At 44.5% G+C, this 144,179-nt stretch overlaps 4 protein-coding genes across 13 annotated transcripts in view; all 4 read left to right on the top strand.

The window, feature by feature from the left end:
• Nucleotides 1–46,086, top strand: part of LOC110491154 (rho GTPase-activating protein 39) — a 168,816-nt gene extending 122,730 nt beyond the window's left edge. For 2 of the 3 annotated variants that reach the window (XM_036947624.2, XM_036947625.2), the window contains 8 exons: nt 1–1,290; nt 14,501–15,128; nt 15,564–15,659; nt 28,953–29,026; nt 34,768–34,967; nt 40,398–40,489; nt 40,807–40,976; nt 42,159–46,086. The exon at nt 1–1,290 is cut by the window's left edge and continues 103 nt beyond it. In XM_036947624.2, the coding sequence (XP_036803519.2) occupies nt 1–1,290; nt 14,501–15,128; nt 15,564–15,659; nt 28,953–29,026; nt 34,768–34,967; nt 40,398–40,489; nt 40,807–40,976; nt 42,159–42,353 (2,745 nt within the window). In that variant the 3' untranslated portion in view covers nt 42,354–46,086. Of the gene's footprint in view, nt 1,291–14,500; nt 15,129–15,563; nt 15,660–28,952; nt 29,027–34,767; nt 34,968–36,731; nt 36,899–37,359; nt 37,498–40,397; nt 40,490–40,806; nt 40,977–42,158 lie in introns of those variants that run through there. The other variant, XM_090203817.1, reaches the window with a different exon arrangement.
• Nucleotides 46,087–49,863: 3,777 nt separating this feature from the next.
• LOC118939572 (uncharacterized) lies at nt 49,864–67,620 on the top strand. Of its 4 annotated transcripts, XM_090203826.1 has the most exons (9): nt 49,864–50,238; nt 52,715–52,791; nt 52,883–53,323; nt 53,968–54,054; nt 56,373–56,496; nt 56,650–56,882; nt 57,055–57,184; nt 64,814–65,041; nt 65,227–65,344. In XM_090203826.1, the coding sequence occupies exons 1-4, from the start codon at nt 50,124–50,126 to the stop codon at nt 53,983–53,985; spliced, it is 651 nt and encodes a 216-aa protein (XP_090059952.1). In that variant the 5' UTR covers nt 49,864–50,123; the 3' UTR covers nt 53,986–54,054; nt 56,373–56,496; nt 56,650–56,882; nt 57,055–57,184; nt 64,814–65,041; nt 65,227–65,344. The 4 variants fall into 4 exon arrangements, 3 of the variants coding, with proteins under 3 accessions (XP_090059952.1, XP_090059953.1, XP_090059951.1); XM_090203827.1 differs by having other exon boundaries at nt 56,377–56,496; nt 64,814–67,620; XM_090203825.1 differs by having other exon boundaries at nt 64,814–67,620.
• A 20-nt stretch (nt 67,621–67,640) lies between these two features.
• On the top strand, nt 67,641–124,417 carry LOC110492595 (protein NDRG3). 5 transcript variants are annotated; one of them, XM_021567021.3, is made up of 16 exons: nt 67,641–68,036; nt 88,429–88,517; nt 91,447–91,479; nt 110,532–110,637; nt 111,039–111,159; nt 111,637–111,699; nt 111,849–111,909; nt 113,499–113,585; nt 113,693–113,749; nt 113,970–114,073; nt 114,172–114,237; nt 114,594–114,645; nt 114,862–114,909; nt 115,132–115,167; nt 115,424–115,475; nt 122,800–124,417. In XM_021567021.3, exons 2-16 carry the CDS (start codon nt 88,461–88,463, stop codon nt 122,967–122,969), a joined length of 1,113 nt encoding a protein of 370 aa, XP_021422696.1. In that variant the 5' UTR covers nt 67,641–68,036; nt 88,429–88,460; the 3' UTR covers nt 122,970–124,417. The 5 variants fall into 5 exon arrangements, with proteins under 5 accessions (XP_021422696.1, XP_036803506.1, XP_090059949.1 ...); XM_090203823.1 differs by lacking the exon at nt 67,641–68,036 and adding an exon at nt 79,484–79,634; XM_036947611.2 differs by lacking the exon at nt 91,447–91,479 and having other exon boundaries at nt 67,650–68,036.
• A 2,156-nt stretch (nt 124,418–126,573) lies between these two features.
• On the top strand, nt 126,574–139,471 carry LOC110492594 (src-like-adapter 2). The gene is made up of 8 exons (XM_021567018.3): nt 126,574–127,255; nt 134,723–134,848; nt 136,507–136,606; nt 136,732–136,818; nt 136,921–137,024; nt 137,162–137,311; nt 137,527–137,659; nt 138,520–139,471. The coding sequence occupies exons 2-8, from the start codon at nt 134,758–134,760 to the stop codon at nt 138,653–138,655; spliced, it is 801 nt and encodes a 266-aa protein (XP_021422693.1). The 5' UTR covers nt 126,574–127,255; nt 134,723–134,757; the 3' UTR covers nt 138,656–139,471.
• Nucleotides 139,472–144,179: the final 4,708 nt, after the last annotated feature.

The following is a 144,179-nucleotide window of genomic DNA, read 5'->3' as shown; positions in this document are numbered from 1 at the left end:
CAGCACCTCAACACTCTCAGCCCTGGGAGCCCTGCTGTGTACCAGGTCCACTCAGACAGACCCAGCCCCAGACCCATATCCAGCCCTGCAGGCAAGATGGCTGCCCCTGTGGACCACAAGCAAGCCTTCCACCTGAAGAAGGGAGACAACGGTAACTTCGGCCTGGTGATGCCCTGCACTGGCAGCCAGGTCTACCAGACTCCACAGAGGTGTCAGGCTGGCACCCCCCAGCCCTCCTCCCCCCATTACGGTGCCACTCCGCCCATCTATGATGAACCACCCATGGAAACACCTATCTATGATGAGCCCCCGATGGAGGTGGAGGGGGCCGCCCTCCTGAATAGGTCCTCCACCCCAACCACCAGCCTGCAGAGGGTTCGCCAACCCCAGACCCAGACCCACCACCAGACCCAGCAGCAACCCAAGCTGCTTCAATACCCAGCCTCTCACCTGGCCTCCAAACACAAGAGGAATCCCTCCGCCACAGAGTACAGCCCCGCTGGACGGGAGTGCATCAAACACATGGTCAACGTGGACCCTGCCACCTGCAAGCAGAGCCCCTTATCCCATCCTATCCAGACAGAGCAGGCCCCTGCTCTAGACCCTGACCTGCCCCCCTCTCCATCCCCATGCCCAGTCGTGACCCAGCCCAGGCCCAAGGAGGTGAGCCTGGAGAAGAAGCAGTCGTGGCGTCTCCTGGAGACCAGCGTGAGGAAGAACATGGACGTCCGGCACAGCCGGCAGAACAGTGTGGCGTCCCAGGAGTACCCAGCGCCGGCCGCCGTCACCCACCAGGACTCCGGCTACTCCACCGGGCCTTCGCCCAGCTTGAGGAGGAAGAACCGCCGGAGAGCCCTGGGAGGGGGGGCTGGGGGAACAGGGCAGGGCCGGCCAGGCTCAGTGGGCAGCAGTGGGGAGCTCAGTGCCCTGAATGAGAAGCTGATGGCAGAGATGCGGGTGGTGGTGAGTCGCTCTAACACCCTGCGTGGCAGCAAGGCCAGCCTGGACACTGAGATGTCTGACAGCTCTGTACCTCGGACCCGTTCCCCCCTGGGTTCCCCGAAGAAGTACAGGGGCCGCAGCGCCTCCCGAGAGGACATCAGCGCCAGTAACCACTCTCTGTACCGGACCGGGAGCGGGAGTACCCATGGCGACGTGCCCCTCTCGCCCCTGGCGTCGGAGGGCATGGTGCGTCAGAAACGGACCTATGAGAAGGTGGACACTCTGGAGAAGAGCATCATCAGCCAGAACAGCCTGTCCTCCTCGGAGCCCCACATGTCCCTCTCACAGGTACAGTTCAGTACAGCCCGCCTCTCAACACTGTGTACTGTATCCGGGGGGGGGGGGAATGTTATACTTAGCTGTGTCTTAGCATTCAGACCTCTTTGTGAATACACAGTAGAAAACAGGCCTGTTCCTCTGGCGTGTGTTATATATAGTTATGTGTTGACATGTGTCGGGTGGCTGCTTGAGTTCCAGCACACTGGTTGAATCAACGTTGTTTCCTCGTCATTTAAATGAAATGACGTTGAACCAACGTGGACTAGACGTTGAATAGACGTCTGTACGCAGTGCGAGGGCCGATCCAGCCATATGACTGGGCGGTCTGTGTGAGGAAAGCTCTCTACTCTCGATCTCATATGACTGGGCGGTCTGTGTGAGGAAAGCTCTGTACTCTCGATCTCATAGGACTGGGCGGTCTGTGTGAGGAAAGCTCTGTACTCTCGATCTCTTATGACTGGGCGTGTGCTAATTAGCCTCGTTAGGTGTATTACTGCAGGTCAGCTGGAATGTCTACCATCCATGCCCTGGGAATTCTCTCTCCATCTCTCTCTCTGACTCTGTCTCTACCAAAAATAAAGCTGCTGCCTTTCTCCTTGCTCTCTTTATAAGCAGTTCTATTTTCCTCCCGTGTTCTGTTGGAGATGTGGCAGTGTGTAGGCGATGCGAAGGGAAGGCATTGTGAGGCAGCAATCATCTCTGTCTCTCCCTGTCTTCTTTTCTCTGGGATTTACCTCCCTCTCGCTTCAGCCTTCAGGAGAAAAATTGGACGCTGTCGACATCCTGTCGCCGTAGGAACAATGCAGAAGAAAGCTGCTTGTTCTCAGTTTCCTGTTGCCAGTCTGTTCCATTCCAGGAAAAGGGCCTCGGAGTGCCTTGAATCCTATTGGAGTTGTTTCTAATCACATGTTTTCCTTCCTGTAAAAAAACCAACGTCACGTTAATGCAGTGTGTGTATTGCCACCTGAGACAGCCCCAAGCCTCCTTCTCACCTTGTTTTAGAAATAGTTTATAGTGTGATTTGGGTTAGCCTAGTTGCTTGTTGTGGCTGATTAATTATATTGTTAGGCCGTGAGTTGTTTTTGTCAAAGACTTTATCAACTCAAACCGCATCCACCCCCGCAACTAAGAGACTGGCTGCTCTGCAGGGACTCTGAACAGAACAACCTGCACATAAAAACTAAAAACACAGAACGAGGACTCCACAGGCTACACGTTTGTGGTAGACAGGAAAAATAAACATGAAACGCGCATGAGTTTTAATGGGGGCGAGCGCTCCACTCCCCCACGTGAGGTGCTACTCAGCTTTCCAAATCCATAAGGTGGCTTTAGTCACCTCCACCAAGAAAACACTGCAAGCCTGGAGAAGATCTGCTGCAGAGAGAACGAGTGAGGAAAACACTGCAAGCCCGGAGAAGATCTCCTGCAGAGAGAACGAGTGAGGAAAACACTGCAAGCCTGGAGAAGATCTCCTGCAGAGAGAACGAGTAAGGAAAACACTGCAAGCCTGGAGAAGATCTCCTGCAGAGAGAACGAGTGAGGAAAACACTGCAAGCCTGGAGAAGATCTCCTGCAGAGAGAACGAGTGAGGAAAACACTGCAAGCCTGGAGAAGATCTCCTGCAGAGAGAACGAGTGAGGAAAACACTGCAAGCCTGGAGAAGATCTCCTGCAGAGAGAACGAGTGAGGAAAACACTGAGAAAGAGAGAGATTCCATTCCGCTCTCAGCATCCATCTGTCAGGTGAGTCAGTGATCGATGTGCAAGGACTCAAAGTGCTTTGAGAGAACTGGATCTTAGGATTCAGTGGGCGTGTCCGAATACCCATAAATAGTAGGCATTTGGGGTTTGCATTAAAAAAACCCGCTCATTTTTAAATGCTTTAAATGCCAGGATGTTGTACTCATTTCACCTTTTCATGCTATTGAGGAAGATAAGCTTTCCAGACTTCCGTGTGTTTAACAACAGCTGATAATCAGCTGAGGGGACACGCTGTACCAACATGAATGAATAGAATGAACATGAATGAATCAACGCAATTGTGCATTAGGTGATGCATTCTCACTAGGATGAGCCTAGTATGTTGATATATTAGTTGCTTACTGCATTCGTTTTTTACTACAAATCAGCCGGGCTAGACAATCTGGACCCTCTCTTTCTAAAATGATCTTCCGAAATTGTTGCAGCCCCTATTACTAGCCTGTTCAACCTCTCTTTCGTATCGTCTGAGATTCCCAAAGATTGGAAAGCTGCCGCGGTCATCCCCCTCTTCAAAGGGGGTGACACTCTAGAACCAAACTGCTACAGACCTATATCTATCCTACCCTGTCTTTCTAAGGTCTTCGAAAGCCAAGTTATACAGATTACCGACCATTTAGAATCCCACCGTACCTTCTCCGCTATGCAATCTGGTTTCAGAGCTGGTCATGGGTGCGCCTCAGCCACGCTCAAGGTTCTAAACGACATCATAACTGCCATCGATAAGAGACATTACTGTGCAGCCGTATTCATCTACCTGGCCAAGGCTTTCGACTCTGTCAATCACAACATTCTTATTGGCAGACTCGACAGCCTTGGTTTCTCAAATGATTGCCTCGCCTGGTTTACCAACTACATCTCAGACAGAGTTCAGAGTGTCAAATTAGAGGGCCTGTTGTCCGGACCTCTGGCAGTCTCTATGGGGGTGCCACAGGGTTCAATCCTTGGGCCGACTCTCTTTTCTGTATACATCAATGATGTTGCTCTTGCTGCTGGTGATTCTCTGATACACCTCTACGCAGACGACACCATTCTGTATACTTCTGGCCCCTCTTTGGACACTGTGTTAACTAACCTCCAGACGAGCTTCAATGCCATACAACTCTCCTTCCGTGGCCTCCAACTGCTCTTAAATGCAAGTAAAACTAAATGCATGCTATTCAATCGATCACTGCCCGCATCACTCGCCCGTCCAGCTTCACTACTCTGGACGGCTCTGACTTAGAATACGTGGACAACTACAAACACCTAGGTTAGACTGTAAACTCTCCTTCCAGACTCAGATTAAGCATCTCCAATCCAAAATTAAATCTAGAATCGGCTTCTCATATCACAACAAAGTATCCTTCACTCATGCTGCCAAACATACCCTCGTAAAACTGACCATCCTACCGATCCTCGACTTCGGTGATGTCATCTATAAAATAGCCTCCAACACTCTACTCAACAAACTAGATGCAGTCTATCACAGTGCCATCCGTTTTGTCACCAAAGCCCCATACACTACCCAGCATTGCGACCTGTACGCTCTCGTTGACTGGCCCTCGCTTCACACTCATCGCCAAACCCACTGGCTACAGGTTATCTACAAGTCTCTGCTAGGTAAAGCCCCGCCTTATCTCAGCTCACTGGTCACCATAGCACCCACCTGTAGCACGCGCTCCAGCCGGTATATCTCACTGGTCACCCCCAAAGCCAATTCCTCCTTTGGTCATCTTTCCTTCCAGTTCTCTGCTGCCAATGACTGGAACGAACTGCAAAAATCTCTGAAACTGGAGACTCATATCTCCGTCACTAGCTTTAAGCACCAGCTGTCAGAACAGCTCACAGATCACTGCACCTGTTCATATCCCATCTGTAAACAGCCCATCTATCTACCTACCTCATCCCCATACTGTATTTATTTATTTATCTTGCTCCTTTGCACCCCAGTATATCTGCACATCTACCATTCCAGTGTTTAATTGCTATATTGTAATTACTTCACCACCATGGCCTATTTATTTCCTTAACTTACCTCATTGGCACTCACTGTATATAGACTTTTTGTTATCTTTTGTTCTACTGTATTATTGACTGTATGTTTTGTTTATTCCATGTGTAACTCTGTGTTGTTGTATGTGTCAAACTGCTTTACTTTATCTTGGCCAGGTCGCAGTTGCAAATGAGAACTTGTTCTCAACTAGCCTACCTGGTTAAATAAAGGTGTTCTCAACTAGCCTACCTGGTTAAATAAAGGTGTTCTCAACTAGCCTACCTGGTTAAATAAAGGTGTTCTCAACTAGCCTACCTGGTTAAATAAAGGTGTTCTCAACTAGCCTACCTGGTTAAATAAAGGTGTTCTCAACTAGCCTACCTGGTTAAATAAAGGTGTTCTCAACTAGCCTACCTGGTTAAATAAAGGTGTTCCCAACTAGCCTACCTGGTTAAATAAAGGTGTTCCCAACTAGCCTACCTGGTTAAATAAAGGTGTTCTCAACTAGCCTACCTGGTTAAATAAAGGTGTTGTCAACTAGCCTACCTGGTTAAATAAAGGTGTTCTCAACTAGCCTACCTGGTTAAATAAAGGTGTTCTCAACTAGCCTACCTGGTTAAATAAAGGTGTTCCCAACTAGCCTACCTGGTTAAATAAAGGTGTTCCCAACTAGCCTACCTGGTTAAATAAAGGTGTTCTCAACTAGCCTACCTGGTTAAATAAAGGTGTTCTCAACTAGCCTACCTGGTTAAATAAAGGTGGAAAAAAAAAGACAAAAATAAAGAGTGCATTCTAAATAGTACGTAGTACGATTAGTACACAGTATGTCATTTTTACTAAACAGTACGATGTAAATAGTACGATTAGTATACTGTGTGTGTGTGTGTGTGTGTGTGTGTGTGTGTGTGCATGTTATATTAAGAGATTGTACCATGCAGTTCAGTGAACTGTATGCCAGATCAAGTGAAATAGAGGTTGAGTGACAGCGAGTGGGAAAGAAAACACAGATTTGATCCTGGCTTCAGTGTGTCATGTGTTGAGCTGGGCTTGGGGACTTACTAGGGAGAAGGTCCCGTTAACTGCCTCTGTTTGTCAGCTCATTGAAGCTGAGTATGTGAGACTTTTTCCCATACTAGCGCTTAGCGGAGGTCACGCTAGATCCATCCACATCCATCCACTATCAAAGCCGGGCCACTTTACTCAACTGGAGAATTCTCTAACCTCTGCTCTGAAACATACATTGGACTGAACTTTTCAATAAAACACACCCTCACTTTTTATACTGTCTGGACAAACTTAATAGAATTGTTGGTCTCATTCCAGGACTATTTCCATTTTTTAAAGGGAAAAAGCGATCTCTGTTTTTGGCAGTAGAAATAAGAACAATCCCTTTTCATTTTTTTGGAAGGGTGGGGTTTCAGACAATGGAGATTTGGGAGTGAGGATTGGGGAGAAGGGCTCCAGGCAGTCCTACTCCCCACCTGTATGTTTCCTGGATGGGAGGAACAGAGTAGCCCCAGTCCAGTCAGGAACAGAGTAGTCCCAGTCCAGTCAGGAACAGAGTAGTCCCAGTCCAGTCAGGAACAGAGTAGTCCCAGTCCAGTCAGGAACAGAGTAGTCCCAGTCCAGTCAGGAACAGAGTAGTCCCAGTCCAGTCAGGAACAGAGTAGTCCCAGTCCAGAGTAGTCCCCATCTAGTCAAGAACAGAGTAGTCCCAGTCCAGTCAAGAACAGTGTAGTCCCAGTCCAGTCAGGAACAGAGTAGTCCCAGTCCATTCAGGAACAGTAGTCCCAGTCCAGAGTAGTCCCAGTCTAGTCAAGAACAGAGTAGTCTCAGTCCAGTCAGGAACAGAGTAGTCCCAGTCCAGTCAGGAACAGAGTAGTCCCAGTCCAGTCAGGAACAGAGTAGTCCCAGTCCAGAGTAGTTCCAGTCTAGTCAAGAACAGAGTAGTCTCAGTCCAGTCAGGAACAGAGTAGTCCCAGTCCAGTCAGGAACAGAGTAGTCCCAGTCCAGTCAGGAACAGAGTAGTCCCAGTCCAGTCAGGAACAGAGTAGTCCCAGTCCAGTCAGGAACAGAGTAGTCCCAGTCCAGTCAGGAACAGAGTAGTCCCAGTCCAGTCAGGAACAGAGTAGTCCCAGTCCAGTCAGGAACAGAGTAGTCCCAGTCCAGTCAGGAACAGAGTAGTCCCAGTCCAGTCAGGAACAGAGTAGTCCCAGTCCAGAGTAGTCCCTGTCCAGTCAGGAACAGAGTAGTCCCAGTCCAGTCAGGAACAGAGTAGTCCCAGTCCAGTCAGGAACAGAGTAGTCCCAGTCCAGTCAGGAACAGAGTAGTCCCAGTCCAGTCAGGAACAGAGTAGTCCCAGTCCAGTCAGGAACAGAGTAGTCCCAGTCCAGTCAGGAACAGAGTAGCCCCAGTCCAGTCAGGAACAGAGTAGTCCCAGTCCAGTCAGGAACAGAGTAGTCCCAGTCCAGCCCTGCAACTATTACAAAAGCACCAGTGTTACATATAAAAACGCTGTACTCTCTGGATCACTGGGTATAATGTGTTGGAACTGGATCACTGGGTATGATGTGTTGGAACTGGATCACTGGGTATAATGTGTTGGAACTGGATCACTGGGTATAATGTGTTGGAACTGGATCACTGGGTATAATGTGTTGGAACTGGATCACTGGGTATAATGTGTTGGAACTGGATCACTGGGTATAATGTGTTGGAACTGGATCACTGGGTATAATGTGTTGGAACTGGATCACTGGGTATAATGTGTTGGAACTGGATCACTGGGTATAATGTGTTGGAACTGGATCACTGGGTATAATGTGTTGGAACTGGATCACTGGGTATAATGTGTTGGAACTGGATCACTGGGTATGATGTGTTGGAACTGGATCACTGGGTATAATGTGTTGGAACTGGATCACTGGGTATAATGTGTTGGAACTGGATCACTGGGTATAATGTGTTGGAACTGGATCACTGGGTATAATGTGTTGGAACTGGATCACTGGGTATAATGTGTTGGAACTGGATCACTGGGTATAATGTGTTGGAACTGGATCACTGGGTATGATGTGTTGGAACTGGATCACTGGGTATAATGTGTTGGAACTGGATCACTGGGTATAATGTGTTGGAACTGGATCACTGGGTATAATGTGTTGGAACTGGATCACTGGGTATAATGTGTTGGAACTGGATCACTGGGTATAATGTGTTGGAACTGGATCACTGGGTATAATGTGTTGGAACTGGATCACTGGGTATAATGTGTTGGAACTGGATCACTGGGTATAATGTGTTGGAACTGGATCACTGGGTATAATGTGTTGGAACTGGATCACATACATTCTGGATGTACAGTACTTCAACTTCTAAATTGTAGACTCTCCTTGAGGACTTTTACTGGGTATGAGTGTACTTATGTCTCGGGGTAGTAAATGTCCAATCAGAGGTTGAGTTACTGACTGTTATTGACAGCGAAAGCCATCTTGAATGGCCTCAAATCCTCAGAGCTGATATCAGTTTTGCCTTGTGGATGTATGCGTGGTCCGTGGTGTGCATTTATCATGTACTCAAATGTGCTCCTATATGAAACGCCTACCTTATGCAGATGAATACTCCAGGCACAGGTTGAAATACATTGGGGCAGAGTCGTTTCACTGTTCATTGTCTGATCTGTAGGAGAGTAACTTGGCAGAAGCTGCCTATGCTCTGCAAGGAGACTGGGGCTGAGGCTGTGTGTGGGTTGAAATGGCCTGACTGAAATGTGGTTCAGGCCCTCAGAAGCCATATAATTCGCTGCAGTATATGAACACCCATGGAAATTACTCTTCCAAAGGCCTTCAGCAAAAAGGCCCGTCTGACATTGAAAAATGAAGGGTGTCCTTAATAACCAGACATCAGCAATTAGCAGGGTCTGTAATAGTGCTTATTTTATCAAACCATAATATAAAAACGAACACAATTAATCAGGATTTATTTGAACACACTTTTTGGGCAATGTGGCGTTAAGAGTCTGTATTTTTGTCGTAACTTTGCCATTCTCTCTTGTCTGTGAGACCTGCCACTGTCGCTGGCTGGATGTGTCTGTTTTGAAGGTACCCCAGCCATTCAGATTCAGGAAACGTCAATGTCCTCAAAGAGGTCATTCATCTTGCAGCAGTCATAAAACATATAACATGCAACTTCAATTAGCACTGAGGTGTGACGTGAGAGGTGTCAAAGCCCTTGAGCCCAACAATGGCAGGAGAGTTTCGCAGCCCACCCCAACCAAACACAGACCTTTGAAGCCCCCTCCCGCTGTTCAGATGTCATTACGACACACTACCCTCTGGATGTAGAAAATGACAAGGCACAAAAAGAGTACAAAAAAAGCTCCTTATGGAATATCAAGAGACACTTTTTTTGCTGACTATTGTAAAAATGGGAACATAAACAACGTAATATTCCACACAGACCATCCCCTGGCATGGTGCAGTGCTATATTAACACAGACCATCCCCTGGCATGGTGCAGTGCTATATTAACACAGACCATCCCCTGGCATGGTGCAGTGCTATATTAACACAGACCATCCCCTGGCATGGTGCAGTGCTATATTAACACAGACCATCCCCTGGCATGGTGCAGTGCTATATTAACACAGACCATCCCCTGGCATGGTGCAGTGCTATATTAACACAGACCATCCCCTGGCATGGTGCAGTGCTATATTAACACAGACCACCCCGTGGCATGGTGCAGTGCTATATTAACACAGACCACCCCGTGGCATGGTGCAGTGCTATATTAACACAGACCATCCCCTGGCATGGTGCAGTGCTATATTAACACACTATACCTCTGTTAAGAGGGGAGGTGTTAGCGATAGGTGGAAACTCGGGATACTAGAAAACGAGGACTCTTGAGTCAGCCAATGTCAACCTGTACAAGTCTAGAACAGAACCGAGTGCTGGAGGAGAAGGAGGGAATGATGACATGTGACAACCCATTAGAGAACTGGCCACTCCTGCAGAGAAGCCAGCAGAACTACTCACCTCAGCTCCTGACAAAAGTCTCGACACAACAGCAGAACAGTCCACCCCAGACCCTGACCATAGCCTTGACATCACAGCAGAACAGACAAATGAAGAACCCCAAGCCACCCTGATAGCCCTCCTGACAACCCCCCCACACCCATTGAGAATATATACAAGCCACAGATTGTACTCCTTATGCACATCAAACGGGAAATATATATATACAAGAAAATGTACTTTTTCCCAAACACACAGTGTCTAAACTCTGGTGTCCAAACACCCAGCGCGCTCTAGACCTTCTGTCTGAGGACCAACTAGGGTCACCCAGCCACATAATAATACACACAGGCACAAACGACCTGAGAACACAGCAGAAAAGGGTGGCCACAGCACTGAAGGGAGTGATTGAAAAAGCTTCTTCTACTTTCCCCAACGCACAAGTGGTTATCTCCACCCTGCTACCACGAAAATACTTCCACCCTGCTACCACGAAAAGACTTCCACCCTGCTACCATACAGTGGGTAAACAAAAGTATTTTCCGTGACTGTGCCTCAAAGCCCAATGTCTACCTGGCCCACCACTCCACCCTGGACTTGAACAGCCTTTATGACCAAGTCCACCTACACAACGCAGCAGTGCCCACCTTTGCCCAGACACTAAAGGCCCTCAACCGCTGCCCCAGCACCTCAGTGTCAACAGACACTCCACCCCAGACCAGTCGAGACACTCTCCCAGACCTGCGGGAGCCCCCCCCCTGCCGAGAGGACCTACATCCAGACCACAGCACCACCAGCCACATCCACACCCCCACCCCAACCAATCAACACCCCCCCCCTCAACCATGCCCACACACCATTTAGAACACCTCAGATCAGACCTATGCCCCTCCTGCCCACCCCATGCCCCCCACTCCCGCAAAGAGGGCCTCAACATGGATGTCACACATACGCCCAGGCCGTGAGCAGGCAAACAGGGCCAACCCCCACTCTTACACTAGCCCAAGTCGATGGCATGTACCAGAAGCTCAGCAGGCTCTGCTCACACTTACTGGCCTGAAGCCCAACCACACGACTAACATTGGACACTTTATGGAACACAAAGCCATCACTAACTCATCCTGGAATATCCAAGGCCTGAGGTCATCTGCCTTTGGCTTAAAGAGCAGGAACCTGGACTTCACCAAAGAAATCAGAAATTCAGACATTGTCACCCTACAAGAAACATAGTATAGAGGAGATGGACCCACTGGTTTCCCTCTAGGTGACAGAGAGCTGGTAACCCCATCCACCAAACTACCAGGTGTGAAACAGGGAAGGGACTCAGGGGGTATGCTAATTTGGTATAGAGCAGACCTAACTCACGCTATTAAATTAATCAAAACAGGGACATTTTTCATCTGGCTAGAAATTCAAAAGGAAATGATCTCAACAGAGAAAAATGTCCTCATGTGTGCTACCTATATCATTCCACTAGAATCCCCATACTTTAACGAAGACAGCTTCTCCATCCTGGAGGGGGAAATCAATCATTTCCAGGCCTAGGGACATGTACTAGTCTGTGGTGACCTAAATGCCAGAACTGGACAAGAACCTGACACCCTCAGCACACAGGGGGACAACCACCTGCCTGGAGGTGACAGCATTCCCTCCCCCATATGCCCCCCTAGACACAACTATGACAACATTACCAACAAAAACGGGTCACAACTCCTGCAGCTCCGTCACATGCTGGGTATGTACATAGTCAATGGTAGACTCCGAGGGGACTCCTATAGTGGGTACATGGCAGTAGTACTGTAGATTACTTTATCACTGACCTCAACCCAGAGTCTCTCAGAGCGTTCACAGCCAGCCCACTGACACCCCTATCAGACCACAGCAAAATCACAGTCTACTTAAACAGAGCAATACTCAATCATCAAAGCCAAAGGAACTGAATAATATCAAGAAATGCTATAGATGGAAGGAAAGGAGTGTGGAAACCTACCAAAAAATAATTAGGCAACAACTAATTCAGTCCCTTTTAGACAATTTCCTGGACAAAACGTTTCACTGTAATAGTGAAGGTGTAAACTTGGCAGTTTCTCAGCTTCCCTATCAAATCAAAAAATGTCAACAATGACAGAAGATTTTATGAAGAATGCAAAAACCTAAGAAAGAATTTGAGAAACCTGTCCAACCAAAAACATAGAGACCCAGACAACCTGAGCCTACGCCTTTTGTGGAAATGCTGTTTTGGCCTGATTGGGTCTTAGTGGAGCTTAGCTCCAGACCTGCTGAGGGGGTTCAGATTGGAAAGCTTTGGGCCTGAGCTGTGGACAAATACACCAGTTGTACATCTGATCAACGGTCCACATGTTTCGCCATGCTGCATGGATTACTACACTATTGAAAAGATTATCATGCCGCTTTTGTTTTTAATAAGACCACATTATGAAGCCCTTACTACATAGACATATGTCTTTTACAGCTGCTATGTAAAATAGGGGTACCCTCCCCGGTCCCTACCCACACATCTCTGTCAGAACAATAATGTAAAGCCTGATATGTAAGGGGTCAGATTTCCTCTTAACAGATCTGCCTGACTTCTACAGCATTATATTGTAAATATGAGGTCATATGAGTATGAATGTAAAATCCCATCTTTCAAGGTTATTGTTGGTTATATTATTACTGTTTGTTCTTCTTTAGGCCATGTAATTGAGTTTGAAAAAGCCTTTGGTAAGACATTAGTGTTGGTTCAGAGGCAAACTCACTATTGATATGATTGTGATGAATTACCTGGATGTTCTAAAGGGAGAACAATGTTGGCCGTTTGGGATTTGATATGATTCATTGCATAAAGGGAACAAATCAAACTCATGTTATTAGATTTGTGAAAGCATAGTGAGCACAATTCTAAATGCAACATGTAAAGTGTAGGTCCCATGTTTCATGAGCTGAAATAAAAGATCCCAGAAATGTTCCTCACGCACAAAAAGCTTATTTCGCTCAAATATTGTGCACAAAACATTGCTGTTAGTGAGCATTACTCATTTGCCAAGATAATAAATCCACCAAACAGGTGTGGCATATCAATAAACTGATTAAACAATATTATCATTACACAGGTGCACCTTGTGCTGGGGCAAACAAAAGGCCACTCTAAAATATGATATTTTGTCACATGCTACAGATGTCTCAAGTTTTGAGGGAGCGTGTAATTGGCATGCTGACTGCAGGAATGTCCACCAGAGCTGTTGCCAGATAATTGAATGTTAATTTCTCTACCATAAGCCACCTCCAACGTCGCTTTAGAGAATTTGTTTGTACGTCCAACCGGTCTCACAACCGCAGTGTCAACACGGCAGCTCAGCACCTCCACATTCAGATTCATCACCTGCGGGGATCATCTGAGACCCCTCTGAAACTGTGGGTTTGCACAACTGAAGAATTTCTGCACAAACTGTCTGAAACCGTCTCAGGAAAGCTCATCCGAGTGCTCGTCGTGCTCACCAGGGTCTTGACCTGACTGCAGTTTGGCGTTGTAACCGACTTCAGTGGGCAAATGCTCACCTTCGATGGCTGCTGGAGAAATGTGCCCTTCGCGGATGAATGTCTGGCGTCGGATGCGACCAGCGATTTGCTAATGTCAAAGTTAGGACTTTCCAGCAACTTCACACAGTCATTGAAGAGGATTGGGACAACATCTTTTACATTGTTGCATGTTGCGTATATATTTTTGTTCAGTGTAGTTTCATTTGTATTTGGTAAAGGGAAGTGGCAGTGGAAGTGTTTTGGGGCGATGGAAGGTGAAGCAGCCAGAGGAAGGCTACAGAGAGTGGGGGATGGAAGGTGAAGCAGCCAGAGGAAGGCTACAGAGAGTGGGGGATGGAAGGTGAAGCAGCCAGAGGAAGGCTACAGAGAGTGGGGGATGGAAGGTGAAGCAGCCAGAGGAAGGCTACAGAGAGTGGGGGATGGAAGCAGCCAGAGGAAGGCTACAGAGAGTGGGGGATGGAAGCAGCCAGAGGAAGGCTACAGAGAGTGGGGGATGGAAGCAGCCAGAGGAAGGCTACAGAGAGTGGGGGATGGAAGCAGCCAGAGGAAGGCTACAGAGAGTGGGGGATGGTTGTTATGTTACCATACATGTGTTTAGATGTGAAAGCCACACTGGGTCACCTATTTCTAGAGTGTGATCTGCATGAATGATTCCAGATTCTACTCTGTTAACGCTTTAGGGGACATTAGTAAATTGATTCTACAGTACGCACACTGACGAACACACACACACACACACACAAACACACACACACACACACACACACACACACACACACACACACCATAATTCACATGCGCAATGTACTGTATGTTTACAGAATTAGACACGTGCCATCAACAGACAGTAATTCACATATGATTCCAGCTGTAGCGTTCATGTCTATGCCTTGCTAAATCTTCCTCTCCCTCTGGATCTTCTTCTCCAGGCAGGAACACTGGACTCCAAGGCCCAGTCGGAGATCTCGTCACAAGGCGGTGGTAATGGACACAGGGGCACCCCTCATGGAGTCAAAGTGACTGGAGACAGGAGGGGAGGTGGGGGAGGAGGAGGCGGCAGTGTGGGATACCAGTACCCTTACACCACCCTCTGTAAACCTCCTCCAGACACCAACATGGTGGACTGGGCCAGTAAGAACCTGAACCTGCACACGCAGGGCCTGTTCCGCCGCCGCGTCTCCATCGCCAACATGCTCTCCTGGAACAGAGGCTCCATCAAGAAGCCCATGCTGATCACCAGCGACCGCACCGTCAAGAAAGAGGCCTGTGAGATGTTCAAGCTGATTCAGGGCTACATGGGGGACCGTCCAGCCCGGCTGGAGCGCCGTCACACCGCCCTGCTGGTGATCACTAAGTGCTGGGGAATGCAGGCCCTGAGGGATGAGCTGTACGTCCAGCTGGTCAGACAGACCACTGACAACCTGAGCCTGAGGAGCCTGGAGGCCGGCTGGGAATTCATGGCCATCAGCCTGTCCTTCTTCTCCCCCTCGCCCAAGTTCAGAAGCTACCTTGAGGGGTACATCCAGACACACCTGGAGCCCTCCAACGACAAGAAGAGTGAGTGTCAAAACTGCTTCTATTGACAAAAATGTTTGTACTATTTATATACAGTACATCTATGGATTATGGGTTGGTGAAGGTTGTTTTCCTGTAGCTGGTGGTTTTGAAACATGATTTATTTGTTTGATTAGACTTGGGTGCATCCAGAGGTGTGTTTATGTATCCGGTATTCCCGTGAGTTCAAAAACAGACAGTTGATATTGGTTTTCCAGCTATTATTATCTGGGATTCGGGCCAGATCAAACAGGATGCAGTACTGGAAAAGGGAGACAAAAAAAAATGGAGTGGAAGCAGGGTCAAAGTTGAGAGAGCCCAGCACAAAACACCATCATCTGTTTTTCAGACCTAGGCACTGGGGAGAGCGCTATTGCGACAAATCTTTAATCAAAAGAACATTTTGTCTTTCCGTCCTCCTCACCACTTCATTTACAGTCATGCAGCACATTATGGAACAACAGGACATGAAGACCAAGAAGAATTCAAAGTCCCGGAAGAAGAGGAAGCAGAACAACGAGGAAGAGGAAGAGGGTGAGTTTCACTACAGTAACACTTGTTCACTACAGTAACACTTGTTCACTACATTAACACTTGTTCACTACAGTAACACTTGTTCATTCACAGAAGAAAAAGAGGGAGGAATAACAGTTGAATTAAATTAATTTGGGTGAAAAACATATACAAAAATATGTAGAATGTGTTCCTAGAGGATAGCAGTTACAAGTATTAATTAAAACACTTCCAAAGTAGTCCTCACAGTGTCCCCATCTTACAGCCGGCAGGCCGACATTCACAGAAAATATTAACCAATGATAACACTTTATGTGGATAGTCCGGATTTTCCATTAGTAGATGCTCCACAAATAGTTTGTTGGTAGTCATGCCATCTGTTGATAAGCAACTGGTTGCTAAGGTTACGGTTAGGCTTGAATAAGAGTTGGAGTAAAAGTTTTGATTAAGTGTTAGGGTTAAGTTTATGGTTAGGATAAGGGTTAAGGTCAGGGTTAGCGCTAAGGTTATTTAGTCATTTGAAATGTTAGTGATAGTCTGTACCAACGTATGTTTCTTTCTATATGAGATTGACAATTGAAAGTATTGCACACATTTACATCAGTACTAGACTCTTTAAATAAGATTAGCAGAACCACACAAAGGAGCCTTGAGGAACAAAATCTGGGGTAATGTGTTTCCCTCTGTGCTTTATCTCTGTTGCCCTGCTGGGCAGGCTGGCACACACACACACTGCCAGGCAGGGATTAGCAGGCAGATAGCCATGTTATAGGAGTCCCTGGCCCGGTCTCCTCCTAACCCTCTAGCCTAAACAGCATTAGTAATGCTGTCCAGGCCATGGCTGAGGGGACCTCTCTGTAGAGTGAGAGGAGACACCACCTTCATATAATCAATAAGAGACACCACTACCTAGACTCAATAAGAGACACCACTACCTAGACTCAATAAGAGATACCACTACCTAGACTCAATAAAACACCACCTACCTAGACTCAATAAGAGACACCACTACCTAGACTCAATAAGAGACACCACTACCTGGACTCAATAGGAGACACCACTACCTGGACTCAATAGGAGACACCACTACGTAGACTCAATAAGAGACACCACTATGTAAACTTAATAACAGACACCACCTTGCTAGACTCAATAACAGACACCACCTTGCTAGACTCAATAAGAGACACCACTACGTAGACTCAATAGGAGACACCACTACGTAGACTCAATAGGAGACACCACTACGTAGACTCAATAGGAGACACCACTACGTAGACTCAATAAGAGACACCACTATGTAGACTCAATAGGAGACACCACCTTGCTAGACTCAATAACAGACACCACTACGTAGACTCAATAGGAGACACCACTACGTAGACTCAATAAGAGACAACCCCAACGTAGACTCAATAACAGACACCACCTTGCTAGACTCAATAATAGACACCACCTTGCTAGACTCAATAGGAGACACCACTACGTAGACTCAATAGGAGACACCACTAGGTAGACTCAATAGGAGACACCACTACGTAGACTCAATAAGAGACGCCACTATGTAGACTCAATAGGAGACACCACTATGTAGACTCAATAGGAGACACCACTATGTAGACTCAATAGGAGACACCACTATGTAGACTCAATAGGAGACACCACTACGTAGACTCAATAGGAGACACCACTACGTAGACTCAATAAGAGACACCACTATGTAGACTCAATAGGAGACACCACCTTGCTAGACTCAATAAGAGACAACCCCAACCTAGACTCAATAATAGACACCACTACGTAGACTCAATAGGAGACACCACTACCTAGACTCAATAACAGACACCACCTTGCAAGACTCGATAAGAGATACCACAACAAAGACTCTAGGGTCCTTAGCTTAGTGATGAGCTTGGAGGGTACTAGGGTGTTGAACACTGAGCTGAAATCAATGAACAGCATTCTCACATAGGTGTTCCTTTTGTCCAGGTGGGAAAGGGCAGTGTGGAGTGCAATAGAGATTGTGTCATCTGTGGATCTGTTGTGGCAGTATGCGAATTAGAGTGGGCCCAGGGTTTCTGGGATGATGGTGTGGATGTGAGCCTTTCAAAGCATTCCATGGCTATACATAAAGTAGTAGCTGTTTGTTATAAAGTAGCTGTTAGGTAAGTGAGTGTATTTCCTACCTCAAACCACTGCTACTTTCTGTAATGGTTCTACAGCTAGAGTCTCTCTCAGGATGGTCAGTGACAAACTCTCACCCCAGCTCTCTCTGTGTCTCGTACAGTGGTGGAAAAAGTACCCAGTTGTCATACTTGAGTAAAAGTAAAGATACCTTAATAGAAAATGACTCAAGTAAAAGTGAAAGTCACCCAGTAAAATACTACTTGAATAAAAGTCTAAAAGTATTTGCTTTTAAATATATATTAAATATTAAATGTAAATATAATTTCTAAAAATATACTTAAGTAAATGTAAAAGTATGAATAATTGAACATTTCTCATATTAATCCAACCAGACAGCCTAATTTTCTTGTTTTTTAAATGTACAGCTAACCAGGGGCACGCTCCAACACTAAGATATAATTTACAAATGAAGGATGTGCTTAGTGAGTCCACCAGATCAGAGGCAGTAGGGATGACTAGGGATGTTCTCTGTTTAGTGAGTCCACCAGATCAGAGGTAGTAGAGATGACCAGGGATGTTCTCTGTTTAGTGAGTCCACCAGATCAGAGGCAGTAGGGATGACTAGGGATGTTCTCTGTTTAGTGAGTCCACCAGATCAGAGGTAGTAGAGATGACCAGGGATGTTCTCTGTTTAGTGAGTCCACCAGATCAGAGGTAGTAGAGATGACCAGGGATGTTCTCTGTTTAGTGAGTCCGCCAGATCAGAGGCAGTAGGGATGACCAGGGATGTTCTCTGTTTAGTGAGTCCGCCAGATCAGAGGCAGTAGGGATGACCAGGGATGTTCTCTGTTTAGTGAGTCCACCAGATCAGAGGTAGTAGAGATGACCAGGGATGTTCTCTGTTTAGTGAGTCCGCCAGATCAGAGGCAGTAGGGATGACCAGGGATGTTCTCTGTTTAGTGAGTCCTCCAGATCAGAGGCAGTAGGGATGACCAGGGATGTTCTCTGTTTAGTGAGTCCACCAGATCAAAGGCAGTAGGGATGACCAGGGATGTTCTCTGTTTAGTGAGTCCGCCAGATCAGAGGCAGTAGGGATGACCAGGGATGTTCTCTGTTTAGTGAGTCCACCAGATCAGAGGCAGTAGGGATGACCAGGGATGTTCTCTGTTTAGTGAGTCCGCCAGATCAGAGGCAGTAGGGATGACCAGGGATGTTCTCTGTTTAGTGAGTCCACCAGATCAGAGGCAGTAGGGATGACCAGGGATGTTCTCTGCTTAGTGAGTCCACCAGATCAGAGGCTGTAGGGATGACCAGGGATGTTCTCTGCTTAGTGAGTCCACCAGATCAAAGGCAGTAGGGATGACCAGGGATGTTCTCTGCTTAGTGAGTCCACCAGATCAGAGGCAGTAGGGATGACCAGAGATGTTCTCTGTTTAGTGAGTCCACCAGATCAGAGGCAGTAGGGATGACCAGGGATGTTCTCTGTTTAGTGAGTCCTCCAGATCAGAGGCAATAGGGATGACCAGGGATGTTCTCTGTTTAGTGAGTCCACCAGATCAGAGGCAGTAGGGATGACCAGGGATGTTCTCTGCTTAGTGAGTCCACCAGATCAAAGGCAGTAGGGATGACCAGGGATGTTCTCTGCTTAGTGAGTCCACCAGATCAGAGGCAGTAGGGATGACCAGAGATGTTCTCTGTTTAGTGAGTCCACCAGATCAGAGGCAGTAGGGATGACCAGGGATGTTCTCTGTTTAGTGAGTCCTCCAGATCAGAGGCAATAGGGATGACCAGGGATGTTCTCTGTTTAGTGAGTCCACCAGATCAGAGGCAGTAGGGATGACCAGGGATGTTCTCTGTTTAGTGAGTCCACCAGATCAGATGCAGTAGGGATGACCAGGGATGTTCTCTGTTTAGTGAGTCCACCAGATCAGAGGCAGTAGGGATGACCAGGGATGTTCTCTGTTTAGTGAGTCCTCCAGATCAGAGGCAGTAGGGATGACCAGGGATGTTCTCTGTTTAGTGAGTCCTCCAGATCAGAGGCAGTAGGGATGACCAGGGATGTTCTCTGTTTAGTGAGTCCACCAGATCAGAGGTAGTAGAGATGACCAGGGATGTTCTCTGTTTAGTGAGTCCTCCAGATCAGAGGCAGTAGGGATGACCAGGGATGTTCTCTGTTTAGTGAGTCCACCAGATCAAAGGCAGTAGGGATGACCAGGGATGTTCTCTGTTTAGTGAGTCCACCAGATCAGAGGCAGTAGGGATGACCAGGGATGTTCTCTGTTTAGTGAGTCCACCAGATCAGAGGCAGTAGGGATGACCAGGGATGTTCTCTGCTTAGTGAGTCCGCCAGATCAGAGGCAGTAGGGATGACCAGGGATGTTCTCTGTTTAGTGAGTCCACCAGATCAGAGGCAGTAGAGATGACCAGGGATGTTCTCTGTTTAGTGAGTCCTCCAGATCAGAGGCAGTAGGGATGACCAGGGATGTTCTCTGTTTAGTGAGTCCACCAGATCAAAGGCAGTAGGGATGACCAGGGATGTTCTCTGTTTAGTGAGTCCACCAGATCAGAGGCAGTAGGGATGACCAGGGATGTTCTCTGTTTAGTGAGTCCACCAGATCAGAGGCAGTAGGGATGACCAGGGATGTTCTCTGCTTAGTGAGTCCACCAGATCAGAGGCAGTAGGGATGACCAGGGATGTTCTCTGTTTAGTGAGTCCTCCAGATCAGAGGCAGTAGGGATGACCAGGGATGTTCTCTGTTTAGTGAGTCCACCAGATCAGAGGCAGTAGGGATGACCAGGGATGTTCTCTGTTTAGTGAGTCCTCCAGATCAGAGGCAGTAGGGATGACCAGGGATGTTCTCTGTTTAGTGAGTCCTCCAGATCAGAGGCAGTAGGGATGACCAGGGATGTTCTCTGTTTAGTGAGTCCACCAGATCAGAGGCAGTAGGGATGACCAGGGATGTTCTCTGTTTAGTGAGTCCTCCAGATCAGAGGCAGTAGAGATGACCAGGGATGTTCTCTGCTTAGTGAGTCCACCAGATCAGAGGCAGTAGGGATGACCAGGGATGTTCTCTGTTTAGTGAGTCCTCCAGATCAGAGGCAGTAGAGATGACCAGGGATGTTCTCTGCTTAGTGAGTCCACCAGATCAGAGGCAGTAGGGATGACCAGGGATGTTCTCTGTTTAGTGAGTCCTCCAGATCAGAGGCAGTAGAGATGACCAGGGATGTTCTCTGCTTAGTGAGTCCACCAGATCAGAGGCAGTAGGGATGACCAGGGATGTTCTCTGTTTAGTGAGTCCTCCAGATCAGAGGCAGTAGAGATGACCAGGGATGTTCTCTGTTTAGTGAGTCCTCCAGATCAGAGGCAGTAGAGATGACCAGGGATGTTCTCTGCTTAGTGAGTCCACCAGATCAGAGGCAGTAGGGATGACCAGGGATGTTCTCTGTTTAGTGAGTCCTCCAGATCAGAGGCAGTAGGGATGACCAGGGATGTTCTCTGTTTAGTGAGTCCTCCAGATCAGAGGCAGTAGGGATGACCAGGGATGTTCTCTGTTTAGTGAGTCCACCAGATCAGAGGCAGTAGGGATGACCAGGGATGTTCTCTGTTTAGTGAGTCCTCCAGATCAGAGGCAGTAGGGATGACCAGGGATGTTCTCTGTTTAGTGAGTCCTCCAGATCAGAGGCAGTAGGGATGACCAGGGATGTTCTCTGTTTAGTGAGTCCACCAGATCAGAGGCAGTAGGGATGACCAGGGATGTTCTCTGTTTAGTGAGTCCACCAGATCAGAGACAGTAGAGATGACCAGGGATGTTCTCTGTTTAGTGAGTCCACCAGATCAGAGACAGTAGAGAGGACCAGGGATGTTCTCTGTTTAGTGAGTCCTCCAGATCAGAGGCAGTAGGGATGACCAGGGATGTTCTCTGTTTAGTGAGTCCACCAGATCAGAGGCTGTAGGGATGACCAGGGATGTTCTCTGTTTAGTGAGTCCTCCAGATCAGAGGCAGTAGGGATGACCAGGGATGTTCTCTGTTTAGTGAGTCCTCCAGACCAGAGGCAGTAGGGATGACCAGGGATGTTCTCTGTTTAGTGAGTCCTCCAGACCAGAGGCAGTAGGGATGACCAGGGATGTTCTCTGTTTAGTGAGTCCTCCAGATCAGAGGCTGTAGGGATGACCAGGGATGTTCTCTGTTTAGTGAGTCCTCCAGATCAGAGGCAGTAGGGATGACCAGGGATGTTCTCTGTTTAGTGAGTCCTCCAGATCAGAGGCAGTAGGGATGACCAGGGATGTTCTCTGTTTAGTGAGTCCTCCAGATCAGAGGCTGTAGGGATGACCAGGGATGTTCTCTGTTTAGTGAGTCCTCCAGATCAGAGGCAGTAGGGATGACCAGGGATGTTCTCTGTTTAGTGAGTCCTCCAGATCAGAGGCAGTAGAGATGACCAGGGATGTTCTCTGTTTAGTGAGTCCTCCAGACCAGAGACAGTAGGGATGACCAGGGATGTTCTCTGTTTAGTGAGTCCTCCAGATCAGAGGCAGTAGAGATGACCAGGGATGTTCTCTGTTTAGTGAGTCCACCAGATCAGAGGCAGTAGGGATGACCAGGGATGTTCTCTGTTTAGTGAGTCCTCCAGATCAGAGGCAGTAGGGATGACCAGGGATGTTCTCTGTTTAGTGAGTCCACCAGATCAGAGGCAGTAGGGATGACCAGGGATGTTCTCTGTTTAGTGAGTCCACCAGATCAGAGGCAGTAGGGATGACCAGGGATGTTCTCTGTTTAGTGAGTCCTCCAGATCAGAGGCAGTAGGGATGACCAGGGATGTTCTCTGTTTAGTGAGTCCTCCAGATCAGAGGCAGTAGGGATGACCAGGGATGTTCTCTGTTTAGTGAGTCCACCAGATCAGAGGCAGTAGGGATGACCAGGGATGTTCTCTGTTTAGTGAGTCCACCAGATCAGAGACAGTAGAGATGACCAGGGATGTTCTCTGTTTAGTGAGTCCACCAGATCAGAGACAGTAGAGAGGACCAGGGATGTTCTCTGTTTAGTGAGTCCTCCAGATCAGAGGCAGTAGGGATGACCAGGGATGTTCTCTGTTTAGTGAGTCCACCAGATCAGAGGCTGTAGGGATGACCAGGGATGTTCTCTGTTTAGTGAGTCCTCCAGATCAGAGGCAGTAGGGATGACCAGGGATGTTCTCTGTTTAGTGAGTCCTCCAGACCAGAGGCAGTAGGGATGACCAGGGATGTTCTCTGTTTAGTGAGTCCTCCAGACCAGAGGCAGTAGGGATGACCAGGGATGTTCTCTGTTTAGTGAGTCCTCCAGATCAGAGGCTGTAGGGATGACCAGGGATGTTCTCTGTTTAGTGAGTCCTCCAGATCAGAGGCAGTAGGGATGACCAGGGATGTTCTCTGTTTAGTGAGTCCTCCAGATCAGAGGCAGTAGGGATGACCAGGGATGTTCTCTGTTTAGTGAGTCCTCCAGATCAGAGGCTGTAGGGATGACCAGGGATGTTCTCTGTTTAGTGAGTCCTCCAGATCAGAGGCAGTAGGGATGACCAGGGATGTTCTCTGTTTAGTGAGTCCTCCAGATCAGAGGCAGTAGAGATGACCAGGGATGTTCTCTGTTTAGTGAGTCCTCCAGACCAGAGACAGTAGGGATGACCAGGGATGTTCTCTGTTTAGTGAGTCCTCCAGATCAGAGGCAGTAGAGATGACCAGGGATGTTCTCTGTTTAGTGAGTCCACCAGATCAGAGGCAGTAGGGATGACCAGGGATGTTCTCTGTTTAGTGAGTCCTCCAGATCAGAGGCAGTAGGGATGACCAGGGATGTTCTCTGTTTAGTGAGTCCACCAGATCAGAGGCAGTAGGGATGACCAGGGATGTTCTCTGTTTAGTGAGTCCACCAGATCAGAGGCAGTAGGGATGACCAGGGATGTTCTCTGTTTAGTGAGTCCACCAGATCAGAGGCAGTAGGGATGACCAGGGATGTTCTCTGTTTAGTGAGTCCGCCAGATCAGAGGCAGTAGGGATGACCAGGGATGTTCTCTGTTTAGTGAGTCCACCAGATCAGAGGCAGTAGGGATGACCAGGGATGTTTTCTGTTTAGTGAGTCCACCAGATCAGAGGCAGTAGGGATGACCAGGGATGTTCTCTGTTTAGTGAGTCCGCCAGATCAGAGGCAGTAGGGATGACCAGGGATGTTCTCTGTTTAGTGAGTCCACCAGATCAGAGGCAGTAGGGATGACCAGGGATGTTCTCTGTTTAGTGAGTCCTCCAGATCAGAGGCTGTAGGGACCATTTTCCTGTCCTACTAAGCATTCAAAATGTAACACGTACTTTTCGGACAAATTCAGTGCATATAGTTGATTTTATTAAACACATACGCTGTGTCTATATATGGACAAATACACGTTTAAAAAGGTTGACCAATCTATTGGTTGAAAGAAAAGAACACTCTTGGTCGACCAATTTTTATTTTATTTTTTAGTCGGGGACAGCCCTAGTGTGTTCATTTGAGCAATCAGATGGCTCCTCGCAGCTGTGTCCCAGCATCTTTGCTGGTCTCATGATGCTGCATTCTGCCCTGAGGCCAAACACACTGCGTCTACCACACCAAGACCAAGACCCAGACTGACACCACATCACATCGCACAGTCATCCCCAGCCCTGCTACCAGCTGTACCAGTACTGTGACAGAGAGAGTCCCAGGCCCAGCTCCAGGATGACATGCCTGGGGGGACATTTTAAATCTATCTGTTGTTTAAAGCACTAACAACACAAGGTAGATTGGTCTTTCTGCTGTTCAAATGTACACACGTGTATCTGAAATGTAGCCCTACACATCAACAACCATCACTTTATATAATAACACAAGAAAGAGATGCTCCCCACTAGGACGTGTATCTGAAATGCAGCCGTAGCTGCAGTAGGCCTACACATAATCTATGCCTACCAACACTCACAGACCAGCTGACAGGATGAGCCACACTAGCTTGTCAACAAATCTTATTAAACTTTAATCATTATAACCAAATAGACTACATTTCTGTTCAATTTGTTACACTACACAGTGAGCGTAACCAAGCCGCCCTTCTGCTACTACCAGCTGTACTAGTACTGTGACAGAGTCCACTCACTGTGCTACCAGCTGTACTAGTAATGTGACAGAGTCCACTCACTGTGCTACCAGCTGTACTAGTACTGTGACAGAGTCCACTCACTGTGCTACATAATTTAAGAGACTATAGATAATGGGAGAGTTGTGGAAGGTTGAGATGGTTGTTGACTGACTCTCCTCCCCTTACTGTAGTAGAAAACAGTTAGTCACACTGTACACCACATCCACTCTGGAGTGTTTTCACTGAGGACATGAGGAACTACTGTCTGTGTGAGAGTGTTGTCACTGAGGACATGAGGAACTACTGTCTGTGTGAGAGTGTTGTCACTGAGGACATGAGGAACTACTCTCTGTGTGAGAGTGTTGTCACTGAGGACATGAGGAACTACTGTCTGTGTGAGAGTGTTGTCACTGAGGACATGAGGAACTACTGTCTGTGTGAGAGTGTTGTCACTGAGGACATGAGGAACTACTGTCTGTGTGAGAGTGTTGTCACTGAGGACATGAGGAACTATTGTCTGTGTGAGAGTGTTGTCACTGAGGACATGAGGAACTACTGTCTGTGTGAGAGTGTTGTCACTGAGGACATGAGGAACTACTGTCTGTGTGAGAGTGTTGTCACTGAGGACATGAGGAACTACTGTCTGTGTGAGAGTGTTGTCACTGAGGACATGAGGAACTACTGTCTGTGTGAGAGTGTTTTCACGGGTAAGGATAAAGGGGAGGAGGGATTGGATGGGGATGGTCGTTGGAATGTTTTGAAGGGAGGGAGGTGGCATCTTTGTGAGCTTCACCAGCTGCCTCTCTGGGCCCAGGCTGCTGAGTGGGTATTGTTCTGGGCGCCAGTTTGGGGCCTCGGATCCAGCTCTTCATTAAAAGAGGAGAAAGAGGGCGTAGGGGGTTTGTTTTGGTAGTGTCCGATCTCTCTGGGGCACGTTTAAGAACGTGTGGCTGACAATGGGGCCGGCCCATGGGCCTCAGACAGGCTGGGAAGACCTGGGCAGCCAGGCATTGTGGTGGCAGCAGTGGGTGTCCTGGAAATGAAACAGTGGGCCAAGCCCAGTTAAGCCCCCAGTACAAGGGGAGCGTGGGCCAGAGGAGTGGAGTGGCTGGGGCCTCTTCTCCTCTCTGTGGAAGATTAAAGGTTGGCCGTTACACCACCAACTATTTGTATGCAAATACTCTCCGTTTCCTCTAACTTTTCTCTGGCCCTGGCTGTCCCTGTTTAGCGTGGGATCGCTGGATCCCATTGGACACTCAGCTGAGGCCACAGACACAAACAGGCTGCAAGTGGAGAGTAATGAAGAGACTGTTGATCTTTTATGTCACCTGCTTTATAGATGCCCCCCATCCCCCACATCAACTCCCTAGTTCTCAGTCTGTTCTTTTATGCATACAAACACATTTACAGCCATGGTAACAGACTCATACACACATATCCATGTAGCCCCCCCCCCCCTTCTTGTGGTATCATATAGGGATTACGACCCCCAGGCAGTGGAAAGTCAACACAGGATTCTCTCTATCTCTCAGAGCCTTAATAACAGTCTCAGAGGTCTTAACCGTGGTGCTCAGTGGTACAAGCCAGCCCTCTACCCTGCCTGGGCTATGTGCCTCATCTGTGCTATGTGTAACATCATCTGACACATAAGAGGGGAAATCAGTCCACCGCTCCCACATGCTTGTCATTCCAACCCTAACAACACAGGAGAAGGGAGGAATGCTCAGGAAGTAGGAGAGAGAGAGAGAGAAATGCTCAGGAAGGAGAGAGAGAGAGAGAGAGAGAGAGGAATGCTCAGGAAGGAGAGAGAGAGAGGAATGCTCAGGAAGGAGGGATAGAGAGAGGAATGCTCAGGAAGGAGAGAGAGAGAGAGGAATGCTCAGGAAGGAGAGAGAGAGAGAGAGAGAGGAATGCTCAGGAAGGAGGAGAGAAAGAGTGAGAGAAAGAGAGTGAGAGAAAGAGGGGGGAATGCTCAGGAAGGAGAGAGAGAGAGGAAGGCTCAGGAAGGAGGAGAGAGAGAGAGAAAGAGAGAGTGAGAGCAAGAGGGGGGAATGCTTAGGAAGGAGAGAGAGAGAGAGAGAGAGAGGAATGCTCAGGAAGGAGGAGAGAGAGAGAGAAAGAGAGAGTGAGAGCAAGAGGGGGGAATGCTCAGGAAGGAGGGAGAGAGAGAGAGAGGAATGCTCAGGAAGGAGGAGAGAGAGAGAGAGAGAAAGAGTGAGAGCAAGAGGGGGGAATGCTCAGGATGGAGGAGAAAAGGGAAAGATGAGGAGAGCGGGAGAGAATAACAGTACAGAAACCATTAGAGATGAGGAAAATAAATGAAGGACTGTGAGGGGCAGAGGAGTGAATAAAAGAGGATAAGAGAAGACGAGGGATGTGAAGACAATAAGGTCTAGAAAAAAGGAAAGAGCAGATCTTGGAGCAGGTGTTCCCAGCAGCAGTCCTGAGCCAGAGCGATGTGTGTGTCCTGCAGTCCTCAGCAGCACAGAGATCAGAGAGCAGAGACAGGGGCTTGTGAAACCACTGCCCTGCCTCTTAAATATGTGTTTTTACAGCCAAATAAAAGAGGACTTCTGCCTAAAACAACTCCTATAAAACTCTCTTTTCTTCTTCTCAGTTACAAAGTCCTCCATCCACTATGTTGACAACACTGTAACAACACTGGTCAGAAGAGGAGGAGAAGTTAAAGTGTTTGTTCTGGACTGAGGTCATCAGGCTGTGTGACCGGTCACCTCTCTGACTATCCCTGCTGGGGCCTGCTTGGCCATGTGCCCTCACAGCTGTGCTCGGAGGTGAATGACCCAGTAGTATTATCCAGTCTGGTGTCTGGTCCTCTGAGCCGATGCAGTGCTACAGTAACACTAGGACCTGGGCGGGCTGATGAACGACAGCCCTGTATCATAGTGTTCCATTTTCTCTACCTGGCCTGGTCTCTGGGACCTGCACAACAAGTCCCCCCTCCTTTCCTCTTCCCCCTGAGGACCTTACTTTGATATGTCAGCACCCCTCCTCTCTCTTTGTTGTTTGATGAAGGCACAAAGTTGTCCCGTGATTGAATTACTTTTCCTCATAATTGAAATCCATCTCATTCCCGTTTTGGATGAGGAAAAAGAACAAAGTTAAATCCCCTCTCCAGAAATCAACACCATGTCAGTTATGTGTGTGATTCATTTGACTTACGATAGGAGACAATACTCGCAAAACCTTTTTAAAGCCTCAGGTTCCCGTAGTTTCTCAAAACTCAACTCAGCTAACCCTCTGCCAAACCTCATGCTGCTGTTTTGTTGCTGAGGACAGGCTGTGAACGACTTTCACCTGTTTGCCATAAATCTGTGTCATGTAGTTTCAGCACCAGGGTCTGCAGCCAAGATGAACTCTGGTTCTCACAGAGTAAGGACAACAGGAAAAAAAAATGTTTTGGCCGGCCAATACCTCAGTCGCTCATTCTACACTCTTGGAAAGGATTCTACATGGAACCCAAAAGGATTCTACCTGGAACCCAAAATGATTCTACCTGGAACCCAAAAGGATTCTACATGAAACCCAAAAGGGTTCTACCTGGAACCCAAAAGGATTCTACATGGAACCCAAAAGGGTTCTACCTGGAACCAAAAAGGGTTCTGATATACAGTAGTAGGACTGGCAGTTAAAGTAGAAGCAGTTGAAGCACAATTAAAAATGCAGATTCAATAATGATAGTAGTACTAGTGCTTTAATAACAGTAGTACTGCTATCTGTTATAGTAATACTTAGTGTTGGATATCTTGGTGGCTTTAACCTTGAGGTACAGCTGCTCCCTGCAGCTCGATAATACAGTAATAATACACCATGGTGACTGTGCAGGATTCTCCTGGAATGTGCAGAGCTGATATCCAAAATGCCCTGCGGTGAACAGATTTGGTTTTGATGATTCATTGGTGTTCTGTCGGTGGGGTTTATGACCCCCGGGTATTACTCCAAACTCCTGTGGAACTGACACTGAGGACTTTCACATGCAGATAGAAAATGGTAACGAATTGTATTACTGCCTCAGGATTGGTCAGTAATGGTGTCTGTCATCTCCCCTCTCTCCAGGCCTGCCAATCAGCACTTATGCCAAGTACTGCTACCGCAAGCTGCAGAAGGTCGCCGTCACTGGGGGCAAAAAGGTAAGGTCATCCTAAAACACTATTAAAATGGCCAGGGAGGGATGTCGTACAAAGACAGAGGGGGTTGCTCCATCTCTCACTGCTCCATCTCTCACTGCTCCATCCCTCACTGCTCCATCTCTCACTGCTCCATCTCTCACTGCTCCATCACTCACTGCTCCATCACTCACTGCTCCATCTCTCACTGCTCCATCTCTCACTGCTCCATCCCTTACTGCTCCATCTCTCACTGCTCCATCTCTCACTGCTCCATCCCTCACTGCTCCATCTCTCACTGCTCCATCTCTCACTGCTCCATCTCTCACTGCTCCATCACTCACTGCTCCATCACTCACTGCTCCATCACTCACTGCTCCATCTCTCACTGCTCCATCTCTCACTGCTCCATCTCTCACTGCTCCATCACTCACTGCTCCATCACTCACTGCTCCATCTCTCACTGCTCCATCACTCACGGCTCCATCTTTCACTGCTACATCTTTCACCTCTCCATCGCTCACTGCTCACTCACTGCTCCAACACTCACTGCTCCATCACTCACTGATCACTCACTGCTCCATCACTCACTGCTCACTGTTGGACTGAATTGAGATTTCATTTCCAGACCTTCTGCTGCAGTTTTATATTCTAATTATCTAAATGATCTAGGAACTCCAACTCTCCCAGCAGACAAAGAGAAGTGGAATGTTTCTATTGTTCTAGTGAGTTAGTGTTGCCCCTGAGGTTAGCATCGGCTATGAAGCGAGGCATTCTGGGAGCTCGCACATGTGTTAGCAATCATCACACTGAGCCGTTAGGTATCCTCAGCAAAATAGGCACTAATCTGTAAACCAAAACTGAGACGGGGGCATTACAACAACCCTTTAGACCCCCTCCGTCACCCGCTCTCTCCCAAATCCCCACTGGACACGTGGATCTTAAGAGAGGGTTCAAGTCTGAGCTTGTGCCTACCAAACCACTCCTCCATCAGTCAGCCAGTAGAGCAGCCATCTCCCAACCTCCAGCCTGTCCTCTGTTGTGTCCCACCCTGTAATCAGCCCGCCCACTGCAGCCTTACTGCAGCAAGCCCACTGCAGCCCGCCCACAGCCCGCCCACTGCAGCCCGCCCACAGCCCGCCCACTGCAGCCCGCCCACAGCCCGCCCACTGCAGCCAGCCCACAGCCCGCCCACAGCACGCCCACAGCCCGCCCACAGCCCGCCCACTGCAGCCAGCCCACAGCCCGCCCACAGCCCACCCACTGCAGCCCGCCCACAGCACGCCCACAGCACGCCCACAGCCCGCCCACAGCCCGTCCACTGCAGCCAGCCCACAGCACGCCCACAGCCCGCCCACAGCACGCCCACAGCCCGCCCACAGCCAGCCCACAGACCGCCCACAGCCCGCCCACTGCAGCCAGCCCACAGCCCGCCCACAGCACGCCCACTGCAGCCAGCCCACAGCCCGCCCACTGCAGCCAGCCCACAGCCCGCCCACAGCCCGCCCACTGCAGCCAGCCCACAGCCCGCCCACAGCCCGCCCACTGCAGCCAGCCCACAGCCCGCCCACAGCACGCCCACAGCCCGCCCACTGCAGCCCCAGGCCAGGCACTTTTACTGGGGGCTATATTTCAAATCAAATGTTATTTGTCACATGCTTCATAAACAACAGGTGTAGACTAACAGTAAAATAATTACTTAAGGGCCCTTCCGAACAATGCAGAGAGAAAGAAAATAGAGAAATAATAGAAAAGTAAAACAAGTAATAATAAATACACAATGAGTCATGATAACTTGGCTTTATACACGAGGTACCAGTACTGAGTTGATATGCAGGGGTACCAGTACTGAGTTGATATGCAGGGGTACCAGTACTGAGTTGATATGCAGGGGTACCAGTACTGAGTTGATATGCAGGGGTACCAGTACTGAGTTGATATGCAGGGGTACCAGGACTGAGTTGATATGCAGGGGTACCAGTACTGAGTTGATATGCAGGGGTACCAGTACTGAGTTGATATGCAGGGGTACCAGTACTGAGTTGATATGCAGGGGTACCAGGACTGAGTTGATATGCAGGGGTACCAGTACTGAGTTGATATGCAGGGGTACCAGTACTGAGTTGATATGCAGGGGTACCAGTACTGAGTTGATATGCAGGGGTACCAGTACTGAGTTGATATGCAGGGGTACCAGTACTGAGTTGATATGCAGGGGTACCAGTACTGAGTTGATGTGCAGGGGTACCAGTACTGAGTTGATATGCAGGGGTACCAGTACTGAGTTGATGTGCAGGGGTACCAGTACTGAGTTGATATGCAGGGGTACCAGTACTGAGTTGATGTGCAGGGGTACCAGTACTGAGTTGATATGCAGGGGTACCAGTACTGAGTTGATATGCAGGGGTACCAGTACTGAGTTGATATGCAGGGGTACCAGTACTGAGTTGATATGCAGGGGTACCAGTACTGAGTTGATATGCAGGGGTACCAGTACTGAGTCGATATGCAGGGGTACCAGTACTGAGTTGATATGCAGGGGTACCAGTACTGAGTTGATATGCAGGGGTACCAGTACTGAGTTGATATGCAGGGGTACCAGTACTGAGTCGATATGCAGGGGTACCAGTACTGAGTCGATATGCAGGGGTACCAGTACTGAGTTGATGTGCAGGGGTACCAGTACTGAGTTGATGTGCAGGGGTACCAGTACTGAGTTGATATGCAGGGGTACCAGTACTGAGTTGATGTGCAGGGGTACCAGTACTGAGTTGATATGCAGGGGTACCAGTACTGAGTTGATGTGCAGGGGTACCAGTACTGAGTTGATATGCAGGGGTACCAGTACTGAGTTGATGTGCAGGGGTACCAGTACTGAGTTGATATGCAGGGGTACCAGTACTGAGTTGATATGCAGGGGTACCAGTACTGAGTTGATATGCAGGGGTACCAGTACTGAGTTGATATGCAGGGGTACCAGTACTGAGTTGATATGCAGGGGTACCAGTACTGAGTTGATATGCAGGGGTACCAGTACTGAGTTGATGTGCAGGGGTACCAGTACTGAGTTGATATGCAGGGGTACCAGTACTGAGTTGATATGCAGGGGTACCAGTACTGAGTTGATATGCAGGGGTACCAGTACTGAGTTGATATGCAGGGGTACCAGTACTGAGTTGATATGCAGGGGTACCAGTACTGAGTTGATATGCAGGGGTACCAGTACTGAGTTGATATGCAGGGGTACCAGTACTGAGTTGATATGCAGGGGTACCAGTACTGAGTTGATGTGCAGGGGTACCAGTACTGAGTTGATATGCAGGGGTACCAGTACTGAGTTGATATGCAGGGGTACCAGTACTGAGTTGATATGCAGGGGTACCAGTACTGAGTTGATATGCAGGGGTACCAGTACTGAGTCGATATGCAGGGGTACCAGTACTGAGTTGATATGCAGGGGTACCAGTACTGAGTTGATATGCAGGGGTACCAGTACTGAGTTGATATGCAGGGGTACCAGTACTGAGTTGATATGCAGGGGTACCAGTACTGAGTTGATATGCAGGGGTACCAGTACTGAGTCGATATGCAGGGGTACCAGTACTGAGTTGATATGCAGGGGTACCAGTACTGAGTTGATATGCAGGGGTACCAGTACTGAGTTGATATGCAGGGGTACCAGTACTGAGTTGATATGCAGGGGTACCAGTACTGAGTCGATATGCAGGGGTACCAGTACTGAGTTGATATGCAGGGGTACCAGTACTGAGTTGATATGCAGGGGTACCAGTACTGAGTTGATATGCAGGGGTACCAGTACTGAGTTGATATGCAGGGGTACCAGTACTGAGTTGATATGCAGGGGTACCAGTACTGAGTTGATATGCAGGGGTACCAGTACTGAGTCGATATGCAGGGGTACCAGTACTGAGTTGATATGCAGGGGTACCAGTACTGAGTTGATATGCAGGGGTACCAGTACTGAGTTGATATGCAGGGGTACCAGTACTGAGTTGATATGCAGGGGTACCAGTACTGAGTTGATATGCAGGGGTACCAGTACTGAGTTGATATGCAGGGGTACCAGTACTGAGTTGATATGCAGGGGTACCAGTACTGAGTCGATATGCAGGGGTACCAGTACTGAGTTGATATGCAGGGGTACCAGTACTGAGTTGATATGCAGGGGTACCAGTACTGAGTTGATATGCAGGGGTACCAGTACTGAGTCGATATGCAGGGGTACCAGTACTGAGTTGATATGCAGGGGTACCAGTACTGAGTTGATATGCAGGGGTACCAGTACTGAGTTGATATGCAGGGGTACCAGTACTGAGTTGATATGCAGGGGTACCAGTACTGAGTTGATATGCAGGGGTACCAGTACTGAGTTGATATGCAGGGGTACCAGTACTGAGTTGATATGCAGGGGTACCAGTACTGAGTTGATATGCAGGGGTACCAGTACTGAGTTGATATGCAGGGGTACCAGTACTGAGTTGATATGCAGGGGTACCAGTACTGAGTTGATGTGCAGGGGTACCAGTACTGAGTTGATATGCAGGGGTACCAGTACTGAGTTGATATGCAGGGGTACCAGTACTGAGTTGATATGCAGGGGTACCAGTACTGAGTTGATATGCAGGGGTACCAGTACTGAGTTGATATGCAGGGGTACCAGTACTGAGTTGATATGCAGGGGTACCAGTACTGAGTTGATATGCAGGGGTACCAGTACTGAGTTGATATGCAGGGGTACCAGTACTGAGTTGATATGCAGGGGTACCAGTACTGAGTTGATGTGCAGGGGTACCAGTACTGAGTTGATATGCAGGGGTACCAGTACTGAGTTGATATGCAGGGGTACCAGTACTGAGTTGATATGCAGGGGTACCAGTACTGAGTTGATATGCAGGGGTACCAGTACTGAGTTGATATGCAGGGGTACCACTAGGAGCGCCCATGGCCTTACACAGCTCGTTGAGAGCAGTCTTAGTGCCAGCATCAGTTTGTGGTGGTAAATACAAAAAATATCAATTGTAAATAGTACGGTCTACAGCTCATCATGGGGTATTTTAACTCAGGTGAGCAGAACCTCGAGACTTCTTTAGTATTACACCAATTTAACAGAGGATAGAGGATGATTATTTACTTGTCGCCATAGTTTCATCAGGGTACACGCACGTCGGCCTCTATGTTGTAGTTCATTTTTCGTCTGAATGTCGGGGATTGGGGTCAGGGGTAAGCAGTATGTGCCGCTGACTCATTAGGGTAGAAATGTTCATCCAAATCGAGGTTAGGGATTGCTGTTCTGATGTCCAGAAGCTATTTTTATGGTCATAGGAAGCGATGGCGGAAACATTATGTACAAAAACAGTTAAGATCTGTGGGGGAAAAAACACAAAATAGCAGAATTGTTCAGGACCCATTAAAATGTCCGCTATACATTCCAGCGCCATTCTTTCTTTTAAACCTTATTTAACCCCTTGGAGCTGCTGAGATGGAAGCTGGGCTTTAAACATGGCTGGGTGTCTCCTGTCTACTTCTGTATATGAGGGGCCTGACCTACAGTTCAGCTGTGATTGCAGTAGGGAAGTTACAGTAGTGTGAGTGACTCGACCTGGGCCTGACATAGATAGACAATGTACCTAGATAAGGGTCGGCTTAAAACCAGTTCTAAGCTTAAATCAATAGACTTTCTAGAGCTGTGTTTAGGGACAGGTCACTTTTTCCTACTCACACCCCCACCCCCTCCCCACTCACAGGGTCTAAGGAAGCCCACCCTGGAGGAGTTAGACCAGGGGAGGAATGCCATCGTGACCCCTTCCTTGTTCGGAAGTGCCCTGGAGGAGATCATGGAGCGCCAGAGCGAGCTGTTCCCGGAGCGCAGTCTCCCCTGGGTGCAGGTGCAGCTTTCTCAGTGCGTGCTAGCCCTGGGAGGGGCCCAGACAGAGGGAATCTTCAGGTGAGGAGTCACACCACATCACCATACCACCAGGCTCGGCTCCTGGGAGAAGGGGTGGGCGTCACGGTGGAAGGATAGGGGGGAGAAGAGCAATGTTGGTGGAATTGGATAAACTTTGGGTTCCAGATACGGTCTCCACAGATGAGGATTTACTTTGAGGGGGTAAGTGGCGTTATGGGGTAAAGAAAGACAGGCGTGCATCATGGGAGAAAATACAGTATAGCCATCCCTGACACACATGGTATGCAGAACCAGACTGGGTCAGAGCCATTGTTTCAGCAGTAATTAGCAGTACAGACAGACTGAACTCTTCTGCTCCTTCTCTCCCAGCCCCAGGCCAGCAGCGTTATAGGACCAGCCTCATCAGAGACTCCCATTGGTCGGGAGGGGAGGAAGTGAGGCTCTTTCTCCTCTGATCTCATGTTAATCAGTTAAACAAACACCCTGCCTGGTTAACCTGGGGAGGTTAATCCTTACTGACTGGGCTGTGGAAGAAAAATGGAGGAGATGACTGTAACCCGTTCTCGCTGATTCAGACCCTCTCCTGGGGCATCGGTACAGATGTCTGGCGTTCTGAAGACCCCTACAAACTCGGGCCCAAGCCCTGCTCATGGCTCAGACAGACTGGGTGGTCCTACTGAGAAATGGTAGTTCAAACAAACATTAATATGTTTGACATTACCAAATGATACAAATTCACAGACTAAATCCCTGTCACACAGCAAATAATGAAAATCCACCAAATGAATCTTTTGGCCGTTCATGTTTCAGATAAAAGCATCCGATGATTAAAGACATTGTTTTATGCCTGTGTATGTGAAAGTAAACACAGTGGGCAGAGTTTCCTCTTTCTCTCCCATTCTGTTTGTATTGAAGTACATTTAGAGCCCAGTGTTCTGCACACCATCTCTGTGTAAGTTCCTCTTTGGCTGAGGTCTCATCACATACTGACAGACTGTGGATTGTACATAAAACAAACAGGAGATTATGTGAGATACTGTAAACATATTTTAAGACAGTTCCCTTTTTGTCACAGTTCTCATTTGTGTCACTCACATCTCCCTTCAGTCTGGTGTGTGATTTGAACATTGACAGGAATTCTACCCTGACAGTTTTTTTTTTAAACCCTGCTGTCAGAGGATTGTCTTTACTTTTGTTTTCTTATTGAGCATCACGGTTTATTTATTTCTACTTGACAGGGATCCCGGTGTCAGGGGAATGACTGGCATTATCCTTGTGGCTCAGTGATTTTGCCTTGTTTTTTTTATCCTTGCCACAATCAGTCCCCATGTAAAGGATACCTCCAGACGTGTAGCACTGCTATGTCCGTGTCTGCGGACATGAAACACCTTTCTCACTAATTATATCTGAGTGGTGTTGTATAACCATGTCCACCTGGGATCATATATCCCCAATATGTGTGGACTAGACCACGGCAACATGCTGAAGTGATACCGTGGTTGCCCCCAGAGCCATGTATTAAAAACATGGCTCTGGTCTTCCCTGGGCAGCTTCAAGAGAAATGTCACAGCTGCTCTCTTTCACTATAAATGTTATTAATTAATTAATGTTATTAATTAATTAATGAAATTAACATATCATGTGTCAAAGCAATTTTCTGCATCGGAATAAACGGGTTAGCTACATTTCCTGGTTGTAAGCAAACCACAATATCCAAAATTCATAACAATTTCAGGATGTGGAGGACAGCCCCGTGAAGGTATATCCAACTGATGTGAGAAATATCAAAATGTCTGTTTGTAGCCAGCACTTTCAGCCAGACGATTTTGAAACGGAACTGAAGTCTCAACTGATGGAGTTGGTATGTCGTCGGTCGTTGACAAGTGATGCTGTTCCATATTCCCTTCACTTCAAAGGGGAAGGCATCCGATCAGCCAACATCAGTGCAGCAGAAAAGAGGACAAGCTGAGGTAAGGTAGCTAACGTTACCTAGCTAGCTAGCGAACTAAACATATTTGTCTAAACCAAAATCGAGCTAGCTAGAAATGTATTTATCTAAACCAAAATCGAGCTAGCTAGCTAGCGAACTAAATGTATTTATCTAAACCAAAATCGAGCTAGCTAGCTAGCGAACTAAATGTATTTATCTAAACCAAAATCTAGCTAGCGAACTAAATGTATTTATCTAAACCAAAATCTAGCTAGCGAACTAAATGTATTTATCTAAACCAAAATCGAGCTAGCTAGCTAGCGAACTAAATGTATTTATCTCAACCGAAATCGAGCTAGCTAGCTAACTTTCATAATACGCTGGCTAAACATTCCATAGCAATAGCAATGTAATTAGCCAGCTGCTATCTAGAGATGCTCAATAATCAATTGCATGGCTATCTAGAAATTATGTTATATATTTTCTTACCTCTTGTTTCAGGAAGTTATGTCACTGAGTACTGCCCCTATATACAGGACCTTCCACCCCCACCTGGGATATGAATGCCTGATGACCTAAGGGTCGAAAGTGTTGTTGTAAATACACCAGATTCTACAGCTCAACTGCTCAACGGGACCTTGTTAAGCTGACCCTGGCGTGTTTGAACAGTGCTGGATGGAGAAGTATGCACACCCAATGGCCTAGCTCTTCAGATGGAGAGTTGACCACGTGTTTTATACAGTAACTGTGCTGTATATGTTATTTGAAGGCATTTCTTCACGGTGGTGTCGTTAATGTTGAGTATCATTATATTGAGCTGGTATTGGTATCGAAATAACAATTCTGAACACTTGATATAGCTAATGATTAGCCCATTGGGGTAGCCTAAACAAATGCAGATGGGCAACCCCATGCTTCAGCCATCTATAGCCTAGCCGCTATGCTACTACATCCGTCAGACTACAGAAGAATGTTCATGGCTGCAATAGCACACCTGCCTGATAATATGAGCCATGTAGGCTATAGCCTTTCGGGAAAGAGCTAGCCCAGCCCTATAAATACAACTTTTTGGCAACATGGGCTCATTTCTGGAGATGAACATTGGCAGGTGTGTGCCGTGCTCAGACCTCAAAATTGGCATTGCATTGCAAGTGGCATTAAAATGGTCTTAAAAAGACTTCAATTCAACTTCCTGGAGGCTGCAGAAAGCCTTGATTCAACTTCCTGGAGGCTGCAGAAAGCCTTGATTCAACTTCCTGGAGGCTGCAGAAAGCCTTGATTCAAATTCCTGGAGCCTGTAGAAAGCCTTGATTCAACTTCCTGGAGGCTGCAGAAAGCCTTGATTCAACTTCCTGGAGCCTGCAGAAAGCCTTGATTCAAGCGCCGCAACAGAGAATAGCGACACCTTCTAAATGCACCTTCTAAAATCTGACTAAAATCTACTAAATCTTTCCATGATTAGCAAATAATATACTGGAGCTAGGCATAAACAGGTCTTGTTGTCAAAGTTGGTGTGTTTACAAGTAGGTTACAACTTCTACTGTAGTTTTGTCTCTATTATGACTGCAAGGCTTGAAGGCGACATTGGAGAAAGGGAGGTATTAGCTAGGAGGGCATGGTGTGGGTGACTGACTGGTGTCTGTTGGGGGTGGGTATTGTGTGTGAACGTTAGGCATGCATGATCTATTGACATGAACAAAAAATTCACCAATACACTAAACTGTCTACAAGACAAGTGTTCCTCAAACTTTTCACACCCTTGCAGTCAGTTCTTTGGCATAGGGGAGAGGGTCTGTTAGAATACCCTTCTAGACTATTCACTCTATTGGTGGCAGTGCTTGTCTACTCAACAACTGTAGGTGCTCGTACACAACTAGACTGTCTACAAGTCAACTCAAACTTTTCACAACTTTGCTAACAGCCCATCTCAATGGCGCACTCTGAGTCAATAATGAAACAAAACGCATACCAGGCTACTCTACCCTTTTTAGTTTATAGATGAACATGGTTTATTGTATGGTTACACATCCTAATGATCAGTCTTCATGTCTTTCCAGGAGACTTGCAGTACAACAAATCTCCTGCAAGAGGTCGAATCAGTGGGTGGTGAAGAAAGTGTATGAGAGGCTTGTCCACCTGACTGTGGAGTGCAGAAAGAACCAGACGGTTGTCCACCTGACTGTGGAGTGCAGAAAGAACCAGACGGTTGTCCACCTGACTGTGGAGTGCAGAAAGAACCAGACGGTTGTCCACCTGACTGTGGAGTGCAGAAAGAACCAGACGGTTGTCTACCTGACTGTGGAGTGCAGAAAGAACCAGACGGTTGTACACCTGACTGTGGAGTGCAGAAAGAACCAGACGGTTGTACACCTGACTGTGGAGTGCAGAAAGAACCAGACGGTTGTCCACCTGACTGTGGAGTGCAGAAAGAACCAGACGGTTGTACACCTGACTGTGGAGTGCAGAAAGAACCAGACGGTTGTCCACCTGACTGTGGAGTGCAGAAAGAACCAGACGGTTGTCCACAAGGAGCCACAGCCCCCCAAACCCAACATCCCTGCCAACATCGCCACAGCGCCAAAGCCTGCTAAACCAGCTGCCATTAACCAACACAAGAAGAGGCTCACCAGATGAAGAACATTTTGGAACCTGGCTGGAACATTCAACCAACACAACATCCATATTCAGTACTGATGAAGTAGTGTAATATAGAATGCCTAGTATGCTCACAACTGCATTGTGGTATAAACATTGCTAGCTGTTGTAGAAAAGTATATCATGCGTTTTACTAAATGTACTGACAAGTGACTAAATTATTCCAGCTGCATCCGAAACCAATAAAGTGTTGACTTCAATTTCTTGATCAATTCATTGTGATTTTCAAGTCCAATGCACGGTAACATAGCTCCTGCGAACCTGTAAACTAGTACCGCCCCCGTTTTGAAAAGCCTGCCTTCGAGGGTGAGAACAAGGAAGTATGACTGTCAGGCTGTAGTCTTTACAAAGCCAGGGAAAATGAGTCAACCTAGGTATCCTGCAATGTCCTGGCAGATAGGAACATGGTTGAGACAAGTCCGGTGGCTCTATTGAACAATGATGACCATATCTACTCGCTGCCGGTGTGATCGTGCAATCGGAGAAACACAAAGACCACAATAATTGCTACAAAACTTGACTCCACATTTTTGGGATCAGACAGCTGACTCAATCAACCAATGACATCCGTGGTTGAACTCTCCCGGCGAGTAAATTCAAAAATACAGCTATAGTGCATAATTATGTCTGAAACACCCTCTCATCACTCATAATTATGTAGGGAGACTGGAAAAACACCCCAAATACTGGCTAGTGGTGAAATTTCCTTTTAAAAGACCTGCTGCACCACCTAGTGGAGCATTATCACACTACAACAATCAATATCAACACTGTCATAATACTGTATATCAGCTTCTAGTCCTCCGTTGACATCGCTTTATCTCCTACCACTTCCTGGTCTGTAGCAGCTGTTAAACCTATCTGCTGTGTGTCTCTTCCCTCAGGGTGCCTGGGGATATTGACGAGGTGAATGCGCTGAAGCTGCAGGTGGATCAGTGGAATATTCCAGAAAACCTTGGGGACCCCAACGTCCCGGGTAAGAAATAAATCCCTCTCTTTCAACAATAAAAACAAAAACACTAAATTCCTTCTCTTGGCTGCCTGTTTTGAATGGAGAAACTAACCTTTTCTTAGAGAATGTTGTCAAGGCTGTATATAGAGCAGTCTGCACTCCATCATGCCTGGGGGACAACAGAGGTGTGGGTGTCAGAGGGGTTCTGTGTACAGTGGAAAAAGGGGGTGGGGGGTGCTTGGTTTTTATCTTTTTAGTTCTGGTAAAATTAAGTAAAGATTGTTCTCAAATGTACAGAAAAATAAATCTATTTTAAAAATAAGAGCATCTCTCTCCCCTAGCGTCTCTGCTGAAGCTGTGGTACAGGGAGCTGGAGGAGCCAGTCATCCCTCAGAGCTTCTATCAGCAGTGCATCAGTAACTATGAGGATCCTGAAGCGGCTATCAGAGTGGTACAGTCTCTGCCTGAACTCAGCAGACTGGTGCTCTGCTACTTTATACACTTCTTACAGGTAACACTCAGACATATAGACGGCTTGGTTGTTTAGCAACAAAGCCATACTTGCGCAACCGTGGAGCCAAATAGGCGAGGGTTAGCTTAGAATCAAAGGCTTGTTGACAACATGTAAACTACACTGAGTGTACAAAACATTATGAACACCTTCCTAATATTGCGTTGCCTCCCCTTTTGCCTTCAGAACAGCCTCAGTTCGTCAGGGAATGGACTCTACAAGGTGTCTAAAGCGTTCCACAGGGAAGCTGGCCAATGTTTGAATCCAATGCTTTCCACAATGCTTCTTGATAAACACGGGAAATTGTTGAGTGTGAAAAACCCAGCAGCGTTGCAGTTCTTGACGCACAGTGCGCCTGGCACCTACTACCATACCCCGTTCAAAGGCACTTAAATGTTGTGTCTTGCCCATTCACACATACACAATCCATGCCTCAACTGTCTCAAGGCTTTAAAATCCTTTAACATCTCTCCCCCCCTTCATCTACACTGATTGAAGTGGATTTAACTGGTGACATCAATAAGGGATCATAGCTTTCAGCTGGATTCACTGCATCAATCTGTCATGGAAACAGCATGTTCCTAATGTTTTGTACACTCTGTGTATATTTCCTCTCTGAATCTTTATTAAAAACATACATTTACACAATGAGCACTTGTCTCTCAAATACATCGTTACAGTTGTTGGTTAGCTAGCTAGCTATTTTTTTTGCCATATTAGCATTGACGTGACATCAGTCAAAACACGTCAAAACAAGACATGGTGTCAATAACAAGATACAACGAGCTGAAACGAGCTACCTGCGATTCCCCACTTGTCATTGTTGCTAGCTACAACAACTCAGACTTCTGCCAGCGTGCATATCGTTTTCGGGACATTGTCTGCTAACTCATCTATAGGTCTCTCTCTCGCTCGTCTACCCTCTTTTTCTTTCTCTTGATTGATTGAATTATTGGGGGAAAAAACATGCACTGACTATAACCCAGGGGATAACGTGTTTATGTGAAATTCACTTGTTTCCAACGTGGTCCCTCTATAAATGTTTAATCTGTCACTGTATGTTTTGTAGTTCCACCTACATAATAACTAGATGTATTAGTATAAACACAACAAACACTACATAAATGTCTCTGACCTTGACTCTCACCCTAAACTCATCCACTCTCCCTCTCCCTCCTGCAGGTGTTTGCTCAGCCCGTCAATGTGAGTAAGACCAAGATGGACGTGAATAACCTGGCCATGGTAATGGCTCCCAACTGTCTCCGCTGCCAGTCAGATGACCCACGCGTAATCTTTGAGAACACGAGGAAGGAGATGTCCTTCTTACGCATGCTCATTGTTCACCTGGACACCAGCTTCATCAAGGGCCTCCTCTGAGGCAGCCAACTCTATCCCTCTTCATCAAGGGCCTCCTCTGAGGGAGCCAACTCTATCCCTCTTCATCAAGGGCCTCCTCTGAGGGAGCCAACTCTATCCCTCTTCATCAAGGGCCTCCTCTGAGGGAGCCAACTCTATCCCTCTTTATCAAAGGCATCCTCTGAGGGAGCCAACTCTATCCCTCTTTATCAAGGGCCTCCTCTGAGGGAGCCAACTCTATCCCTCTTTATCAAGGGCCTCCTCTGAGGGAGCCAACTCTATCCCTCTTCATCAAGGGCCTCCTCTGAGGGAGCCAACTCTATCCCTCTTTATCAAGGGCATCCTCTGAGGGAGCCAACTATCCCTCTTTATCAAGGGCCTCCTCTGAGGGAGCCAACTCTATCCCTCTTTATCAAGGGCCTCCTCTGAGGGAGCCAACTCTATCCCTCTTCATCAAGGGCCTCCTCTGAGGGAGCCAACTCTATCCCTCTTTATCAAGGGCATCCTCTGAGGGAGCCAACTATCCCTCTTTATCAAGGGCCTCCTCTGAGGGAGCCAACTCTATCCCTCTTTATCAAGGGCCTCCTCTGAGGGAGCCAACTCTATCCCTCTTTATCAAGGGCCTCCTTTGAGGGAGCCAACTCTTTCCCTCTTTATCAAGGGCCTCCTCTGAGGGAGCCAACTCTATCCCTCTTTATCAAGGGCCTCCTCTGAGGGGGTCATCTCTATCCCTCTTTATCAAGGGCCTCCTCTGAGGGAGCCAACTCTATCCCTCTTTATCAAGGGCCTCCTCTGAGGGGGTCATCTCTTTATCTGTCACCATGCCCTGGAGAGCTGCACTTGTTCATCAGCCCTCAACTATAGCTGCTCTGTCTTTCTATCATACAACTCTACAACTGTCTACCACCTTATTCACAACAAGCCCTCTGTTCCTTCACACTTCTCATCAACCATATCACATCTCAACCCTAGATTCCCTCTGGTTCATGAACACCACAGCCGGAGGAACACAGACAGTGGACTGCACAGACAGTGGACTGCACAGACAGTGGACTGCACAGACAGTGACCGGGTATCTAGATGGTTTTTCGTGCTCCGAATCATCTTCCCTTATTGTTTGAGACTTTGGGACAAGCTCACATGTGATGGTAGTGGGAGACTGTTTATCCGTTGGAAAGCAGGACATACAGTACACGGTGTTCTTGGGCTCGTGTTAATGTCTGGAGCAGAATCAGTGGAATGGTATCCAACACACGGTTTCCATGGTTTCCAGGTCTTTGATGCCATTCCATTTGCTCCGTTCCAGCCATTTATTATGAGCCGTCCTCCCCTCAACAGCCTCCTGTGCTACTGTTTCTGCTCCAAACACTGGACCGTGCTGGCGTGAGATTCAGCATGTGAAGAAGAGCAATCGCAATACGAGACAATTATGCACAAGAAGCATGTGTGCAGGGAAAAGTCCAGAGACAAATGTGTAAATATGATGTTGTTTTTATTGTGGGGGGGAAATTGTTCCTGCTTTGAGTGCCACATATGTATCTGACTGCCATGGTAGTGAATGATGATGATGTCTCATCACGTTTAGACATGACGAATTGAGGGGGAACCCACTACAGACAGAATCTGTATTATTCCGTTCTCTTTTCCTTTATCACAGTGTGTCTGCAAGCAACGATTTCCTTCGCATTTCATTTGGAACGCTTTTTTGACTAATTTTAATATGAATTCTGTCTGTATTGCCAGAGCTGCAGGATGAGTTGATAGTAAAGGTTTAGACTTCTCCACTGGCCGCGGAGACAGATTCCCCCTCTGGGCAACAAAAAATATATATATTTATTTCTAAACAGTTTCTCTTAAAATAAAAATGGTTACCCATCAGTTAGGCAGAGATGTGTGTACATGTGTGAGAGACAGAGTCTCGGATTAAAATGAGGAAAACACATTTCTATTCTCCTCAGCGGTGGAGGGGGGGGGGGGGGGGGCTAGGGAACATTTGTGGAGCACTTTCTGCTGTTTTCCTCCAGACAATTACATTTGACTTATTTTGGAGAGGGCCAAAAATATTTTTATCCTCCCTTCAGTGGAACACAATTATACCTTTGATGGAGCTTGCAAAAATGCTAAATTTAGCTATTAGCAGGTCAGGGGAAAAGGATGCAGGAGAAAATGAGAGCGCTGCTGCTGCCTGGACCTAAAGCCTTAGCCACGCAGACAGTGGTGGATTTACAGTGCAAGCCAAAGGGAGAGGCAATCTGGCAGTGGTTTTAGGGTCTGGGGGTACATTAGTTTAGTGCCATATACTGGGAGGACAAAAAACAAACCGATTTAGTATTTTTAGACAATATTGCCTAACAAGGACTTTCCTATTCCTTAAAATCATATGCCACATAAGGAGAAGACTGTTTAAAATCCATATTTCAGCTGTCTTAAGGGCCATGCGGTTTCCATTATATTTAGCAGTGTGGTCAGGGTTTAGGTTTTAATGCCCCACAAGTTTTCTCTGTGTCTACCTCATCTTAGTGATGGGGTCTGTGCTGCGAGGCTTGTGTGTATGTATACGCACGTGTATGTACGTACTTGCACATCAGTGTGTGTGTGTTTGCCGACTACGCGTGTGTGTCAACTGTAAATGTGTGTGTTTGTGTGGTAGGAGTCTGTTCATATAGCATATACTCCGTAGTTACTGGAAGCTGGAGCCCCTAAATTAGAGGGTGTGTTTAGCCAGAAAATTGCATCTAGAGGTTATATGGTTGTTAACCCCTTTTCTGCACTCACAGCATTTACAGCGGCCGCTCCTTCGTTTCCTTTATTAATGCTTTACTGTTCGTCTTACGAAAACCCAAGCCACCAGTTGGGTACTCCATAGCCACATCAGAGGACACTACCCAGCTTTCTCCTCACCTCTAGCCAGCAGCGGCAGCTCTGAGGTGGGGTGGAGGATGGCTATGCAGTGCCAGTAGTTCTGGGAGTGCATGAGAGATATATACTGAGCCTGCAGAACGAGGAGGGAGAATTCAGGGGCCAGCAGTCACTGGTCTATTGCTAAAGTTCTTGTAATTGTATCACAATGTGATAGTGTTCTTCTAGAATCTATACACAGACCTTTAATAAAACAGCTGTGGACCTGTAACTCTTAAGACACTGAACTCCTGAAGCTCTGGTTTAACTCTTCTCCATCCTGTGTTCTTCAGTGGCTGATGATTCATATATATATATATATATAAATATATATACAGTATTATATATGAATAGTAGCATGGTCTTTGGTCACTGAATGTTCAAAACAATGATGGTTATAATAACATGATTCCACAATATTGTGAAAAAGAGTTCCATTCTTCAGTAATGTCATTATTCTCTTAGTTTGACATCAATGCTTACGGTGTGAGTCAGCGGTGTAATTTCTTGATTTGATCAAATCATTTTTGACTCTTATTTTTTTTCCTAACTGGAATGAGTGTTGATAATGTTTGTTGAGATGATAAACTGAAGTGTGTCATGTTTAGACTGTGTTTGATGACAGTTACAACAAGTTGTGTGCCCCCCGTCCATTGTGCTTCCTCTTCCCTGGCCCTCACATGATGGGTGCTATTGACTCGTTGTAAATATGCTTGCAGGTCTTTTGGGTATGTGTGTGTGTGTGTGTGTGTGTGTGTGTGTGTGTGTGTGTTCGAAAACAAGAAAAACAGCAACGGTGATTGTGTGGATGGATTTATTTCAGAAATAATTGAAAAAATAAAGTTTGTAAACAAAATTTGTCGTCACTTGTTTTATACTGAACAAAAATAAACATAACATGTAAAGTGTTGGTCTCATGTTTCATGAGCTGAAATAAAAGATCCCAGAAATGTCATACGCACAATAATATTATTTCTCTCAAATTGAACATAAATTTGTTTACCTCCCTGTTAGTGAGCATTTCTTCTTGGCCAAGATATTCCATCTACCTGACTGGTGTGGTATATCAAAGAAGCTGATTTAAAAACATGATCCTTGTGCTGGGGATATTAAAAGGTCACTCTAAAATGTGCCGTTTTGTCACACAACACAATGCCACAGATGTCTCAAGTTCAGGGAGCATGCATATGGCATGTTGACTGCAGGAACGTCCATCAGAGCTGTTGCCAGATGAATCCCAGTTTCAACTCTACCCGGGCAGATGGCGTCGTGTGGGCGAGCGGTTTGCGGATGTCAACGTTGTGAACACAGGGCCCCAAGTAACTTCACTCAGCCATCGAAAAGCAGCGGGACAACATTCCACAGGCCACAATCAACAGTCTGATCAACTCTATGTGAAGGAGATGTGCTACGCTGCACATCAAATACAGACTGGTTTTCTGATCCATGCTCCTACTTTTTTTTTTTTAAAGGTATCTGTGACCAACATATTCATATTAGTATTCCCAAATCATGTGAAATCCATACATTTGGGCCTAAAGAATTTATTACAATTGACAAATTTCCTTATATGAATTGTAAGTCGGTAAAATCTTTGACATTTGCATGTTGCGTTTATATTTGTGTTCAGTGTATCTTGAAAAGATTAGTTAACAAGGGATGAGTCGAACTTGTGCAGGTCTCCCATTGACATCAATATGCATTTCAGGGTTTTAGTCTCTGGTGACCTACAGAAACATGGAGTAGATGGCCAGAGGCCAGCGCTTACACAATTTTGGTTGGAGATGTTTCTCTCTAGCACAGTGACTGATCATTATCAAGGAAAATACAAAAGCACATTGCTGAAGTTGCTCTTAAAGGCCCAGTGCAGTCAAAAACTTGATGTTGCTGTGTTATATATATATATATGTATGTATGTATGTATGCATGTATGTATGTATGTATATATATATATATATATATATATATATACATACATACACTGCTCAAAAAAATAAAGGGAACACATAAACAACACAATGTAACTCCAAGTCAATCACACTTCTGTGAAATCAAACTGTCCACTTAGGAAGCAACACTGATTGACAATAAATTTCACATGCTCTTGTGCAAATGGAATAGACAACAGGTGGAAATTATAGGCAATTAGCAAGATACCCCCAATAAAGGAGTGGTTCCTGGCTGATGTTTTGCTCACTTTTGAATGCTGGCGGTGCTTTCACTCTAGTGGTAGCATGAGATGGAGTCTACAACCCACACAAGTGGCTCAGGTAGTGCAGCTCATCCAGGATGGCACATCAATGCGAACTGTGGCAAGAAGGTTTGCTGTGTCTGTCAGCGTTGTGTCCAGAGCATGGAGGCGCTACCAGGAGACAGGCCAGTACATCAGGAGACGTGGAGGAGGCTGTAGGAGGGCAACAACCCAGCAGCAGGACCGCTACCTCCGCCTTTGTGCAAGGAGGAGCACTGCCAGAGTCCTGCAAAATGACCTCCAGCAGGCCACAAATGTGCATGTGTCTGCTCAAACGGTCAGAAAAAGACTCCATGAGGGTGGTATGAGGGCCCGCCGTCCACAGGTGGGGGTTGTGCTTACAGCCCAACACCGTGCAGGACGTTTGGCATTTGCCAGAGAACACCAAGATTGGCAAATTCGCCACTGGCGCCCTGTGCTCTTCACAGATGAAAGCAGGTCCACACTGAGCACGTGACAGACGTGACAGAGTCTGGAGACGCCGTGGAGAACGTTCTGCTGCCTGCAACATGTGGGGTGGCATTTCTTTGGGGGGCCGCACAGCCCTCCATGTGCTCGCCAGAGGTATAGCCTGACTGCCATTAGGTACCGAGATGAGATCCTCAGACCCCTTGTGAGACCATATGCTGGTGCGGTTGGCCCTGGGTTCCTCCTAATGCAAGACAATGCTAGACCTCATGTGGCTGGAGTGTGTCAGCAGTTCCTGCAAGAGGAAGGCATTGATGCTATGGACTGGCACGCCTGTTCCCCAGACCTGAATCCAATTGAGCACATCTGGGACACCATGTCTTGCTCCATCAACCAACACCACGTTGCACCACAGACTGTCCAGGAGTTGGCGGATGCTTTAGTCCAGGTCTGGGAGGAGATCCCTCAGGAGACCATCCGCCACCTCATCAGGAGCATGCCCAGGCGTTGTAGGGAGGTCATACAGGCACGTGGAGGCCACACACACTACTGAGCCTCATTTTGACTTGTTTTAAGGACATTACTTTAAAGTTGGATCAGCCTGTAGTGTGGTTTTCCACATAAATTTTGAGTGTGACTCCAAGAATATTTCATTCATTCAGATGTAGGATGTGTTATTTTAGTGTTCCCTTTATTTTTTGGAGCAGTGTATATATTTCCACAATATGATGTTGGAATAACTGTGAAAATTATGATAATGCACTTTTAGTGTAAAAGCTGTTTGAAAAGACCACCTGAAATTACAGCCTGTTTTGGTGGGAAGGAGTTTTGGCCTTCCACGATGACATCACCATGTGGTAAATTGGTTAATAGACCAATAAGAAAGAGCGTTCCGAACCTCTCTGCCAATAACATCTTTCCCCTCCCCACTCCTACAGTTTTTTTTTCAAAATTCTTGCTAGAGAAATTGCCCTTTGCTAAGAAGCTTTATTTTTATTTATTTTTTACCATTGAAATTTAAAACAATCACAGTAAGGTACTTAATTGTTACCTAGAAATTATTTGATATTGAGGTAACGTTTGCATTGGACCTTTAATAAACTATAATGAGAAGTGGCTGGACATAACATCTACATTATGTATGTACGGAGTTGGTAGCAGTAGCAAGGAGATCTGTTCTCCTAAATTACAGCAATACTGCTCTCTGGTGGACAGATGTTTTATAGCATTTGTTTACGTATAGACCCACATGGTTACATGCACAATGCAAAACACAAGTTCCTCAAATGATGACTACTGCATTTCATACAAAAGAGGACTTAAGTCCTAATCTTCTCAAAGTCCAACATATAGTGTAGGTTCATCACAAAGCCTGTACACTGGAATATTTTAACACAAAGGGGAATCAAAATGATACAGAATATAATTGTAAAATACAAACTAAAAAATCACATGGATCATCATCACTGTGCAGTCTATATTTTCTCTCTCTCTCCAAGACAAAACATAATGCGAGAAACGATTAGAAAACAGAAAAAAAAACATCTAAATTCTTCTCCAAAAAGTTACATTTCATAATAGAAAGAAATCGAACATTTTATGTACACTTCTTGTTCTTGAGCTAGGAGGCAGTTGAGTAGTGCAAACGCATTAGTTATCTGCTTCGTAACAGTGACCTTGCTCTGCCAGACAACATACGTTGTCCATAGAGGCCCGAGAAGCACGTTGCTCGAAGGATTTGCAACGCGGTGTGAAACTGCGGAGCGCAAAGTAAACGTCTATCTAGCTTCTTTGTAAAGAACATATACAGTGTATTTAAATGTAGCTGTATAATTTACATGTAAAACTAAAATGTTAAAAGTTTTTGGTGGCAGTAATTGTTATGGGTGTAAGATGGCACAGTGATGCCATCTGTTGGTAAATGTTCATTACTGCAACTCATGTGTTTTACCGGGGTGCTTGAGATACCCGGATGTGTTGTCATGTACTGAACAAGACTGGTTACTCGCATCAATGCCTCTGTCTCGTCATTTAACATTCAAACAGTAATGATGTGACGCTTCTGTGGATATGAAACTTGCCTGCAAGCGTTCGGGATATTCGCTAGCTACAGCAAAATAATTTGTTTAGGGAAAAGTTTGGAAACTCAAGTGAAGTATAGTGTATAGTGTTCTCAGACTGTGGTTAGGGGGGCCCCGGGAAAGGAAACTACTGATTGACAGTGGCTGTATCCTATGAAACGTCTGTATCGACATTCCGTCATAAATTGTAAACAATCATTCATTCAATATCGGCGGCGGAAGTTGCTACGAGTAGAACGCGGAAGCGAACTGGATTCAGATAATTACTGTACATTAATTAATCGCATGTTATGTTTTTGACAGCACCGGTTTTAATATGTCTATAGGTTTAATGTAAGGTCACTGTTAGTGCGCTGTTTAATTTAAATAAATCAGAAACTGTGTTAGCGCTTCTGAGAATGTAAACAAGATCGAGTCACTTTTGTCAGACTTCTATCACTGTCACTAGCTAGGTTTCCATCCAATTACCTACAGATGTTCATGTGAATATACATATGGATTCGCTGTGGATAAAAAAAAAATCTGTGCTTGTTGACGTAGTGCACACAATGTACCTTTTCGCTTCCATTTTCAGGTGCCGAATAAAATAAAACAAAATGCAATGTGTTTCCATTGCATTTTAAACCTGACCGATAGTTTTGTCACAAACTGTTGCGTTAAATAGCAAATGTGTCTGCCCTGGTCTTGGTACGTGCGCTCTAGCCAACAGGTCGCATATACTGTTGTGGCCAAAAGTTTTGAGAATGACACAAATATTAATTTTCACAAAGTTTGCTGCTTCAGTGTCTTTCGATATTTTTGTCAGATATTACTATGGAATACTGAAGTATAATTACAAGCATTTCATAAGTGTCAAAGGCTTTTATTGACAATTACATGAAGTTGATGCAAAGAGTCAATATTTGCAGTGTTGACCCTTCTTTTTCACGACCTCTGCAACCCGCCCTGGCATGCTGTCAATTAACTTCTGGGCCACATCCTGACTGATGGCAGCCCATTCTTGCATAATCAATGCTTGGAGTTTGTCAGAATTTGTGGGTTGTTTGTTTGTCCACCCACCTCTTGAGGATTGACCACAAGTTCTCAATGGGATTAAGATCTGGGGAGTTTCCTGGCCATGGAACCAAAATATCAATGTTTTGTTCCCCGAGCCACTTAGTTATCACTTTTGCCTTATGGCAAGGTGCTCCAACATGCTGGAAAAGGCATTGTTCATCACCAAACTGTTCCTAGATGGTTGGGAGAAGTTGCTCTCGGAGGATGTGTTGGTACCATTCTTTATTCATGTCTGTGTTCTTAGGCCAAATTGTGAGTGAGCCCACTCCATTGGCTGAGAAGCAACCCCACACATGAATGGTCTCAGGATACTTTACTGTTGGCATGACACAGGACTGATGGTAGCGCTCACCTTGTCTTCTCCGGGACAAGCTTTTTTCAGGATGCCCCAAACAATCTGAAAGGGGACTCATGAGAGAAAATGACTTTCCCCAGTCCTCAGCAGTCCAATCTCTGTACCTTTTGCAGAATATCAATCTGTCCCTGATGTTTTTCCTAGAGAGAAGTGGCTTCTTTGCTGCCTTTCTTGACACCAGGCCATCCTACAAAAGTCTTCGCCTCACTGTGCGTGCAGATGCACGCACACCTGCCTGCTGCCAAGCAAGCTCTGTACTGGTGGTGCCCCGATCCCGCAGCTGAATCAACTTTAGGAGACAGTCCTGGCGCTTGCTGGACTTTCTTGGGCGCACTGAAGCCTTCTTCACAACAATTGAACCGCTCTCCTTGAAGTTCTTGATGATCCGATAAATGGTTGATTTAGGTACAATCTTACTGGCAGCAATATCCATTCCTGTGAAGCCATTTTTGTGCAAAGCAATGATGACGGCACGTGTTTCCTTGCAGGTAACCATGATTGACAGAGGAAGAACAATGATTCCAAGCACCACCCTACTTTTGAAGCTTCCAGTCTGTTATTCGAACTCAATCAGCATGACAAAGTGATCTCCAGCCTTGTCCTCGTCAACACCCACACCTGTGTTAAGGAGAGAATCACTGACATGTCAGCTGGTCCTTTTGTGGCAGGGCTGAAATGCAGTGGAAATGTTTTTGGGGGATTCAGTTAATTTGCATGGCAAAGAGGGACTTTGCAATTAATTGCAATTCATCTGATCACTCTTCATATCATTCTGGAGTATGTGCAAATTGACATCGTACAAACTGAGGCAGCAAACTTTGTGAAAATTAATATTTTTGCAGTTTTCAAGCAAATTTCCAGGGATTCTACATTTTCTTCCATCTAGCTGAGAGAATATTATTTTCCGTTTTGAAGATAGTTTCCTGCAATTCAACACATTTTGACACTGATCTTGAGAGAACATTTTGCCATAGTTAATGCTGTGTTCTTTTGCTCTAACTTCAAAAATCAATACTGTTAAATTCATTGTTTTTGGAATGTTCAATTCCTCTAACTGTTTAGCTTTTATCTTGATGATTGTAAAGTTCTCAAAGATTGAAAAAAAATATATAGGTCCATTATTTTGTATACATACTTTATATTTGGGTTTAGTAATTTAAGTTCACGCTGAAAGCATTTTTTCCATCCAGAAAATTAATAACAAATTAAATGTAAAAAAATAAACCATTCTTTACATTTCGGCCCGTCCGGCCCACCCAAGGGTTTCTATGGCAGAAAAATCCCTGTACATTGGGTCAATATTCTGACCGTGTCTGTTTTTCTCTCTCTTCAGCTTCCTATACTGTGAAGTTTTTCGATGGAGTAGTAAAGACCATTAATCCAACCAAAGTAAAGCCATATAAGCTAGAGGTGAGAGCTCCATATGACTGTTGGTTCACACTAGTGTAGAAGATGGTTGCTCGTGTTATCTTAATGTTTTAAATGTTGTCTTGTGTGATAGAATGTGAAGGCCCAGGAGAGAGACATAACTCAAGGTGAGCAGAGCAATGGGAAAGGTGAAGCCAAGGTGAACGGGAAAGCAGAGAGTTACAAATCCAAAAAAGGATCTTCAGACCTGGAGGAAGAAGAGAGTAGGAAAGATGAAGAGGAGAAAACGCGCAATGGCAACATTGAGAACAGTGGACAGAATGGGAACCTGAACGGCGAGGAGGGGGAGACGGGAGCAGGAGAACTAGGCCAGGAAGGTGTTGGGGAACAGACTGAAGAGCCACAAGTCAAGAAAGATGGGCTGGCTGTCCAAGCTGAAAGGAAAGATAGACAGGCTGTCCAAGCTGAAAGGGAAGATTGGAAGGTTGTCCAAGCTGAAAGGGAAGATGGGAAGGTTGTCCAAGCTGAAAGGGAAGATGGGAAGGTTGTCCAAACTGAAAGGGAAGATGTGAATGTAGGTGGGGAGTGTGTGATGAGCAGTAACCAAAGGCCTTTGGTAACCAAAGGCCATCCCTTTCTTTCTTTCTTTCCCCGCTGAACTGGTACCGACCTTCTGAAGGTGTGTAGGTTAGTGTAAGGCCTCGATCACACAAACCGCGTCATTGCATTTTGGTACACCAGCAGTACATTCATTTCCAATGAAACGCTACGTTTGCCTTGCAGCGTTGCAGAGGCAGTTGCAATGCGTTCTGGGTGGTGCATACGTTGGATTTATCGAATATATGCATCAAACTGTATGCCTAGACAGCTTGACAGAAATGGTAGCAGAAGGTGAACTTTTGTTGCACACACAGATGATGCTGTGTACCGTTTTGCACAGTGACGCTAATCGGTGTGATCAAGGCGTAAGGCTTTGACAGTGGAACAATGAAAAACCGCTGTAGAATCATCAGGTTGAAATAGAACGTTTCCCATGGTTGTGCTCGTGTCCAAACTGGAGAAGAAAGATGGAAGCTTGGCTTATAGCTTTGCTTGGTAATTTGAATTGTGGCTTAATAAAGCCTGTTAGGACAGATTCTGTAGCTTGATAGATAAGTGGAAGAAGTCAAGGGGAGAATGTCTGAGTCACACTGAACTTTCACTTGTTATCGTTTACAGAAAGTTAACACGAACTGAGAAAGAGGATGGGTGTGTCTCTTGGACAGAGGCCACCTCCAAAGACGGAAAGGTCAGACACAAGCAAAGGTCTGTATCTTAATAGATTATTTTATTAGTCACATGCACAGGGTCGCAGACATGGGCGCAACTTTGGTTTTAGAAGTGGGAGGGACATAACTTGTTTTATTTTTTTATCCAATCGGATAAACACTCCAAACAGCCTACCTGACCGCCCGGAGGCATCCACATGGTCCTAAAACACTCCGTTGCCTCGTTTTGTATCACATTCCAATGATAAAACTGGGGGGAACACTAATGCAATGTCAAGAATGTGCACGGCCCCCCCCCCCTTTCCCAGTGAAAGTTGCGCCCCTGGTCACAGATGTATTTGCAGGGTTCAGTGAAATTCTTAAGCTTTGAACTCCAACAGTGCAGGTCAAAGAGAAGTGAATGAAACAATAATTAAAATTATAATATATACATATTTACAACTGCAACGATGATAAATGTCCATGGGGGGGATTATTATACATTTATATTTAACCTTTATTTAACTAGGCAAGTCCCTTAAGAACAAATTCTTATTTACAATGATGGCCTACCATAAGGCAAAAGGCCTCCTGTGGGGACGGGGGTTGGGATTAAAAATATAGTACCAAACACACATCACGACAAGAAAGACAACACAACACTACATAAAGAGAGAGCTAAGACAACAACATAGCATGGTAGCAACACCATATTACAACATGGTAGCAACACATGGTACAAACATTATTGGGCACAGACAACAGCACAAAGGGTAAGAAGGTAGAGACAACAATACATCACGCAAAGCAGCAACAACTGTCAGTAAGAGTGTCCATGATTCAGTCTATGAATGAAGAGATTGAGATAAAACTGTCCAGTTTGAGTGTTTGTTGCAGCTCGTTCCAGTCACTAGCTGCAGCGAACTGAAAAGAGGAGCGACCCAGGTGCTTTGGGGACCTTTAACAGAATGTGACTGGCAGAACGGGTGTTGTATGTGGGGGCTGCAGTAGATATCTCAGATAGGGGGGAGTGAGGCCTAAGAGAGTTTTAGAAATAAGTATCAACCAGTGGGTCTTGCGACGGGTATACAGAGATGACCAGTTTACTGTATCATCTGCATATAAATGGATGTGAGAGCTTCCTACTGCCTGAGCTATGTTGTTGATATAAATTGGGGAAGAGTGTGGGGCCTAGAATTTCTGGGGGGACCAGACTTTTTGACTGTTTAATGACATTGAAAGCTCTGTTTGTTCTTTGTTTATAACTCCTTCCTCGCTGCCTTCCCCTTCCTCTCTGCCTTCCCCTTCCTCTCTGCCTTCCCCTTCCTCTCTGCCTTCCCCTTCTTCTCTGCCTTCTCCTTCCTCTCTGCCTTCCCACTTCTTCTCTGCCTTCCCGCTTCATCTCTGCCTTCCCCCTTCCTCTCTGCCTTCCCCCTTCCTCTCTGCCTTCCCCTTCCTCTCTGCCTTCCCCTTCCTCGCTGCCTTCCCCTTCCTCGCTGCCTTCCCCTTCCTCGCTGCCTTTCCCTTCCTCGCTGCCTTCCCCTTCCTCGCTGCCTTCCTCTCTGCCTTCCTCTCTGCCTTCCCCTTCTTCTCTGCCTTCCCCTTCCTCTCTGCCTTCCCCTTCCTCGCTGCCTTCCCCTTCCTCGCTGCCTTCCCCTTCCTCTCTGCCTTTCCCTTCCTCTCTGCCTTCCCCCTTCCTCTCTGCCTTCCCCTTCCTCTCTGCCTTTCCCTTCCTCTCTGCCTTCCCCCTTCCTCTCTGCCTTCCCCTTCCTCTCTGCCTTCCCCTTCTTCTCTGCCTTCCCCCTTCCTCTCTGCCTTCCCCTTCTTCTCTGCCTTCCCCCTTCCTCTCTGCCTTCCCCTTCCTCTCTGCCTTCCCCTTCCTCTCTGCCTTCCCCTTCCTCGCTGCCTTCCCCTTCCTCTCTGCCTTCCCCCTTCCTCTCTGCCTTCCCCCTTCCTCTCTGCCTTCCCCTTCCTCTCTGCCTTCCCCTTCCTCTCTGCCTTTCCCTTCCTCTCTGCCTTCCCCCTTCCTCTCTGCCTTCCCCTTCCTCTCTGCCTTCCCCTTCTTCTCTGCCTTCCCCCTTCCTCTCTGCCTTCCCCTTCTTCTCTGCCTTCCCCCTTCCTCTCTGCCTTCCCCTTCCTCTCTGCCTTCCCCTTCCTCTCTGCCTTCCCCTTCCTCGCTGCCTTCCCCTTCCTCTCTGCCTTCCCCCTTCCTCTCTGCCTTCCCCCTTCCTCTCTGCCTTCCCTTCCTCTCTGCCTTCCCCTTCCTCTCTGCCTTCCCCTTCCTCGCTGCCTTCCCTTCCTCTCTGCCTTCCCCTTCCTCTCTGCCTTCCCCTTCCTCTCTGCCTTCCCCTTCCTCGCTGCCTTCCCCTTCTCCAGACAGAAGCAACTCATCCCAGTCTCAGATGCAAGTTAGATCAGATTCCGTCCCAAGCGTTAACCCCAGACCAGACAAACACCCAGGCAACCACAGAGGCCAGCATCGAAGCCCAATCAGAGATAGGTAAATGAGATGCTCATAATATTTAGAGCCAATAAGAGTTTTTAGGAGCCTTCATAAGTTGTCCTATCACCACACACACACACACACACACACACACACACACACACGCACAGTTCCATTAATTACATGTTGTTCCTTTTATCTCTATCTTAGTGTATAGAGTCATCAAAAACCAGCCACTTCCAATCCTCTCCATTGAACTGGACCACATCCCCTTCAAGTGCAAAGCTCCTGGCTGCCTGAAGTCCTTCCGGAAGACCTCTCTCCTGCACTACCACACGCCTCCGAACACGCCTCTGAGTGCAGCGTGCAGACCCGGGCATCAGAGAAGCAGGTTGGCTTTCAGGAGACGCCTAGGAGGAGAAGCACCATGTCAGGCTCTATACGTGAGTAGTGTCACTCCAACCCAGGGATCACCTGAGCTAAACCCAACCTCTCTGTCACATTATTATCTGGACCAGTTGTTGTATACAGCCGGTGCTGTTATATCCATGCATGGACAATAAATCAATCAAATCTGAATGAAATCTTCTATTGCAATGCTCTGCTGTATTATAGACTCACCCCTGGGTGACAGACAGGCAGTTAACCGTCATCGTCGGAGATCACTGAGTGAGAGAAGGAAGTAGAACCAGCAAACCAACAGCGAACCCCAATGCTGAAAGAGAATATGGCGTCAGTGAAACAGGTGAGGGACATTTTGCACACATTTCACCATCGTTCTGGACTGAGAATATCAACTTGGGTCTTGAACTCTTTTATACACTGAGTGTACAAAACATTAAGAACACCTGCTCTTTCCATGACATAGACTGACCAGGTGAATCCAGGTGACAGCTATGATCCCTTATTGAGGTCACCTGTTAAATCCACTTCAATCAGTGTAGGTGAAGGGGAGGAGACGTGTTAAAGAAGGATTTTTAAGCCTTGAGACAGTTGAGACATGGATTGTGTATGTGCGCCATTCAGAGGGTGAACGGGCAAGACAAAAGATTGAAGTGCCTTTTGAACAGGGCATGTTTGTAGGTGCAACTGTTTTCTGTCAAGAACTAGTGTTGTCACGATAACCAAAATGTTACAAATGATACGATAACAGGCCAAGTAGCACGATACCAAGTAGGATCGCGATACCACGGGATGGAAAAATCAGTGACCTAGCTTCCTGTTTGCCCCGTCCACCGGACACATGTTCACGTTGTCTAAACGTTCTCCAAAAAAACATGTCACTGAAATTCACACTTCTACTCAATACAACACATTGAATTGAACATCACACTGTTCAGTGTATAATATAAAACTGCATAGAATGGCTGATTTTGCTCATATTTGTAAAGGCCCAGCTGTGATTTGATTGGAGGAATGGCAGGAAGTATACATATATATGCATATTATGCATGCATAATGATCTGTATGTCATTGTGTCAGTCAGGGGACAACGCTACATAATGACCTGTATGTCATTGTGTCAGTCAGGGGACAACGCTACATAATGATCTGTATGTCATTGTGTCAGTCAGGGGGACAACGCTACATAATGATCTGTATGTCATTGTGTCAGTCAGGGGGAACACACAACCATTTTCTCTCACTCTCTCACACACAAACTTTTAAAATGTTAGGCACCAAACAGAATGTAAGAAAGAAATGGATGTTTGATATAGTTTAGTTACATCCTACCTATATGAATCCTACCCTTTTGAAACACATCTCATGAGTAGCAGATCCTTTTCCTTTCTTCCTGGGCCAATCCGATGTGCTTAGACCTACTGTCAACGTACCAGGTTGTTAGCTAGCTTGGTAACATGACTGAACAACATTTTGTTATCAAACCAATAATTAGCCACTCATTTAAAACGGCCCGTAACATGGTTTGTGAAATGATATAACATTTGTGTGAATCCCCCCCCCCCCCCCCCCCCCCAAAAAAAAATACCTCTGGTAACATGGATCATATTATATAACTGTTTAGACTAGAGACAAGACCTCTGGTAACATGGATCATATTATATAACTGTTTAGGCTAGAGACAAGACCTCTGGTAACATGGATCATATTATATAACTGTTTAGGCTAGAGACAAGACCTCTGGTAACATGGATCATATTATATAACTGTTTAGACTAGAGACAAGACCTCTGGTAACATGGATCATATTATATAACTGTTTAGGCTAGAGACAAGACCTCTGGTAACATGGATCATATTATATAACTGTTTAGGCTAGAGACAAGACCTCTGGTAACATGGATCATATTATATAACTGTTTAGACTAGAGACAAGACCTCTGGTAACATGGATCATATTATATAACTGTTTAGAGTAGAGACAAGACCTCTGGTAACATGGATCATATTATATAACTGTTTAGGCTAGAGACAAGACCTCTGGTAACATGGATCATATTATATAACTGTTTAGGCTAGAGACAAGACCTCTGGTAACATGGATCATATTATATAACTGTTTAGACTAGAGACAAGACCTCTGGTAACATGGATCATATTATATAACTGTTTAGACTAGAGACAAGACCTCTGGTAACATGGATCATATTATATAACTGTTTAGGCTAGAGACAAGACCTCTGGTAACATGGATCATATTATATAACTGTTTAGACTAGAGACAAGACCTCTGGTAACATGGATCATATTATATAACTGTTTAGGCTAGAGACAAGACCTCTGGTAACATGGATCATATTATATAACTGTTTAGACTAGAGACAAGACCTCTGGTAACATGGATCATATTATATAACTGTTTAGACTAGAGACAAGACCTCTGGTAACATGGATCATATTATATAACTGTTTAGGCTAGAGACAAGACCTCTGGTAACATGGATCATATTATATAACTGTTTAGACTAGAGACAAGACCTCTGGTAACATGGATCATATTATATAACTGTTTAGACTAGAGACAAGACCTCTGGTAACATGGATCATATTATATAACTGTTTAGACTAGAGACAAGACCTCTGGTAACATGGATCATATTATATAACTGTTTAGACTAGAGACAAGACCTCTGGTAACATGGATCATATTATATAACTGTTTAGGCTAGAGACAAGACCTCTGGTAACATGGATCATATTATAATATTATTTAACTGTTTAGGCTAGAGACAAGACCTCTGGTAACATGGATCATATTATATAACTGTTCAGGCTAGAGACAAGACCTCTGGTAACATGGATCATATTATAATATTATATAACTGTTTAGGCTAGAGACAAGACCTCTGGTAACATGGATCATATTATATAACTGTTTAGACTAGAGACAAGACCTCTGGTAACATGGATCATATTATATAACTGTTTAGGCTAGAGACAAGACCTCTGGTAACATGGATCATATTATATAACTGTTTAGACTAGAGACAAGACCTCTGGTAACATGGATCATATTATATAACTGTTCAGGCTAGAGACAAGACCTCTGGTAACATGGATCATATTATATAACTGTTTAGACTAGAGACAAGACCTCTGGTAACATGGATCATATTATATAACTGTTTAGGCTAGAGACAAGACCTCTGGTAACATGGATCATATTATATAACTGTTTAGACTAGAGACAAGACCTCTGGTAACATGGATCATATTATATAACTGTTTAGACTAGAGACAAGACCTCTGGTAACATGGATCATATTATATAACTGTTTAGACTAGAGACAAGACCTCTGGTAACATGGATCATATTATATAACTGTTTAGGCTAGAGACAAGACCTCTGGTAACATGGATCATATTATATAACTGTTTAGACTAGAGACAAGACCTCTGGTAACATGGATCATATTATATAACTGTTTAGGCTAGAGACAAGACCTCTGGTAACATGGATCATATTATATAACTGTTTAGACTAGAGACAAGACCTCTGGTAACATGGATCATATTATATAACTGTTTAGGCTAGAGACAAGACCTCTGGTAACATGGATCATATTATATAACTGTTTAGACTAGAGACAAGACCTCTGGTAACATGGATCATATTATATAACTGTTTAGACTAGAGACAAGACCTCTGGTAACATGGATCATATTATATAACTGTTTAGGCTAGAGACAAGACCTCTGGTAACATGGATCATATTATATAACTGTTCAGGCTAGAGACAAGACCTCTGGTAACATGGATCATATTATATAACTGTTTAGACTAGAGACAAGACCTCTGGTAACATGGATCATATTATATAACTGTTCAGGCTAGAGACAAGACCTCTGGTAACATGGATCATATTATATAACTGTTCAGGCTAGAGACAAGACCTCTGGTAACATGGATCATATTATATAACTGTTTAGGCTAGAGACAAGACCTCTGGTAACATGGATCATATTATATAACTGTTTAGACTAGAGACAAGACCTCTGGTAACATGGATCATATTATATAACTGTTTAGACTAGAGACAAGACCTCTGGTAACATGGATCATATTATATAACTGTTCAGACTAGAGACAAGACCTCTGGTAACATGGATCATATTATATAACTGTTTAGGCTAGAGACAAGACCTCTGGTAACATGGATCATATTATATAACTGTTTAGACTAGAGACAAGACCTCTGGTAACATGGATCATATTATATAACTGTTTAGGCTAGAGACAAGACCTCTGGTAACATGGATCATATTATATAACTGTTTAGACTAGAGACAAGACCTCTGGTAACATGGATCATATTATATAACTGTTCAGGCTAGAGACAAGACGTTTTCTTTGCTGTAAAGCTGCATGTTGAGAAGCAGTGCTCCACGTTCCCTCTCTGACACTCCGAGGCTGCATGTTGAGAAGCAGTGCTCCACGTTCCCTCTCTGACACTCCGAGGCTGCATGTTGAGAAGCAGTGCTCCACGTTCCCTCTTTGACACTCCGAGGCTGCATGACAGTGAACTTGCAAAGTCTACTCAGACTGGTCTGTGCTCTTGGCTATAACAGGCGATAAAATTATACAATGTATCAAAATTGCTCGCTTTGCGCACTGCTCCATTGTAACAAATGTACAAATCTAACAACAGAAGGCCCATCAGGGTCTGAGTCTGCATCCCCGCTGACGGAGAAGCAGCTGAGTGAGGGCTGGTAGGGAATGCTGAGAGAAGCAGGTGAGTGAGGGCTGGTAGGGAAGGCTGAGAGAAGCAGGTGAGTGAGAGCTGGTAGGGAATACTGAGAGAAGCAGGTGAGTGAGGGCTGGTAGGGAATACTGAGAGAAGCAGGTGAGTGAGGGCTGGTAGGGAAGGCTGAGAGAAGCAGGTGAGTGAGGGCTGGTAAGGGATGCAGCTGGCTGATTACAGCTGCCACGTGTGATATGCACATGAAAGTGAAGTGGATATCATTGGACCTGTGCATACCAGTGGCTAGTGACTGATGCTTAAATTCAACTTAATTTAAAAACAAAACAGACTTTATATAAGTTGCTCTGGATAAGAGCGTCTGCTAAATGACTAACATTTATGGAACAGTGTGTGTGGTATAGGTCTCACCATCCAGATCCTTCTCCATGAGCTCCATCCTGTGTGTGACTTGGTTTTACATGGCCTCAATGTGATCCAACAGGTTGATCTGCCACTGCTAATGCAGCACACAGTCTTTGTCTGGGTCTGGTTTTATGTCTGTGCTGGGCTCCGCCTCTTCAGTCTCTACCTCCCTCCTCACATACTGCTTCTTATACAGGTCCACACCCTGGAAACAGAACAGGACTTCTTATACAGGTCCACAACCTGGAAACAGAACAGGACTTCTTATACAGGTCCACACCCTGGAAACAGAACAGGACTTCTTATACAGGTCCACAACCTGGAAACAGAACAGGACTTCTTATACAGGTCCACACCCTGGAAACAGAACAGAACAGGACTTCTTATACAGGTCCACACCCTGGAAACAGAACAGAACATGACTTCTTATACAGGTCCACATCCTGGAAACAGAACAGAAGATGACTTCTTATACAGGTCCACACCCTGGAAACAGAACAGAAGATGACTTCTTATACAGGTCCACACCCTGGAAACAGAACAGAAGATGACTTCTTATACAGGTCCACACCCTGGAAACAGAACAGAAGATGACTTCTTATACAGGTCCACACCCTGGAAACAGAACAGGACTTCTTATACAGGTCCACACACTGGAAACAGAACAGAACAGAACTTCTAATACAGGTCCACACCCTGGAAACAGAACAGAAGATGACTTCTTATACAGGTCCACACCCTGGAAACAGAAGATTACTTCTTATACAGGTCCACACCCTGGAAACAGAACAGAACAGAACTTCTTATACAGGTCCACACCCTGGAAACAGAACAGAACATGACTTCTTATACAGGTCCACACCCTGGAAACAGAACAGAACATGACTTCTTATACAGGTCCACACCCTGGAAACAGAACAGAACAGAACTTCTTATACAGGTCCACACCCTGGAAACAGAACAGAGCATGACTTCTTATACAGGTCCACACCCTGGAAACAGAACAGAAGATGACTTCTTATACAGGTCCACACCCTGGAAACAGAACAGAAGATGACTTCTTATACAGGTCCACACCCTGGAAACAGAACAGAAGATGACTTCTTATACAGGTCCACACCCTGGAAACAGAACAGAGCATGACTTCTTATACAGGTCCACACCCTGGAAACAGAACAGAACATGACTTCTTATACAGGTCCACACCCTGGAAACAGAACAGAACATGACTTCTTATACAGGTCCACACCCTGGAAACAGAACAGAAGATGGCATCCAAGTCAAAGGGAAACAGATTTGTCATGAATCCAGCTATCGTACTTTAGTTTTCAGATATCGTCTCTTCATCACAACTTAAACCAATTCTAATGAATATATTGGATATGATGAATGTTGTAACTACTGACACACAATCATCTTCGAGAAGGAGTACGGACCTGTATAGTACTGTCTGGTTGTAGGGTAGTGGGGTGAATCTTGGTCCGGTCCTGCAGCAGGGAGCTAGGGTAGAGCTTGGCTCTGTCTGGGTGCAATGGGCCACCGTAGCGCTGCGCCAGCTCCAGCAGTTCCTCAGTGCTCCTCAGGCTGTCCTGCAGCTCAGAGCCTCCCGGTGTCTCCACCACCAGCCTCTGCTCCACCGCTGGGTAGTACGCCCACGGCTTCTGGTAGAAGTGCTCACTGCTGATATAGGAAGCGTTCGAGTCCTAGAACGAGGTTGGGCTCTTCTGAACCCTGTTGGGCTGCACAGAGTGTGTTGAAATTGACGTTGCACTCAGTGTGTCGCCCACCTACCACTGTCATCAGACCCAACACTCTTAACCACTAGAATACCTGCTGCCCTTACCACTGTCATCAGACCCAACACTCTTAACCACTAGACTACCTGCTGCCCTTACCACTGTCATCAGACCCAACACTCTTAACCACTAGACTACCTGCTGCCCTTACCACTGTCATCAGACCCAACACTCTTAACCACTAGAATACCTGCTGCCCTTACCACTGTCATCAGACCCAACACTCTTAACCACTAGACTACCTGCTGCCCTTACCACTGTCATCAGACCCAACACTCTTAACCACTAGACTACCTGCTGCCCTTACCACTGTCATCAGACCCAACACTCTTAACCACTAGACTACCTGCTGCCCTTACCACTGTCATCAGACCCAACACTCTTAACCACTAGAATACCTGCTGCCCTTACCACTGTCATCAGACCCAACACTCTTAACCACTAGACTACCTGCTGCCCTTACCACTGTCATCAGACCCAACACTCTTAACCACTAGACTACCTGCTGCCCTTACCACTGTCATCAGACCCAACACTCTTAACCACTAGAATACCTGCTGCCCTTACCACTGTCATCAGACCCAACACTCTTAACCACTAGACTACCTGCTGCCCTTACCACTGTCATCAGACCCAACACTCTTAACCACTAGACTACCTGCTGCCCTTACCACTGTCATCAGACCCAACACTCTTAACCACTAGACTACCTGCTGTCCTTACCACTGTCATCATACCCAACACTCTTAACCACTAGACTACCTGCCACCTATACCAATGTCTGTTCCATACCACTGTCATCAGACCCTGTGTGGCACAGAGATGATTCATTTTAGAGATACATTTAAATTATCCAGTTGAAGGAAGATACATTTTTACATGGATGTAAGTATGATGGAACTATTATTTATTCTTACCATGTCTTCCTCACTCGTTCTCTCCCCTTTCTCTCCCCCTCCTGCTCTTCCTGCTCCTCCTCCTGCTGATCCTCCTTCTCCTATCCCTCTGCAGTGTTGGAGAATAGGCTGGACTACACAGGGGAACTGGATCCTCCTGACCCGTTGACCCGATTGCCTCAGCTCAAACATCTCATCAGACAGATGGTCAGAGACCTGGGCACCGTGCATCAGATGTCCCTCTGCTCCTCCAACACATGAGTGCGCCACTGAGTTCATCACTTCACCACAGAGACCTGGCTGGAGCAGGGCGTAGCAAGCAAGACTACAGTACAAATGATGGGTAGGGGAGTAACACAAACTGTCATTAATCAGTTATTATACCAGCAAAACTATTGTAATCAGATTACAAATTCTTTTGAAAAACTACATTACTTCTTGGATTACTTTTAATATTTGAAAAAAAATACATTATGACACCTTTTCAGTTTTCTTAATGACAGTCAATTCAGCATTTTTTTTAAAAAGGCGCAAGTTTAAGTTTGTTCCAACTGAGCAAGTCTGACCGGATGTCAGAGACCAACCACTATGATGACACACCAAATGATGACCACCAATCAGAGACCACTATGATGACACACCAAATGCTGTCATCATTCTTCTGTCCAAAAGTAACTGAAAGTAATCAGATTGATAACGAATTGTGATAATCCAAAAGTTACGTAACTGATTACAATTGTGGACAGGTAACTGTAACGGATTACATTGTTGAAGGTAACATATAGTCCACCACCCTGCGTGTGGGTTACATGGACAGAGACGTGACACCTGGTACTACTGACAATTCAGGAATCAACCATATGAAATGTCTGGCAACCTGCATTCCTGCCATGGTGATGAAGGATGGATAGGACAGGCTACTTTTCTGAAATGCAAGAAAAATAAGAACAGAACATAACCATGTTTAACACTTTTTTAGTTTCGTTTTTATTAATTTGACCATTTAAAAAACAAAAACAAGCACACATAAAACTTAAAAGCCATACATGAAACTTAGGTTTTCGATTGTAAGTCAACCCCTCCTAATAATATAGTTCTTGCAATTAATTGTAAAACATGGTGAATACTTTGTTTTTGCTAACATAAATAATCTATCTCCAACAGGGCTTTATGATTGGATGGTTTTGCTGAAAGGTTCAAATGTAGACCACTGTAGGCTTTTTCTTCTACAGTTCTATTCAATGTTTATATAACATTACACATGTTTGTTCAATGTAAGCACATATGTATCTAATCCTATGTTTCAAATGCATATTTTTTATTAGTGTTTCAATTAAATGTATTTGGAAAAAATTGCTTAATACTGATGTTTTAAGATCATAAAAAATAAAGGTCACACTTTATTTGGATAGTCTACAGATGCTCTACAGATAGTTTGGCCATCTGTTGATTAGCAACTGCTTGCTAAGGTTAGGTTTAGAATAAGGTTAGGGTTGGAGCTTGGGGTAGCGTTGGTAGATGGTTAGTTGAAATGTTACTGATAGTCTGTAGAGTGTCTACAGATGGACAATCCAAAAAGTTATACAAAAAAAACAGAAGTAATTTTTAAAAGGAGGGGAAATATTTTCATATTTGCAAATATTGTCCTGTCTTTTGAATGTCCAGAATGTTCTTGAGAATAGATGGTATCTTTCTATTGTCCTTTTGAATGTCCAGAATGTTCTTGAGAATAGATGGTATCTTTCTATTGTCCTTTTGAATGTCCAGAATGTTCTTGAGAATAGATGGTATCATTCTATTGTCCTTTTGAATGTCCAGAATGTTCTTGAGAATAGATGGTATCTTTCTATTGTCCTTTTTAATAACAAATGTTTAGTTCCCCATAGATATTGACGTAGTATAGTGTACAAAGTCATTTAGAGGACATTGCCAATATTAATACTTTTGCAAACAAACTGTATATTTTGTCAATTGTAGTACTCTGTTAAGATATTTCTCTTTGATTTAAATATTTAGTTGTGATGTTCATTTTTTCTTATTATTTCATGTTTTTCCATGCGGGCACTGTGCTTTTATCCTTTTATATATTGTGATTCAGAATTTAATTTATATTTTTTTGTAATCAGTAAGTAATGATATGTATAGCACGTACAGCACATAGTCCATAGAGTATAGCAATGTGTCACAGTATATTTAGTACTGATATACTCAGTACATTGCCTGTGTATCCTTCCCTGGTGGGTAGAACTAGAGGATGTGTGTGTGCCGTATGTGTTGACTGAAGAGCAGTGGGGGGAAAGCAGATGGAGCCAGCCCAGCATATGGCCCCACAGTGTGTAGTCAGAAGGCTCTGGATGGAGTCCCTTATGGCAGTGCCACCTCTGCGTTTCCTTGTACCATATCAGGAATATTACTTTGGTTTCTTTCTATTGTGCATTTTCTTAATCTTTGCATGTGAAATAAGTATTTGTATTTATCCTTTATTTTAAATAGGCAAGTCAGTTAAGAACAAATTCTTATTTACAATTACGGCCTACCCTGGCCAAACCCTGACGCTGGGCCAATTGTGCGCCGCCCTATGGGACTCCCAATCACAGCTGGTTGTGATACAGCCTGGAATCAAACCAGTCACTGCGCCACTCTGGAGCCCCAAATTGACATCCGACTTTGACCTGACCCATTTCAGAATGATTTGTTTTTCCTTACTGTTTGTTTCAATGGTTAATAATATTTTATATTTCAGCTGAATGTTGCCAGCGTCAGACTTATCAATGTATGTTTTTTTAATGTAATAGATTTTGTCATGAGAGGACTGAGATTTAGCTTTACCCAGGACCCAACACTGGAATTGTGCTATTTTTGTTTAATAAATAATTATTTAAAATTTCCATGCAAGAAAATAAACCTTTTTATTTTTCTAAATTACGTGTTGTCTGTACGTTGTACTCTTCGAACATTATAATTCAGACTAGACGAGAAAGCATATGAAATGCGAATTCACGATCTAACATTGCCCAGAATCAATCTAGGGAAAGTAACTAGGTCAATATCAGTATTCATTTTTAGATAAATTTTTATTCTCAAATAAAACTGATTCAGATACAAAGCAACACAGCTGAAGGAAGTCACAGTATATATACCTCCTATCACTCATACTGGTCATCCTCTAGGTTCGGGTTGAAATGAAATGTATTGGAGTTGGTCTCCATTTACACGTTGAAGGGTCCTTTCATGTGTCAGATCAGCGTGCTGCTGGTTTCAGTTGGTCTCCGGCGGTTCGAGCACTACGAGACAGCCAGTCCGACTGCTTTCCCCACTGTTTTATCCTAAATCAACGGGTGAGTAGCATGGTGCATTCTCGGATATAAACCGTGTGTAGCTAAGATATTTGTATGGCAGTTGTTGATTTTCTTAGCCAAAGCAAAGGTTTGCTAAAGTGCGTTGTTCTCGGCTAGACAACGTTAGCGAGCTGCTAACAGTAGTTAACTAATTGTAGCTAGCTAGTTCAACGTTAATTGATTAAGCTAGTTATCTATGAAGCCCAGCGTAATCCTTATATTTTAATTTGATTAACATTTTCACACATGTTTTAATAGCTAAACGTTACCGTTTAACTTGGCTAGTTAACGACCATCGGACCAGCAGAGAGTGGTTGGAAGAGAAGCCTGTCTTTGGTGCAATCCTAGCTAAAGTTAGCTAGCCAGGACTTGAGATGCTAACTAGTCACCCCAAACCGTTAGTTATAGCTATATTGGGTGTGTATGTATAGTTATTGTGATACTGTTAACCTATTCCCTTGAAAGATTTCACATTAAGAATCAGAACACAGGGCAAGGGATTTAGGGAGATGGACTGTCAATGTCTAGTTAGAGAGAAGCAAGTCCTTGGCAGGAGAGCCATGCCCTTTTTAAGCATAGCTATCCCCCGGTAAAGTGTCCCTTTGATTGTGTATTCGTGCTGCTAACCTAGATTCCCAAAAATACAGAGATTTAAAAACACAAACAAATGCCAGCAAAGCCATGAGATTAGTGACAGCTGTTTAGGAGTCCAGATGGCCTCTGCAACCATACAGTAAACCTACACACATGATGGTGTTCTGTTCAGAGACCAGAGACTAACATTGAGGGTTGAATTGTGCTTCATCCCTGTACATAATCTGCAGCCCTTGGATCTATGTACTTTTTAAGCTGTAATAATGATATGTACTTTTTATAATGTACCCTACTGCTTGGCAATTATAAAGGAAAGGAACTGTGGAATTTATGCTCTTCCCAAGACAGGTGGGTTCTGTTGGCAATGGCAAGAGATGATGCCCAAGGGCTACTGAAGCAAGCAAAGCCTTCTACTGTACTTGAGCTGGATTTTCTGGGTTTCTGTTTTTGTGTTACATACAACAGCTGCTGCACAGCTGTGGTGCAGGACAGTTCTCTCCATCCTTGATTCTATTTCTGTGGCTGGCCCTGGGGAGGTCTTTGCCAAGCTCTGCTGGAGGGGAGGGGAAGAAGGCACCACTACTATGTAATCAATGGTGAACATTGTATCCCCCGGGCCCATTTATATCCCCTGAGTTTCATTCAATGTGGTTTTGGTTTATTCAATTGTTTTTGTCCAGTTAATAACTGCTAGGGGGTTGGTTGATGTCTGTAATTTTTATAATTGTGATTAAGCGATGTAATGACAGCAGCCAACCTCAGTATTACACTCAATGACCATGTGAAATTGTACGTTACACAGTTGAGATTGAGGTTGTCATCCTAAAGGTCCAACATATTTTATGATTGTGCATCAGCTACTGTGTGGATGGGCGCTAGCGGGCGTATTAAAAATGCTAGCAGACACTCGGCCCTCCGTTGAATGAGTTTGACAGCTGTGATGTAGACCGTCACGAAAGTAAAATAACCGCCATAACCATTTATTTATTTACGAACAGTCGACTGAAGACTGGCCAGCCAGGCATTCGTGCGGTTGAGTCTGTTTCTGTGATAACATGGACTCTTAGCAACGTAATAACTTTGTTGTCCCTTGCTGAAACAAGAAAGGTGTTGTAGCAAACAATGAATAGAATGGGCTTGGAACCTCTAACCCTGGCGATTTTGACTATTAAACTCATGAGCAGTGTTCGTATACTCATACTAACCATACTATTTGTTATGTAAATTGAGTATGTAGTATGCTTATTGGCCATAGTATGGATATATTTAGTATGCCAAAAGTTCCCGGATGTCGTACTAAATTCTCCAAAATATGATGTATACACGCAGTGGATACAATTTTTGTTCTTTTAGGGCCCATAATGCAATTCTTCAGAAACTGGACGTGGCTTCGCAATGTTTTCAGATTTGAAGAAAATAATGGAAGATATGCAGCCAAAGTCCAACGAGAGCGGATACAAATTCATTGTTTTGAACTAATTACGACAAATGTTGAGCAATGTAATGTTGGCTGACAATTTGTTAGCTACGCTATCCTTACGAACTGCATATCATTACAGCAGTATGTACCGCCCGTATGTTAGCTGGTTACCTAACGTTAGTTGGCTACTAATACATCGATCTTGCAAGGCAGTATATTAATGATTTGCTATCTAACTAACTAACAACCTAGCAAGAGTATCAACTTCTGGCAGACAGGCGACTAGTATGCTCAGCTGAAACCATACCGTTTGTTTACAGTATACTAAAATGAAGTAATAGTATGTAGTAGATACTCCTTAAGTATACGGTATGTTAGTATGGGTATTCGAACACAGCTATGGTTACACTCACAATGACTGCTTGGTATTGTGATGCCATAATGTCCATGGTAATGTTGAATGCTCATTCAAATGATGTTAGCTGATATGGCTCATGCAATGGAATGTAGTTTTTGTAATGTCAGTTGAGTTGAATCAACAAATCACAGCACATGTTGATGGGTACACTTCCTGCTTTTACTTCCTGCTTTGGTCCTAAGTGTACATCCGCCAGTCCACCCATTATGCCGTCATTGACTTGAATGGGAACTCCCGGTCTATTCATTCTATTTCTATGGCAGCACATGCGGTCAGGAAAGGAGAATATGTGAGTGTAAATGATTTGTTGCTATTCTAATGGTTATCACGGAGCCCGTGGTCATTTGGCTGGCCAATTACCGTCATACAAAATTCCATGACCGCCACTGTCCGAGCAGCAGCACTGCAGAGATGCCTGGTAAAGAGCTGCGCAGTGGCATTACCAATTAATTAAACAAGACTGGTTTGAGCGGGTGTTGTCTCACAGAACAGAGAAAGCACAAGCTGCTCCCTGATATTGTGTCGGCCTATATGCAGGGCACCTTTTGTAAAATAGATATTGGCCTCTATGGTACTCCCTGCTAAAATAAAGATGAGCTGAAACGCTCCAAATATACCCACATGTAATTTAGGCTGAGCATTTCTATATTTAGATTTTTTTCCCTTTCTACATCACAAACTTGGCTGAGCATTGCCCAGGAGGAGCAGGTCCCTTGGCTGTGTATTAGTAAGCACAGTTACTCAGGTAGAGAGGGTGGGGAATACAAAGCAACGCAAAGGAACGCGCTAACATCAAACGCTCGTTACCCAGCCCAACAGCTCATAAAGAATATTCTGTCAGAGGTTTTTGCTTGCCGTCTGGATAGCCTTATTACCTCTCCTGTGGCCTGTCCTGGCTGCTTGGTCACAGTCCCCTAGCCAGGCTACTCTCCCTCTCCTTACTGTATTGCCAGATGAGGGTGTCTCCATCCCCCCCCCTCCCCCTAGCTCTTCTCTCTTTGGAAGCAGATGTCACCCTCGTCTGCTCCGTTGCGTCTTGAATACCAACCTCAATATGTAATGGAGACGAGTCACGAGTGTGTCACTTTGCAGTGCTCAGTCTGCCAAACTTATTCTCCTAGCATTCTGGCTGGCACCCATACAGACTCTCTCTCCATTAGCTGACCATGAGTAGGAGACTCCGATGCCTGATCTGGCAGCACTCCACAGGTGGATCACTGTGAAACCAGTGCCAGAGGAGAGCCAGACTTTGGGGGCTGCACTGGAATAAAATAAACCCGCATGTTAGTTGTTTAGTCACTTTAGTGTGGGTTTGTGAGATACATGGATGGAGTTGGTGACCTTGAGCTTGCTGGAGTGACGTGAGTTTATAGTCCCTGTGCCAAACAATGCCAGAGTCATTTAGACAGGTTACCATCTCCCCGTTGCACTCACATCTTTAGCCATGACATGCTTTGAAAGGCTGGTCATGGCTCCACACCATCATTCTAGACACCATGGACCCACTCTAATTCACACACTGCCCCAACTGATCCACAGACGACGCAATCTCTATTGCACTCCACACTACCCTCTCCCACCTGGACAAGAGGGCCACTTGTGCGAGAATGCTGTTCATTGACTACAGCTTAGCTCCAAGCACATCACTAAGCTCAGGAACATGGGACTGAACAACTGCATCCTGGATTTCCTGACGGGCCGCCCCCAGGTAGTGAGGGTAGGTAACAACACATCCGCCACACAGACCTTCAACACGGGGGGGCCCCTCAGGGTGCGTGCTTAGTCCCTTCCTGTACTCCATGTTCACCCACGACTGTGTGACCGCGCACGACTCCAAAACCTTTTGAAGTTTGCTGACGAGACAAGAGGTATGCCTGACCGCTAACGACGATGCGCACGCCCATTTGATCATTCCTTAGTGACGTGGACTCTGGGAACTTGACCCGCTCCACATCGTCAGAGCTGTGATGGAGCTGGTCAAGAGTTTCAAGTTCCCAGTGTCCACGTCACTAAGGAATGATCATGGTCCACACACGTCACTAAGGAATGATCATGGTCCACACACCCCAACACAGTCGTGAAGAAGGCATGATAACGCCTCTTCCCCTTCAGGAGGCTGAAAAGATTTGGCATGGACCCTCAGATCCTTAACAAGTTACACAGTTGCACCATTGAGAACATCTTGACTGGCTGCATCATGGCGTGGTATGGAAACTGCTTGGCATCCGACCGCAAGGCGCTACAGAGGGTAGTGCATACGGCCCGGTACACCACTGGGGCCGAGCTTCCTGCCATCCAGGACCTCTATAGCAGATGGTGTCGGAAGGCCCCTAAAAATGTTCAGACTCCAGCCACCCAAGTCATAGACTGTTCTCTCTGCTACCGCACAGCAAGCGGTACCAATGCAGCAAGTCTGGAACCAACAGGACCCTGAACAGCTTCTACCCCCCCCAAGCCATAATACTGTTAACCAACTAACTACCCAGACTATCTGCATGGATCCTTTTTGCATGAACTCTTTTGACTTTTCACATTCTCTGCTGATACTATTTGTATCTATCCTGTTGCCCAGTCACTTACCTATATGAACATATCTACCTCAATTTCCTTGTACCCCTGCACATCGGCTCGGTTCTGGTACCCCAGGTATATAGCCAAGTTGTCGTTCCTCATTGTGTATTATTTTTCTCTCCGTGTTGTTGGGAAGGGCCCGTGAGGAAGCATTTCACTGTTCGTCTACACGTATTTTATGTGACAAATAGAATTAGATTTGATCCCCTGCTGCAGAGAGACTGTTACATGTGATACACTTGTGTAGCATCGGAGGTTTCCTCCACATTCCAGCCCTGCAATCATACCCATGGACCTGCTGCATCTGTGGAATGACAGTTCAGTCCTCCTTTTAGAAATAAACTCAAAGACAAAGGGGTTGAATGAGGCTCCTTTTGTTAGACTCTTCCCCTCCGTACAATGAGACGCTAATGGAAACCACCCACACACACAGCTGAGACTTGTGTGTGCGTATAAATGAGCCTAGAGAGTCCCAGGCTTTGTCATCACTCTCCCCCCCGGCTTCCACGCATCTTTAATACAGTATAGTGACAGTGTGGATATCATATTAGGCCTTACACTGGGTCCATCGACTTAAGTAGCCGTGGTTGACAGACGGAACGGTGGTCACCTGGCTGTTTCAAACTCACTGATCTGTTTGTAGCCTGGTGTGTGTATGACCATTTGTGTTTTCTCTCCGCCCAGACAGCTTCCAACATGGAACAATTTAGTAATTTTTTTAGCCAAGAAGTACGTGGCACACTAGGACTAAATCTGGTGTTGTGAAATCTGTTTCGAGACTCTAAGGTAAACATGAGAAATAAAGTCTTAAACTTTAAACTGCTAATTTTTTTTATTTCATAGTTTAAAGAAAGAAAAAAAAATGACGTGAATTTCACAAAACAGATATGGTCCTGCGTATGACCGATAGGGGGGGGGGGAATCAGTTCAATGTACCTCAGTCCTGGATACCAGACGGTGCTCACCTTACTGCTGTCCCCCACCCACTCAGCAACGATGGTAGGTCATGACGTTTTTAGGTTCTCTGCTGTGTTACTCTCCCCATGTTCTCAGGTCAGTACATGGGACTTCATATCTCACCTCTCATCAGTGTGATGGCTCCCTGTAGTGATGTATGACAGCGTGTTCATATACATCCAACAATCTGTTGTTAACGCCACATAATGGTGTTCGATAGCTTGCGCTTTGTACTTGTAGAGCAATCATTGTACAATTTCTCAATCCAGACCATCACACACTTTATTTTTTTAAATGGCATCTTGTAGTCTGGTTCTAGATAATGCCATCAGGCATTGAAGCCAATATCCTCTACCATTGACAATGGCTGCATGTCAACTGCAATCTTTTCTGTAATCAGCGCTGTAATTTTTCTCACTCCGTCCCTCATCGCCCCTGTCTGTTTGGGTCTCACCGTGCCTCCCTTTCAGATGGTTAAGCATTGCACCTGTACTGCCACTCTAGCTCATATCCACCTCCCTAAAACTTCACCACCTTCTCATTTAACTACTCAAAGTATTGTCATTTGGCCATGCATGACTTCGCCTCCCTTTCTCGCTCTTTGCCATTTGTCCAACTGTGAACAACGACGGCGCTTTATAACCGCGGTAAATCATGTGAAAGATGCAGATCTCCTAGCATGGTTGCGTTAGGTATTTTGTTCAATTTAAATGTTTCCCTTTTATGGTAATGATGATGAGAACCTGTTAGTGGTAGTTTTGTGATAACTGCACTGTGACATTTATGTTTTAGAAAACCAAACACCATTTTTCGGTTCGGGATTTTTTTTCCCCCTAAAGGTTAAGAATCCCAATTTTCGTTTAAACGTTCACACCCTTACTGTGAGGTGTCATTATCGAGGCTAAAATGTGGACAAAGCATGAAGTGGGAAGCAATTGAAGAGTGTTAACCAGGTTGTGAATAAATGGCTCAGTGGTGTCAAAATGATTCTCATGGAGAGGTGTGTGTGTGTGTGTGTGTGTGTGTGTGTGTGGGGGAGGGGGGGGGGTTACTTTAATCAGTAAATGGCCTGTGTGTTTCCTTAGTCTTTCTGGACCAGACACCAGAGAGCACATCAAAGTGTCATGTAGGAATGACATCACCTGACGTAAGACAATGAGAGTGAATTACAGCTGGTTTAAATTGAAACCGTTAACTCAGTAGGTGACAGGGAAGACGTACATATTATCTCCCACAGAAATATAACCCCCTAACAGCATGCTATAATGATGTCAATGGAAGATGCTCTAAGGATTAGGAAATGAAAAAAGTTAGTGTAAATCTGTGATGCTTGCTTCTGTTGCCCATCATGCAGTGGCAACTAGACAGACTGCCAGCTGGACTAGTTTATTGACAGCCCATCTTTATTCCCTTGTGTTTTTGCCATAGTGTGCCACAAACTTTACCCTTTAAATGTGCAATGGAACAGTCAGACTGGTCTGACAAATGCCCAGACTGCTGAACATTCTTGGGGGTTAGGGGACCCGGTCCAGTGACCCAAGTATCTGAAACATAACTCTGTACTGTCCCCTGGGCCCCTATGTCACAGTTTTTTTAAATTCTAATCACAGATGCAGACTGCCAGTGGTCCAGGAGAGAAGTTCTAATGGGCTCTGACTGCACAGTCTGGGTCCAATGATGGGAGGTAATTACCCACTAGCATGGCCAGAGTGGTGCTGTCCCACTGCCCCCCCCCCCCCCTGTGATTAGGCTCCCACATTACTTGCACTCTTCCTCTATCTATCACAGGAGGTTGGACACATGGACGAGAGGAAACTAACGCTACTTTTCAAGTCGTGGCCAACTCTCAACAGCGTTACCCTTTTCAGCTCCCAGAGCCACGACTTGAAAAGTAGCGTTAGTTTCCTCTCGTCCATGTGTTTGATACCATTCCACTCAAGCCATTACCACAAGCCCTTCCTCCCCAATTAAGGTGCCACCAACCTCCTGTGATGGATAGAGGAAGAGTGCAAGTAATGTGCAGCAGCTGGGCGTTACCCTTTTCCAAGATGGCTGTACTTCATTGCACAAAGGAATAACCTCAACCAAATTCCAAAGACTGGTGACATCCAGTGGAAGCGGTAGGAACTGCAAACAAGTGCCTAAGAAATATCGTTTCCCCATGAGAAGTCAATGAACACACAGTGACCTCAAAAATGAATCATTCTGAATGGTTAGTTCTCTGGGTTTTGCCTGCTACATAAGTTCTGTTATACTCACAGATGTGCTTCAAACAGTTTTTTAGAAACTTCAGTTTTCTATCCAAATCTACTAATAATATGCATATCTCATACTACTAATAATATGCATATCTCATACATCTTATATTCTTGGCATGAGTAGCAGGAAGTTGAAATTGGGCACGCTATTTATCCAAAAGTGAAAATGCTGCAGTTCATTTCAGAATGGGTGGCAAGGAATAAGTTAGTCCTAAATATTTAAAAAAGTAAAAGCATTGTATTTGGGACAAACCATTCACTAAACTCTAAACCTTAACTAAATATTGTAATGAATGTGGTAATTGAGCAGGTTAAGGAGACTAAACTGCTTGGACTAACCCTGGATTGTAAACTGTCATGGTCAAAACATCCATACAACAGTAGCTAGGATGGGGAGGAGTCCGTCCATAATAAAGCACTGCTCTGCATTCTTAACAACACTATCAACAAGGCAGGTCCTGCAGGTCCTAGGTTTGTTGCACCTGGACTACTGTTCAGTCGTGTGGTCAGGTGCCACAGAGGGACTTAGGAAAATTGCAATTTGCTCAGAATAGAGCAGCGGGACTGGCCCTTGGATGTACACAGTGCGCTAACATGAGTAATATGCATGTCAATCTCTCCTGACACAAAGTGGAGGAGAGATTGACTTCATCACTACTTGTAAGAGGTATTGACATGTTGAATGCACAGAGTTGTCTGTCTGAACTACTATCACACAGCTCGGACACCCATGCATACCCCACAAGACATGCCACCAGAAGTCTCTTCACAGTCCCCAAGTCCAGAACAGACTATGAGAGGTGCACAGTACTACATAGAGCCATGACTACATGGAACTCTATTCCACATTTAAGTAACTCATGCAGGCAGTAAAATTAGATTTAGAAATGTAAAATACACATTATGGAACAGCGGGGACTGTGAAGCAACACGTGGGCACAGACACATGCATTCATACACACTATACACACACGTTCACATGGATTTTGTGTTGGAGATATGTGGTAGTAGAGTATGGGCCTAAGGGCACACTTAATATGTTGTGAATGTATTGTAATGTTGTTGTTTTTTAAACTAACTGCCTTCATGTTGCTGGACCCCAGGAAGAGTAGGCAGTAGCTGAATACACACTGCCACCTACACTGAGTGTTCAAAACATTTTAAGGACATCTTCCTAATATTGAGTTGCACCCCCCCGAAACGGTTCCACAGGGATGCTGGTCAACTTTAACTCCAATGCTTCCCAAGGTTGTCAAGTTGGCTGGACGTCCTTTGGATGGTGGACCATTTTTGGTACACGCGGGAACTGTTTAGGGTGAAGAATGTAACGGCATTGCAGTTCTTGACACAAACCAGTGCGCCTGCACCTACTACCAAACCCCGTTCAAAGGCACTTAAATATTTTGTCTCACCCTCAATGCCACCCATACACAATCCATATCTCAAATGTTTCAAGGCTTAAAAATCCTTCTTTAACCAGTCTCTTCCCCTTCATTTGCTTCTCTCTCGTTTTTCCGTCCCATCTTTTATCATTTCGGTTAATCTTCATTGGCCATATTCGATTAATACAGGCAGGTCCTTTAATATTTTAATTGTGTGGTTGGGGAATGGGGATAACCAATGATATCTCTTCTCGCACCTGATGACGAAGACTGGTCACCATGGCAACTTAGGTTCCGTTTGGGCAGATGTTGCGCTGGGTGGGTGGGGGGAATTGGGGGAGCTGAGCTGGGCCATGGCTCTCTGTCTGAGAAATCGGGTTAGGAGTTGCCATGAGCTGTCTCTCAATAAGACTAATCAGATTTCTCTGCATGTCTGTGTGTCTGTGTCGCTGCATGTCTGTGTCTCTGTATGTCTATTTCTGTCATTACAGAAAGTGATTGGGGATCCATAACTAATGTCTTTAGTCTTGGTAAAGAATGCTGGCTGACGATTCCTCTGCTCTAGTATACATGAACTAGGCTACTATGCTCAGTGCTGGGCAGAACTGTCTAGGCAGACCTGGGGACTGTAAGGGAAAGGCCTATATTACAGCAGCACTGTCTGGCTGCACTGGATGACATAAAACGTCCAGGTTTTAAACGATAATAGTGTGTTTTTAAATAGTTTCAAAATGCTGACCGCCGCCTCTCAGATTCAAGATGGGTGATGTGCAGTGCACAGCATGCACCGTCTTTCACTCGGATCTTGTGACCATTTGATCTGAACCGACTGTGCCTCGAGTATGTCGACAGAATCAAACCTTTTAGACGTTAATGTTAGTTGTCCTTCATTATATTTGTCAAACATGACTGGCTTTTAGCCTATATTTATATAATTCAAAATCTCATTCAAGTTCAGCTTCATTTTCTGGTGCTTACTTAATGTCAGCATCAGTTTTTACATGAGGCTGTAGCCAATATGCATATCACCTACACTTTGATCTGTTATGTATGTATGTATGTATGTATGTATGTATGTATGTATGTATGTATGTATGTATGTATGTATGTATGTGTACATCAAATGTAATTGTATTTTTTTCCAATGTTGGCCTCTGATCCAAACCTGGCCGGGCACTTAATGTTTGATTTTGTAATTGTAAAATTTTTGAAAAAATTACATGTCGAAATGGACATCTTTAAATGTATATTCTTCTTGTCCGACTATATTCAGTTTTACTTGTCCCGGACAAGATGGCGTTAATGTCGAGCCCTGCTATTCTGTCGACTGCTTTTCTCAAACTCATTATTTATCAACTCATCTGACAAGATGGCGTTAATGTCGAGCCCTGCTATTCTGTCGACTGCTTTTCTCAAACTCATTATTTATCAACTCATCTGACAAGATGGCGTTAATGTCGAGCCCTGCTATTCTGTCGACTGCTTTTCTCAAACTCATTATTTATCAACTCATCTGACATGTTCATCTCTTCTTATTCTTTCTTCGTGAAAATAAGGCTATATTAGATTATAATTGATGACGTGAGCTACATAACCTAATTTTGAAAGACTCTGTGATACACATGGTCATGGACAGGATATTAATGAGTATGGCAATAACAGGGTTTGTGATTGACGTAATATAAAATAGAATTTTGTGATTTTTTTTTTTTCTTTTCAAGGGAAAAGGTCATCTCAGTCATGTTTTGTGTATGCCATGGTTAGCGGGATTGCAGCTGTGTGGGTGTGTGTGTTTGTCAGAGGTCTGTGTGTGGGCGTGTTAGTTTGTTATTACACCATCACTGACCGACTCATCCACGGCTCATATCTTGGGACAGTGTCTTTGTTGTTGCAGTGCTCATGACTAGGGTTTAGTTGCAGGAACTTGGTTACAGAGATTTACTGAGATTTCCCGCCCGAACCCACTTCCTTTTCCAGGGATAAATAATTGAGAAACCGGTAAAATATAAAGATTTATTTCTATCAACAGCATGACGTGAAATTGAATTGTTAAATTATATGCAATGTCTAAATCTGGCTTCTCTATGGCTTCTGTCTGCATGATCAATCATCGATGCTGAGAGTGGGGACAGGTGGTGCATCTCATACGGATTCGCATTTTACAATGCATGTATCATATTGTTTTCTTGCGACAGGTACATTTGCTGCAGCATAGCCTATGCGTGCCTAATTTACACATCACCATCTGGCTTGGGGGGGGGGGGGTCACCTTATTTTTTACTTGTAAAAAAGCAGCTGCACAATTTTTTTTTATTATTATTTTTTTTTAAACTCTATCACTCAAATCGTTGCTTTAAAGGGTAGGGAGGATGTGTTTTTACTGACCAAAGTAACAACACCATGTGGTCAAAGTCTTAGTTAGTTGTCACGATCTGCTTACCTATAACTACTATTTTTATATTTAACTTATTTCCAGATATCTTTAACTACCCACAATGCACTATTTCTCAACGTCATATGGAGGATCTACTCTGCTAAAGAGTTCATATGCTAGCTCAGGCTGGGTAACGTTAGCAACACCTTGATTTTTTCACAGACTTTGTGGCTGTATTATCTAGTTGGAAAGCTTTAGCATTGCAGGCTCTGGTGCCTTCTTGCAGTGGACTCAAAATGAAAGAGAATCATTCTTGCTTGCTCTAATTGTGTAACAGTGGTACCTCGTCTCTTCTCCTTACTGTTTTGTCTACTATTTGTCATGTTCTCTGCCAAGTAGGCTACGCAAGTGTTTTTGTAACTTTTTCCATATGACATTTTTGGCCGATAACGTTATTTTCCTTGCCCCCCCCCCCCCAAAAAAACATATTTAAAATGCTAGTGGCCAATTTTAAGCATTCTAGTACAGTTAAATACACTGCTTTCTTTACATAGTTGAATGTGCTGACAACAAAATCACACAAAAATGATCAATGGAAATCAAATGTATCAACCCATGGAGGTCTGGATTTGGAGTCACACTCAAAATTAGTGGAAAACCACACTACAGGCTGATCCAACTTTGATGTAATGTCCTTAAAACAAGTCAAAATGAGGCTCAGTAGTGTGTGTGCCTGTGACCTCCCTACAACGCCTGGGCATGCTCCTGATGAGGTGGCGGATGGTCTCCTGAGGGATCTCCTCCCAGACCTGGACTAAAGCATCCGCCAACTCATGGACAGTCTGTGGTGCAACGTGGCGTTGGTGGATGGAGCGAGACATGATGTCCCAGATGTGTTCAATTGGATTCAGGTCTGGGGAACGGGCGGGCCAGTCCATAGCATCAATGCCTTCCTCTTGCAAGAACTGCTGACACACTCCAGCCACATGAGGTCTAGCATTGTCTTGCATTAGGAGGAACCCAGGGCCAACCGCACCAGCATATGGTCTCACAAGGGGTCTGAGGATCTCATCTCAGTACCTAATGGCAGTCAGGCTACCTCTGGCGGGCTGTGCGGCCCCCCCCAAAGAAATGCCACCCCACACCATGACTGACCCACCTCCAAACCGGTCATGCTGGAGGATGTTGCAGGCAGCAGAACGTTCTCCACGGCGTGTCCAGACTGTCACGTCTCACGTGCTCAGTGTGAACCTGCTTTCATCTGTGAAGAGCACAGGGCGCCAGTGGCGAATTTGCCAATCTTGGTGTTCTCTGGCAAATGCCAAATGTCCTGCACGGTGTTGGGCTATAAGCACAACCCCCACCTATGGACGTCGGGCCCTCATACCACCCTCATGGAGTGTCTTTCTGACCGTTTGAGCAGACACATACACATTTGTGGCCTGCTGGAGGTCATTTTGCAGGGCTCTGGCAGTGCTCCTCCTTGCACTATGCTGGCTGTATTGGTGCTACAGTGGTTCTTCCTTTAAAGTTGCGGCACACCTTGTGTGCTGCTGCAGAATTCTGTGGCATGTCATTAAAATGTGACATTTTTCTGTTATTGCTAGTTTGACCACCAGAGGGCATCTTTGAGAAGCATTTGATAGTATTCCGTATTGGCATTACCAGACAATTTTAAAACCTTTTTTTGTAATAACATAGTATAAGTGATTGATTTTAAGAAATTTGCCTTAATTAATATTATGGTGTTTCTATTCAGAGGAAAAACGAAGCCCTCAGGGTTTCCGTTAGGATTGAATGGAAAATATGACTCTGTACAACGTGACGTGACGGTAGGGAGTAGACTACAGGATTGGAGGTTTCTCTAAATTGTTTGCCTTCACTAGATGGCTTTCTTCCAATATTTCGGTAAATCGGTGATATTTATTCCCATAGTAATTCGTTGTTCAATGTTTTTGTTTATTAGGCTACTGTGCAGTCTACAATACATACTGTAGTAAACATTGGAAAGTGCCTAATTCCTTACATAAGTGAGAGCAGGCCATGTCTGTACTAGAGGTTGACCGATTGTGATTTTTCAATACCGATTTTATTGGAGGACCGAAAAAAGCCGATACGGATTAATCGGCCGGTTTTTATTTTTCTCTTTAGGATGGAACAGAAAATATGGCGCTGTACAACGTGACGCTCGTAAATAAATTTCCAGACACAAATGAGACCATTCTTGACCATTTTACTTGCTCTAGCAGAGCAGGTTAACCAGAGCGTTGGTGACTGTGCTGCTGGAAACAATTTAATTTCCCTTTTTTTCTGATGTTTACTGACACAGGCCATATTCAACCGGTGTTGAGCACTCGTAAATGCATTATTCTGCGTTCTGGTACAGTCAGACGAGAGTGCTCTGAAATCGGAGTAGATTGCCAGAGCGAATTTACAAAATCACCCGAATGTCCCTTGAACACACAACGACTATGCCATTTAGCTAAGCTAAGAATGACGGGAATAATCAAGTCAATAAACGTTGGGTTGTTAGTTAGCCTATAGTTAATATACTGTCAAGTTTGATGTATAACTACTAACGTTAGGTAGATAGCTAACATACCGGTACATACTACTGTAATGATATGCTATGTGGTTGGTAAGGACAGCGTAGCTAACAAATTGTCAGCCAACATAACGTGTAAGGTAACTTATTTGAAAAGTCATTACTTTATTGCTTTGAGTAGCAAGCTACCCCTTGGTCGTTAGGGCAAATCTGGTCTATGATGGGGGGGGGGGGGGGTTTCAGACCTAGCTCGGCTATTAGACTATTCTTTAATGGTTGAACAGTCTATTGTTCAGCTATTAACCCCCCTCCCCAACTTGCAACAAATTGTGGTGTTCCTTTCCCTCTTGCAAGCGTTATCATTCTGCGCCTGAGTGGCTCGCTTGTGGGCTGGCAGGATATAGCAGCATCTTCGGTTGTGCATCAAGAATTCTGCACCTTTGTATGAAGGTGTGGTTATTCACAGGCAAATTGTTATGCTATAATTGTTCTGAAAGCAACAAGAAAAAAAATCGGACACAATGGAAGTCTAAGCGGATACCTACGAAGAAGGACTGTGTGATGATGGCATCTCAGGTAAGCAGCACTGGGCGTTCTTCCATCCAACTTTTACAAAGCTAGTATTTAGCCCCAGTGTCGGTTCATAACATTCTACTATATTCCATACATACTGTAGAATGATAAATCATGCAATTATTTCTCTCAAGCTAACCAAAGACATTTAGCTATGAATGCCTGTTCCCGCCATTTTCAGTTGATTTAATCTAACTTTCTTTAATGGCAACTCCTAAGCAGGCCATGTCATATTTGTTTCATAGTCGATACATAATCCTATTTCATGACAGTGAAACGATTAGCTTTTTTTTACAGAAGGATGAAAGAACACTCTTTCACGAAGAGTTAGGGAGTCTCTGCAGAGTGAAGATGGTGAAGGTATCATTGCATATTTCCCATCACCTAATGAACAACCACAATACCAGTCTGGTGTTCAGCTTTATGTGCTGTACTGACGTATCCTGAAATGGACATCTTCATCCCCCTGCTCCCTAAATCCTCTAGGTTATATCAGCTGTTTTTGTGAACCCCTCCTGTATCTGAACTAGATGACATAGGGCACAGCATGATCATAGGTGAGAGGTCACTTGGTCGGGTCAACAGGAAGTATTATTAAAGAGATGCTATACATTGAAATACAGACAGAGATGTAGTAGTCCCAGAGTTAATGATCCAAGGTCAGTTTTGCATTTGATCTCCTGATGAATATGATGACTGACCATGTTAGAATAATTTAAAAAACAAGGCTTAATCATGCTCTCTCTCTATCAATCTGTCACTCCTCTGCAGGTATGTTTTGATGTGAGGAAGCCAGTCCCGTCATCGCCACCTCAACCTTCTGGCCAACTGGGAGCCCAAGGCTGGTTAGGAGACACCGCAATTGTGATGAACTGAGAGAATATTAGGGTAGCACTGTAATTCATTAATCATATGCTGTCTGCCGCTGTTCTTACCTCTTTCTGTCTTCTACACCTCTCTCCCCACCTCGTCTTTCTGTCTTCTACACCTCTCTCCCCACCTCGTCTTTCTGTCTTCTACACCTCTCTCCCCACCTCGTCTTTCTGTCTTCTACACCTCTCTCCCCACCTCGTCTTTCTTCCTCGTTTTATAATGCACACCATATGTGCATTGAAGTACAGATTGAACTTGTATTTATAATATATTACAATTATCATAATAATATAATATCATATATAATATAATATCATTATAATGCAGTAAGTATTTATAACACCTGGATAATGAACTTCTTTCAATAAAGCGTTTCACATTCTCCACTGGTAGAAATTAAGTATCTCATTGAAATACTATCCTGTGTCCTGAGATTGATGCAGATGGAGTTAGATATGCATATATTATTTTCTGTGTATATATATGAATTACAAATCAGCCTTTACTTAAATCATGTTTCTAGTCTATTGCATAGTTACAATGTGTAATCATTGATGTCCCAGGAGCAGGTGTGGTAAACACTGTTGGAAGTGTATAATTGTAATATATACATGCAGACACAGCATCATTCAAATAATGGAGTTTGATATGACTGAAAAAGAATGTCTGAGATTTATACCTGAACCGCACCTTTATTTGCCAAGGAAGAGTACATGATCGGTGAACATATTCACTGTACATTTTACAATGTGAGAATCTCCTGTGGTAATAACTACAGTATATGTATATAGGACTTGCATCCTTGGCACAATAAAGTTATTATATTCTACTCAATCCATAGGCTTCATTAATGCCATCCAGACTTGAAGTTGATACAACAACTGTGATAGCTGAGGTTCATAGATTCTGGTTCTGAACTAATATTCATACCAAATGTTTTAGGTTCCATACACAGATTGGCTACATACTGTTTCTAGCTAAACATCCATAGACATGCAGTTATTTTAATCCTCTACTACACAATAAGTAAATAGTTAGTTAGCTAAGTTACTTCAGCTCCATGACAGGGCAAGTTTGCTGATTTTCTGTTAGAAATATTATGAATAAACAATATTCTCATTTTAAATAGAACTGTAACTAAGTAAACTTATATTCTGTTTTTATTATATCTGATTAACAATATGAGTTCATAAGAAGGGATTGTGTGACACAGACAAGGAGTAATTTGAAGTTAATGAACACCATTCCAACTAGGAAGAAGCGAATGGGTTGTGGATTAAGTAAACAGATAAGGTAGTTAACCTATGGTTGAACCGACGAAACTTGGCTCTGGGGTGTTTTTAGATAACCTAGGAATGCACTCACTGTCTTTTCTGTTAATTAGAACTGTCAGCTAAGTGGTGATCGATAATTTTGAGGGGTCAAAAGTTAATTCAGTTGTGTTGTGTGTCCTGTATATGTGTTCGGGGGGTCAGAATGGACTTTTAAAGTTCCCTTTGTCCCGGCTGTGCCCTCTGTCAGCCAGGTCAAGTACAGGAGATTCTGTTAAGCAATGAAATGACGTCATGTTATTGTATATAAACTGTCGCTCGTGGTAACGTGGCAGCGCCCCCCCGAGAATAAATTCTGTTACCTATTATTGAAAAGACTGGTCTCCGTCTATTTTATGCAAACAAGAATCTTACAAATTCTCATAAAATAGATTAAGGGAATTCAATTAATGAATACATATTGGTATAATTAAATTACAGTAACATTTTCTCAGGAGTCCCTAAAATATTAAACAATGCAAATTATAACTTAATTCCCCTGTCATAACACTAGCTAGCTAGCTAGCTGGCTAATGTTAGCTAGTCAGCGAACTTGCTAAATAGCAATTTTCGTAAATTAACTTTATGACCAAATAATGATGCACAAATGTTTCTCTACATTAACTAACATATTCCTCTCAATTGTAACTGTTTTGCTTGACTCGTTATGACGTTATAACTACTTACATTTGGATCCACCGTAATGTTTTGTCAGCCATCTTCAACAAGAGACGGGTGGCTCGCGTCAAATTCATCATTGGAACCACTCGATATGATTGGTCATATAAAACCCTTGGGACCCAAATGCATAATGAGTGCTCTAACTCCCCCTTGTTGTGGTTTGGCGCAATGAAGCCGTGACGCTGGGTACCTCCAAGTCCTGCGGTGCAAGCTCGCTACTTTTAAAGGAGGAACCACTAGTTAGCTAGCTAGCTCCAGAAGTTGCGGTCGAACAAATAATGCTTTATTACCAACGCAGTATTGTAAACACATCGTTCGTGGCCAGTGCTGGACATGTAACTAAATGAAAAGCCACTTTTTTTTTTTTTTTTTTCTTTTGCTGCGGTCTCGGGACACAAGCACATTGGAATTTATGGAGAGAGAAAGACATTCAAATTGCATCCATAATATATAATCCTGTTCAAGGTAGATGTCCTAGCCTCCCTCTTTCAGGTAATTCATTCAATGCAGTATTAGCCTTATATTTAGCTAATAACTTGTGGTTTAATATGCATAAGATTCTAATTTAGCTATAGCCTCTGCAGTGTTCTATTGCACAATGAAACTGCTCTCCCATGAAAAGCTAGAATAGATGGTTGGTCATCTTTTTGAGCATTTCTTATACTAATAGACTATTTGAAGAGGGACGTTTGCTGAACGTTAAAATACAGCAGCGAAAATGACTCAATGAGTTTGAAAGAAGAGAAAGCATGGATGGCTATAGCAGTTATTTGTCTGACAATGTAATGCCTTTGTCCTTGACTGCCATCTACTTCATTCAACTCTTCCTGAAAGCAAATCCCTTAGCATAGTCATTGAGCTGATCTAACATGGTGGGAAAAATAATGGCTGCTTCGTTCAGGACGTCTCCAGTGATCCATCAGTAGTGCAGTCAGGCAGAGTTATGCTAACAATCATCTCCTGGGTCAGCAAGCGCAACCATCAGCCACTACAGGTTTTCTCTTGGCTTTGTCACACTGAAGGAAGTGTTGGATCCATCCCTTCTCCTGGAATAATACCTCTCCTCCGGTCTCCAGTATGCTCAGCTGATCTGGTTTTAATTGAGAGGGATTGTACGAAGATGTTGCTTTGTCCTCCGTCCACTTACAACGTCCTGTTAGTGGGCTTCACAGGTTTGGTTTTCCTGCCTGTTTGTAACTTAGTCAATACTACAGAAAGCGACATATTTGAGTGGTAGGCTGTGTTGACTTCTCTGCTGAAAATCTCTTCATCAATGTGCCCATCAAAGATGCATTCTATTTTCAGCCCACACTTTCAAATCCCTTTTGTTTTCTGTAAAAAAAAATGCCTTCCAGATTATGTGAACGAGACCGTGTGAGACACAGGCATGCTGTGAAGTCTTCATCTACCCCACATATAATTAGATTTAGAACTGGGACAGACTTGGCAACGTTCACTAAAAAGACATCGCAGCACAGAGAGGGAGAGAGAGAGGAGTGTTCAATAAACCACAGGACATTCATCATGACAGTCAGGATGATATCCACTGCATGTGATCCTGGGGCCATTTGCTAGATCCTTGTCTTGTTGGTTCTCTCCTGGCTCATTTCACCACTACTGTAGCGCTTAGACGTTGGCCACACCGTGATGACACTCGGTCACATGCTCCCCTACTGCGACAGGGTAAGGGACTGTCCCCACTGACACCCCATGGGGAGGGAGATGAGGTTCGGTGTTGACATGCCCAAATGCACACGACACACTTTATTTTCCCTTTCTTATTGCACCCTCTGTGTGCAATAATATGGGAATTATTTTGGTGCACTGTTAGTGTTCAGTGGAAAATGTCTGCCAGTGAATGGCTGAACTGTCATACTAGTATCCATTTAGGGGTTTTGACAACTTGAGTAGCTAGGCTACTACTGCGATTGAATCGCATTTCCATTTTAAATGGCTTTGTCATAAAATAGAAGTGTAGCAGTTATTATACTGACAATTTCCAGCCAGACGTTAGATGGTGTCAGTACTAGTACATCAATGCTCCCCCTCCATGTCATTACTTATTCATGTCCTCATTTCTAGTGCTCTCCATCTCTGGTTAACAGGATTCTTCCTGCTCTCTAATCCTCTTCTCTCTTCCCAGTTCTGCTCCCTTTCTGTGGGTAACAGAGCTCCAGTCCACACATGCTGATCTACCACTACAGCATCCTGTTCCTATCTAGTGAGCAATGTTAAGAGGACACTCGGTGTCCATGGCAACGGAGCTGCTGTTTCTCTCTCGGTTTCTCCTGATCTCTGTTTTTGAGTCTTCTATCCTCAGACTTATTCATGCTGGCAGGATATAGGATATCACTCAGGGAGTAAGTTGGTGGTAGTAGCTTACTACTGCTTCCTGTGAAGAAATCTGATACACTTCTCTCTCTCGGTCTCCCTCAGGTGTGATTGACAGCTGTCAGACCTAAGTTGAGATGGACGAGCTCCAGGACGTTCAGCTGACTGAGATCAAGCCACTGCTCACAGATAAGGTGAGTGGACAGGAAGAATAAACCCAGTCCTTTACTCCCACCAGTAGGTTCAGCAGTCACTAGCCTGGGCTGATCAGGCTTAGCACTGCACAGCTCTGCCCTTCAGTCAGTCTGTACTCTCAGCATAGATCGGTTCCTTTTATTTACATTTGATAAATTTGCCTTCCAGGCCCCAAGGTGCTGCTGCTGCTAGTTACCCTGGGGAAACGAGACTGGCTGGGGTACGTGGTGGTGGGGCTGGAGGTGCTGCAGTGTGGAAGTGCTATAGGGGAGAGCAGTGCTGGACTTGGACTGGAAATATGTGCCGGTAACCATTTTGGGTGTCGGTACTGTTTATATTTAGGTGAAGCAGCTCCAGCAGTAGAACATTTGAGGTGTTGGTACTCCTGCACAAGTCATGCACTGGGGAAGAGGAGAGGCTGTTATGAAATTAGATTGAAAGGAGATGTTATTAGATGTGATGGCAGATTAGATGTGACTATATTGGTAGCTAGCAGATACTGGGAGCTGATGTAAGGTTGTCTATATTGTCAGGAAATGGGCTTGCTGAGTGAGCTTGGTTTTTGATATCGCAGTGAATCCGCCATTTGAGTTTCAAAACAGCGTCCCACTTTGCTCACTATGGTGGGTGGCTGAGGCACTTGAACCACTCTGCAAATCATAAACCCCTTGACCCTGCCTCGTTAGGTTGAAAGTTCCTGACGGACTGTAGTAGGGAATGTGTGTTCTGCCCATGTAAAGGGTGGCAGGTAGCCTAGTGGTTAGAGCGTTGGGCCAGTAACCGAAAGGTTGCTGGATCGGATCCCCGAGCTGACAAGGTACAAACCTGAAGGAGCACACTATCCAGTGTTCCTAGGCTATCCAACACTAGTCCGGTGTTCCTAGGCTATCCAACACTAGTCCGGTGTTCCTGGGCTATCCGACACTAGTCCAGTGTTCCTAGGCTATCCAACACTAGTCCAGTGTTCCTAGGCTATCCAACACTAATCCAGTGTTCCTAGGCTATCCGACACTAGTCCAGTGTTCCTAGGCTATCCAACACTAGTCCGGTGTTCCTAGGCTATCCAACACTAGTCCGGTGTTCCTAGGCTATCCAACACTAGTCCGGTGTTCCTAGGCTATCCAACACTAGTCCGGTGTTCCTAGGCTATCCAACACTAGTCCTGTTCCTAGGCTATCCAACACTAGTCCAGTGTTCCTAGGCTATCCAACACTAGTCCAGTGTTCCTAGGCTATCCAACACTAGTCCAGTGTTCCTAGGCTATCCGACACTAGTCCAGGCTTCCTAGGCTATCCGACACTAGTCCAGGCTATCCAACACTAGTCCAGTGTTCCTAGGCTATCCAACACTAGTCCAGGCTATCCAACACTAGTCCAGTGTTCCTAGGCTATCCGACACTAGTCCAGTGTTCCTAGGCTATCCGACACTAGTCCAGTGTTCCTGGGCTATCCGACACTAGTCCAGTGTTCCTAGGCTATCCAACACTAGTCCAGTGTTCCTGGGCTATCCGACACTAGTCCAGTGTTCCTAGGCTATCCAACACTAGTCCAGGCTATCCAACACTAGTCCAGTGTTCCTAGGCTATCCAACACTAGTCCAGGCTATCCAACACTAGTCCAGTGTTCCTAGGCTATCCAACACTAGTCCAGTGTTCCTAGGCTATCCAACACTAGTCCAGGCTATCCAACACTAGTCCAGTGTTCCTAGGCTATCCAACACTAGTCCAGTGTTCCTAGGCTATCCGACACTAGTCCAGTGTTCCTAGGCTATCCGACACTAGTCCAGTGTTCCTAGGCTATCCAACACTAGTCCGGTGTTCCTAGGCTATCCAACACTAGTCCGGTGTTCCTAGGCTATCCAACACTAGTCCGGTGTTCCTAGGCTATCCAACACTAGTCCAGTGTTCCTAGGCTATCCAACACTAGTCCAGTGTTCCTAGGCTATCCAACACTAATCCGGTGTTCCTAGGCTATCCAACACTAATCCAGTGTTCCTAGGCTATCCAACACTAGTCCAGTGTTCCTAGGCTATCCAACACTAGTCCAGTGTTCCTAGGCTATCCAACACTAGTCCAGTGTTCCTAGGCTATCCAACACTAGTCCAGTGTTCCTAGGCTATCCAACACTAGTCCAGTGTTCCTAGGCTATCCAACACTAGTCCAGTGTTCCTAGGCTATCCAACACTAGTCCAGTGTTCCTAGGCTATCCAACACTAGTCCAGTGTTCCTAGGCTATCCAACACTAGTCCAGTGTTCCTAGGCTATCCAACACTAGTCCAGGCTATCCAACACTGTCCAGTGTTCCTAGGCTATCCAACACTAGTCCAGTGTTCCTAGGCTATCCAACACTAGTCCAGTGTTCCTAGGCTATCCAACACTAGTCCAGTGTTCCTAGGCTATCCAACACTAGTCCAGTGTTCCTAGGCTATCCAACACTAGTCCAGTGTTCCTAGGCTATCCAACACTAGTCCAGTGTTCCTAGGCCGTCATTGTAAATAAGAATTTATTATTAACTTGACTTGCCTAGTTCAATAAAAAATGTCTTATGTCTGGACTAGTGCAGTAATGTTCCTCCTCATCGACATCTGCTCAGTGTCTCCACACTCTGCTCCAGCAGTACATTACTGCTAATGATGAGGGTGGGTGGAGGGCTCAGTATGAGGACAGTAATGACACACAGAGAACCCAGGGGTGTCCTCCACATTGCTGGGAGCAGAGAGAGACAGAGCGAGAGGCAGACCCTGGCATCAACCACTAGAGGTAATTTACTCCACACATTGATCTGAGATGGCTCTTGTTGCCGCCTCCTGGTTACACCTGTGGCTCCAGACTCTTCGCCTTGGAGCAGAATGACTGAGGGAGAAGAGGAGCTTCGGATCCCCTTCAATCAAAAAATATATGACTTATTTTTTCTTCTCTTCCCTCGGCAGAATGGGCGTAACTTCCAGGACTTTGATTGTCAGGTGAGTCAAACGTCTCTTAACCAGTGTTCACATTGGCAGTATGAGGTGACTCAAATCCATTTTTTTTCCATATCCGATAGAATCTGTTATTTTTCCTGCAGTCTGAACAGCTAAAAAGCACATGGAATCGGGTATTTCAAGTCACCTTCATAGGTGGTTTGAAATCAGATCAAATCTGATTCCTGGCCATGTGACTTGTCTGAACAGTCAAATCTGATTTGCCCTCAAGTGGTTTTAGACTGTTATTTGGCACATCTTGTTTCTTGCTAGCTACTCTGTTGACAGTTTGAAAAGAACATGTGGTAGCTAACTAGCTTGGTAATTGTTTACAGACAAATTAGTGAATGTGCTTGAAAGCTAAACAGATGCCCAGCTAGCTAGTGGACTGCTAGCTAGCTAGTGGACTGCTGTGCCCAGCTAGCTAGTTTACAAGGTCCAGAAAGGCACATTAGCAGGCCAGTCATAGTGTGTATTTTGTCAGAATGTATCGGCGTTAACAGATAGGCCTACCATCGGGAAATAGGACCTTCTCATCCTCTGTTTGTGGTGGTTCATCATTCTCCCAAGTCGTCCTATAATTAAAGTGGCCACCCACCAATATGCTCACACGTGACCAGTTATCCAGGCGAGATTACAGTGTGCTCTGCCTTGTCTCCACTCCAATCAGCACCTACAACCAAGAACACTTGTACAGAACACGTTTTTGATTGGTTGTCAATGTTTTATAGTGGGAGGGACAGGGAAAACTTCGCTCTGAAAGTGATACAGACAATAGCTCTCGTTATCGTTCTCCACTCTTTTTGTAGTTATCAGTTAACGCTCCTGTTCACTTAACTATAATGATAACAACATTTTTTATCATTTATCTTCATTGGTGTGGATGGACCTTTTGACCATTTTACTGTCTCCACTCCAATCAGCACCTACAACCAAGAACACTTGTATAGAACACGTTTTTGATTGGTTATAAAACATTGACAGTGGGAGGGACAGGGAAATGTTTTTATAATTTATCTTCATTGGTGTGGATGGCCCTTTTGACCATTTTACTGTGAATAGGGCAGTCTGAGATCGTTGCAGCTTTAGGCCTACCCATAGTAGAATGGTCAGTCTGTGGGGATGTGTATCTTTTCCTTTCGAGATGATTTGATACACATACACATACATGGGCTCTGATACCATGAAGGAACCATACATTGTAGTTTGAAATGATTCCGTTTGATAAGAGGAACGAATCTATATGATACGAGTCGATGCACTAACGTTTGTTGTATAAACACTAAATGGTAAGTGATGCTTTAATGTGCATGAAGATGATAGTCCTGAGTTTCGGTTCCTTCTCCCTGTGGCGTGTCGTCACGGTTCCTTCTCCCTGTGGCGCGTCGTCACGGTTCCTTCTCCCTGTGGCGCGTCGTCACGGTTGACTTATTTCCCCTATACAGTCAGCCTAAAAACACACACACTCCTCTCGTGTGACCCTGTTGGACACATCTCTATGGTGATTGATTGGCCAATCGACTGCTTGTGGCGGGGTGTGGGCGATGTATGTTGTCAGCATGTGATGAGCACAGCCTCGTGTCCTCTGGGTTGCTGTTATTAGACTGAGTGTGGATGTATTCACTGAATCCAACCAACCTTGAGGCTTTACAATGCAGTACATGCAACCCAGCTGCCTGCAGGAGCCTTGAGAGCAGCCTTGCTGTATCTGATTCTCTTAATGACACTCCTCTCTTCCAGTCCTTCAGTGCTTTTCTCCCTTAATTAACTTCCTGTGTCTCAGCGGGCTTATGAAGCACCAGGTTTACCTCATCTTGACAGTTTCAGACACGCAGACAGACAGGGACGGGCGGGGGCAGGCAGACGTGCAGACAGACAGACTGGGACGGGCGGGGGCAGGCAGGCGGGTGCACGCTGGCGCCCTCCACCCTCATGGCGGCACGGCGCCCTCCACCCTCATGGCGGCACGGCGCCCTCCCCCCTCATGGCGGCACGGCGCCCTCCCCCCTCATGGTGGCATATTTTGTCATAAAAAAGAGAGGCATGGTTGTCATGGCAATCCTCTCAACTCAATTCTTTACAAAGCAGATAGAGGATGTTATTTTTCCATCCAAGTGGTTGAGGGGAAATGGAGTTTCATTACTGTACATAAAAGCACCGGTGCCTCCAGAAGAGGGCATCATGAGCACACGTGTGAATCTCCAAGTCAACCCCAGGGAACATGGTTATAGAATTATTGCAAAACCTTCCATTGATATAATTAACTATTGTTGACAGAGCTGAACTCAACATGTATTCGCGTCAGCCTCACTGATCTTGAGGACTTACATGAATGGTTTGCCGACTGGATAGCATGTGTCCAATCAGGGAGGTTCTCGAGGCTAATCAAACGTGTGCTTTGGTTTGATAATGGTGTCCCTGACTGGACAGGTTTAGGCCATCATTATCTTGTGCTTGGTTTTATTAGTTACATGTTAGTCATTTAGCAGACGCTCTTATCCAGAGCGACTTGCGGTAGTGAGTACATACGTTTTTCGTACTGATTTGACACCAAACTATCCTCCATCCTGGCCTGTCATGTGGGCTGCCTGTTTTCTGCATAGGGCATTGCAGCAGCCAGTGAGACTGCATCGGGACGAGTGATTTTGAATGGCAGAAGGCCTGGGATTAAACGATACAGTGCTGACAGCAACCTTGCCTATCATGTCCACTCAGTGTTTTCCCTATACTGTAGGTCGGCCATGCTGGCTCCCTTGGTGCCATGTGACCTAGATGGGCTAGCTATCTTAAGATGAATGCACTTAACTGTAAGTCGCTCTGGGTAAGAGTGTCTGCTAAATGACTAACATGTAAGTGCCATTAGGAGAGGGCTGAAAGAGTGTGAGGGAAAGTGGAGGGAATCAGCGTCAGGGGAAGAACACTAATGGTTGGATCGGAAGAGGATCAATAAACTACCTGTGGATTATTGGCTGATACTGAACACCTGACTAAAATATTAGGTTTAGGCATGATATGCTAATAACCTCACATAGACGTCTAATCCATTCCAATCCACAGAGTTCTTAGAAAATGGCGTGTTGGTGGTTGTTGGAATTGGGCAGTAGCGTGTCATGTGCATACCATCCTTTTCCTTTAGGAGGCATGGGCTTTGTTGGAGGTCTCGCTGCCCCCTCTACATGCTGACTAGACTGGGGCGAACGCTGCTGGAGGGCGGGGTCCTAAATCCTGCCTGCCGAGAGACTGATTTATTCTGATGAAGTCGTTATTGGATCCATATGGTTGAGATATTTATATCCCAACATGGCTGGTAGGGGTGGTGGAGAGGAAGAGGGGTAGGTGAATGCACACTAAGGTCAGTGTAAATTCAGGGAACATTGGTATAGGGAAAACATACAACTCACTGTAAGTATGTAGCGCCCCCTGTAGCTGATGCCATGAACTACAATTGTATGAGTAGAGCTATTTCTATGCAAGTATGACGTTACTATTTCTGGTGACAATTGTTGAGCTGATAGTTCAGCACTGCACACAATTTATTACCTCAAGTTGGCAATCTGAGCACAACAGCCTTACCTGCTCACACTGCAGCGAACGCCTGGTTTGAGCCTCTTCCTACACCGAATATGTGCTCAGAGTGGGTAACCTGTAGAGAGGGGGCTGTATGTGGCCCAGGGAACCAACCCTTGTTTGCAGGGATTCCCTCTCCCCCTCACAGTAATGTCACTGTGAGGGAGGTGTTTCTCGTCAAGATGTTTGAATACGCTCACAGACCGATGTCTCTCAAAGATCTCCACCTTTTTAGATCTCCGCTGTCAGAGGTGGTCTGCACAGCTATAGACTGTTCAGGGCCAGCTCCCTGTGTCTTTCTGGGCCTGAGGAGGATATCCTTGTCCCAGCATTACTTCGGCGACCCCATTCATATGACCCACATAAATGGTTAAAAACTTGGAAACAAAGTGTTATCTCACATTTGTTGTGTAATTCCAGACATGCCACTTTACATAAATAAGCCAGATTATGGTCATACTAACCCCAGGAACCTGCTCTAATTTGAGTTTGTCTCTAGAATGGAGGTGGAGAGATTAGCCTGCTGCAGGCCATGGCAGCTGGGGATCCCAGGGTTGAGCCGAGGATCCAAGGTTTGGGCAGAGGTAGCAACAATAGCACTGACCCAGTTTGGAGCGTAGTTTTGGGCCGCTTTCCCTGTCCTGAATCGGCCCTAATCCTGACCTCCTCCAAATCCATTGTGTACTCGTTTTAGCAGATCTACAGTGTTTCTGCCACAGTGTCTCTGTGTGTGTACACTGAGTATACCAAACATTAGAAACACCTTCCTAATATTGATTTGCCCCCCCCCCCCTTTGCCATCAGAACAGCCTGAGGTCGTCGGGGCGTGAACTCTACAAGGAGTAAAAAGCCTTCCACAGGGAAGCTGGCCCGTGTTGACTCCCAATACTACCCACAGTTCTGTCAAGTTGGATGAATGTCCTTTGGACCATTCTTGATACACACGGGAAACTGTTGAGCGATGAAAAACCCAGCAGCGTTGCAGTTCTTGAAAAACTCAAACTGGTGCGTCTGGCACTTATATCATCCTCATCCAGAGCCAATGGCTAAGTAACAGACTCTTAGTGCAAACTGCTTCTGAAATGGACTGCCATCACAATGTATAGTAAGTAGCCTAACTGGAGACCGAGGAGAGCTAGTTCTTACCTTTCAATGAATGCCTTATGGTGTAGGCTGTGTTATGTTGCAGTACTGTGCTGTAGCCGTTGTCTCCTGATATTATTGCTGAAAGACGGCAACATGAAGGAACAATGGGCCACAGACATTGCTGGTGCTACTGTCTGGCTGGATTGCCCTCTGGAAGAGAAACTGAGTGGACATTGCATACAGGGTCCAGAGAGCTGGCTGAGAAAGCCATATTGTCTTCTTGACATCCCATATCTGCAGTTAACCCCCCCCCCCCCCCCCCAATTCATGCCACTTCTCCCGCGCTTCAACGAGCGTCTGCGTAGCCAGGTGCTAAAATAGAACTTGGTTCTATTTGTGACGCTTGACGCTCTCCCATCTCCTCATTTGGTTTTTAGGAGCATATACCCATGTGGGTGATTGAAAGATGAAAGGAGGTCCACAGTCCAGTTAGGGGTGGTAATGCACCTTAAAGTTGGTTGCCAACCGCCATATACATTCTGAAGAAGAAGAAGCCTGAAGGAGGAGAGATTACTAGAAACAAACTTGGTTTACCCTTTTATCTGTGGATTAATTGTCAGAGTAGAGGACCTTGTGCATTTCAGGTAAAATAACAACCCAGTGTTTATATCCCATGACAAATTAGCTAGCAACAGCAAGCTAGCTAAATGTTTAATTATTTTCAACCTGTCCCCAAATGAATATAGTTGGTTCAGAGTTCGTTTTGATATTTCAACCTGCGTCTGGTGTGGGTGGACAAAATCAACATGTGTGGGAAAGCGCGCGCGCGCGGTCTAGTCAGCATGTTAGAGGGGGCAGCCAGACCTCCTAAAGGAAAAGGATGGTATGCACATGACACCCTAATGCCCAATTCCAAATCAACCACCAACACGCCATTTTCTAAGAACTCTGTGGATTGGAATGGATTAGACGTCTATGTGAGGTTATTACCATATCATGCCTAAACCTAATATTTTAGTCAGGTGTTCAGTATCAGCCAATCCACAGGTAGTTTATTGATCCTCTTCCGATCCAACCATTAGTGTTCTTCCCCTGATGGCGATTCCCTCCACTTTCCCTCACACTCTTTCAGCCCTCTCCCAATGGCACTTACATGTTAGTCATTTAGCAGACACTCTTACCCAGAGCGACTTACAGTTAGTGCGTTCGTCTTAAGATAGTTAGGTGGGACAACCACATATCAGTCATAGTAAGCTACTTTGAGGGATAATTGATCAGAAAAGTCAGTGCTAGTGAGGAAAGTAAAGTGTGAGTGTTTAATTCACGAAAGGCTTTATTTAAGATACTTTTTGAAGAGGTAGGGTTTCAGATGTTTTCGGAAGATGGGCAGGGACTCTGCTGCCCTAGCTTCAGGGGGAAGCTGGTTCCACCATTGGGGTGCCAGGACAGCGAAGAGCTTGGACTGGGCTGAGATGAGATGGAGGGCCAATAGGCCAGAGGCAGAACGGAGTACTCAGGTTGGGGTTTAAGGTGTGAGCATCTGGTGAATTAGGAAAGTATTCAGACCCCTTCCCTTTTTCCACAGCCTTATTCTAAAAAAGAATGATGAGGGGGAATAGACAAAATAACAATCTACACACATACCCCATAATGACAAAGCGAAAACAACAGGTTTTCTGACAAATTTGCAAATGTATTAAACATTAAAAATATTCAGAGACTTTTGTATGAGACTAAATTAAGGTGCATTCTGTTTCATGTTTCCATTGATCATCCGTGAGATGTTTCTATATCTTGATTGGAGTCCACCTGTGATAAATTCAATTGATTGGACATGTTATCAGGGCCCACAGTTGACAGTGCATGTCAGTGCAAAAACCAAGCCATGAGGTTCGAAGGAATTGTTCCTCAAGCTCTGAGACAGGATTGTGTCGAGTCACAGATTTGGGGAAGGGTACCAGAAAATGTTTGCAGCATTGAAGATCCCTAAGAACACAGTGGCCTCCATCCTTCTTAAACAGAAGAAGTTTGGGACCACCAAGACTCTTCCTAGAGCTGGCCGCCCAGCCAAACTGAGCAATCCGGGGAGAAGGTTCTTTGTCAGGGAGGTGACCAAGAACCCGATGGTCACTCTTGACAGAGCTCCAGAGTTCCTCTGTGGAGATGGGAGAACCTACCAGAAGGACAACCATCTCTGTAGCACTCCACCAATCAGGGCTTTATAGTAGTGGCCAGACGAAAGCCACTCCTCAGGAGAAGGCACATGACAGCCAGCTTGGAGTTTGCTAAAAATGCCCCTGAAGGACGGATCGCCAGAAACAAGATACTCTGGTCTGATGAAACCAAGATTGAACTCTTTGGCCTGAATGCCAAGTGTCATGTCTGTATGAAACCAGGCTCCATCCTTATGGTGAAGCGTGGTGGCAGCATCATGCTGTTGGGATGTTTTTCAGCGGCAGGGACTAGGAGAATAGTCAGGATCAAGGGAAAGATGATCGGAGCAAAGTACAAAGAGGTCCTTGATGAAAACCTGCTCCAGAGCGCTCAGGACCTCAGACTGGGGTGAAGGTTCGCCTTCCAATAGGAAAATGACCCTAAGCACACAGCCAAGACAACGCAGGAGTGGCTTCAGGAAAAAGTCTCTAAATGTCCTTGAGTGGTCAGGCAAGAGCCCGGACATGAACCCGATCATGGAGAGACCTGAAAATAGCTGTGCAGTGACGTTCCCCATCCAACCTGGCAGAGCTTGAGAGGATCTGCAGAGAAGAATGGGGAAAAAACTCCCCAAATCAGGTGTGTCAAGCTTGTAGCGTCATACCTACGAAGACTAGGTGCTGTAATCGCTGCCAAAGGTGCTTCAACAAAGTACTGAGTAAAGGGTCTGAAATGCTTATGTAAATGTGTTATTTCAATATTTAATATTGTAAAAAAAAATAGCAAAAAAATCTAAACCTGTTTTTGCTTTGTCATTATGTGGTATTTTGTGTACATTGATGAAGGAAAAAACAATTTAATACATTTTAGAATAAGGCTGTAACGTAACAAAATGTAACCTGCTCTTAAACGCTAGTAAAACTAAGTGCATGCTCTTCAACCGATCACTACCCGCACCCGCCCGCCCGACTATCGCTACTCTGGACGGTTCTGACTTCGAATATATGGACAACTACAAATACCTAGGTGTCTGGTTAGACTGTGAACTCTCCTTCCAGACTCACATTAAGCATCTTCAATCTAAAATTAAATCTAGAGTTGGCTTCCTATTTATCAACAAAGCCTCCTTAACTCATGCTCATCAGGTCGCAATTGTAAATGAGAACTTGTTCTCAACTTGCCTACCTGGTTAAATAAAGGTGAAATAAATAAATAAAAATGCTGCCAAATATATCTTCGTAAAACTGACTATCCTACCAATCCTTGACTTCAGCGACATAAATTACAAAATAGCCTCCAACACTCTAGTCAACAAATTGGATGCAGTCTCTCACAGTGCCATCCGATTTGTCACCAAAGCCCCATATACTACCCACCACTGCGACCTGTATGCTCTCGTTGGCTGGCCCTCGCTACATATTCCTCGCCAAACCCACTGGCTCCAGGTCATCTATAAGTCTTTGCTAGGTAAAGCCCCTCCTTATCTCAGCTCACTGGTCTCCATAGCAACACCCACCCATAGCACGCGCTCCAGCAGGTATATTTCACTGGTCATCCCCAAAGCCAACACCTCCTTTGGCTGCCTCTCCTTCCAGTACTCTGCTGTCAATGACAAACTAATTGCAAAAATCACTGAAGCTGGAGTCTTCTATCTCCCTCACTAACTATAAGCATCAGCTTTCAGAGCAGCTTACTGATCACTGCACCTGTACACAGCCCATCTATAAATAGCCCAACCAAATACCTCATCCCCATTTTTTATTTTTGCTCTTTTGCACCCCAGTATCTATGCTTGCACATCATCTGCACATCTATCACTTGTGTTAATGCTAAATTGTAATTATTTCACCACTATGGCCTTTTTATTGCCTTACCTCCCTAATCTTAATATATTTGCACACACTGTATATACATTTTTCTATTGTGTTATTGACTGTACGTTTGTTTATCTCATGTGTAACTCTGTTGTTTTTGTTGCACTGCTTTGCTTCATCTTGGCCAGGTCGCAGTTGTAAATGAGAACTTGCGCTCAACTGGCCTACCTGGTTAAATAAAGGTGAAATAAAAAATCAACAAAGCCTGACGGTAGGGAGGGGCAGTTCCTCTTGTTGCTTCGTAGGCAAGTACCATGGTCTTGCAATGGATGCGAGTTTCGGCTGGAAGCCGGTAGAGTTTTTGCGGAGAAGCGGGGTGACATGGTAGACTTTGTTCAACCTACTGGCCCTTCTGACCTTCTAAATGCAATTACAAAGGGCTACTGAGTGCCTAGACGACCCTGAGAGCTTTGTGCATACCCAGCAAGAAGCACACTCCCTCCCCCTTCTTCCTCCACGTCTCTCTCTCGAGCTTCCATTCACACCGCCTCTCCAATCCCTCAGTCTCTCTCCCTCTCCCTCCCCCTCTCACACATTCTCCTCCCATCTTTTGATGGGACCAGCTGCTGCTATCGAAGAAATTTCAGTCGTTCCTTGTGGGCTCTCCGTTCTGTCGTTGCCCCCTCTCCGCCGTCATCTCTCCGCCACTACCGCCCCTTTCACAGACAACACAGGGACAGACAGCACTCTTCTCTCCTTTCTCTGGCTGACAAAATGACAGCCGTTATGGACCTCAACCAGATTGCCATCGCCTGTTCGGCCATTGCTGTAGTGGTGAGTGAGACTCTCTGTTAGATTGTGTGGGGTTGTATTTATTGCTGATACCATCGCCAGTCACCCTCCGTGGCCTGCCTGTTGCTTGAGCTCTGACCCTGAGCAGCAGTGTTTTTGATTTCTCTGGGTTGTTTCTCGGGGGTGTGATCTCTATGGCATGGGAAAGTAGGTGGTAGGCAGTGTGGTGATGTGGGCAAGCGTATAACTGAGGAAACAAAAAACCTGCTGAGCATATTTGTGCTAGTGAGTGTGACTATGTTGTGTTCGTGACAAAGAGATAATGCATCTGTCTTTGTCTGTCTCTCTGTGTGTGTTTTATTCACCCTCTTGATGCCGATCCAGCGAAAGGCGAATGAACAGTGTTGTCAGTGTATCAATACACCAGCCAGGTAAAGGGTTTGTCACTGTCAGGGGCCTTGAGAATATCAATCAGACTGAGGGAAATGTGACAGGCGTATACCAAGTGGAAGGCATTGCGAAGGTGGGAGAGTACAGAGACTGCATTGTTTACCCCATCCAGTGGAGTGAGGGGTGAGGTTTAGTCCTGGGGGTGGGGTTTAGTCCTGGGGGTGGGGTTTAGTCCTGGGGGTGGGGTTTAGTCCTGGGGGTGGTGTTTAGTCCTGGGGGTGGGGTTTAGCCCTGGGGGTGGGGTTTAGCCTTGGGGGGTGGGGTTTAGCCTTGGGGCGTGGGGTTTAGCCTTGGGGCGTGGGGTTTAGCCTTGGGGCGTGGGGTTTAGCCTTGGGGCGTGGGGTTTAGCCTTGGGGCGTGGGGTTTAGCCTTGGGGCGTGGGGTTTAGCCTTGGGGCGTGGGGTTTAGCCTTGGGGCGTGGGGTTTAGCCTTGGGGCGTGGGGTTTAGCCTTGTGGGGTTTAGCCTTGTGGGTTTTAGCTCTGGGGGGGTGGGGTTTAGCCTTGGGGGGGGTGGGGTTTAGCCTTTGGGGGGTGGGGTTTAGCCCTGGGGGGGGTGGGGTTTTGAGGAAAAGGGAAGGTCTCCTCTCTCCTTAAAGACAGTCCTCCATCTCTTCATTCCCTGTGGTTGCAGAGATGGAATATGACACCGGTTGTTTTCCAGTCCTACAGGCTGTGTATTTTATGCAGCATGTCTGTGTGAGTGAGGGAGAGATTAGCCTAACCACCAGCTGGGACCATATTTATTTTTTGAAATGGACGCTTCGCTTGCTTGTTGAGTCACTACCTGGTTCCACTGTGTGGACTGGTTCCTTCACTTCCTTCACTGCGTTCAGTGTGGTCCTGCCTAGACTAAAACACAGACTCCTACCACACAATGGGTTAGGTTATCCATCTCTCCTCCCTGTGTCTCTTTCGCCCCAGGCTACTGGGAGACGTGGCTTATTTATTTATGTATTTTTGTTGTTGTTGACAATTTCAAACCCACTACAACCACACATGGCAGTACAATGCCATTAAAATCATTGAGGATGACACCAAAAAGTTGAAACGTATTCTATTGTGGTCCTGATGAAAATACATGCAAACTAAATATACACGATTATAACATCAAAACAAAATGCTTCATCTCAATAGGGAAGAAACCGTAAAAGGAATAAAATAGATTACCAAGTAACGTTAATTGAAACAATTATACTTTCTTCAAGCCTGTGCAGTTTTAAAGCATTTTTGTCCATGAACCATTTCTTAAAACTCCCTAGCGTAGGGATGGTTTTGATATGGTTTGGTACACTTGACTGAGAAGTTGGAAGAGTTTCTCACTTTGTGTTTGGAACCAAACAGGATACATTGTCTTCCCTAAATGCAGAGAATGTTGTCGGATAACCACTTACTGACTTTGGTCAGTTGGCTGCTTAGGTTCTTTTCAATGGTCTCCTTTTCCTAATGTGAAACCAAGAGGGCAGCATCATCCACATACAGGAACGGAGGGCATGAACAGGCAGAGTCCATGTCATTTAGGTAGAGTAACAAATCGATGACCTCAAAATACTCCCCGGGGTACATCACAGTTTATCTCCTTCGCGTCAGACGGTGTCCTGCCCACATCCACCCTTTGGATCCTATCAGCTAGGTATGACGTCACCCATAATAAAGTGCTGTTGCCAAAACCAATTCTGTTCAGTTGGTACAACTACAGTGCCTTGCGAAAGTATTCGGCCCCCTTGAACTTTGCGACCTTTTGCCACATTTCAGGCTTCAAACATAAAGATATAAAACTGTATTTTTTTGTGAAGAATCAACAAGTGGGACACAATCATGAAGTGGAACGACATTTATTGGATATTTCAAACTTTTTTAACAAATAAAAAACTGAAAAATTGGGCGTGCAAAATTATTCAGCCCCTTTACTTTCAGTGCAGCAAACTCTCTCCAGAAGTTCAGTGAGGATCTCTGAATGATCCAATGTTGACCTAAATGACTAATGATGATAAATACAATCCACCTGTGTGTAATCAAGTCTCTGTATAAATGCACCTGCACTGTGATAGTCTCAGAGGTCCGTCAAAAGTGCAGAGAGCATCATGAAGAACAAGGAACACACCAGGCAGGTCCGAGATACTGTTGTGAAGAAGTTTAAAGCCGGATTTGGATACAAAAGGATTTCCCAAGCTTTAAACATCCCAAGGAGCACTGTGCAAGCGATAATATTGAAATGGAAGGAGTATCAGACCACTGCAAATCTACCTAGACCTGGCCGTCCCTCTAAACTTTCAGCTCATACAAGGAGAAGACTGATCAGCGATGCAGCCAAGAGGCCCATGATCACTCTGGATGAACTGCAGAGATCTACAGCTGAGGTGGGAGACTCTGTCCATAGGACAACAATCAGTCGTATATTGCACAAATCTGGCCTTTATGGAAGAGTGGCAAGAAGAAAGCCATTTCTTAAAGATATCCATAAAAAGTGTTGTTTAAAGTTTGCCACAAGCTACCTGGGAGACACACCAAACATGTGGAAGAAGGTGCTCTGGTCAGATGAAACCAAAATTGAACTTTTTGGCAACAATGCAAAACGTTATGTTTGGCGTAAAAGCAACACAGCTGAACACACCATCCCCACTGTCAAACATGGTGGTGGCAGCATCATGGTTTGGGCCTGCTTTTCTTCAGCAGGGACAGGGAAGATGGTTAAAATTTATGGGAAGATGGATGGAGCCAAATACAGGACCATTCTGGAAGAAGGAGTCTGCAAAAGACCTGAGACTGGGACGGAGATTTGTCTTCCAACAAGACAATGATCCAAAACATAAAGCAAAATCTACAATGGAATGGTTCAAAAATAAACATTACCAGGTGTTAGAATGGCCAAGTCAAAGTCCAGACCTGAATCCAATCGAGAATCTGTGGAAAGAACTGAAAACTGCTGTTCACAAATGCTCTCCATCCAACCTCACTGAGCTCGAGCTGTTTTGCAAGGAGGAATGGGGAAAAATTTCAGTCTCTCGATGTGCAAAACTGATAGAGACATACCCCAAGCGACTTACAGCTGTAATCGCAGCAAAAGGTGGCGCTACAAAGTATTAACTTAAGGGGGCTGAATAATTTTGCACACCCAATTTTTCAGTTTTTGATTTGTTAAAAAAGTTTGAAATATCCAATAAATGTCGTTCCACTTCGTGATTGTGTCCCACTTGTTGTTGATTCTTCACAAAAAAATACAGTTTTATATCTTTATGTTTGAAGCCTGAAATGTGGCAAAAGGTCACAAAGTTCAAGGGGGCCGAATACTTTCGCAAGGCACTGTAAATATCATGGTTCATAGTATCAAATGCTTTTTGTATGTCAAGCATGAGCATAGCACAGAAGTTACACTTTGTGTGAATTCAATTTCATGCTTGATAAAAAGTATAGCAAACACGTGTCAGTAGAATAGGATTGTGTAAAAAGGTCATATACAATGTTATGGTCATCATGTACTTTATGATCTGTTCATGGAGTGCTCTTCCTAAAATATTTGACAAGACACTGAAGATTGACACTGGTCTGTAGGTCCCTTGTTCAACTTGGCTTCCTTTCTTGTATAAAGGAACAACTCTGACATGTTTAAACTCTTGTGGTACCTTTCCATGTTGAATGGAAAGACTGATGTGTCTTTTTACATGACGTCCAATAGGATTAGCATCATCACATCGGAATCTAGCTGGGATCCAATTGTGTTCCTTTCTGTTTGTCGAGATCTTTAAACATCTTTGTAACAGTTGAAACCTCGTAAATGCGAACTGTCCTTTGTAGATGCCCTTGGCTGAATAATAGGTTTCAATAGGATGGTTTCCAAAGGTTCCAGAGTATTCTGGGAGTTGGTCAGCAAGGTTGCTAGTAATGGTGGTGGAAAACGCTTGAATGTTTATCAGAACATCTGCCTCTCCTGCTGCTGAACCATCCTTGAATCCTTCTTCATTTAGCTTAAAGTGGCTCTACAAAACACCACCGACCATGATTATTGCCATGTTGCTTTTCTCTCTCTAATATGGAAAAGCAGGATCCGTGTTGTCGTGGTAACCGATAGTGTTCAGCTTTTCTCTTTTTAACTTGTTCTGTATTAAGTGCTTCCTCTAGGTCTGTCTTTGTTGTCGTTCAGAGGAGGTGAATGTTAGGCTTTTACCAATGAATACTAACTTTTAGGCTTCATCAAAACAAAAATAGTATGACTATTGTTTACACCTCAAACCCCCTCAAGTGCCACCTCAGATCCACATGCCCCTTTTGAGAAATGGGTCCAAACTTGCAGTGCTCTCTGAAGGACACGATGTAGACCAAGGGTAGTAGGGCTGGGAATTGCCAGTGACCTCACTATTCTATATGTACTGCAACTCGATTTGGTGATTCGATGGTTCTGGACATATTGCTCACGATATGTCTGCTGCAGAGGGACGAGAGAGCCATGAGAAAATGTATTTTGATCGGTCATGGAATTTAAAGGGCTGATAACAAACTGGCTCCCTATTTTAAAAACTAGAGCTTAAGCTATGAAGGAAAAACATGAGTTTTTACTAGAGGTACTGCCAACTAGCGCAAAAATATTGTCAAAATGATACAATATATCATCAAAAATAATATATTTAATTCCCCCCCCCATCACTAAGGGGTAGGCAACTATATTCAGACGAGGGATGATTTCTGTCTGCGTGGATAGTTGGGTGGCCGGAACATAAGTTATATTTATTTGCAGTGTACAAATGATAATTAACACTTTATTTGGATAGTCCGTCTATCTACTAACCCTAGCTCTATCCTAACCTTTATCTTAACCCTAACCTAAACTCTTACCCTAACCCTTATTCTAACCGTAACCTTAGCAAGCAGTTGCTTGTCAACAAATAGTATGATTATCTACAGATGGACTATCTGGACTATCCAAACAAAGTGACTGAAAATAACAATTTCATACCTTGATTACGTTGAGACACGATCACATTTTTTTACAAAAAAACCCATTCTTCTCAGGATACTGCTGCAGCAGGTCCCCTCTCCTCATCACATGACCCCTGATCTAGATGTAGCAGCCTGTTCTTCTCAGGATACTGCTGCAGCAGGTCCCCTCTCCTCATCACATGACCCCTGATCTAGATGTAGCAGCCTGTTCTTCTCAGGATACTGCTGCAGCAGGTCCCCTCTCCTCATCACATGACCCCTGATCTAGATGTAGCAGCCTGTTCTTCTCAGGATACTGCTGCAGCAGGTCCCCTCTCCTCATCACATGACCCCTGATCTAGATGTAGCAGCCTGTTCTTCTCAGGATACTGCTGCAGCAGGTCCCCTCTCCTCATCACATGACCCCTGATCTAGATGTAGCAGCCTGTTCTTCTCAGGATACTGCTGCAGCAGGTCCCCTCTCCTCATCACATGACCCCTGATCTAGATGTAGCAGCCTGTTCTTCTCAGGATACTGCTGCAGCAGGTCCCCTCTCCTCATCACATGACCCCTGATCTAGATGTAGCAGCCTGTTCTTCTCAAGATACTGCTGCAGCAGGTCCCCTCTCCTCATCACATGACCCCTCCATTGTGACCAGACAGATATCAGCAGTGCACAGCCGCTCAACCTTGTGCCAGGAATACATAAAAACTGTTATTGGGACTGCTGCTGTTTTCAAAGCATCAAGTGCTTTGTTTTGTTTGGTCAAGGCCACCATTGACTGAGAAGCTATTTGAGGTCATTGACGTTTCAGAAGAAAAAGCTATGTGTTTTTTTGTCTTTCTCTCAAGCTTCCATTTCATCTGGTAGATAAAAGCCCCAGGCGACAAAATATATATATTTTTTTGATCCTTCAGTTGTGGCAATTCTTGTCTACTGAAGCCTCTTTGATCAGAGTCGTCATATTCAACAGGGTTACAGGTGTCTGTTTCAGGGACCAGGCTGAAGGCACCTCGCATGTATCCTCCATCTCTCACAACGTTTCACACAGCCAAGCCCTTCAACCGCAGCTTCTATTTATACTCCTCCTCACCCAGATAGGAGTGTGACTCTGCCAGGTGTCAGCGCAGCTGAGGGAGGTATTTATACAGGCCTGGGTTGAACAACTACAATCCATATTGTATAGCTATTGTATTTGCTTTTTGCAGACATGGCTGAATAAGACAGGTTTAGCCTAATCTCTAACCTACCCCCCTCCCAGACCCCATGGTGTTGAGTGTTGCTCAATGTTCTGGTGACGTGGATGATTCTGAACAGTTGTTTGAGAGGGCCTCATGTCTCAGCGTGGCGTCCTCCCATCCAGTTTAGATCTCTGACGCAGTACGGCCCTCAAACCACCGTCTCTGTGGTTTTCAGCTGCACCAATGGACGGAAGCTGAACGCTGACATAGGCACACGCGTTTAGTAGGGTTCCTATATTTGGGTCTCTGCTTGTTTGTTGGTTTTTCTCGCTAAAACTGACCACCACGCCATTATTGCTACCAGACAGAAACATGCCTCACGCTAGGTTGTAGTAGCACTGTGCTTACTAGTAAACTATATGGTTGAATCACACCTCTATATGCATTGCCTTCATTAACTTTTTGATGTTGATGTGTTCCTGTGTTGAATAAACAGCATATATGGAAGAAGTTATCTCTACCTACATGTACATACTACCTCAACTAACCGGTACCCCCGCACATTGACTCTGTACCGGCACCCGCTGTATATACTGTTATTTTACTGATGCTCTTTAATTACTTGTTACTTATCTCTTATTCTTATTAATATTTTTTTAAACTGCACTCTTGGTTTGGGCCTTTTAAGTAAGAATTTCACTAAGGTCTACTACACCTGTTGTATTCAGCAGTACACTGTAAGGTCTACTACACCTGTTATATTCAGCAGTACACTGTAAGGTCTACTACACCTGTTGTATTCAGCAGTACACTGTAAGGTCTACTACACCTGTTGTATTCAGCAGTACACTGTAAGGTCTACTATACCTGTTGTATTCAGCAGTACACTAAGGTCTACTACACCTGTTGTATTCAGCAGTACACTGTAAGGTCTACTACACCTGTTGTATTCAGCATTTCACTGTAAGGTCTACTACAGCTGTTGTATTCAGCAGTACACTGTAAGGTCTACTACACCTGTTGTATTCAGCAGTACACTGTAAGGTCTACTACACCTGTTATATTCAGCAGTACACTGTAAGGTCTACTACACCTGTTATATTCTGCAGTACACTGTAAGGTCTACTACACCTGTAGTATTCAGCAGTACACTGTAAGGTCTACTACACCTGTTGTATTCAGCAGTACACTGTAAGGTCTACTACACCTGTTGTATTCAGCAGTACACTGTAAGGTCTACTACACCTGTTGTATTCAGCAGTACACTGTAAGGTCTACTACACCTGTTGTATTCAGCAGTACACTGTAAGGTCTACTACACCTGTTATATTCTGCAGTACACTGTAAGGTCTACTACACCTGTTGTATTCAGCAGTACACTGTAAGGTCTACTACACCTGTTGTATTCAGCAGTACACTGTAAGGTCTACTACACCTGTTGTATTCAGCAGTACACTGTAAGGTCTACTACACCTGTTGTATTCACCAGTACACTGTAAGGTCTACTACACCTGTTGTATTCACCAGTACACTGTAAGGTCTACTACACCTGTTGTATTCAGCAGTACACTGTAAGGTCTACTACACCTGTTGTATTCACCAGTACACTGTAAGGTCTACTACACCTGTTGTATTCAGCAGTACACTGTAAGGTCTACTACACCTGTTGTATTCAGCAGTACACTGTAAGGTCTACTACACCTGTTGTATTCAGCAGTACACTGTAAGGTCTACTACACCTGTTGTATTCAGCAGTACACTGTAAGGTCTACTACACCTGTTGTATTCAGCAGTACACTGTAAGGTCTACTACACCTGTTGTATTCACCAGTACACTGTAAGGTCTACTACACCTGTTGTATTCAGCAGTACACTGTAAGGTCTACTACACCTGTTGTATTCAGCAGTACACTGTAAGGTCTACTACACCTGTTGTATTCAGCAGTACACTGTAAGGTCTACTACACCTGTTGTATTCAGCAGTACACTATAAGGTCTACTACACCTGTTCTATTCGGAGCATGTGACTAATAACATTTGATTTGAAGCTGTTAAATGACATTTAATGTTGAATTAGCGTCAGGTCTAAGGGCTGTGGACGGACAGAGATTCCCATCCCCACATAATTAGATTAGCCAGACGTCAGATGATGTTATCTGTGAGACGAGACGGGTAGAGGGCCCTCTACTTATCCACACATCTGCGTTGCGTGTGTGTGTATGGTGTGAGAGACTACAGTGTGCACATATGCGTCTGGTGTGGCGCCAACAGCACCTCCTGACATTAGCCGTGCCGCTCACATGCAGCGGTCATTGTGACCACAGAGATATGGGTCATGAGGATCCAGCCAGTCAGTTTTCAATCTAGGTCATCCTCTAGGCTACCTGCTAAAGAGGACCCAGTTTTCATCATGAAATTATTTTCTCTCTCCTACTGTCTCCTACTGACACTTTTTGAAAATCACTTCCTCAGCGAGCCTAATTGTCAGTAGGAGACCGAAAATCACTTCCTCGGCAAGGATGTCTCCTACTGGCACTTTGAAAATCACTTCCTCAGCGAGGATGTCTCCTACTGGCACTTTGAAAATCACTTCCTCAGCGAGGATGTCTCCTACTGGCACTTTGAAAATCACTTCCTCAGCGAGGATGTCTCCTACTGGCACTTTGAAAATCACTTCCTCAGCGAGGATGTCTCCTACTGGCACTTTGAAAATCACTTCCTCAGCGAGGATGTCTCCTACTGGCACTTTGAAAATCACTTCCTCAGCGAGGATGTCTCCTACTGGCACTTTGAAAATCACTTCCTCAGCGAGGATGTCTCCTACTGGCACTTTGAAAATCACTTCCTCAGCGAGGATGTCTCCTACTGGCACTTTGAAAATCATTTCCTCAGCGAGGATGTCTCCTACTGGCACTTTGAAAATCATTTCCTCAGCGAGGATGTCTCCTCCTCGGTGTATGAATGAATAATGCATGTTTTTTTCTCAAATTTGCACCTGAATAGTTTTATGACTGACTGACTGGCACTAAAAGGCTGGCTCCTCTAAGCTCCACAGACACCGCCGGCCCTGACCCAGACCATGCTGTCTTGTGTTTCAGGAGCATGACATCGAGACCTCCCATGGTGTTCTGCACGTGACGATGAGGGGCACCCCCAAGGGCAATAGACCAGTCATCCTCACCTACCATGACATTGGTCTCAACCGTAAGTGTACACACATTCAGGCTCTCATTGGCCTAGCTAGGCTTTGAAATCTCTCCAAACACCACTGAAATGCATAATATCACGGGTGAATTGTCATTAGAACAGTTGACGCTGTAGAGATGTAAGAAACTGTAGGGTTGAAGTTAGAAAGCTCCTTGAGCATTGGAGATATGAGTCACTATGTCAGACTGGATTGCTCCACCAGTTGACTGCCTCATTGTAAAACAACACTGATTGTTTCAGTATATTTTTTTGGTTGATTACTGGTATGGGATGGGATTTCTTGACACGCTCAATGTTACATTCAGTGTCGTCGTTTTTGTTAAATGTCTATTTGAGTAGGACCCATAAATGGGGTGACTTTAAACAGTGCTGCCCCCCCCCCCCCCTCCCCCTTGCAGATAAGTCCTGTTTCAACACACTGTTCAACTTTGAAGACATGCAGGAGATCACATCCCACTTCGCTGTGGTCCACGTGGACGCCCCAGGACAGCAGGAGGGTGCTCCCCCATTCCCCACAGGGTAAGAGGCCAGTTCACTCAAGTCATCATCCTCAACATCATGTAATAATATCACCACAAGTATCAACACAGTCATGATTGATATTGTAGACCTGAATAAATGGTGGCTATGTCAGAGCCAGAGTAAACCATGAGGTCCTCTGGCTGCACCTTGCGCTGACTCTTCCCCTGGCACCGCCTCCCCTGGCTCCGCCTCCCCTTCCACTGGCCCCGCCTCCCCTTCCTCTGTGTGAGTGAAAGGACCGTTTCAGACCAGGAGTCACATGGCCGGCCAGAACATGACATGGCTTTGGACTTTCATCAACTTGATAGGATGGTGTGCTGCTCCAGGTGTCTGGTAGTGTCTCTGGTCGTCAGTCCATTTTAAAAAACTAAACAGAGAGTCTGTTTCAAATAACTAGTGCCAGTTACCTCACCAAGGCAGACCTATTGTACCTCAGTGATCCTGGTCCTACCGCTGTCTGTCTGTCCGTCCCAGGTACCAGTACCCTACCATGGATGAGCTGTCTGAGATGCTGCCGTCTGTCATGACTCAGCTGAAGTAAGTTCTCCTGCAGTGTTTCCATCATGGATGTAGAACCCTATATTGTCTATGGTTTCCATAACTACCTCTTACACTGTTGTTTATTGACTTTTTCATTGTTGTTACTTCTTCATTGCGGCTTATATTTTTCTCTCCCCTTTCCCCAGGGTGACCAGTGTGATTGGGATTGGAGTTGGCGCTGGAGCCTACATCCTGTCCAGACTGGCTGTAAGTCCCCATTCCTCCTAGTCCTCCATATACCACATGAAGTCCTGCGCACCCTGCTTGTTTCCAAACATATAACAAGATCGTTTGTTAAGACAAAGGTCTTTACAGGGATCATTTGTTAAGACGAAGGTCTTTACAGGGATCATTTGTTAAGACGAAGGTCTTTACAGGGATCATTTGTTAAGACGAAGGTCTTTACAAGGATCATTTGTTAAGACAAAGGTCTTTACAGGGATCATTTGTTAAGACAAAGGTCTTTACAGGGATCATTTGTTAAGACAAAGGTCTTAAAGGGATCATTTGTTAAGACAAAGGTCTTAAAGGGATCATTTGTTAAGACAAAGGTCTTAAAGGGATCATTTGTTAAGACAAAGGTCTTAAAGGGATCATTTGTTAAGACAAAGGTCTTAAAGGGATCATTTGTTAAGATAAAGGTCTTAAAGGGATCATTTGTTAAGACAAAAGTCTTAAAGGGATCATTTGAGTTTTTGGCAATGATGACCTTTATCTGCTTCCGTAGAGTTAAATGAACGTGTGGATGCCATTTTTTTTATGTCTCTGTGTCCAGTGTGAAGGAAGTTTGAGGTAGTTTCGTGAGACAGTGCTAGCTAGCGTAATGACTGGAAATCTATGGTATCTGCTAGCATCTGCACTACTCCGTCGGTCCTCTGTCTTCAATAATAACTGGGCTGAACAAGGATGAACAGAGCAGTCTCTATCGATCTCCACTAACAAAATCATTTTACTACTTCTTCGACATATAAGGCATACTTTCACAAACCCTCTTTTCCTCTCTTGTTGTGTACATTCATTTCTTATGCGGTCTGTGTGTATCTAACCTAATGTCGCCGGTGTAAAAGTGTATCCATCTCGGTCCCAGCCAGAGAAAACAGACGCAATGGAATATGGCCATTGCAGTTAATTACCATAACGCAGCGCCCCACGTAGTTCTTGACTTGATTTCTCTCATGAAGGATTAGATTTCTCTCTAGAGAAACGGCGAGTTGGGTTCACAAAAAAATATATATACGGAATAAAAATATAAACGCAACATATTGTTGTTTCATGAGCTGAAGTAGAATTTTTCCATACCATACCATTCCTAAATGCTTAATTGTTTACATCCCTGTTAGTGAGCATTTCTCCTTTGCCAATATAATCCATCCACCTGACAGGTGTGGCATATCAAGAAGCTGATTAAACGGCATGGTCATTACACAGATGCACCTTGTGTTGGGGACTGTAAAAGGCCACTCGAAAATATGTGGTTGTCACACAAGACTTCGCCAAAGAAGTTTTTGAGGAAGCGTGTAATTGGCATGCTGGCAGCAGGACTGTTCCACCAGTCCTGCATGCGGCAGGTAGCCTAGCGGTTAAAACCAATGGACCAGTAACCGAGAGGTCGCTGGTTCGAAACCCCGATACCGACTAGGGGGGGAAACCTGTCTGTGCCCTTGAGAAAGGCACTTAACTCTACATGTGTGTGCTGCCCTGCTTCCTCTGCTGCTGGGCCCTGTCTGTGACTCCTTTGGTCCTCTATGTTCCACACAGTACGGTCAGTACAGTAACCCCCTATCCTCTGTCTTCAGCTCAATGAGCCGGCCCTGGTCGAAGGTCTGGTCCTCATCAATGTGGACCCTTGTGCAAAGGGCTGGATGGACTGGGCTGCCTCCAAGGTAAGAATGTGCCCACACACACACACACATTTCTATGCTAACTCTGTGCATTTTAGAGTCATACTAGATTGGCACCTTGGAACGTAATTATTTGTCCTTTGTTTTAGATGTCCGGTTGGACCAGCAACCTGGTGGACATAGTGATGGCCCACCACTTCAGTGATGTGAGTCAGAGGGCTGTCTGGAAGGGTGGGAGACTGGGATGGGACAGAGGGAAAGGGCGTGCAAACTGATATTTAATCTGAGAATAAGTTAATGGTTTAGTTAAGGATCCGTTTCTGGCGAGTCCGTTTGAAAGGTCTTGATAGCCCTGTCCAGGGGCAGAGCATACTGGCTGAATACGGTGGGTGGTTGAAAGTGCCGTAACAATCTTTGCCCCCTCAGGATGAGCTGTCTGACAACCAGGAGATCACCCAGACGTATCGGCTGCACATCGCCCAGGATATCAACCAGGAAAACCTGGCCCTCTTCTGCAATGCCTACAACAGGTAACAGTACTGTACATAGAACCCCAAGAATAACTGGCTGTCCATTTTGGGTAGAAATTATAGATGGGTTGATTTGGTTCATCTATTTGTTATGACAGCCGTCGGGACTTGGAGATTGAGAGGCCTGTCACCGGTCTGACTGACGACACGGTGAACACACTGACGTATGTAAACATGCTGCAGACTGTATTACTGCAGCTCCGTCTTATTGCCTTATGGATGTATGTTTTGTATGTGAGTTGTTGTTTTCTATAAATTGACTGGTTCGAGCCCTGAATGCTGATTTGGCTGACAGCTGTGGTATATCAGACCCTATTCCACAGGTATAAATAAAATAATACATTATTTTTACTGCTATAATTACGTTAGTAACCAGTTTTTATATAGCAATAAGGCACCTCGGGCGGTTTGTGGTATCTGACCAATATACCACGGCTAAGGGCTGTGTCCAGGCACTCCGCGTTGCGTCGTGCTTTTAGAACAGCCCTTAACCGGTTTTCCCTCCTGTCTCTCCATCCAGATGCACTTCTCTGCTGGTGGTTGGTGACACGTCCCCGGCTGTCGACGCAGTGGTGGGTGCCCACTTTATCTCCATGGTAACACAGTAGCGAATAAGCCAGAGGGTCTGATTCCAATACAAAGTATCAACCCCCATCAGGGACAGTGTGTTCAGTCTATAGAGACGGCGGTTGAGGTCACTAGACGTAACCTTTCTGAATAGGAGGGGCCAGACTGAACCCTGTCTAAACTGCTGTTGTATCGCATCCATCTTCTTTTCTCGTTTACAGGTTGAATGCAACTCGAGGTTAAATCCAACCAAAACAACCCTTCTTAAGGTGTGTTCAGTTACTCTTTTGTTGTTAGAAATAGGAGAAGGTAATGCTATGTGGTCCCTGCTGTTCTGCTCTCTAGTAATGCACACGATCTGAATGGTACTTAGAGGTTCAGCATTCTTCCATGTGTTCATAGGCCAGTGAATGTTAAGGTGTTTTGACTAACGGCATGGTCCTGTCTGTGAGATTCTCCACTCTGGTCATGCTCTGGTTACTTCCCTATAGATGCAAGACTGTGGCGGGCTTCCTCAGGTCATCCAGGTGAGTCATTTAACTCGTTTTGTGTTTGTCTTAAACGACACTTAAGTGGTCCTCTGTAACTCCGTTGTTCAGAGAATGGCGCTTGCTTTGCCGGGACCGTGAGTTTGATTTGCGGCACCACCCGTACGTAGAATGTATGCATTACAGGAAGTCGCTTGGGATGAAAGCTTCTGATTTATATCTCAACTGTTACTTAATTCAGTTTTATTTCAAATGGCTCCATTTTAATGGGATGTTTTCTGTTTGTGTCTTACAGCCGGGTAAACTAGCGGAGGCCTTCAAATACTTTATCCAGGGAATGGGTTACAGTGAGTACTGCTCCTTCTCCTTCAGTCGTCTCTGGTGTCAGACTTGGGGTTTTTCTCATGTCCTGGTTGTATCAGTCTGTTCCATGTCCTGTTTACTGAAGTCCACCTCTTATCTCAGAATGAGACCTCCGTCCAACTGATATCCCATAGAACGTGACCATTTCAGGCAGCAGCCCTACCATGTGGGCATCACACACAGACACACACACACACACAGAAGATACTCTTATCCAGAGTGACTTGCAGTAACCGCTAGGCTACCAGCCACACACACATTTATGCCCTAAACTAAGGCTAATGTAGCATTCGTGTAGCACTTCAAGAATACAGCGGAACCCCAGTATCTACAAAACCACATGTACTGGATGTCCAAGGATGACAAACTATTACTGGTAACTGACGCGGGAACTAACCTCAAGCTAACCTTGTCTCCTTTCTGTTTACAGTGACTTTTAACAACGGGTGTAAGTAGTGTGATGCTGAGTAAATAAATTACATGCAGCAGCATGGTCTTCCCTTGAACATGCACTACATTTGCCAAAAGTATGTGGACACCCCTTCAAATTAGCATATTTAACTATATAAGCCACACACGTTGCTGACAGGTGTATAAAATCGAACACACAGCCATGCACTCTCCATAGACAAACAGTCAGTAGAAGAACTCGGTGATCTTCAACGTGGCACGACAAAGGATGCCACCTTTCCAACAATTCAGTTCGTCACATTTCTGTCCTGCTAGAGCTGCCCCGGTCAACTGTAAGTACTGTTATTGTGAAGTGGAAACGTTTAGGAGCAGCAACGGCTCAGCCTCAAAGTGGTAGGCCACACAAGCTCACAGAGCGGATCCGCCGAGTGCTGAAGCATGTAGAATGTAAAAATCGTCTGCCTTCGGTTACAACACTCACTACCAAGTTCCAATCTGCCTCTGGAAGCAACATCAGCACAATAACTGTTCATCTGGAGCTTCATGAAATGGGTTTCCATGGCCAAGGAGCTGCACACAAGCCTAAGATCACCATGCGCAATGCCAAGCATCGGCTGGAGGGGGGTAAAGTTCACCACCATTGGACTCTGGAGCAGTGGAAACGCATTCTCTGGCATGATGAATCATGCTTCACCATCTGGCAGTCCGATGGACGAATCTGGGTTTGACGAATGCCAGGAGAACACTACCTACCTAAATGTGTAGTGCCAACTGGGAAGTTTGGTGGAGGAGGAATAATTGTCTGGGGCTGTTTTTCATTGTTCGGGCTAGGCCCCTTAGTTCCAGTGAAGGGAAATATTAATGCTACAGCATACAATGAAAATTAGACCAGGGACCATAAACTAGATCCAGCTGTGGGCCGATTTTTATTTATTGAGCGGATGGTCGGGGGACTGGAACATAATTACTAATCATTTGTAGACTTTACATTGACCGCAAGAAGATCAAATATATATATATAATTTTATTTTATTTTATTTTATTTTTTTTGACTAAAACAATCATTTCAAACCTTGCTTACTTTTTGTCTCTCTCTTGTGCTTGGGAATACTTGGAAACAGATTTTTTTTTAAATGAAAATCACTTGGAGATGATTTCCTGGTGTCTTTTTACAGTATTTTATGTCCAACAACGAAAATTCTACACCAGAAAACTCGGGGGTCAAATAAAAACACAGCGGGCCAAATTCGGCCCACGGCCTGCCAGTTGGGGAAGCCTGTTCATGACGATTCTGTGCTTCCAACTTTGTGGCAACAGTTCGGGGAAGGCCCTTCCCTGGTTCAGCATGACAATGCCCCTGTGCACAAAGTGAAGTCCATACAGAAATGATTTGTCGAGATTGGTGTGGAAGAACTTGACTGGCCTGCACAGAGCCCTGACCTCAACCCCATCGAACACCTTTGGAACGCTGAATGCGAGCCAGGCTTTATCGCCTAACATCAGTGCCCGACCTCACTAATACTCGTGGCTGAATGGAAGCAATGTTCCAACATCTAGTGGAAAGCCTTGCCAGACGAGTGGAGGCTGTTATAGCAGCAAAGGGGGGGACCAACTCCATATTAATGCCCATGATTTTGGAAATAGATGTTTGATGAGCACATACGTTTGGCAATGTAATATACATTGGTGTGTGGGATGATCTGTAACACACACCCGACAATGGTTCCTTCCCCCAGGTCTTAAGATGCAGTGCCCTAAACAGGGAGGGTGTTTACAGGCCTACCTTTTTAAAGCTGTGGTTCATTTAGGCCTGCTGAGAGCTGATCTGGCTTGTTGAATAATCATCATATTAGAAACAGACCACGTATTGGCCACTGTATCTTAGAACAGCCAAATTCTATTGGCTGTCTTTGATCACTTTGACATACTTGAATCTATTTTTTTTTCTTTTTTTCTGCGCTTCAAAATGTTTACTTTGTTCATATAAACATTTAAAGGTTTGAGTTGCTAGCTCACAGAGTGGAAAATGTAAGGTGTTAGGGAGGTCAGAGTAAAAGCTGCTTGACTATTACAATAGTCTCAATGAGTTTTTGTTGTTCTCCCTTTGGAATCTTCATCTGAACATTAAGCCTTCTGTACCTGTGTAAACCTCACTGGCAAAACCCTGCACCCCTCGTCTGGCTTGCCCTCACCATCCTCACCCCTGGCCCTCTCCCCATGACCCCTGGCCTTCACCTACCCTCCCCTGGTCCCTACCCCTGACTGGGCTGACTGAGGCTCCAGTGGTTCTCCAGGTATGGTAATGTCAGTGGCAGATTAGTGTTCTCATTAAAGGCTGCTCTTAAGCCCCACAGCATGGCCTGCCCCCCTGCCCTGGGGACCTGTCTGGAATCCCGTGAGCCCTGCCCCCCTGCCCTGGGAACCTGTCTGGAATCCCATGAGCACTGCCCCTCTGCCCTGGGAACCTGTCTGGAAGCCCTGAGCCGCCTGGCCAGCCTGTTGTGCTCTGCTCTGCTGGAAATGTGCTGCTTGGGTTTGTTCTGCTACTGCAGGGACACTCACATGGTGCTGCTGGAAGGTAATGTCAGGAGAGCAGGGCCTCAAGAACCATGCCGCCTCCGCACAGCACTGTGGGAAGGAAGATCTGTCGTTGCCTTATTCCAAATCCTATCCTGTGAGGGTGACCATTGATGTTTTGTCTGCAACAAGTGACTACAGAGGCACTCGAAGCGGCACCCTAGGGGCTGGCCCGGGGTTAGTTTTGGATTGAGTGTTGGTTCATCCCACGCCCCCTCATTCTTCCACTTCTTGGAGGTCTGTTTTCCTGCTTGAAGAGTTATTCTGGATACCCATCCTAGTTATTGAATGAACTAGAATTTTCAATGGAATACAGTATAGCTTGAAAAAACCATTTTCACTCATCAAACCCTTGATAGCCCTCCTGTATGTTGTTTTTCTTGTGAACCCTGTCTCTGTTGAGGTGTTAAGTATGGTGGTTTCCTCGCCGTCTGAGCGTTCACATCACACGCGTTATGCTCTTCGTCCACACCAAGCAATGGCACGTTTTAGAAAGTACCTTCCCTTTCTGAGAATACCTAAACATTGAAACAGTTGAGGACATTGTGAGCTTTCACAAACACATAATTGTGGCATACTGTAGGAGGTTTGTAACTCTGTAGCGTTCAGGCTACGCCTTCTGTCAGGTGGCTCATCCCAGAAGATCAGCATTGTGTTGAAAGGAAAGCAGTAAGCTAGCAGGAGATTGGTTTGAGTGTGAATAGATGAGCAGTAGAGCTGGGACTTTAAACTGAAAATGATCGACACCCGACGATCATTACCACAACCAAATTACTGACACCGATAATCACAATAAATAGCCTACTAGAGAAATGTGAAGTTTAAAGGAAATACGTTTGATAATGGTACAATTGATAGTAACAACATTCAAAGTAGTAGTAGTAGTGCTAATGGTATGGTAATATATAAGAGGTGGCTAACAAGTGTACATGAATGTTATATGGTTATCGTGATAGTTCAGTCAATTTATCGTTCTATGGATTTGTGTCCATATCGCCCAGCTTTACTGAACAGTCAAGTGCTCGTCGAGGCCCTGTTTGAATGGTTACTTTAGCACGGAAGACTGTAGTTCAGTGGGGAAATGATTGCAGTCGGGGGGGGGGGGGGGGGGGACACACACATTAAACTATCTCAACTGGATCAGACAATGTACTCATGAAGCACATCTTGGCTCAACGTTCTCTTCGGGTAATCTCAGGGCCACAGGTGACATTCTCTTTAGATTGACAGAACATTAAGAAAGCCTTCTGGCTATTTTCACAACTGTCAGAGATTTACTGAACATTCATGTAAAAGTCGATGGTGCTAGAATGAACTATACACGGTGCAGCTTCAAGTCTCTCCTAGGTAGGACGCAATGTATGTTTCTTTTCAGATCTTTTGTGAAGACGGCGCATTAATCTGACAGTCTCTCTCTGTACCCCTCCTTTATTTCTTCCCTCCTTCCTTCCTTTCTGCCCGTCCGTCAATGCTAACAGTCCCTCATGTACTGCTTAGCCACGTAAGCAGTGAATCAGGTACCAGGGCCATTGGTAGCAGCCTTGGCTGCGCCAGCCTGCCCTCTCTACCTCCAGTACACTACTCCCCCCAACCCTGTTTGCCCATCGCTGGTAGTCACTTTTTTAGCCATCTTCTCAAGTCTGAGATTTGAAGCATGTGGTCAACTTTATTTCATTTTTTTAAAGATTCCTTTTGTCTTGCTAAATGTGTGGTTTGAGAGGGCGTGGATGTTTTTATGTGATGTCTGTCAGGTAACATGGTTGTCTTATGTCTGTCTGTTCTTGTCTTTTTGTTATTTTTCTCTTCTGAACAGATGGCCCTCAAATCTCTTGTGCATGCTGCATAATCATATTGGCCTTTCCCATTTATTCATTTTTTCTCCAACAGTAAAAATGAATTGGAACTTGACCTGATCAGGCAATCTCTTTTTCTTTATGGGAGAATAATGAACACACTGAGGGATTCTGCTCAGACATTTCAGACCCCAACCACTTTAATGAGATGCATATGCAGTACCAGTCAAAAGTTTGGACACACCTACTCATTCCGGGGTTTTTCTTCATTTTTGTACTATTTTTTTACATTGTAGAATATTAGTGAAAACATCAAAATATGAAATAACACATATTTGACCTTTTATTTAACTAGGCAAGTCAGTTAAGAACAAATTCATATTTACAATTATGGCCTACCCCGGCCAAACCCTGACGATGCTGGGCCAATCGTGCGCCGCCCTATGGGACTCATGGGATACAGCCTGGAATCGAACCAGGGTCTGTAGTGACGCCTCTAGCACTGAGATGCAGTGCCTTAGACCGCTGCGCCACTCTGGAGCCCACATATGGAATCATGTAGCAAAAAAGTGTTAAACAAATCCAAATATATTTTATTTTTTAGATTCTTCAAAGTAGCCACCCACCCCAAGAGTGTGCAAAGCTGTCATCAAGGCAAAGGGTGGCTACATAGAAGAATCTCAAATATAAAATATATTTTGATTTGTTAAAAACCTTTTTTTTTGGTTATTACATGATTCCATATGTGTCATTTCATAGTTTAGATGTCTTCACTGTTATTCTACAATGTAGAAAATAGTAAAAATAAAAACCCTCGAATGAGTAGCTGTGTTCAAAACTTTTTTGCCTGGTACATACAGTACTTTCTGAAATACAGTGAAATTTCCAGTATTCCTGCTTTCGCTGATATCAATCTCCTTAGAAGGCAGTGTAGCTAGCATGAGCTGAACACTACAAGGTGATCAGGTTATTAGCTGTTTAGAGATTTCATTATTCTCCCTGGGCTCCAGTCCACCCCATCTTAAATTGGGAATGTTGATGCAATAATGATTGTGGTATGATTACCAGGGGCCTCATTTACAAACATTGCACATGCACAGAATATGCCCCAAAACATTTATAAAAACTGAACTTATCCTCCTGCAAACTTCAGACCATGAGTACGCACACGTTCTAGTGGTTGAAGTATTGCATTGCAAGAAGGCAAAAGAAGCGTTGTGCAAATGGGAGATATACTGTATGATGACTTATAAATAACTAAAAAACAGGTAACTAAATATAATAACAAGATGCAATCATTTGCTGTTAGTGAGAAGAGAATCTATTTGTTATCTTTGCGTTCTAAAATAATTAGAAATCACCTTTCCTGACTGATGGTTTCATAATCACTAAATAGCCTACAGATCAACAACAGTTTAGTAAAGGCTACCATTCATCCCAGCTCTCATTTAATTGGACCCACTTCACAGTAGTAAATAGGTAAGTTATTGCTATTTCAAGTGTCTTGTTCTCTGCGATCCAAAGCGAAGTTTAACGGTAGAACAGACGGTTCACCAACTCCATTGACGTTTGAATGCTGTAATGTAACATTTCTCCAGTAGCCTAGACCATTTATAAACACAATACATGTGTCATAACCAATTGCACCTCTTCTGGCCGTGATGCGCTCATATTGCCGAAGTAGCCATACAACAAATGACCGTACGCCTCTCATTTAATTGGGCCTATTAGATAGGCTATTATAATTTCTAGTTCCAACAGGGAACGTGGTTTCTAATGTACAGTAGAAGGGAAGGTCTTTTGCGTTGAAGTGTGTGGGCTGAATGTAGACCTACTGTAGTTTGTTTTCCAGAGTAAACAATGTTTCAGGATTCACGGCCAGTGCAGCGTATTTCGGTTTTGAAGAAAGTAAATTAAAAACATTATTGAATTCAAACGATCTGTTTTCCAGGTCCACCAAAATGTGCAATTTTAGTTTTTGTTTCAGAAACGGTCAAATATAGCAAATGTCACACAACAAAACACATTCTGCCAACACCTCCAAAGACATTTGATCAGGTTCGCCATTGCTATTTCCTTCAGATATACGGTCTTGGCTTAATTCCGATACTTCTGAAGTATTCAGGAAATAAGGGCGTTATTGTCACCGTCAAGGGTGAATGACGGGCGTTATTCAGGCAGAGATATAAAATGCTCGTTCACAGTTTTACAGCCGGTCTGATTTATAATGGGGAAACGTGTATGTATGTATGTATGCATGTGCCAAGTATATACATCTACATTTTTCCATACGTGTGTAGTGTTTTCAGAAGTGGCTCACGCAGATATTTAGTGTAAAATTCACACACCGGTTATAAATGAGGCCCCAGCATCCTGCCCCTAGCCACATTCTCTAAAGCAAACTACCCCTCCCACTAAACATTCAACACACACTAAGCAAATGTCCTCATACGTGACTTCTTAACCTAAATGTTCTGTTCTCTCTCTCTCCTCTCTCCTTTCTCCTCGCTCTCTCTCGTGTCTGTAGTGCCCACGGCCAGTATGACCCGCCTGGTGCGTTCTCGTACCCACTCTACCTCCAGCATGGGCTCTGTGGAGGGGAGTCGCAGTCGCACCCACACACAGCTAGAGGGCGCCACTGCTGCCGGCCTGGGTGTCGAACAGGCCAGGCCACAGACCATGGAGGTTTCCTGTTAAAGAACCCAGCCCAGAAAACCACCACCTCCCCCTTCCTCTCTGTCTCCCTCCCTCTCTTTTTTCCTTTCCCATGCTCAAGGTCAGAGAGGATTGGAATCCTGAGCGGGCGTCTGAAACGTGTTCTGAAAGATAATTTATGAAGACAGAAGCAGTCAGGTTCTCTGCTGTGTTCTCTCACCATTTCCTGTTGTTGTCTGTCTATCATGCCTGTCTGTGCATGACTGCTGTGGTACGGCAACCTGAAAGTCAGTAAGCAGGCGGATGATGCTGCTTGTCTGGTTTTCCTTTTGTTGTCTACCAGCTCTCCCCATTAAAAGTTGTTTTTTTAATCTTTGAGATTTGAGATATATTTGTATTTAGAACTATTTTGGGTCAGTGTGTCAGTTTAAAGATAACAGATGGAAAGGCATCAGGAGTTTTCTCTTGTAAAGTACTCTATACGGAGTAATGTTGCCCCTCTTTCTGTCTCCCTCTGGGGTCTTCCTCACCTTGCTAATTGGTAAGATCAGACCAAATCACACCACCCCTCCTTAGTGATCCATTCCTTAATCAGTCTCATGACACACCAGATTCTTTTTTAATTGTTTTTATGTTGTGATTTGTGGAAAAAAATACCTTTTGCTTTCCTGGATTGCAATACGATGTGATAAACTTGCTCCTGCTCTGTACCTTTATACCAAGAATATCTGACAGAATGGCCCTCTAGTAGATGAAACGTAATGGACGTGTCTGTAGAATTGCTTTTGTCTAGATGTATCTCTAGAAATAGTTGCCTTGTTTGATATTTTCTTTTTCGAGTGAGTTATTTGAAATGGCAGGTCCTGGGTTTTTGATCCCACCCACATTTATTATTGACGGGCAGAGAAAAGAACCAACCCACTGGGCACAGATGTCAGTTCAGTGTGTATTCCATGTTGGTTCAACGTAATTTCATCGAAACGACGTTGATTCGACCAGCGTGTGCCCAGTGGGAACATTTTACTGTAGTTTATTGAAAACTCAAGTCAAATGCGGAGAGTACCTAAACTAGCCCCAGCTCAGTCAGAGGTGAGTAAATGTCTGCGAATTGAGGTACAGATAACATTACTACCTCTTTCATAAAATATAACTAAAATATATGAACTTACATTGCTTCCAGTTAGTAGAAAACAGTATGTTTTCCCTCCTGATTAAATAAAGATGAGGTGAAAACGACAACGGGTCAGATGCCTGAGGGACTGTGGATTGTGTAATAAATGTTTTTATAGAGTTTCTTATTAATGTTATTAGTTGGTAGTTTTCTCTGTGGTTTTCCTGCATTTCTCTCTGGTTGTACTACAGCTTGGGTGAACACGTGGTGATGATGCATTGGACTCTGTCTGCATAGTATACGGGGTGCTGTTAGTCATACTGTGCTGACTATGTCAATTTGTACTGAATCATAAAATAAAGCTAGAAGCTGTACATGACTGGACTTTTCATCTTATCCTTTCTGTCACTGGCATGTCTGTTCTCTAACTTGGTAAACTAGCCTGATTTATAATAGTGGTCCTTTGTAGTTCAGTTGGTAGAGAATGGTGCTTGTAACGTCAGGGGAGTGACTTCGATACCTGGGACCATCCATTTATAAAATGGATGCACCCATGACTATGGTATTTATTATTGTTATTGTTGTTTATTGTTTATTATTATTATTATTGTTGTTATTATTATTGTTTATTGTTTATTATTATTGTTATTGTTATTATTATTAGGTTCGGCATCAGCAGTTTCTCATTCTATGTCAGTCACTGACACACTCAATTAGCCATGTCCGCTAACAAAAACATTTATCGGTATGTTTATCTAGCCAACTATCTAAACCAGTGGCGGTCGGTGCCGTTTAAGATGAGGGAGGATGATTATTATTATTTTAATGAGCATGGCCTTATTTCTATTACAGCATATTGGATGACTGTCATTCATTTTCCATTCACCCAGCTCGATGTAACATCCATAGGTTTAGGCTACTAAATGATACTCAAATCGGCACAATGAATATCCCCCTGATCACAAGCAAACACATTTTACTTTCATACCAGACACACACAAACAGCTCGTTGTGTGTGTGTGTGTGTGTATATATAATATATAAATTCCTTCTCGCATCTATCCACTCTCCTCTCACATGCTCCCCTTGCTTGTGGACTTCAGTGCAGAACACATCAGCTGTCTGTGACCAGGCGGGGAAAAAACTTTCCAAGCTAAACCTTCATATCATGACTGCTACACATAGCCTGCACCTATGTCACGTCATAGTTAACATAGGCATAGCTACTAGAACTAAGGCGTTAGTAAACCCACTACAATCATGCAGAACCGTGTAGTCCGACAAGCAGTTTAGCAGTTACACCGGCAGGCCCCAGAGGCAATGAATTAATAAAGCCAAAAGCTTACCTTGACTTGGAAGAGTTCCAGTATTGTATAGCCATAGCCAGCTAGCTAACATGGCATCCCTTTCTGTTGGATAGCAATAGACAGCTAGCTAACATAGCATCCCTCTGTTTGAGCTGGGTGTTTGAGTAGGCTAAACTAGCTAGCTGCATTGGACACTAGCTAAGTAAGTGAAAATGGGAACAAAAAATCTAAGAAATATAGCTAGCTCTCTCTTGCTTCTTAATTTTGGAAGAAGTTAATTTGTTCAAAACTGTTTAACTATTGTCTTTCACGCTCTGAGTCAACTACCACATTTTATGCACTGCAGTGCTAGTTAGCTGTAGCTTATGCTTTCAGTGCTAGATTATTTGTCTGATCCTTTGATTGGGTGGACAACATGTCATTTCATGCTGCAAGAGCTCTGATAGGCTACAAGGACGTCCACCGGAAGATGTCATAATTACTGTGTAAGTCTATGGAAGGGGTGAGAACTATGAGCCTCCTAGGTTTTATATTGAAGTCAATGTACCCAGAGGAGGACTGAAGTTAGCTGTCCTCCGGCTGCACCATGGTGCTACCCTACAGAGTGCTGTTGAGGCTACGATAGAACTTCATTGCCAAACAGTGTGTTTTAATACATTTTTTGGTAACAAACATATTTAGTATAGTATCTAAAAATAACGTTTTTAATGTCCTCCCTTCCTCCACTGAAGAGCCTCCACTGATCTAAACCTGTAGTACTCATGGCCGAATGACTGGGCACGTGCCAGACCAAACTATCGCATTTGGGACCCCGGGGCACCAACCTTTGGAGAGTTGGCGCTGCATTTCAACACATTTTGCCATAGTGCAGAGTAAAATGTGCAGCTTTATAATGCTACTGTACACGTTTTGTCATGAGGCAGATCATTTTTAGATACATTTTTCTCTACACCATCAAGATGCGGTGCCAGTAAAAAAAAATCTTGTTTAGGGCCCCCAAAAGGCTATGCTGGCTACTGGTATAATGCAGTTAGTTCAGAGGGTTCAGTAGTTTAACTGCACAAATCAGTGTGGGTATGCAGAACCGTGAGCCCATATCTCTTGATAATGAGTACAAAAGGGTTATGAAGAGAAAAATAATTGCTCAACACTTTTACCCAATCAACAGCATTTACCTGAATGATGAAGAATATGAAGCTCTATTCGGGGGAAAAAACATTGTGACCTCACTTCACACCAGTGTATGTATGCCACCGCTCATGCAGATGCTGCAAAACAGAACATTTGCACAAACCAATTGCACCTCATTGCTACAGCTGATGACTCATTGATCAAGTCACTGATGTCAAAGGTCTGTCTGTTCCAATTACTACAGCCCCATGTTCAGTAGATATTGTTGAACAAAAATCTTTCTTTCTCTTTGTGCATCACTTTTTCTTTGTCTTCCCTCCACTCTTCTCCATTTCCCTCTCTTCACTCTGATATCTGAGTTGTGGTGTGTACATGTTTCAGGCCTCATCGAAACAGGAAACAGCGTGTGTGAGGTGAATATAAAAAAGTCCTGTCAAATCTCTCCACTCAGATGTACTATAGATCACTCTGCTACGCGTACGTAGACTCTACCTACCAACGATGCCTCCTTTCCTCTTGGAACACCACAAAGGAGAACACTCTTTCTTCATTGGAGCCTAAAGAAGTCTCACACAGACTCTCATACACACATCGCACTCTCGTTCCACATGTGAACACTACCGACAGCGTGCAACTCCCAGACCCACTGGACTCTTCTGGCCTCTGGGCCGCACCTCTATCCTTGTGCTAGTCTACTGTGGTACTCTACAGCTCTGACATCAACTCATACCACAGCATCAGAAGACTGACGTTCACCAGTGCCACAACAGGGAAATGCTGTGAGTATAAAAATATTTTTTGAGCTGTCTAATCGATCCGACTGTACTGTACACGTAAAAGGTTAGTTTTATCCAACTCAGATTTAAAATATTAAAAGTATTAAAAGTATACTTTTTGGTTTTAACAAAGAAAACAATGGTCAAGTAAATATACACTCAGAATAGCTTCTATTTGTCGAGGCATGGACTCTACCAGGTGTCGAAAGTGTTCCACAGGAATGCTGGCCCATGTTGATTCCCACTGTTGTGTCAAGTTGGCTGGATGTCCTTTGGGTGGTGGACCATACTTGATACACATAGGAAACTGTTGAGTGTGAAAAACACAGCAGCGTAGCAGTTTTTGACACAAAATGGTGCGCCACCTACTACCATACCCCGTTTTTTTTTCAAAGGGACTTAAATTCATATCTCAATTGTTTCAAGGCTTAAAAATCCTTCTTTAACCTCTCCTCCCATTCATCTACTCTGATTGAAGAAGATTAAACAAGTGATATCAATAAGGGGTCATAGGATTCACCTTGATTCACCTGGTCAGTGAGAAAAAGAAAAAAAAAAGCTGGTGTTCAGTGTATAGGACAAACTGATCTTATATGAACACAAATTTGTTCATAAATGCTAAATGCTTAAATGAATACTGTAGCTTGGTGTCCAGCCAGGTCTACATCTCTGGATTACAGCGTCTGCTAAATGTCATATGCATACACTATATATACGAACGTATGTGGACACCCCTTCAAATGTGTGGATTCGGCTATTTCAGCCACACCTGTTGCTGACAGGTGTATAAGACTGAGCACACAGCCATGCAATCTCTATAGACAAACATTGGCAGTAGAATGGCCTTACTGAAGAGCTCAGTGACTTTCAACGTGGCACCGTCATAGGATGCCATCTTTCCAAAAATTCAGTTCGTCAAATTTCTGCCCTGGTAGAGCTGCCCCGGTCAACTGTAAGTGCTGTTATTGTGAAGTGGAAATGCCGCCATTGGACTCTGGAGCAGGGAAAACGCATTCTATTTAGTGATGAATCACGCTTCACCATTTGGCAGTCCGATGGACAAATCTGAGTTTGGCGGGTGCCAGGAGAACGCAACCGGCCCAAATGCATAGTGCCAACTGTAATGTTTGGTAGAGGAGAAATAATGGTCTGGTGCTGTTTTTCATGGTTCAGGCCCCTTAGTTCCAGTGAAGGGAAATCGTAACGCTACAACATACAATGACATTCTAGATTATTCTGTGCTTCCAACATTGTGACAACAGTTTAGGGAAGGCCCTTTCCTGTTTCAGCATGACAATGACCCCATGCACAAAGCGAGGTCCATATAGAAATGGTTTGGAAGAACATGTCTGGCCCCCACGGAGCCCTGACCTCAACCCCATCGAACACCTTTGGGATGAATTGGAACGCTGACTGCGAGCCAGGCCTAATCGTCCAACATCAGCGCCTGATCTCACTAACGCTCTTATGGCTGAATGGAAACAAGTCCCTGCAGCAATGTTCCAACATCTAGTGGAAAGCCAGAAGAGTGGAGGCTGTAATAGCAGAAAAGCAGGGGACAAACGGATCTTTTCTCAATGATTATATTACGTGCCATATTACAGAGCATTGAGGGAAGATATTTAGAAATATTTAATGCCAATATATTTCATATGACTATTTCTGAAATGATCATCTATTTTTGTGTCTACCATTGTCAAAATTAGACAAACACACACCAGGGTAGAAAGGTGTTCAATAAAAGAGCATTTATTTTCTACCCAATGATATCCTGCCAGTTTTATGTTTGACTCCATTGATGCTTGAGATCTCATGCATTACTTTACAGTAAAACATGTTGCAAATTACGACACAAAACTTTTCATCTTATGCGGTGGTTTCTGCATCAGTGTATTGCTGTGAACTAATTTACCCATCTTCCATGGTTCCTGTGGAGCAGAAGGTTGCCATGAAATGTCATATTTGTCACACGTGTGTTTGTGCAAATCACCAATGCATGACACTTCAACTAGTTGCACATTAGGGGCATTGTTGTTTACATAAATTAGAGCAGTGGTCCCCAACCGGTCCATCACGATCGCCAATCGGACGGTTCAGATTATGGTGTCTGCAGTCATTTAAGAAGGCATAAAAGAAAGCAACAGAAAAATTGATACTGTGAGATTTCAAAATGTTTAAAACCATCACTAGAGAGAAACTGTCAAGGAATACAGCAAAGAGATGCTGTTTTTATTTAACTAGATAAGTCAGTTAAGAACAAATTCTTATTTACAATGACGGCCTACCCCGGCGGGTCAATTGTGCGCCACCCTATGGGACTCCCAATCAAGGTCGGATGTGATTCAGCCTGGATTCGAACCAGGGACTGTAGTGGTGCCTCTTGCACCAAGATGCAGTGTCAGAGATGCTGCGCCACTCGGGAGCCCAGTGAGTTGAGTTTAAGTTCTTACTCAGCACTGTCAACACTTTGTATTCAACACTTTTATAAGCCATGAAATTTGCGTTCTCAGCTCTACAACAAGCAGTGCAGCAGTAATGAACGAGAAGGAAAGTGTATTTACAGGCTTGCGTTGTTGTTATTATTAGCAGCTTGGTTTTTTTTTAATATATATATATTTCACTTTCTCTGTTTATAGGAGTTAGAATTTGTGAATGAGAATTTTTGCATTAAATAATGCTGTGCGACTCGAGTTTCCCCATCAGCTGGAAGACGGTGTCCCTTCATGGTCAGTGTCAGTGGAGGAAAAGGAGAACGGAGGGATGTTGAGAGACGGACCCTCACTCTGCGACTCTCTCCCTCCGCTGAGACTGACCATCAGATGCAGACATTATCAGCCCAGTAAAATAAAAATAAAAAGCTAATTATTTACATTTATGCTCACTCAGCTGTGCCTCACCAGTAGTACCACAACGGATCTATTACCAGTCTGATCATACGCCTACCTCAAATTTAGAAATATATATATTTTTAAATGGCCCAAACAACAATGCTTTGTCAGGGCAATTCAAGCAAAGCCAATATGCGGTGATAATGTATTGGGCCTAAACAGTGCCTTGCGAAAGTATTCGGCCCCCTTGAACTTTGCGACCTTTTGCCACATTTCAGGCTTCAAACATAAAGATATAAAACTGTATTTTTTAGTTAAGAATCAACAACAAGTGGAACACAATCATGAAGTGGAACGACATTTATTGGATATTTCAAACTTTTTTAACAAATCAAAAACTGAAAAATTGGGCGTGCAAAATTATTCAGCCCCCTTAAGTTAATACTTTGTAGCGCCACCTTTTGCTGCGATTACAGCTGTAAGTCGCTTGGGGTATGTCTCTATCAGTTTTGCACATCGAGAGACTGAAATTTTTTCCCATTCCTCCTTGCAAAACAGCACGAGCTCAGTGAGGTTGGATGGAGAACATTTGTGAACAGCAGTTTTCAGTTCTTTCCACAGATTCTCGATTGGATTCAGGTCTGGACTTTGACTTGGCCATTCTAACACCTGGATATGTTTATTTTTGAACCATTCCATTGTAGATTTTGCTTTATGTTTTGGATCATTGTCTTGTTGGAAGACAAATCTCCGTCCCAGTCTCAGGTCTTTTGCAGACTCCATCAGGTTTTCTTCCAGAATGGTCCTGTATTTGGCTCCATCCATCTTCCCATCAATTTTAACCATCTTCCCTGTCCGTGCTGAAGAAAAGCAGGCCCAAACCATGATGCTGCCACCACCATGTTTGACAGTGGGGATGGTGTGTTCAGCTGTGTTGCTTTTACGCCAAACATAACGTTTTGCATTGTTGCCAAAAAGTTCAATTTTGGTTTCATCTGACCAGAGCACCTTCTTCCACATGTTTGGTGTGTCTCCCAGGTGGCTTGTGGCAAACTTTAACCAACACTTTTTATGGATATCTTTAAGAAATGGCTTTCTTCTTGCCACTCTTCCATAAAGGCCAGATTTGTGCAATATACGACTGATTGTTGTCCTATGGACAGAGTCTCCCACCTCAGCTGTAGATCTCTGCAGTTCATCCAGAGTGATCATGGGCCTCTTGGCTGCATCTCTGATCAGTCTTCTCCTTGTATGAGCTGAAAGTTTAGAGGGACGGCCAGGTCTTGGTAGATTTGCAGTAGTCTGATACTCCTTCCATTTCAATAGTATCGCTTGCACAGTGCTCCTTGGGATGTTTAAAGCTTGGGAAATCTTTTTGTATCCAAATCTGGCTTTAAACTTCTTCACAACAGTATCTCGGACCTGCCTGGTGTGTTCCTTGTTCTTCATGATGCTCTCTGCGCTTTTGACGGACCCATGAGACTATCACAGTGCAGGTGCATTTATACGGAGACTTGATTACACACAGGTGGATTGTATTTATCATCATTAGTCATTTAGGTCAACATTGGATCATTCAGAGATCCTCACTGAACTTCTGGAGAGAGTTTGCTGCACTGAAAGTAAAGGGGCTGAATAATTTTGCACGCCCAATTTTTCAGTTTTTGATTTGTTAAAAAAGTTTGAAATATCCAATAAATGTCGTTCCACTTCATGATTGTGTCCCACTTGTTGTTGATTCTTCACAAAAAAAATACAGTTTTATATCTTTATGTTTGAAGCCTGAAATGTGGCAAAAGGTCGCAAAGTTTTAGGGGGTCGAATACTTTCGCAAGGCATTGTAGCTTACTGCACGAACCTCATTGCTACAGTACTGTTTTTAATTGGTTAATGTTGCATAGGCTTGTGTTTAAAAATACATTTGAGCCGTAGAGCTCGGCTTGCATTTTGACTCAAAAAGTGATCTCAAAAGGTTGGTGACCACTGAATTAGAGAGTGTTCTATTATGTGTTCCAATATTGTTATTTATTCAGTCGAAAGCACCTTATTTTCCTTGCCAACAGCACCTCGACAACCAGCAACCCATGTGTAAAAACAAGAGTGTGGTTGGAAACTAAAAGGTGTTCAGAAGAGTGGTTTTCAACTTCCTCCCTCCTTTTGTCTGACTGGCAATACATTAAATAAAAATAGGCAGGGCTATTTTAAATTCCCTTCACATTTTTGGTTTTGAAATATACTACCTGTAATAAGTTACAGTGAATTGTGATTGATGCAATAGTATGCATAGAAAATATGTCTCTACCCATATGAAGAGTTTAATTCCAAAATGCTATACAGTACATTTGGAAGGTATTCAGACCCTTTGACATTTTCCACATTTTGTTACATTGCAGCCTTATTCTAAACTGGATTAATACAACAACAACAAGATCCTCACACAATACCCCATAGTAACAAAGCGAAAACAGGCTTCTAGAAATGTTTGCAAATGTATTAAAAATTAAAAACCTAAATACCTTATTTGCTTAAGTATTCAGACCCTTTGCTATGAGACATGAAATTGAGCTCAGGTGCATCCTGTTTCCATTGATCATCCTTGAGATGTTTCTACAGGCTGTGGTAAATTCAATTGATTTGACATGATTTGGAAAGGCACACACCTGTCTATATAAGGTCCCACAGTTGACAGTACAAGTCAGAGCAAAAACCAAGCAATGAGGTCGAAGGTATTGTCCATAGAGCTCTGAGACAGGATTGTGTCGAGGCACAGATCTGGGGAAGGGGACCAAAACATTTCTGCAGCATTGAAGGTCCCCAAAAACACAGTGGGCTACATCATTCTTAAATGGAAGAAGTTTGGAACCACCAAGCCTCTTCCTAGAGCTGGCCGCTCAGCCAAACTGAGCAATCAGGGGAGAAGTGCCTTGGTCAGGGAGGTACTCAAGAACTCGATGGTCACTCTGACAGAGCTACAGAGTTCCTCTGTGGAGATGACAAAATCTTCCAGAAGGACAACCATCTCTGCAGCACTCCACCAATCAGGCCTTTATGATAGAGTGGCCAGACGGAAGCCACTCCTCAGTAAAATGCACCTGACAGGCCGCTTGGAGTTTGTCAAAAGGCACCTAAAGGACTCAGACCATGAGAAACAAGATTCTCTCGTCTGATGAAACCAAGATTGATTTCTTTGGCCTGAATGCCAAATGCCACGTCTGGAGGAAACCTGGCACCATCCCTATGGTGAAGCATGGTGGTGGCAGCATCATGCTATAGGGATGTTTTTCAGCGGCAGGGACTGGGAGACTAGTCAGGATCGAGGGAAAGATGAACGGAGCAAAGTACCGAGAGATCCTTGATGAAAACCTGCTCCAGAGCACTCAGGACCTCAGACTGGGGCGAAGGTTCACCTTCCAACAGGACAACGACCCTAAGCACACAGCCAAAACAATGCATGAGTGGCTTTGGGACAAATCTCTGAATGTCCTTGAGTGGTTCAGCCAGAGGCTGGACTTGAACCCTATCGAATATCTCTGGAGAAACCTGAAAATAGCTGTGCAGCGACGCTCCCCATCCGACCTGACAGAGATTGAGAGGATCTGCAGAGAAGAATGGGAGAAACTCCCCAAATACTGATGTGCCGAGCTTGTAGCCTCATTCCCAAGAAGACTTGAGGATGTAATCACTGCCAAAGGTGCTTCAACAAAGTACTGAGTAAAGGGTCTGAATACTTATGTCAATTTTATATTTCATTTTTTATTTTTTTGTTAAACATTTGCAAAAATTTCCCAAAAACTGTTTATGCTTCATCATTATGGGGTATTGTGTGCAGATTGATGAGGGGGGGGGGGGGGGGGGGGGGGGAATGATTACATCCGTATTAGAATTAGGCTGTCATGTAACTAAATGTGGAAATAGTCAAGGGATCTGAATTCTTCCCGAATGCACTATATATCAGAAATATTGGTAAATTAGGTTTTAATGTTTGAAAGAAGTTGTGAAAAAGATGAGTTTTTTTTCTAATCACGGCAAGGAGTTGTTCGATGACATATTTGTTTAAAATCTATCACTTGATGGCTTGAATTTCAGAAAGACGATCGTGTTTTTTTTGTTGCAAAATGCTATATATCCACCTCATTATCAGAGAACTAAGTAGTACTGCCAGGCTTTACACAGTCAAATGGAACAAATAACTCAAGTAGATTTTTTTTTTGATTTTTTTAAAGCACAAAATACATTTATGACATCATTTAAATAAATAAATATACTTAAATACATTAATATGAGATCTATATATAAAACATTGACATTTGACATTTGAGTCATTCAGCAGATGCTGTTATCCAGAGTGACTTACAGTTACTGCATTCAACTTAAGATAGCTAGGTTGGACAACCACATATCACAGTCAAATATACAGGATACAAACATTCCATTCTAGCTTAACAATGGATACATAGTGTATTGCACCAACAACAAAAAAAACCATCTAAAATCTATGAATAAAGAATCTGAGAAGAGTAATATTTTACACACACATGCAAACATTTCTGATACAAATAAAAACATGTGAAAAATTGGTGGATATAGCATTTTGGAAATTATTGGCTATTAATTAATAGCTGTGATTCCCTCTAACCCACAGAGTCCTCTGGTGACCCATACGAGCTCGACATCGCCATGGGCAGTGGGCCCAGTAAAGAGTGTCGGGGATCCAGCACTCAGGCAGCCTTGCTGGGCCAGGAAGAGCCCGCTGAGTCAGTCATACTGGGTAAGGCCTGACCTCCCATCTCGGTCTGAGCACAGCACAGGACTCTGGGAAACAGGCCAGTACTAGCCTTTCTCTTTCTCTGTCCTCAGAGGTCAATCGTCCTGGGATTGTTTTGACTGAAACCTATAGGGAATTGGAAGTGTGCACGACAGCCGGGTCTATTTATGGTTAAGGACAATCATTGGATAACCTGCATTTTTACTTAACTTATTTCTTAAAAATGCATTGTTGGTTAAGGGCTTGTAAGTAAGCATTTCACTGTAAGGTTGTATTCAGCACGTGTGACAAATACAATTTGATTTGATTTCAAAGTTCAAATCAAATCAATGCGACCAACATTAATGCGGAATTGTTTTTGTTAATGTTCCTGCATCCATGGTGTGGTGATGCTGTTCCTATGCATCCATAGTGTGGTGATGCTGTTCCTATGCATTCATAGTGTGGTGATGCTGTTGCTGCATCCATAGTGTGGTGATGCTGTTGCTATGCATCCATGGTGTGGTGATGCTGTTCCTATGCATCCATAGTGTGGTGATGCTGTTCCTATGCATCCATGGTGTGGTGATGCTGTTCCTATGCATCCATAGTGTGGTGATGCTGTTCCTATGCATCCATGGTGTGGTGATGCTGTTCCTATGCATCCATGGTGTGGTGATGCTGTTCCTATGCATCCATGGTGTGGTGATGCTGTTCCTGCATCCATAGTGTGGTGATGCTGTTCCTATTCATTCATAGTGTGGTGATGCTGTTCCTATGCATCCATGGTGTGGTGATGCTGATCCTATGCATCCATGGTGTGGTGATGCTGATCCTATGCATCCATGGTGTGGTGATGCTGTTGCTATGCATCCATGGTGTGGTGATGCTGTCCCTATGCATCACCTCTGGTGATGCCCTAGATGTTTACATACCTCTCTGTTAAATATGACCAGAGTTGGTGTGCAAGAAAGAGGACAAAAACATTCCTGGTCTTCTGTTGAACCACCAGAGGAGAGAAATGAGCTTGTGCAATAACTCAATTCGCCTTTGCACTCCTTCTAAACAAAGCACTTTAAAAAAAAACTTTGGCAAAGTGTAAAGTCTACAAAACTTAGTCCACTCTGTTCGTAACACGTTTTAGTTTTGGGAACAGAACTGTATTGAGATCAAATGTTTCATTGGTGGGAAAATGTACCGAATGTCGGCCAAAGTCCATCTCGTTTCCTTCTTCTCCTGACGGCCCCTTGGCTTCCTCTCACTACCACATTTGGTAATGAATGGAAACACCAAGCGAATGCTTCACATTCATACATCCGGTGAAATATCTATCTCATTGTTCAATCTGTGGCTGTACTCCCTCTAGTCACCCTCTAGAAATGGTGTGAACCAGGTGACATTGAATTCCTCAAGATGTTAGTTGAGGAAGATCACATCAATCATTTAGCTCAGAAAGACTGACGATCATCTCATTGTTGTAACTTGGAAGTGTCTTGCCTAACCATGACTACTCACATTCAAAGTGTGAATTACAAACATACAAGTACATAGATATTTTATCGTATGCATGCTTTTTTTTTGCTTTTTTCCTTTTTTCTCAGCATGAAAATACTGCGTTGTCATGGTTTGAGGTTCTCATAGTAGACTGACACTAATCTTTCATGTATCTGTTCTGTCTACAGAGAGCAGCAAGTATATGGTAGTGGCCCTGTATAACTATCCCACTGGTCCCCCAGCACACTGCCGCATCCACGCTGGAGAGAGACTCAACGTGCTTTCAGAGTAAGAAACCATAGCCTCTACATACAACTACCATAATTACTACTACTACTAGTACTGTGATGTGTGTTTTTCCTGCAATAACTTATGTATCTCTTGTGTTTCTGTGAATGTGCATGTCTATATAGCGAGGGGGAGTGGTGGAAGGTGAGATCCTCTGCCACAGGCAATGAGAGCTACATCCCCAGCAACTACACAGCCAAGGTGTACCACAGGTGAGTCCGCTGATCCATCTGACTCTATTCCCCTTTGGAATCTCTATTGACATGGCTTTGTCTATTTCTATGTCTGACTCTATCTCTATGCTCTTGGCCTAGGTGGCAGTATGAGGGTCTCAGCCGAGAGAAGGCTGAGGAGCTCCTCTTTCTGCCCTACAACCAGACTGGCTCTTTTCTGGTCCGGGAGAGTGAGACCCACCCTGGTCAGTTCAGTTCACACTCCAGGCTACACATTATCAAACGCTAACAAGACCAGGGAAACAATCTTAAAAATGTCATTGATAAACCTGAAGTGATAAAACGCGGTGACTGAAGTATGGTCTTACACTGTCCACTCTAGGTGCCAACTCCCTGTCAGTGCGTAAGAGCAGTGACCAGGATCGTCGCTCAGTCAAACACTACCGGATCCAACAACTGGAGAATGGCTGGCTCTACATCTCCCCCTGCCTCACCTTCCCCAACCTCAGAGCTCTGGTAGACCACTACTCAGGTCAGGTGCTTTAAAGCATTTACAGTGGTGTAGAAAATACTGAAGGCTGTAGTTACATCTTGTCAAGCCCTTTTGAGTCCAGCCCACACATTTGAACCTTTTGCACAAGTGGCAGTGTGATAAAAGCTGGGGACACTTGAAGCATCTTCAGTCATTAAATTGTAGTATTCATGTTAAGGCTGAGTTGTAACAGACTGATTGACATCTCCTTCCAGAGGTCCGTGATGGGCTGTGCTGTCTGCTAGGGGAGCCCTGCTTCATCCAGGGGTCCAACAACGTTCCTGTGGTTACTGGGCCACTCCCCATGGCTGTCAGGAAGCCCACCCTCAACTGGAAAGATATGGACAGGTGAGGTAATTTACTGTTGTGGTACAGTAATAGGTTGCCAGTCTCTGTGTATCCATGTCTGTCAATAAATCTTATACTGAACAAAAATATAAATGCAACATGTGACAATTTCAATGATTTTACTGAGTTACAGTTCATATAAGGAAATCAGTCAATTGAAATCAATTCATTAGGCCATAATCTATGGATTTCACATGAGTGGGCAGGAGCACAGCCATTTGGGAGCCAGGCTCAGCCAATCAGAATCAGACAGAAATACTCCTCAGTTGGCTGGTCTCAGACAATCCCGCAGGTGAAGAACCCGGGTGTGGAGGTCCTGGGCTGGCGGCGTGTTTACACATGGTCTGCAGTTGTGAGGCCGGTTGGACATACTGCCAAATTCTCTACAATGATGTTGGAGGCGGCTTATGGTAGAGAAATTAGCATTCAATTATCTGGCAACAGCTCTGGTGGAAATGTCTGCAGTCCGCATGTCAATTGCATGCTCCCTCAATACTTGAGACATCTGTGGCATTGTGCTGTGTGACAAAGCTGCACATTTTAGATTGGCCTTATTGTCCCCAGCACAAAGTGCACCTGTGTAATGATCATGCTGTTTATTCAGCTTCTTGATATGCCACACCTGTCAGGTGGATATATTATCTTGGCAAATGAGAAATGCTCACTAACAGGGATGTAAACAAATTTGTGCACAACATTTTTAAGAAAAAAGCTCTTTGTGCGTATGGAACATTTCAGAGATATTTTATTTCAGCTCATGAAACATGGACCCAACACTTTACATGTTGCGTTTATATTTTTGTTCCGTACATATTCTTTGTCACCATTTCCTCACTAATGGGGTTTCTGTCTGTCTGCAGCTCCATGATCTTTGGCAAGGATAAAGGCAAGGACAATGAGGATTCCCTGGTGAGCGAGGGATTAAAGGAGGCCATCAAATCCTACCGCTTCATGACAGAGGACTGCAAAGGCTCCAGCCACAAATGGGACAGCTGAGCATGGATCTGGCATCATAACGACAGAGAGATACTCAGACTAAAACAGACCATAAGATGGAGCTTTGCATCAAGCTACCCATTAAAGCTGAGGCAATCCTGAGGACCAGACATTCTGGCCATGAACCCAATGGATCTCATTAAAGGAATGTTGTTAGGGGAACTGGAAATCACAACTCAACCACTGCAGAGAACCGTGGTTCTCAAAGCTATGGTTGTAGAGTGCTCAACATTACATTGCCAATCAGCTGAGGCCCATCTTTGCTTGGATTCATGAACAGAATAAATGTTTAGATCCTGGAGGCAGACTTTGCTAGACTTAACAGAAAGTAGTTTGAACGTGAGATATACAGCCTTATGAAAGTGATCCCGTATCATCAATAAACAGACTATATGGTTGGTTTTGTTGAAGTACGCTACCTTGAAAACAATTAAGGAACTGTGAGGTATAAGAATTAGTCTGTTTGATTTATGTGTTTCCTGTCCTGAACATGAACACCTTTTAGCTGTTGCTTGTTCTCTTCCGCACCACAGTCTTGACTTTGGCACAGGAAATGGTCAAGGTGCAGTGGAAAGCACAATGGTGTGGCAGAGACAAAAAGTTGAGGTTGTGGTAAAGAGCATCTCAAAGTTATGTCAAATATTATGGTATGAAACACTGACATGTTCTTCTGAGGTTTCATCAACTGAAACAATGCACTGTAGTGTGTGTATGTATATAATGTTAATATCGAGTTTTGTGATGTTTTTGGGTGGGTGGAAATTTATTTTTTATTTTGTTTAACTATTCTACATTAAAATGTTGCATTTAGTGAAATATGGGGAAATTATTTTGTTGATATGCTGGTTTTTCACAAATCAGAGAATGAATAACTAAACGCATAAATAACCAAATACATTTCACACATGAAGTGACAAGTATTTGGCGTACCTTTATTTACGACTGTATCTTGTCTTGTATCGCCACCTGCTGGGGGAAATGCGTAGGTCGTTAGGTTGGCGGAGACGTCAGTGACACACACGCGCCAAGCCCATTCAATTTACTTCCCCGTTAACCGTTTGTGTTGTTGTTGCTCTTGTTAAGAATTGAATCAGTGTATTTAGCTGTTATCCAATACCCCGGTTCTTAATGTTTAGGTTGCTGTGCACTATTCGTTTGTGCGTAATTCATGTCTTTACATTTGATCAACAATGCAAAAGGAAAACAGTTTTACAGAGCTGGAGATGCCTTCAGGTGCCTTCAGAAAGTATTCACGCCGCTTGACTTTCCACGTTTGTTGTGTTACAGCCTGAATTTATTTATTACATTGAGATTTTGTGTCACTGGCCTACACACAATACCCCATAATGTCAAAGTGGAATTATGTTTTTAGACATTTTTTACAAATGAATTACATATGACAAACTGAAACTAAACCTCTGTGGAAAGCCTAAATAAGTAGAGGAGTAAATATTTTATTAAGTCAAATAATGCCTTGATCACACCTATAGTATATTTGCGCAAAATGTGTGGAACAAAAAGTTCAACATTCACCTTCTGCTACCATTTCGTTCAAGCCATCTATGCATACAATTCGGTGCATACGTTGGACGATAAAAAGAAACGGAATAGACCTAAGCAGAAGGAATAGACCTAAGCAGAAGGAATAGACCTAAGCAGAAGGAATGGACCTAAGCAGAAGGAATGGACCTAAGCAGAAGGAATGGACCTAAGCAGAAGGAATGGACCTAAGCAGAAGGAATGGACCTAAGCAGAAGGAATGGACCTAAGCAGAAGGAATGGACCTAAGCAGAAGGAATGGACCTAAGCAGAAGGAATGGACCTAAGCAGAAGGAATGGACCTAAGCATAGGCAAAATCCTAGAGGAAAATCTGGTTCCGTCTGCTTTCCAACAGACACTGGGAGACAAATTCACCTTTCAGCAGGACATTAACCTAAAACATAAATACACAAGTTGCTTACCAAGACTGCATTAAATGTTCTTGAGTGGCTTAGTTACAGTTTTGACTTAAATCAGCTTCTAAATCTATGGCAAAGCTTGAAAATGGCTATCTAGCAATAGCCAACAAACAACTTGACAGAGCATGAAGACTTTTTTAAAGAATAATGTGCTAATATTGTACAATCCAGGTGTTCAAAGCTCTTAGACTTACCCAGAAAGACTCACAGCTGTCATCGCTGCCAAATGTGATTCTAAAATGTATTGACTAAGGGTGTGAATAACTATGTAAATCAAATATTTCTGTATTTCATTTTCAATAAATGTGCAAACATTTCTATACACATAATTCCACTTTGACATTATGGGGTATTGTTTGTAGGCCAGTGACAAAATCTAAATTTGATACATTTTAAATTCAGGCTGTAACACAACAAAAATGTAGAAAAAGTAGGTGTGAATCCTTTCTGAAGGCCACTGTATATTACTAATCTACCTCTCTTTGTTTCCTCATATCTTTCAGGACATGAAAGTTGTTAAACCCTTTCCATCTTGCATGGATTTTTCTTTGTCTGATGTTGGACTTAACTTTTCAAGTGCCTCTGTTGGAAAAAAAACGATAATGTGTGGGTGTGCGCACACCAATCAGCGTGCTGAATTTGCCATCATGTTGTAAAGAGCCTGGCCACTCTGATGGAACTCAATTCTGCCACTGAGTCATCACTTAACTACACGTGGATCACGTAAATCAAGTGCTGTTTGCGTGTGAAAATGTCACAGGATGCATTTGCTCCATTGTCAACATGTTTTGTTGGTGGCCCTGTCTTTGAGGGTATTCACAAACTAAGGAGTATGGCTCATCACAAGCCCCACAAACCCTACTGGTTGCTTGCCCACTTCAACATGCCATCACCACGCTTCCTCCATTCCTGAAACGTTTGGCTTTAAAGTGGCATACCAGTCTGATTTTCACCTCAATTAACACCAGATGTACTTAACAAACGGCACATCTCAATGGGTGGTCCAGGTAAGTCATGACATAGAAAAAGTGTGTACTATTATCAGCCAAAGAGATGATTTCAACGGCATCGTCTTCAACTAGCTAACTAATCCTTTTAAGATGCTGAAAAGCTGCTGCATACCGTTTTGTTTGAACGATAGTAGGAGAAAAGACCAGCAAATTAAGTTTTACCAACTGCCCAAGGACCAGATTAGACAAACTTTATGGTTTCAGGCCATTACGCCGCTATGATGATGGAAAGCTGTGGGCTCCAGTTACTTGATACATTAATGTGTGTTCAAATCGCCGGCAAGTGACTTGTTTGTATCTAACTAGCTACGTGTATTGCATAAAGCTTGCTTGTTAGCTTGTAGTAAGGACTAGTGAGCTGTATCCGTCCAAATAACAGCTATTATATTCTCCTGCATTTGTATAAAAAAAACTTTAATTCAATAGAATCAAATAGGAAGAGTATAGTACAGAAATGAACGCGTATCAGAATAAAAACGTCAATAATAAAATATAAGTAGGTTTTGATATCGCCATAGGCTACTTTATTTGGTAGGGTTGTCTCCCCAGCTAGATCTCCGGAAAGTTGAAAGGACATGTAGGCAAGCCGGCAAGAATATACTTTTCTACACACAGTGCCTTGCGAAAGTATTCAGCCCCCTTGAACTTTGCGACCTTTTGCCACATTTCAGGCTTCAAACATAAAGATATAAAACTGTATTTTTTTGTGAAGAATCAACAACAAGTGGGACACAATCATGAAGTGGAACGACATTTATTGGATATTTTTATTGGATACTTTTAAAAAAAGTTTGAAATATCAAATAAATGTCGTTCCACTTCATGATTGTGCCCCACTTGTTGTTGATTCTTCACAAAAAAATACAGTTTTATATCTTTGTTTTGAAGCCTGAAACGTGGCAAAAGGTTGCAAAGTTCAAGGGGGCCGAATACTTTCGCAAGGCACTGTACCTGGACCTTTCAAGGGCAAGCAAGACGAAATAGTTACATGACATATCAAAGTCAAGCGAATTAGTGCTTTTGCGGCACAGTCGATAGCGCGCCGGACCTCGGGCTCGAAGGTCGTGAGTTCGAGACCTGCTCCCTGCTGTTTCATTACAGTATATTCTATCAAATAGGCCTCACATAGCAAATTAGCAGTTAAATTCAACACACACACAAAAAAACACTTCCACTACAAACTGCAGTTGCTACATACATTTTTGGACTTATAAATTAATGATAATCAATCAATAAAATTGTATTCATCACATGCAGCGATTAAATGCTTTACCGGGAAATGCTTACGAGTCCTTTCCCAACAATGCAGAGTAAAAAAGTAAGAGAACTTAGCTAAATAAAAAAAATGAAATATGAACATAATAAAACAGCAATAACAAGGCTAAATACAAGGAGTACCAGTACCGAGGCATGGATTCTACAAGGTGTCCGAAAGCGTTCCACAGGGATGCTGGCCCATGTTGACTCCAATGCTTCACACAGTTGTGTCAAGTTGGCTGGATGTCCTTTGGGTGGTGGACCAGTCTTGATACACACTGGAAACTGTTGAGCGTAAAAAACCCAGCAGCGTTGCAGTTTTTGACACAACCCGGTGTGCCTGGCACCTACGACCAAACCCCGTTCAAAAGCACTTAAATATTTTGTCTTGCCCATTCACCCTCTGAATGGCACAAAAAACACAATCCATGTTTCAATTGTCTCAAGGCTTAAAAATCATTCTTAAACCTGTCTCCCCATCATCTACACTGATTGAAGTGGATTTGTCACATGCGCCGAATACAACAAGTGTAGACCTTACCGTGAAATGCTTACATACAAGCCAATGGCCAGAGTTCCAATGGCACGTTGTGTTAGCTAATCCAAGTTTATAATTTTAAAAGGCTAATTGATCATTAGAAAACCGTGTTGCAGTTATGTTAGCACAGCTGAAAACTGTTGTTCTGATTAAAGAAGCAATAAAACTGGCCTTCTTTAGACTAGTTGAGTATCTGGAGCATCAGCATTTGTGGGTTCGATTACAGGCTCAAAATGGCCAGAAACAAATAACTTGTGGAAGACTACCCGTAACGTTTGACCCAAATTAAACATTTTAAAGGCAATGCTACAAAATACTAATTGAGTGTATGTAAACTTCTAACCCAGTGGGAATGTGATGAAAGAAATAAAAGCTGAAATAAATAATTCTCTCTACTGTTATTCTGACATTTCACATTCTTAAAATAAAGTGGTGATCCTAACTGACCTAGGACAGGGAATTTTTACTAGGATTAAATGTCAAGAATTGTGAAAAACTGAGTTTAAATGTACTTGGCTAAGTTGTATGTAAACTTCCGACTTCTACTGTACCTCTTCCATTGGTTCTTCCCGTAGACCACTCCCCTGTTCCAAAGCAGTTTCCGGTCCTTGGCTTGGACGGGATGGTTGATGGCTGGAACGTACAGTTGATCCATCCCCGCTTTGAGCCCCGGTGGGCTTGCCGGTGGGCTTTGGTGGGGGAAACTCCACCATATCATCTTTAAAATAACCAGGTGGTTATCGGCTTGTTTGTTGCCTGA

The sequence above is a fragment of the Oncorhynchus mykiss genome, chromosome 16 (assembly GCF_057628025.1).
Source record: "Oncorhynchus mykiss isolate SJ-2025 chromosome 16, ASM5762802v1, whole genome shotgun sequence".
NCBI classification, from domain to species: domain Eukaryota; kingdom Metazoa; phylum Chordata; class Actinopteri; order Salmoniformes; family Salmonidae; genus Oncorhynchus; species Oncorhynchus mykiss.
The sequence above is the reverse complement of the archived record's forward strand: the minus strand, read 5'-3'. Positions and strand labels throughout refer to the sequence as shown.

Excerpts from the sequence above, each read along its gene's own strand:
- LOC118939572 (XM_090203827.1), top strand. The coding sequence starts at position 50,124 with ATGAAACGTCTGTATCGACATTCCGTCATAAATTGTAAACAATCATTC. Across the intron at positions 50,239-52,714 it reads ACTGGATTCAGATAATTACT|CTTCCTATACTGTGAAGTTT; the intron begins GTACATTAATTA and ends CTCTCTCTTCAG. Across the intron at positions 52,792-52,882 it reads TAAAGCCATATAAGCTAGAG|AATGTGAAGGCCCAGGAGAG; the intron begins GTGAGAGCTCCA and ends CTTGTGTGATAG.
- LOC110492595 (XM_090203824.1), top strand. The coding sequence starts at position 100,872 with ATGACAGCCGTTATGGACCTCAACCAGATTGCCATCGCCTGTTCGGCC. Across the intron at positions 115,476-119,957 it reads TATCCAGGGAATGGGTTACA|TCCCTCATGTACTGCTTAGC; the intron begins GTGAGTACTGCT and ends CAATGCTAACAG. Across the intron at positions 119,997-122,799 it reads CCACGTAAGCAGTGAATCAG|TGCCCACGGCCAGTATGACC; the intron begins GTACCAGGGCCA and ends TCGTGTCTGTAG.
- LOC110492594 (XM_021567018.3), top strand. The coding sequence starts at position 134,758 with ATGGGCAGTGGGCCCAGTAAAGAGTGTCGGGGATCCAGCACTCAGGCA. Across the intron at positions 134,849-136,506 it reads CGCTGAGTCAGTCATACTGG|AGAGCAGCAAGTATATGGTA; the intron begins GTAAGGCCTGAC and ends TTCTGTCTACAG. Across the intron at positions 136,819-136,920 it reads ACAGCCAAGGTGTACCACAG|GTGGCAGTATGAGGGTCTCA; the intron begins GTGAGTCCGCTG and ends CTCTTGGCCTAG.